At 37.9% G+C, this 144,179-nt stretch overlaps 1 protein-coding gene across 5 annotated transcripts; it reads right to left on the bottom strand.

The window, feature by feature from the left end:
• Positions 1-26,321: 26,321 nt before the first annotated feature.
• LOC131072400 (plastidial pyruvate kinase 4, chloroplastic) lies at positions 26,322-141,547 on the bottom strand. Of its 5 annotated transcripts, none has more exons than XM_058008533.2 (5): positions 141,229-141,547; positions 80,989-81,110; positions 32,974-33,473; positions 27,297-29,003; positions 26,322-27,054 (listed from the first exon to the last, which is right to left on the bottom strand). In XM_058008533.2, exons 2-5 carry the CDS (start codon positions 81,067-81,069, stop codon positions 26,913-26,915), a joined length of 2,430 nt encoding a protein of 809 aa, XP_057864516.1. In that variant the 5' UTR covers positions 81,070-81,110; positions 141,229-141,547; the 3' UTR covers positions 26,322-26,912. The 5 variants fall into 5 exon arrangements, with proteins under 5 accessions (XP_057864516.1, XP_057864518.1, XP_059065360.1 ...); XM_058008535.2 differs by having other exon boundaries at positions 81,093-81,110; XM_059209377.1 differs by lacking the exon at positions 141,229-141,547 and adding an exon at positions 141,191-141,209.
• Between the last annotated feature and the right edge of the window lie 2,632 nt (positions 141,548-144,179).

Genomic DNA, 144,179 nt, shown 5'->3' with positions numbered 1-144,179 from the left:
GATAATTTGGATGATATATATAAAAGATCAAATCAGTGTAGATTGAGTGGATTGTGGAAGATGTGAATTTGAGAAAGCAGATGTGTGCGGTAAGAGTCTTGGAGCATAATTGTCAAAGGGTTTCTTGAGGTAGTGTGTCAAGAGTAGCCACATTTAAGGGAGACTACTGAATTTTGTGTTGTTGAAGGCCTATATTTTATAACTCAATATTTGTTGTATCTTGCCCTGAGTCAGTGTGTCTCATCCTACAAGTCATTTTTTATCTTTCCCTAAGGAAGTGATCCTTAGCCTGCAAGTCCTTTTGGGAGCAATGAGCTTCCTTGGTAGTGAGCCCTAAAAAAATATTGTAATACTTGCTAATACAGTGTGAGTTAACTCTCATTGTAGATTTTCCCTTCTTGGGGTTTCCACGTAAATATATTGTTCACTTGTGGATGTGTGTTCATTTATTTATCTTTCATTATTGTTAAATAGTTTAATGTTTAAGTTGGAATTGAATTGTGCTGTAAATTTTTAAGATCCATTCAAGACTAGTGTCGGAGCACCTAGGGTCTTAAAGTTGCCCAAAGTCACCTTGTGAAGGATTTGGATTTGTTTTTTTTGTAATAATGTCCTATGGAATACTTCATGTCATTTCTAATAATTTTTAATTAGTTCATTTCAATTGTAAGGTCTTTGGCTCAATTTAGGCCTTATAGTCCTACTAGGTCCTGATTGGGTAAACCTTGGTCAAACCATTCCAAGGGGGTAACAAATGGTTGTAGTTGGTTTTTTTGGTCTAGTTGAATCTATTTTGACATGGATTAGTGGTTAGGAACACATTTTGAGTCATTTTGATGTATTGGTCAAAAGTTGTCAAAAAGTTGCAAAAGTTGTTATGCAACTTTTGCAACATTTTCAAATATTGTTGTAAAAAGGGTCCCACCTTTGAAATTCAGTTGGGAACATTTGGAAATAACCTCCACATGATTTATAAGGCCTTATGTGGGTCGATTCCAAGTTGTTGATGATTTTTGGAGTGATAAGCAATAAAAAAAACTCAGTTTTCCTCCAATTTTTTTGAAACTTCTTGTTCTCGTGCATGGTGTGAATCCGTACAGTATGGTAATATAATAAGGATCACATATTATGAAATAGGGGAGAGATATTTTTATTTGGTATTGATTTGGTGAAAAACCATTGAGTTTTGGGGAAGATCTTGATTTTTTTCTAAAAACAGTCTAGAAACCCTCCTAAACTAGGGTTTTGACACAAAATTCATCATAACTCCCACGTCCATCGTGGGAAAAACCTAAATATTGGTGGAATATTTTATTTTCGTATGTTTTTAAATCTTTCCATGTTTTTGGGGTAGGAGGATGAGTTTGGAAGGATATTTTTGATGCCCTAGGTCTGGCATCTCTATCTGACAAGCCAAGGAAAGTGTCATAAGGTTGCAAAAGGTGGTGCAGTAGGAAAAGGTGACCCCTTGGACACCTAAATTTTATGGAAAGGACCTTGTAGATACTGAGGCTAAGTGCTGGTGTACTAGGTTGGGTGTTTGTTTAACCATTAGTGTGGATCCATATGTTGAGGGTCTACATTGTGCACCTAAAACAATGACAGTTTTAGGACAATCATAAGTAGATTTTGGAAACCTTTGCAAAAATTATTTGGGTGGATTTCCTTGTTGAAATAAATCCATATTTATTTTTGTGGTGTGTCCTTAGTTGGTTAAGACCCTTTTTTTGGTTGCAAATACCTCTTGGAAGGCTACTAGACCTAGGTGCACAGGGTGAGTGCAAGACTCCTCGTGACTAGTTCGCAAGCATTGTCAAGCCAAAATAAGTTGTTTTTTGGGAAGATACAAGTGTCCTAAGCCTGATCCATCCATTGTTTTCATGGGGCTTGTGTGTTAACCCTTTATTTTCCTAAGAAGTGCACTTTTAATACCAATTAGGAGCCCCAGTATGGAGAAGATTGGGAGATTGAAAGACCATAGGGTGTCATATCTTTGTGAGGGCTTGTGAGTGGTTTGAGATCATCCTTATTCCTCTACATCAAAGAATAATTCAACCCCCCCTCAGTCTTAGGGTGTATTCACCAAGGTTTGGTTTTGGGATGATGTATGCATTGTTGAGTCGTTAGTTATGTTGGTTATGTTTGTTATGAAGGGGTATGTATGTGTGTTGAATGTTTTGGCTTGAAATATTGAAGATATGGGGAAAAAAAATGTGAGGATGATGGGTTTATGTATTGGTAGGATGATGTGCTTTTGTTTGTGTGGGAAGGGTTTGAAGTATTAATAATACTTATCGGTGGGAAAAAAGCATGTCTGAAGTTGGTTGTGTTGTTCATGGGTGTGGAAGGCATGGTTGCATGAGTTCTTGTATGTGTGATGATTGAGGATAGGATTCTATGTAAGGGTGCATTGAGGATGTTGTGGACTATGTTTTATGAAGGTTGTGATGATTGGTTGGGATTGTTGCATGTTTTGGTAAGTTATGAGATGTTAAAACCCATTTTGGATAAGTTCTAACAAAAAACTATCTCGATTAACCTTTATGACTTTGTCTATCATTTCTTGGTTGCAGAGGTCTTGTATGAATGTAGCTAATCTAGGGAAGACTTCAGGTTGGTCTACAAAAGGTTGTTCCCCACGTGGTGCTTGTGGTGGGTTTATTGTGTATTCATTATTAGGCATTCTCCAAGGAAGATCACTTGTGTTGGATTCAATGATCTTCTTGTATTGATCTATTATGGATACTATGAAAAAGTGATGGATGTTGGTGTAAGTGTGGCTATGTGGTGTTTAATTTTGGAGGTTGGGAAGGTTTGATATTTGTTTTGCGTTTGGTGTAAGGTTGATAGCATGGTTTGAGGGTTTTGTTTAAGTTGGTTGGTGTAATTATAAGGCTTTGTGTAGGTTTTAGACTGTGTGGTTGAGGTTTGGTTAATCTCAGGTTAAGTTTTTGGTTAATGTGAGGTTAAGGTTTTTGGTTAATGTGGGGCTAACATTTTTTTCCTTTAGGTGTTGGAGATGTGTGAGGGTTATTATGGTTGTTGGAGTAATTATCTAAGGTTGGGTATAAATTTTGGGTTGAAACAATGTTGATGCAAAGTGTAGGTTGATATTGGTTTAGGCTTGGTTTAAAAATTTGAGAGGATTAGTGTTTGGATAAGTTTCATGTGTGCATCTAGGAAAACCTAATGAAAGTGATTTTGGGAAATTTGGAGAGTAGATAGGGTTCACAACCTAAATGTTTGGACTTGGGAAAGCTTTATGAGGATGATTTGAAGATGAGTTTGACTTTTTTGGATTTTTATTTTTTTATTTTTTTATTTTGGATTGACTAAAGTAAAAATAAGCTTTAAGATATCTAAATCTCTAAGGGGGGTGTTGTTTTACAGTTTTATCCTTTCTTACTCAGGATAGGAAAGTTCCCAAGAAAAAATGGATAGGGATGTTTGGATGTTACTAACTTATGATTGCCAAAGTCTTGAGCTAACTAATCCAAAATTGAAGATGGAAAACTAGATATAGTACTTACGCTAGGCAAGTTCTTAAACACTACACAAGTTAGGGATGACAAAAATATTTAAGGATCTAGACAAGTTTTTTGCTAAATTTGACCTTGTTTGATTTGGATTTGGAAGATTAATCGATGGGTAAAGATTGGTTTTTTAATGGTTGTTTGTTTTTTTATGTCTAAAACAAAGGTTAAGGATGGCCTTTGTTGAATGATGGAGACCTTTGTTGCAAATGTGAAGTTGACTAATGTATCAATATGGTTGTCATTGATGTCAACGTACTGATTTTGTGTTTTTGTGTTTGGTTTTCGCTTCAGATTCTTTGAATTATTGCAGATATATTCATGATGTGTTGGCATGTTGTTGGATATTGCTTTGAGATTCTACTCTCATGTTTTGGTGGTCCATAAGTCATGCTCCAAAAGTCTATGCAGTGGAAATGTTGATTGTCTGATAGAGTTTGCAAAGCTCCACATTTTTCAGTTCTCTTGTTGCATTTTTTGGATTATGCTACTCATGCACGTATATTTGTTATTCTGGTTTGACATGTGTTGTTGTGCTCCGGAATTGTTTTTTGGGCTATGTTCTTTCTTGGTTTGGTTAACCTCAGATGACCTATCTTTTAGTCTAGTGATTGCGGTATTTGGATAACGTGTTGTTGCATTGTGGTGTGGTCCACTTCTCATTCCTTTCCACTATGGGAATGCTTAGTGAAGACGTATTTTGAATAATGTTTTATTATCTCATTAGCTAACTTAGAAAATCTATTTTGGAGATCCACATATAAATAAAGAACAATTGTAACAAAATATCATAAGGAGAAGGCATTGTAGAAGGAATTGGATTGTAACAGGAAGATCTATCTTTGTTGATGAGAATTGGATGATCAGTATGGTTGTCAATTAATATTATTTGGTAACAGTGGTAGTGAGCCTAAGGTTTCTTCTGGCTTTGCATTAGTTTGGCAATTGTGCCTTTGTGGTGGATTCTTTCTTTCTTCCTCCGGATAGTGAACCCTCCTTTTTTTGGCTGTTTTAGTTGGGCAATGAGCCCACCTACAATGAGCATTTTGGTAGTGAACCATCTTTGTAAAAATCACCTTAAACAATGTCACCCTAATAGGTGTTTTCATATTGAGAACTAACATTTTCCATGGTTTTTGCCTTCTTGGGTTTTCCACATCATATCTGGTGTTTCATGTGTGTGTTATGTCATGTTCTTATTTGTTTATGGTTAAGTAATCCGAGTTTAATTAGTACCCAATCTGTTTATGTGGGAAACAAAATATATATTTTTAATATACAATTGATTCACCGCCCCCCCCCCCCTCTCAGTTGTCTAGAATATTCAACACCTTTATGGGTTAATTGGGATTCTTGGGAAGGAGAGGTTATGGGGTTTTAGGGACAAAGGTCTTAGGAATGAGAGATTAAGGACTTTTTGGGATTTTAGGGACAAAGATTTAACCTAATATTTTTGGTGAAATGAGGGTAGGTACGAAGGTTTGATGGATTTTCCAAGGGTCACTAATGGTCTATTTTTATGGAAAGAGTTGAATTTTTTTGGAATCTAGTTCTAGTGTCGTAAATTATACACCCTTGCTAGGGTGGTACAATTTCATACTTAGGTTAGCACCTGCCTTAGTGTGTTTTGCATCTTGCATTTCTCATTCCCATTTAAGCATTTAATTAATTCCTAAGTGTGCCCCATTTCATTTTATTCCTCATTTCTTATTACAAAGTTGGGCCCTTTACCCTAAGTGCGCCCCTTTTCATTTTATTCCTCTAATGAATCATTTAATCATAAACCCTAATTATGTCTTATTTCAACTATTTAGGCCCGATTTCGCATATCAAAACACCTCAAAATTGGTTGTAACTATGGGATGCGCTCTAATATCATCATATCTAACAGCCCTGAAAATTCAGTGAAAAGTTGGTCTGACCGTGGCGGGAATGCACATGGTCCATGGCTTTTTTCCCAAAATTTCGAGAGCACATTCCTATGATATGATAATGCTTAACCCTAAAATATCAGCAAGAAATTCAAATCCTAGGTAGGCCTAAACATGAAATTAAGATCTAGGGTTTCATACTTAAGAGCTCTCTTTCTTCATTTGAAGGGGTCTTCTTCTAAGAATCTAAGAGCAGGTTTTTGGAGTATTAGAGCCTTCTTTGCAACAAAAGAGTAGATCTTTGAAGTCTTTAACACCATTCATCCATCAAACATTCATCAAGCATTATTTTATCAATTGGGGGATTTTGAAGATGTAGAAGAACAATAGGAGATCATCGACTAACGATTGGCTTGTACCTCTCCCTTGGGGTTGGGTATGGTTTCATGTTATTTTCGTATCTTTGTATAAGCTTCATTTTGACTCATATTCATGCTTTAGATCACTTTGCATTGTGTATTTAGAACATTTACTTTGTCAATTATTAGAAATTAGGGTTTACTCTTTAGGGTTGCTCTAGGTTGTTTACTTTCATTCTTAGGATCTTAAATATACACAAGGTTCTTGCACACACATTTTCAGTACATTATTGGCTATTTGTGGAGGTGGAAATCACCAACACGGGGGTTTGACTAAGGCAAAACCCTATATATCCACCCCAAACCTTCCCTTTTCAGTTGCAAGTATAGAAATGGGAATCTGAAGCAGTTATAGATCGGGAATAGGCATCTACACAACCCAGAAACCTCAGAAGTGCAGAAATCTATCAAGGATAAGGCATGGCACCCTGTTCCTGCCCTCTGTCAATAGGACTTTGTAGAACAGTAACTTACAAATCACAAAATCCCTCCTATCAATTGCAGCTCCAGAATTGCAGAATCGGGACAGTGGCGTGGCACCTTGGTCTTGTACATTTCTGCTTAGATTTAAGACACAGGTGCACCTCTAATTTTGCTTTCTAATCTATATTTTTCAAAAGTGTATCAGTTTTTCTTTTATCAACATTCTCATATTAGGATTTGCTTGCTTATTTGCTTTCTAGGTTAGATTGCATTTTGCATCATTCCTCTCTCTCATTTACAGCAAAGGAATAGAAAACCTAAGAGGTAATCCACATCTCTCTCTTTCTCATAAGAATTAGTTGATGTGTGTTACCTCCCTAGGCTCTTTCATATTCCATGAGTGTGTATGAGAGTGAGATTAGGGTTTCCATAATTAGTCTCACTTTTTACCCTACACACTAGTTAATAGGCCTTTTCTAGGAAAACAATGCAGGCATTGAAATACAAATTATTAGTGCTGAAAGGTCAAGCACAAGTGCCAAAGTATAGAGAACAATTGATAAACAACAAGGGCATTAAAATAGGAAGTGAATGCATTTAAGTACAAGGCACAAACACTAAACTGGGAGATCTAGTGCATGGGATTGATTTTTCTATTCTTGGCACGAGAAAACAAACAAAAAGACACAATGGGTGACTTTGATTGTTTTCAGGGTAAAAAGGTTGAATAGATTGTATTGAATTTTCACATGAAGACACACTAAGAACTTTGCACAATCCTAGATTATTCAAGTAGGTGTGTTAATACTCATGGACTCACAAGGCGGACTTATATCTCCATTAGAGAAGAATAGTGACATCCATCCCCTAGGTGCTATATTACCATGTGAGGGATAGCTATAAAATGTATGGCCATGCACCACCATACACCTCTTACCTTAGAGAAAAAGCCTTGCCCAAAGTAGCCTCTATCTCAACATAAGGAGAGACAATGCAAGCACTTTCCCTCACTAGCAATGATGCACCATGAGAAAAATGGTTGAAAGGTCTTAATCTGCGCTTTACAATCTCTCTAAGGGAATCCTCTTAATACTCAAGGTACGTGAGGCACAATCGTGAACAATAGTTTATCACAAGCATGGATCAAGAACATTAGTTAAGCCACTTGGACCAACCTTGCACCACTATATTGGTATCACCCAAACTTCAATATATTGGTAATTATAACATGACGTAGATTGGGCTACAACTTTAATTCCCGTCCCTTTTGATACTCCACTAGTACACATGGTTGAAGTCGTCCCTTGGGGTGATGAAATCTCGAAGAAAGCATCCTAATAAAATATAAAAAGAAATAAAAAGTGTTGGTATTTCTCTTTCACCCAAGGTCGCACGAACACTCAAGGAGAGAGGATACATACACAACACTTTCCGGTTCTAATCTAAAATACAAAATAAAACTTTACAAGGCTTTTGATCACCCAAGTCCTTATGAAGAACATATTCCAATCACAAACCTTCACACAACAAACAAGTAAATTTACTACTAAGATATCTTTAGTACAACTAAACAAGTAAAAAAAAGGCATTGACCAATGAACCTACAACAAACTTGTAAGTACTTTTCAACTACACTCTCTCGAAAGCGTTTGATAGTTGCACAAACTTATTAGAGATTGAAAAAAATTGAACAAACTACCCAAAATAAAGTAGGCGCTAATCCATAGGCATAAGTGCCAATCTGTTTAGCATAGGTGCTGAAACACAAAAAATAAAAATAAAAATTAGGAAAAAAAAATTGATTACTTAAAAGAAAACCCTATATGAAACCAAGCTAGTTAACTTCTCTAATTACTCTACAGCCATACATAAGATTAGGCTCATAAAACAGTTGGTCAGCTAAGAAAACCATAAAAAATAGAAATCATAATGTTATATAAAGAAGAGTTGCTAATTTATGAGGCACATGTGCTAAATAACGCAGGTGTCACTCCACAGGTCACAAGTGTCGATATACAGTTCCTACAAAACCACTTGTTAGTTCCTGCAAAAATAATTGTTGTTTTTCCTAAAAATTAGCTAAATTAGTTAACTAGAGATAGATATAAAACATGTTAGTTTACTAGTTAGTTCAATAGATCAAAAATAGAGAAAAAAACAAACCAAAATCTATGCAAAATAAACAAGTGACAACACCAAAGAAAGTGTTGGCAATTGACACTCATCTGGTGATTTTCGATGCTTGATTTATGGTTTAGGATTGTCATTGATGGCAACTCTTCTCGAAGATTCGATCTGGTGGTCGTGATTCCTCTTATCTGGAAGTAGGAGTTAACTGGTAAATCAGGATTATTCCAATGCAATTTTGGTCTGGTAAGATTCCCGATGATTGCGGTGATTTTGGTGGTTGATTTTGTGATCTCGGCGAATGGGAAGATCCTTAGGAAGCGTGTGGTTATACTCTTTTGGTTCAGTGTTATGTTTTGTTAGAGATTGAAGCCGACATGAAGCTACACATTTCACTTCTTGAAGCCGACTTGGAGGAGATAATTTTTTATAAGACCGGATATATAAGAGTGAATTGGCGATTGGTTTTCGGTGTGTTACTGTTGTGGTAATTCATTTTTGTGCGATTGAGCACAGTTTCACGTGCGCATTTGGTTCACAGTTAACCTGGTAGCTGACTGAGATAGAAACAGAGTATTTGCAGAGTGAGTACAGTCAGAGATCTAGTGCTTTATCGGAACTCATTCTTGCATTGTCAGATGCTATTTTAGAGTTCATTAAATTGTATTTCCTCATTGTAATTGAATTGTAAGTCAATGAGACTTCCCTGAAGTTTTTAGCCTTTCGGGTCATTGTAATTGAGCAGTGAACACTAGGCAATGAGCTTGAATACAAGTGCATTCCCCATCTATGTAATATTTATGTACTCCTGGCCATAGTATATGAATATTGTGGGTTCCAGCCCCACCGTGGTTTTCCCTATTTGGGTTTCCACATAAAAATTCTGGTTTTGTGGATCTATGGTTTATTTATTGCTTGTTTATGTTCTTTAATGTTACACATTGCTAACCGATGGATAAAGAATAAGTTTGTGAATTTGATTTTCAGCAGATCACCGATTCACCACCGGCCCTCTCAGTGATCCCTAATTATAACAATTGGTATTAGAGCCTCATTCCTCTGAGGAAGATTAACCGCTTGAGGAAGATCTGAGAGATTGATTCAATGGATTCTGGCTTTCAGAGACAACTCAGTGTGGTACTTGAGGATCTTGATGCAACTAGAAATGAGATATGTACCTTGAAAAAGAACCTGAATGTTGTTGATAATTTCATTAATGACCTGAAGGATCAAGCAACCATATGGAGAGAAAAGAGGAAGGAATTGATGGACAAGTTAAAAGAGAAAGGAGATCATATCATGGAATACCAGGATAAAGTTGATGAAGTTAACAAGCTTGAGAGAGAGAATGTTGCTTTGAAGAATGAGATGCAATCCATTGTGATGAGGTTGGCTGAGGAGATTGAGGACCAGAAGAAGAAAGAAGACAATCTAGCACAATCATTGAAAGAAAGAGAAGATGAATGCTTCAGGCTTACCTATGAGAATGATCAGTTGAAGATTGAGTTGACACAATCAAGGAATAATGGTCAAGAACTTGAAAGACAGGTTACTAATTTAAGGGGTGAACTTTCTATTGCTAATGAGTAAAAAGACAAATTCAAAGCTAGCTCAACAAGGCTTGATGAGATGTTGGAAAGTCAGAGACATGGTAAGGACATGCGAGGAATAGAATTTGAGAAAGGCGAATCCTCCGGATTTGGAAAAGACATTGCAAAACCTGATTAGAAGAAGAGCGAGAATCCTTTGGTAAGACAACCTAATGCCCATAAATTCAATGGTAGATGCTTTACTTGCAATAAGTTTGGTCATATGGCGAATCAATGCAGAAGTAGGATGAATAATGGAATCAACAAAATGAATAATGTTCCTACCTTTACCAGTCAGTGTTTCATATGCAATAATTTTGGTCACAGAGTTGCCGATGAAAGGAGAATCTTTGAGAAATCCATTTGATGGCCTTTTCACAAGGTTGAACAGTCACAACCCTAAAAGTCATTGAAACCCTAACAAAACCTCATTTTTGGGTTAGGGAATTGTATGGACACTTGGGGGTCTAAAACCAACAAAATATTTTGGGGTTCAATGAGTGATTGAAGAATCATAAAACTCTTTGCAGGGTCTTTTGGATTGTATGACCAAAAATTCCTAAAAACCTGGATTAGGAGGCCTAATTGGGGCTCTTTCCTAGTAGCCCTATTTTTTAGCATTTTATTGAAATCAGTAAGGAATATGAGTTTGGAAATAAAAAAAATTGACCTTGTTGACCAAATCTCACATTGAATTCAAACACCTCTACACCTCTGCAAAGCACATGATAGCATTGGGGGTGAGTGTGACAAAATGTCAGTTTGAAGGATTGAGAACTAGTGAAGAACATTGAATTGGTAGAGTTCCTAGTGAAGACACTTGTTGAATGTCACCTTAAGGTGGACAAAGAAATAGTCCTAGCAGAGTTTGAGAAGGAATAGGAGGTCTCGAAGCATAGCAAGGCCTAGTGGAGTTGGTGGATTGAGCAACACCAAAAGGAGAAGAGTGAGCAAGCTAGGAAACCCTATCAAAATGGTATCAGAGCCTATAAGATTTGGTCTAGGTAAAGTTGTTGTCCTTAGAATTAGAAGAGTCTATTGGAGACAACATGTTGACCAATGCAAAGTTGGCAAAGAAAGTGGATGATTGGGAGGAAGAAAATAGGCTCCTGAAGGAAAAATTGGCAGAATTGGAAGGTAAGCTTGGTGGAATTGAAACCAAGGTAGATGAAGTGTTGGTAAAGGTTGAAGGAGTAGAAGGGAAGGGTAAAAAGGTATCAAAAGAAGGCAAAGTGCCTGAACCTGATCCTATTTTGGAATAGGAACCTTTCCTAAAGGCATTGAAAGCCTTAAGTGGTAAATCACTAGAAGGATTGCCATTGTTCACTAGTAAGATGGAAGTAGAAGTGGTTCTAGAATGGATAGAGGGCATGGAGAACCATTTTGAATTGGAAGGCATAACTGAAGCTCAAAGAGCCAAAGTGGCCAGGTCTAGGATAAGGGGAGCCGCTCTCACATGGTGGAAATTTGTGCAGGATGAGAGGAAGAAAGTGGGTAAAACCCCCATCTCTTCTTAGAAAGGGATGTTAGTCAAAATCAAAGAAGCTTATCTCCTTGATGACTATGAAGTGCAGATCCATAGGAAAAGACAAAACCTAAGACAAAAAGACCTTGATGTAAGTGCTTATATGGAGGAGTTTCAAAAACTTAGTCTTAGGTCTCATGTTGTGGAAGAAGAAAGCCTTAAGGTAGCGAGATACCTAAATGGACTAAGATGGAATATCCAAGAGGAAATCAGTCTATTGATCCCAAAGAGAGTACATCAAAGATATCAGCTTGCCCTTAAAGTGGAACAAAAACTAAAAAGGAAACATGATTCAAGTAGTAGTAGGGGAAGAGGTAGAGGAAAAGAAAATAGAGGCCATAGGGGAGGATTTGGAGGAAGAAATCTAGAGCAAAGAACACAAGGTGAGTCTAAACTCACTGAGCAGCAAGAAGTTGGTTCAAGTAGAGGAGGATCTAGTAGAGGAAGGGGGTCAAACAGTGGTTTTAGAGGAAGAACTAGTGGACAAGGTAGACGTTCATCATATTTTACCTCAATGAAATGTTACCATTGCAATCAGCTTGGTCATCCAACATATAGATGTCCAGAGAAGGGATCTTCATCACAGAGTGGTGAGAGAAGGGTAAACGACCTTCAAGAAGAGTCTTCAAGCAGTAAGACCTTAGAAGTGGCTTTAGAATCAGAGGTAGGTGACAACCTAATGATAAGAAGAACTTTGATCAAAGAACCTGTCAAGGAAGAGCCTAGCCAAAGTAGATCACAATTTAGAATCAAATGCAAGATTATGGGCAAAGTTTGTAAGGTGATAATTGACTCAGGGTCAACAGACAACATTGTGTCAGAAGAGGCAGTGAGTAAGCTCAAGTTGCAAAGGATTCCTCATAACAACCCATATAGGGTCGATTGGTTGAATAAAGGCCAACATGTCTTGGTAAATGAGCAAGCATGGGTGGATTTCACCATTGGGAGGTATAAGGACAAAGTGCTATGCGATGTCCTACCCATGGATGCATGCCATATTCTATTAGGAAGACCATGGCAATTTGATAGACAAGATATTCATGATGGAGCCAAGAATGCATATTCATTCAAGAAAGATGGAGTCACATTCAAGATACAATATATCCTTGAGGAAGGTGAAAAGAGAGCAGCAGGTCCAAATGTCCTTTTGGTGAGTGAAAAATAGTTCTTTAAGACACTTGAGGAAGGTGAAGGAATAGGGTTTGCATTAGTGATGAAACCTAAAGAGGAAGATAAGAAGGAGAAACCGGATTTGCCAATAGAGGTTCAAGACCTATTGAAACGGTTCAAAGAGATAGTGAGTGATGGACAACCAGCCACCTTACCTCCTAAAAGAGCCATAAGCCATCAAATTGACTTCATACCTGGAGCATCCCTACCTAACAAAGCGGCCTACAAAATGACTCCCCCAACAAAATGTTGAAATTGCTAAACAAATTCAAGAGCTTTTAGACCAACGCCTAATTAGGAAAAGCATTAGCCCTTGTGTTGTACCTACTGTCTTAGCCCCAAAGAAAGGTGGTACTTGGAGATTGTGCACTGATTCTAGGGCTATAAATAGGATCACCATTAGATATTGGTTTCCAATTCCTAGAATAGAGGACCTAATGGATTGTTTAGGGGAAGCCAAATACTTTACCAAAATTGACCTTAAAAGTGGATACCACCAAATTAGGATTAAGGAGGGTGATGAATGGAAAACAACATTCAAGACAACCGAGGGTCTTTATGAATGGCTAGTAATGCCATTTGGCTTATCAAATGCCCCAAGCATCTTCATGAGGTTCATGAATGAGGTGTTGAAGGACTTCATAGGTAAATTTGTGGTGGTATATTTAGATGATATTCTCATTTTCAGTAAGAATAAGGCAGATCATGTTAAGCATTTGCAAATTGTACTACAAAGATTGTATGAGGAGAAGCTAACCATGAACTTGGACAAGTGTGAATTTATGAAGCAGGAGATGATTTATCTTGGGTTTGTGTTGTCATATAGAAATCTCAAGATGGATCCTAGCAAGGTTGAAGTCATAGTAAATTGGCCTACTCCTAAGTCAGCAACAGGGGTGAGAAGCTTCCATGGTCTAGCTCAATATTACAGGAAATTCATTAGGCAATTTAGTGCTATATGTGCACCAATGTTGGACACTATCAAAAGTGGAATGAAGGCAAAGTTTAAATGGAATTAACAAGCAAGTAAAGGTTTTGAAACCTTGAAAGAAAGGATAGCCACTCAGCCGGTTTTGGCGTTGCCTAGTTTTGAGAAACTCTTCACAGCGGAATGTGATGCAAGCAATCTTGCAATAGGTGTTGTCCTAAGTCAGGAAGAAAGACCAGTAGCTTTTCATAGTGAGAAGCTAAGTGATGCTAAGAGGAAATAATCCTCATATGACTTGGATTTATATGCATTAGTACAGGCTTTGAGGAAATGGAGACATTATCTCCTTCCTAAGGATTTTGTAGTCTACACAGACAATCAAGCTTTAAGCTTTCTAAACTCACAAGACAAGCTTAGTCACAAGCACATGAAGTGGGTAGAATACATGCAAGCCTACAAATTTGCAATCAAGCACAAAAAGGGTCAACTAATAGGGTTGTTGATGCATTGAGTAGGAGACTCTTGACAGCCCAAGAAATTTAGTTAAGAAGCATAGGTATTGATAGTTTTAAAGACCTATACTCGGATGATGAAGATTTCTCCAATGCTTATAAGGTATGCAAAGAGTATTAAAACCATTTCCATAGTGAGTTTTCTGATTACACCTTGCAAGATGGGTTGTTGTTTAAGGGAGGGCAACTTTGTGTGCCTAGAGGTTCATTAAGAGAAAATCTTATACAAGAGAAGCATAATGGCAGTCTTAGTGGTCATTTTGGAGTCAACAAAACTCAAGAGTCAGTCTAAAGGTATTTCTATTGGCCTAGGATGGATCAAGATGTTAAGAAGTATGTGGAAACTTGTATTGTTTGTCAAAAGGCCAAGGGCACATCTTCAAATGCCAGTTTATACCAACCTCTTCCCATACCAAATAGACCTTGGGAGTGCATTATTATGGACTTTGTAGTGGGTTTGGCAAGGACAAAGCAGGGATTTGATGGTATTTATGTCCTAGTGGATAGGTTTAGTAAGATGGCCCACTTTGTACCTTGCAAGACCATGGGTTGCCCATTTATGTCATATTGCTCAATTATTCTTTAAGGAAGTGATAAGGATACATGGGTTGCCCATGAGCATTGTTTCAGATAGGGACTCAAAGTTTATGAGTCATTTTTGGAAAACACTTTGGCAAAGGCTTGGCACCAATATATCTTTTAGGTCTACATACCATCCACAAAGAGATGGACAGACCAAGGTGGTAAATAGGAGCTTAGGAAACCTATTGAGGTGCCTTACCAAGGAATATGGTCAAACATGGGATCAAGTGTTGGCACAAGCTGAATATGCTTAGAATGATACCATAAATAGAACCACAGGCAAGAGCCATTTTGAGGTGATCTATGGTCTTCACCCAAGAGGTATTCTTGAACTAAGAGACTTAGGGATTGCAGCAACAAGGAGTGGATATGCTGAAGATTTTTCTCAGTCTATGAAAGAGATACATGAATCAGTTAAGCAAGTATTGAAAGATAACATAGCTAAGATCAAACAAAAGGTTGACAAGAGAAGAAAGAACCTACAATTCCAAGTAGGAGACCTTGTCATGGTGCACCTCAACAAAGCAAGGTTGCAGCAAGAGATACCTAATAAGTTGCAGATGATAAGGTTGGGTCCATGTGCCATCTTAGCCAAGTATGGAGAAAATGCATACAAGGTGGACCTACCAAGTGAAATAGGACTGTCACTGGTTTTCAATGTAGCAGATTTAGTGGCTTACAAAGGGCCAATTCCAGATTCATATCATAGTCAAACAGAGATAGCAGATGATGCAAATAACCTTCAAATGCCAGCAAAACCAAGTCCAAAAGCTGAGAAGATAATGAGTTCAAGGGTCATAAAAAAGACAAGACACCAAACTTATTGGGAGCACCTAGTTAAGTGGCAGGGTATGGATAATGCAGAGGCTACATGGGTGCCTGAGACAGAGTTCAAGAAGTTAGGCATTGATCAGAATCTGATCCCAAAAGAGGTGACTTGATTCTTTTTTTTGTTTGGGAGAATGGTGCAGGAGCACCTAGGACTTAGGCTAATATTCCTTCTTCAATTTTGGCTTGTACTGACCTTAGCCAAGTCAAATTTCCAATAAGGATTCCAAGAGGTTCCAATGTGTGTGATTAGAGTCTAGGTTGAGTCAAGTGTATGCCTAGTTTAGTTGGTTTCTTTCTAGGTTTGCACTTTGTTGGTTGTTCTTGGTTTGAATAGTCAATGATGCCTTCTAGATGGTTAAAAGAGGCATAGTTTGATTAAAGTATTAGAGGGCTTCAAAATAGATTTAGAAATGTTGAAAAAGAAGTTAGTTATGATTTGTAATAGGTTGCCTAAGTTAGAAATGCAAGATGTGTAAAATTGTAAAAGTTGTCATGACAAGTTCGTTCTAAAGTAGCTTAGCGATGGAGTTAGGGTTCAAACATTGACCTAAGATACCTCCACACATGGGGAAGACTATTTAAACCCTCTCTTGTATGGATACCAAGGTTGGAAGCATTGATTATTGTGAATGACAATCTGAAACCACTCATTTTCAGACTGTTATTATTGTTTTTGTCTTATTTTGCATTAAATAGTGAATACAAATGGACTGAATCCATTGATCCAAACTTGGCTATTGTTCTTTGGTGTGTTCTAGTGTCATACAGTCCATTTCATGCTTTGTAAATAGGTCGTGTTGGTTCTTCTACTGTTTTGCTTTCGAACAGCTAGTTTTGGCTTGTAAATAGCATACCACTGAAAAATGGTTACCCCATAAAATCCCACATTGCAATCATCACGGCCTGTTGGGACATGGTAGGAAACCCAATGTACATTGTAAATATGGAGGGAGGATCTCTGTAAGTGAAGTTTACTATTTTTGCCACCTTGCCCTAGGTGAGTCATGTTGCAACCCGGCTAGGAAAGACAAGGTGAAAAATGACAAAAGATTGCAGGGGTGAAACCAAAACCTTAACCTAAGCATTTGGCATTGTTCATTAGGTCCATATAGAGTTGCAAATGAAATGAGAAGCTTTGACAAATCCATTTGATGGCCTTTTCACAAGGTTGAACAGTCACAACCCTAAAAGCCATTGAAACCCTAGCAAAACCTCATTTTTGGGTTAGGGCATTGTATGGACACTTGGGGGTCTAAAACCAACAAAATATCTTGGGGTTCAATGAGTGATTGAAGAATCATAAAACTCTTTGCAGGGTCTTTTGGACCGTATGACCAAAAATTCCTACAAACCTGGATTAGGAGGCCTAATTAGGGCTCTTTCTTAGTAGCCCTCTTTTTGAGCATTTTCTTGAAATCGGTAAGGAAGATGAGTTTGGCAATAAAAAAAATGGACCTTGTTGACCAAATACCACATTGAATGAACACCTCCACACCTCTATAAAACACATGACAGCATTGGGGGTGAGTGTGACAAAATGTCAATTTGAAGGATTGAGAACTAGTGAAGAACATTGAATTGGTAGAGTTCCTAGTGAAGACACTTGTTGAATGTCACCTTAAGGTGGACAAAGCAATAGTCCTTGCAGATTTTGAGAAGGACTAGGAGGTCTTGAAGCATAGAAAGGCCTAGTGGAGTTGGTGGATTGAGTAACACCAAAAGGAGAAGAGTGAGCAAGCTAGGGAAACCCTATCATCCAGCAATTGCCACTCCTCCGGTTATTGGGACCCCGCCTCAAATTCCTATTAATCTTGATGGTTTAGTTGATCTTGAGAAGATGTCCCCTGCAAAAAAGCTTATGCTCGCGGCTACAATGCAAGCCCATGCCAGTCAAGATCTGGTGAAATCAGAGACTGGAGATAAAAAGCTAATTTTGATGTCTATAGATGTTTTACAAAAGGTGGCTCCCAAAGTATAGTTAGATTCAAATAACAGCCCCTCTAGTAAATTATTGCAATTGATTCATAGTGTAAATACCAATTTTGATTCTTTGGAGAAGATGGCTACTCAGAAATTCTTGGATAAATTTAAGGAGGTTAGAAAATAGACATTCTGAAAGATGATTGAAGATGATAGGGTAACACTGAATAAGAAACTACAGATTATTTCTGACACATTGTCAGAAGCTGGTAAATTGTATAAATCCTGCCTTATTTTGCCTAAGTTCATTGTTGATATTGATAAACAGATAGGTGTTTGCCAGGGCAAGTTTGCTAGCATTTCTCAGTCTTTTGACCCTAATGTAACATTAACCAGAAGTATTGAAGGACAGATTATAGCCGTAAATGATCAGATCTCAAGCCTTCAAGAAGATAAGGAAAAATTTTGAGGAAAGTGGGTGAGCTCTAGAACCTGATTGCCACCCAGTTAGAAACTATACTTAGTAATCAGGTGGACTGTATGAAGGAGATGGCCTAGCCTGTATCATCAAATTTGAGAGAGTTAGAAATTCATGCTACTGTATTTAATGCATTTATCACAGTTTTGGACAACTTGAAGAGTGGGTGCGATACTCACCTAGGATTTTTGAAGACTATTTATGCTGACCTCTTCAAGTATCTGTAAAGTGTTTGTCATTTGTATATAAATTTTGGACAGCACCCCATCTTTGGCATTGTTGTCAAAGGGGGAGAGATAAGGTGAAAATGTACAGGTTGATTGTGTATGGAGTATACAATTCGGTGATGCAAATTTGGATTGTTGATCTAAGGGGGAGCCTTATAATTCTTTCATTCTTGATCCGGTGTACAAGTTTCACAAGTTTCAACACTTAGCCATTATTCATGGGTGTTGCCATCAATGTCAAAGTGGGAGATTGTTGGCAATTGACACTCATTTGGTGATTATCGATGCTTGATTTATGGTTTAGGGTTTTCATTGATGGAAACTCTTCTTGGAGATTTGATCTGGTGGTCGTGATTCCTCTTATCCGGAAGTAGGAGTTAACCGGTAGGCGTTTAACCGGTAAATCAACATTATTCTGGTGCAGTTTTGGTCCGGTAAGATTCCCGATGATTGCGGTGATTTTGGTGGTTGATTTTGTAATCTCGATGAATGGGAAGATCCTTAGGAAGCATGTGATTATACTCTTTTGGTCTGGTGCTATGTTTTGTTAGAGATTGAAGCTGACTTGAAGCTACACCTTACACTTCTTGAAATCGACTTGGAGGAGATTGTTTTTTATAAGACCAGGTATATAAGAGTGAATTGGCAATTGGTTTTCAGTGTGTTACTGTTGTGGTGATTCATTTTTGTGTGATTGAGTGCAGTTTCACGTGCACATTTCGTTCACAGTTAATCCGGTAGCTAACTAAGATAGAAATAGAGTATTTGTAGAGCAAGTACAGTTAGAGATCTAGTGCTTAATTGGAACTCATTCTAACATTGTCAGATGTTATTTCAGAGTTCATTAAATTTTATTTCTTTATTGTAATTGAATTGTAAATCGGTGAGACTTCCCTGAAGGTTGTAGCCTTCCGAGTCATTGTAATTGAGCAGTGAGCTCTAGGCAATGAGCCTGAATGCAAGTGCATTCCCCATCTATGTAATATTTATGTACTCCTGGCCATAGTATAAGAATATTGTGGGTTCCAGCCCCACTATGGTTTTTCCCTTTCCGGGTTTCACCGTAAAAATTCCGGTGTTGTGGATCTGTGGTTTATTTATTGCTTGTTTATGTTCTTTACTGTTACACATTGCTAACCAGTGGATAAAGGATAAGTTTGTGAATTTGATTTCCGGCATATCGCTACTTCACCTTCCCCTCTCAGTGATCCCTGATTCTTTCCCCTCTCAATGATCCTTGATTCTAACAGAAAGATGTGCGAGCACTATATAGCGTTGCATTAATTTATGATGTAGGCACCAATCCATAGAAGAACTAGAACATAGGACACAAGTGCTAAACCGAAAGTTGCAACATGAAACTCATATTAACAACTCCAATTTTTTTAAGTAGATAGGGATGTGGCTCCCATGAGGTGTGCCAAAATGTAGGAGAGAAAGTGGAGAAAGTAAACAACATAAAGGATAAAGCAATAAACAAAAAACAAAATGTTTACAACTTCTCTCCCTCCATGATTGAGCTAAAGTGAAGCACCTTTTTCACTTGATTTGCTTTTAAACTTATCGAAATGTTGATTGCTCTCCAAGCAACATAACAATAAGGATTATCTAAGAATAATAGCATAAGGATGGCATGAATTTAAGTAATGATTCAATGAAGGGAGAAGGAACCAATCTAGAGATTTCTACATGGGAGAATGGAGGGTCAAGATGTAAAGTGGCATGAAGGGCTAAGATTCAATGAGAGGTGGTGACAAGGATTGAAGACTTAGCCTTGTGGAAAGTGTCACAAGGTGGTGGCATATGAGAATGACATTTTTCATGGAGAAGAGAGCAAAGTGTGCTCACACATCTATGAACACATCTTGGGAAGAACGATGAAATGATAAGTGGAAACAAAAGAGGAAAAGTGGAAGGGGTGTAAGATTGGAAAAGTGACTAATAGAAAAAAGAGGAAAGAGTAAGGTGGCTCTATTGGGATGAGCGTTCTTATACTTGTGAGCACCAATTAAAATATTTGGTCAAAGGATGACTTGGAAAAAAGAAAGTGACATGTGCATGCAAGCATTTATTAAGGCTTGGAGAATAGACGTTGCATGACTACAAGTTTGGAGATTTTGGTGAATTTAAAATGAGAGAAAATATTAATGACGATTAATAAAGTAGATTAGTTAATTAGTTATTGTATTATTTTTATTAAATGTGATTAGTTGAATTTAGGAGTTGGGACTAAGGTTGAATTTAATTTAATTTAATTTAATTTAATTAATCAAACTTAAGGAAGAATAGTAAAAAATATTATTAATTTTAAATTTAGTATGAAAAGATCATAATTAATTAAATATAATTTAATTAATTATTGAGATGAACAAAATAAGGCTAAATGAACTGGAATTTATTAAAAGACATTTATTTAATAAATTCAAGTAGCCAAATTTAGAGTGTATATAGTGTGTTTCAGCTTTTAGAACTCTCTTGAAAACTATTTTTAGATCTTCTTCTATCCATGGCCCTTTTTTGTCAATAGTTTAGAAAAGCAATTTCCAACCGCTAACATCTTACTCCCATTTGTCTATGGTTTTTTGTCTCTTAAAATTCATTTATTTATCTCCCTAAGGGTGAAGATAGCTTCATTGCAGTCTTCATCCTTTAATAGATTAGTATTTAGGATGAAATTGTCTTTTTCTTTGCTCTCATTATTTTCACTTTTATTAATTAAATTTTTTAACTTGATAGGATGATGATTTGATGAGTATGTGTAGACACTTACCCTACTACCATCAACATTTTTTGTCAAATTTGAACAAGACTGTGTTGGAACAAAACCTGTCTAATCTATAGTATATTCTTCTATTACCTTATTTGGAGTTACACCAAGTATTCAAGATATTATTATTCTCCCCTTTCATTTCTTCAAAGGGGTCAAATAGGTTGAGCTTGGACTTCATTTTATACCAAAAATACTTCTTGTTTCCTTTCTAGTCCATATGTATTCTTCCATCTTTGTCCTCTTTGTTTTCAATCATGTTAAATTCTCCTCCCATAATCCAAGGAAGATCTTGGAAGTTACACATCCACTTCCATAATTCAATCCCATCTTTGTACTCATTAGGGGCATAGATTGAGCATATACCAAATGTATTATCCTTGTTTTCAATGATAATCCAAACTAATTTGTTGCATGAGGAAGCTCCAGAGGAAGTCACATGTTGGGCCCAATTCATAGAAAGAAGGATTGTTGAGCCTTCCTTACCTTTTGCATTCTTTGTGAAATAATGGGAGGATTTATTCCAAAGAAAGTTGAGTTTTGTCTTAAGATCAAAATTAATAGTCTTCACCTCTCATGAAAGGATTGCATCATTTTTCTTATCCAGGTTTAACAATCTCCTAACAGTATATTTTCTATTAGGGGATTTAGTCCCTCGAACATTCCAAGAAGTACAGTTTAAAATCATCATTAAATATTCTTAAGAGGTGTCCATTGGGTTCCCAAACTTGTCGAAGCATTTAGGTATCCTTTCTTCTATCTCTTTTATTTTGGAGGAAGGCTCTAAGTTTCCTTACTCCTCTTCTTTCTTTAATGTTTTGTGATATATAATTAGCCACTTCCAATAGGAATGACTTTTATCCTAGTTCTCAATTTTGGAATGGGGGGGGATATAGAGACAAGATTTAGCTTTCCTTTTGTGATTTCATCACTATGCAATGACTCAATAGCTCTTGTAGGAGTCTCTATGTTATTTTATATCCTCTTTTCAGATTCCATGTTAATTATCAATCTCTAGGCATCATATTCTTTTTTATGAGAGCTTTCTGCGAACTTGGAGTTATTAGTCCTAGTGTCCATTTGCTACCCTTCACCTACACCGAAAAACATGGGCATTATTTTGTCCATGATTGGGTTTAGTCGTAGAGTGGAGATGGATTTTATTATCTTTGTTGTCATTTATCAAGCTACTTGAAATCAACAAAGTTCTAGGAGTTTTCTCTTTAATTGCACTCTCTTTATCCAAACTTCTACTATCAACCAATATAGGGTCTAATTGTAGGCCCTTGTCTAAAACCATCTCTTGGCCCTTGTTTTGACCAAGAATTGATTTAGCCTCTGATAGTAAATTAAAGAAAACATCTTGTTTATGCTCAACCCTAGGTTTAAAAGAGCACGTCAAAATACTAGAATTTTGCAAATTTCTAGGAGCTTGATTTTTTGTTTCAATTTGATGAACAATATTTCTAAACAAGAAGGATACATTGATGTTCAAGCAATGTGGTTATTGCCATTATTATTAATATTCACAAACATCACTTCTTTGTCTTTATTATTATGAGGCTTGATTGGGGCCCAGTAAGGGCTCTATATTACTAATAAAAGATTTACCATTGTTGCCATTCTTATTAAGATTGCTATTATTTAGGGCAATAGTCTACCTAATCTTGTCCAAGACCAATTCTTGGGCATTTTTCTTTTCAGCCATGTTGGCCTCCAAGAACACATTCTTATCATGTTCCCTTTGGGGGTTTTTGTCCAAGGGAGGTAAATTAGGCTCTTTCAATTCAAAACAATGGACCATAAAATAGGTGCCTATAGTTACCATTGATTCAATCAATAGACTATTGTTATCAGTCTTCAACAAATTAGAAGTTACAATAGTTTCAAAAAAATTTGAAAATCTAGTGTTAAAAATACTCTCCTATAATTGAAGGGGTTGTCAAGCTAGGGTTGATAGGGATGTAGATTCTAGAGTCATCAAGGTGGCTAGCAAGTTCAATAGGAAACCCAATTAACCCTAGAGCTTACCCTATTTGAAAGCTCTAAGTTTCTAACCTAAGAAGTGACATCATGAGAGTCAATAATACTCCCATTATATCTAGGGGTCTCAAGGACGGAACTAGAACCAATGGCATTTTCAGACTCTTTATTGCTTTCCACATTAGCCTTGGGATTATTGCCACTTTGAATTTGCTTAGTTTTAGGGTTGCCAAGTCTATTTTTAATGATCGGGCACTTTTTTCTAATGTGCCTTTCTTTTTTGCATAGATACTAGGTATTAAATCGTCCTAAAACATCAATACTACAGGAAAAAAATTTCCTTACAACTTTATATCAATAATCTTAAGGATTTCAATTATGGGTGACAGAGATACAAGTGCTCTCCCATCCATATGTGGGAGGATGACCTTAGACTCGTCAATTCTTAGAACATTCCCTAATGGGGATAGCATTTGTGGTAAGAAAGTGTAGAACAAGGGGCACAATTTTAACCATCGCCCATCTAGGGTAGGATAGTGCAAGCACTTGTTCATTTATGACATTCGGTGATCGAGTTAGGGCATGGAACATACAATTCCCTATATTTCATTAACGTCTGGCAATAACTTTTTCTCACATAATATGATCTTTTTAAAAAATTAGAAAAAGTCCATCCTGAATCATTCTACCGAATGAAATTTGGACTCCCATTTTTTTACCCCACATATTATTCATCCATTTGTCTAAAAAAATTCTTGCAGGAAGTTTGCTACAGTCTAATGTTGCAAGAAAACAGGCTACATTTTTAGCCTAGTTTATTCTGTATCCAAAGCAACAAGTATTTTTGAGTAAGAAGAAATGAGCAATTTCCTAAGGCCAACGAGAGGACACTTAGCTTCCCTTCCTTCCTCGAGCCCTCCTTCATTGCCTTCACAATCTTTTTGTGTGATAAATTTGGCAATGGCAGAAACCCTTGTTTTTCCTTCGTTACATCTTGAAATGACTTATTATTCTCTTTAATTCTAGATGCCCTTTTCAGGCCACCAGGAGGACCATCGAGTATGTTAGTGCCCACTTCCATTAATACCATGTACTTCAACCTTTAGTAATACCACTACCATAAATGCAGTCAATTTGGAACCACAAAGGGAGTCATGGAAGAAATGAAATCAAAATCAAATGATAGAAGCATCAACTAAAAAAACCATTCAACAAAAAACAAGTTAAAAAATTGTCAACAAGAACAGAGAGCACTGAAAGAAAAAGGACCACCAAACCTCAATGGAGGAGGGCCAGAGTCTCCTCCATCATAGCACTGAGTCGCAAAAACCCTCAAAGCTTTCCTTCTCCTTCCGCTTTCCTTTGCATACTAAATCTCAAATATGATCTTAGAACAATGGTGTTGATCAAGAGGGTTATGACATAAAAACCCTCGCATTCCATGAAAGTATAATCGGGATAAAGATTTTTTCTCATAATTAGAATAAGGGATTTCCCCCAGTTATTACAACCCAAATTCCTGAATTTTTTTCATTAAATTGTTCACCCTCTTTACTGTCATATTGATTAAAATAAAAAATTTGTTCTATAGATCAATGAACCTGATTGATTGCCAATTTGGACAAGCATTTGATTCAAAGCCTAAGTATGATGTAGGGTTCTAGAAAGTTGTATTTCCATCTAAAGCACCATTTGAATCACAAATTGCAAAATTTCTATTTTTTGTTGGAATCTCAATTCTTTATTGAATGAATTTGGACTCAAATGTGTATCTTACATAATCATAGAGAACTTCTCTTAGAGAAGTTGGAGGATTTCACCCACTGTTACAATCCAAATTCTCAAATTTGATTTTTTAATCATTCATAAATACTCTCTTCTATATAATCTCAATCTCAATTTAGTAGATCTTTCCAAGTTTTTCTTTTCCTTCACAAATTTTACCAACATTTTTAAATATTGTTTACAACTACTGTTCATTAGTTATATGAGCCTAGGAACTTTTAGAGTTGGACTAAAGTGACTTCTCCAAGTGGTTAGATGTAGGTTCCATATTTGATATCGGTGACTTCTCAATTCTTCATTATGTTTCATATATCTTTCAGTCGAGGATGGGCTGCATCACCCAAAACTATCAAAACTACATTCTTCTTCTCAAACTGCATTCCAAGGCTGATTTTGGCAGTCAAGGTTGCTTACTTTTCCTTTAAGTCCTCAAGATTTTCTTGTGTAGGATTCGTGCTGGTTTCTTTTATGGTATATTTGTCCTTCCACAGAATTCAGGTTGACTTATTTTATGATTTATGTGTCCTTGTGTAGAATTCCCTGGTGCCTCTCCCATGTTTCAAATCTGAGTAAAATTAGTTTATGGAAGGTATTTTATTACATTGATTCTTACACAAAATCTAGCATAAAATAACACATTTTGAATTCTATATATTTTGCTTGACAAATATAGTCCCCCTAAAACGCCCAATTTTAAAATAGATTTTTGGTTTCTAAGATTATGTTGAAAGGCTAAAATCTTATCCAAATAGCAACCTTCAGATTTTGTTTTTCAAGTCAGAATCCTCATCTTGTGATCAAATACAAATACCGATAAGGTTCCAAACTTTCCTTTGTTGAATCAAATAAGACTAAAACCCCCGTTGGGATAGAAGTTTTGCCTTGTTGAGGGGAAAAGCTCAATGGGGTACTAACTCCAAATTTGATGGATTTGACCAAAGCAAGGGATCTACCAAAAACTCATTATATCTTTTCAAGTGTTGGTTCAATATCCTCATTCAAAATCATGATCGGAACTTCTTGTGAAGCCAAAATTATAGCTTGTGAAGAAGTTATGAAGCCATATAAGCTTTGACCTAGTTTGACCCAGTTCATGTCTTCTTCTCTATATTCTCCTGAATGAAATCTTATCATCGCCTTCCACCTTTTGCTCCGAATGGTTGATCACTTTCAATTGCATCCTCTTGTTTCTACACTTCAAAATTAAAAATTATTTAGATTATTTTTAAAATTTCATTTAAGATCTACTTCAATTTTCAATTTAACTAATTGATAATATTTATGGTATCATATTATTATTGAAAGTAAGACATGGGAAAAAATATTTTTAAAATATCAGTAACTTGGGAAATTAAGTAACCTTTTGGAATTAATCAAAGATGATTTCAAATCACATAACTATTATTATGGTTAACTGAGTCATTTGGTAGGTCCTGCGAAACAAGTGAAAGTACAAAATAATTTGATTCAAAGAGTTAGTCATTGTTATGATCATTTGTTCAAAAAATACTTTTCCCAAAATCCCTATTTATAACATCTCTCATCATAATAATCAAACCCCCCATAAAAGAAAAGAATCCCTTAACAAATTCACCTGTTAAAAAGATTATCCTTCAAAATCAATTATGCTTGCACATAAACGACATGTATGGATGAAAACCAAAAACTTTTAACAGATGTTTATGATAGCCTGGTGGCCTTAAATGATTTTCTATTTTCTTTCTAAGAGGTTGGTTCCGCCACTGGGTGCAAACATAACCCCTCAAATAGGTCAACGGTATGCATGATTTGGTTCATGGTATTAACCGTTGGAAAATCACAGCAAAAAATTGGTCATTAGAGCTTCAATCAAAGGTCCCCAAAACTGGGGTTCTTTCTAAATTCTTTCTATAAAAATCTGTTTGCATTCAATTCCCATAGAATCGATATTTGCTAATATACTCTCTTTTGCTTAAAGAAATATACATTTTAAGGGCTTAAGCAAACTCAAGGCCCAAAAAGGATGGTTTTGTACAGAGGTAAATTGCAACCAGATGCTTTTCACTAACTTCAGTCTTGCAGTTTCTCTCATTGTATTTGATTCTACTTTGATCCAATTCTTTGTATCCCTTAAATATTATACATTCTAGCATAAGAACTATCCAAAACTGCTTCTGCCTAGATGAAAATACAAAGGATTTGTGACAATATACTGTACAGCAAGAGACCACCACAATACAGAAGCTATGGTTATTTCCATGTTTCAGAAAAGGCTAGAAAGTAAGAGCGGTTTCAAAACAGCTTTCATACGAGGTTGCTGATTACAAGTGTTTCTCAATATAGAATCCAAGGTTGAAACTGCTTTTACAATATGCTTCCCTTTGTTCAACATAACACAATCAGCCCTGCATATCAAAAATATAAATCATGTTAAAAAGATAATTAAAGGCTGATAACAGTTTGCAACTCCTAAATTCCTTTACAGTTTAACTGATGCACAAGTATTGCAAATGCATGGGAACACCTGCCAGGAGGACAAGAAACATTATTGTGTGTGTGTGTGGTGTTGTTGATAGATGCTGTGCAAGACACTGGATATGAATAACATGCAAGGCACTCTATTGTCAATTGCTAGAATATTATTTACCTGCCACCTACAGCAGCATCTGTAATTTCTGCTCTTGTCGGTAGTCCTGACTTAGCAAGGCTTTCCAATACCTGGGTTGCCCAAATTGCTGGTATATGGGCAGCTTCACAAATTGACAAAATTTCTTCCTGCAGCTCTGCCAATCTCTCCCATCCACACTCAACAGCCAGATCTCCCCTTGCAATCATCACACCTAGTGGATTTGGAGACTGCATTGCCTGCAATAATAGAAGTGGAAGTCTTTCAAAGCCTCCATGGGTCTCAATCTTCAAAACAATTCCTAATTTTTTGAGATTCCTCTTGTTGAGCTCTTGTTGAAGCATTCTGACATCATTGACATCATTGACAAAAGAGACACCAACCATGTCTGCATTTGCAGCAATAAAATCTAGATCTAGTAAATCCTTAACAGTAAGTCCTCCAAAACGCAAGTTGCTTTTTGGTACATTAATAGATTTTTCAGGACCTAGCTTTGATACCTTTTCACCTGTATGTGTAATTTCCACACAAATTTCGGATATTTTAACACCTCGAATAACACCTCGAATCTTCCCATCATCAAACTCAATTGGTTCACCAGGCTGGACTGAATCAAAGAGTAAACCCAGAGAGCAAGTTACCTTCTGAGGGCACACTAGATCATCATTTGATATTTTGGATGGAGCTAAGCATGGTTCTCTTATTATAACAAGCAAATCACCCGCTTTAACTTGAACATAATTGTCAACGTTGGGAAGTTCAGCTACTTTTCCACTGCCAATTTTCCCTTTCTTTCCTTTAATACGTAACTCTGTGCCTGATTCCACATAGCTCGTCTCATAGCATTCAGCCCAACAACCAACTTCAGATGATGTGGGGAACTTCTCAGAAATCTTCAGGCACCGTTTTTTGCCTCTGGCATCTGAAAAATTTAGCACATCACCAACCTCTAGGTTTCTGATCCAGTTCTTATCGTTCAATGGCAGCACAGCATCAGGAGATCTATGGATTGGAGGAGCCACTCCAGAAGGAGAAATCCAAACTAATGCTGGAGTAAGAACAGCTCCTTTGGCATCTTTCATTGGTTTAATCTTCTTGATATTTGGACCAGGCTTGAAAGGACCGGTTCTTAGCTTTGGCCCTGCTAGATCCATCAGAACCCTACATGGTTTTTCTAGCATCTGAGAACAATCTCTTACACGTTTAATTATATGCCTCCATATATCTGGATTATCATGTGCACAATTTATTCGAATTACATTTACTCCAGATTTAATTAGATTGTAAATAAGTTTTTCATCGTCTGCAGATTCACTACCAACTGTGACCATAATACGAGTCTTCCTTCCCTCAACAGATGATCCAAGAAGTAGTTCTGCATTATGGCATGCATGACTTTTCATTGCAAGATATGCAATTTCTCCATATTGTCTATTAGAATTTAGAACTGAACTTTGCAGGTTGCTTGTAGGATTGTTTTTATTTGAAACCTCAATAGTAGGAGACTGGACCTCATTGTCAAAGCTTATTTCCCTCTTGGTTTTGGAAGATACATGGGTAAGATTCTGCAAGATCTGGATAATTGACGTTAGACTTGCCATGATGTGTGCATTTATCCCCTCTAGATTTGACAAGCCAATTATGGAGAGAGCTTCTTGAAGTTGCTGAACATCCATTGACCGCAAAGCTGCATACTGTATGAGATTTGTTGCACTGATATGATAAAACCTACAGACAAAATCAACTTTATAAATTCAGAGGGCTCAATTAAAATCAGAATATAACATATTTGGAACCTTCCGCAGCTATTCAAAGTTCTCATATCACTGGAACACTCATTGATACCTCTTATATCCTTGATAACGTACTTCGACTTTTGTACTTACAATTTTCTTCGCTCAATAAAGTTTTATTTTAGTAGAATATCATTTTATGTGTGAGGGGGTTATAGTAGGGCCAAGTCATCCCCTTTGTCTATCATGGGATTCATGGCTGCTTGAAAACACTACTTCAAAAACTATTTACAAGAGAAAGGTTGCATAGTGTCCTATGAGCAACTACACAAGGTGGCAAAATAGGAAACACCAGAAGGCACATCTCACTAAGTCAGTAATCAAAAGCACATTAGATCTGACCTGAGTGGAAACAAGCACCAGGCCACATCGAATGGTCAAACTTATTCCTTGCACTAAGGAAACATTCAAAACTCCAACATTTTCTTTCATCAACCAAATTAAGATATCAAGTTCTTGAGCAATTTATATAATTTCTTAATTCAATTTATTTGTAATTTATTCAGTTTAGCTGCAGGTTCTTATGAAATGGTTCATAATTATTGTGATTGAATTTGAAATGTATCTTCTATAAAGAGCATGAGGTTTTGAAGGTTCTTATGAAATGGTTCATAATTATTGTGATTGAATTTGAAATGTATCTTCTATAAAGAGCATGAGGTTTTGACAGTCCATGTGATAACGTAAAAAGCATCTGGTAAAAACTTTGTACATTTAATTTTCATCATTGGTTCAGATTCACACTCTGTGAGTCATCATTAGGATCAGGGCAATGAGATCATGGAGTGCGATCCAAAATGTTGATGAAAATTAAATTTACACAGTTTTAACAAAAGCTTTTTATGTTATGCATCTTCTATTCAACACAATGCTGTAGAAGTCAGTGCTAACAGGAGATTTAATGTTGAAGAATCTAATCATAGATCATTGTAGAAAGTGATCAAAACTCAGATTTTGTGATTTTACATGGTTAAACATGATAGGAATCAGTGAGTTTAGCATTTGACATTTAGAAGCGATTCTAAGTAACATAGACATATCCAATAAAGCTCTCACATGCAGATTTATGGGCCTACATCCATCTTGCAATAGGCTCAAATATTGGATATAACTGGATCAACACAAAAGACGAGGACATTACGAACAAATCCCAATAGGGTGCAGCTTCTTAGCTGGCAAGAGCACCAATTGTTTAAGACAAAACTTACACTTGATTCTTCCCACACACTTGAAGCTAGATGAAGATAATATAAAACATAGTTGGCAGATTCAGACTCAGCAAAAACTCAGCAGAGCCAAAATTAGTGGCTCAGCAAAAACCCTGCAAAAAACTCAGCAACTTAAAAAATTGCTTAAATTTATTTTAAAATATTTCTTTGCAAAATTCAATGACAAAATATATCCTATAAGTCCATAAATGAGAACAAAAGTGTTTTCAATTAAAGTTGATTCACTTGAATACCAATTTTGTACAAAATCACATCATCATGCGGAATCCTGATACAACAGTTAGCTGGCAACAATCATGAATTTATGATCATTGTCTTTGAAAATCATCATCATTATTCATAAATTGCATATTACAACATTATACATCTTCCTCTTCACTAGTCTAGTGAAAACTTGGGGACAGTTTCCAATCCTTGCACTCTGTTGCAGCTCCTTGCTCGACGTTGAAGGCTATTTTTGTGGCTCTAACTCAACCAAATCAATGACCTCCTCTAATTGTCTACCTTTCTTGTGCAAAGCTGAAGATTGTATTGTATTTTATGATAATAATGGCATTTGAATCTTTGATACAAATAGTATGATACTTTATCATTGATCAATGATATATTATGGTAGTGATAAAGATAATTGTCCAAGTTGTCGATTTTCAATCTCCACTCTCAAATGCTCTAATTGTAATCAAATTTCTTATATGACGAAGAGCTCCCAATAACTAGTGGGGGTCTAGGAGTGGAAACTCCAATGGGGTTGAGGGGTAGTGTCCCTCATGGGAGTTTGGGGGCAATGCCCCCAACTGGATCAAGGGGAAATGCCCCTCATAGAGGTTCAAGGGCAGCACCCCCAATGGGATTGAGAGGCAATGCCCCTGGTGCATTCCTTGTTGCAATGCAAGGCAGGATCAAGGGAAAGCACCCCTGCCACCAAGCCCAAATTAAGGCCTTTGAAACCACACAAAACTTCATGTTGCACACCACTTTCACAATTTTTCACTTCAGGGAGAAATTAGGTATTTGGCACATTTTTGTTTATAAAAAAAAATTGTTTGGGCAAGGACTTGCCGAATTTTTTGAAAAAACTCGCTAAAATTCCCTACGAGTTTTTTGGTGAGTTACTTGCCAAACAAAAAATCTAGCAAGTATCCGCTGACTTGGCAAGCACTCACTGAGTCTATCAACTTTAAAATTCATGTAGTCCACTAAACTTACAAAAAAGTACAGAGCATCTGATATTGACATTTATGTTGTTTTGGATAAGCTGAAATGGTAAAGCTGTAAAAGCATGAAGGGGGCATGATAAAGTATTGAAATTTGGTAAAATACCACATCTAACTCATATACCCTTATGGATCAGGTTGGGTACAAGTCCCAAATGGATTTCACACAAAACTTACCCTTTGATTGTGGCACTAAGCCAAAGGTCAATGACCGATGGGGATTTAACAATCAAAACAAAGAATTGGGAATGCCTAAGTGATGGTTCATGAATAAAGCCGGTTTTTTTCTAATATATTACACAAGTTGGCTTCAACCCAAGGAAAGAATTGCCATCATTTGATCTGCTCTGAATAAGAATATTTTTTTTTCTACTTGAAATCTGAAAGCAAATGAGCTTATACACAATCAGAAATAATTTTGGGTTAAGTTCCGCAAACTGACAGGGAAAAATTATCTGGAGAAAGACAATTGTTAATTTGTTTCTCAAAGAATTTCTCATTGCTTAGGCCATTTCTGGCCAATGAGAAATTGCTGACCAATTTCCCCTTGAAAAAATTCAAAGAGAAGTAAACCATACACTGGACATGTGGTGTGCCACCAAAACTCTAAAATACACTCCAATACATTTTTCCTCATTCATTTAATCATCTTATATTGGTTATTACTTATTATACCTTCTGGGGGATAGTGGGAAGATAGCCACACTTCTGGATTTGGATTCTACATTTGATATATCTAAGTTGTTTGATAGGATTTGATAGGTATGTATAAATAGTTCTTTTTATGGTAAATTCTATAAAGAGGCTTGTGGCCTTGAATGGAAGGTTATGTTTTGACAGAAGTGGTAGCACGTAACTCTACATCTCTAGTGTTGGACAAGGGCAGAGTCCAAACTGCTCTTGGAAAATCTGTGGCCTAATTTGAGGTCCATGCCCTCTCAGGAAAATCCTCTCCTCTTTATAAACTGTCTTACCATATTTTCCAGCAATATTAAGTTCTGTTAAGTTTTTGCAGTTTTGGGGGCAAAATATGAATTCAGTCAGATTTCATATTGTGACAGCAATTGCAGATTTTAGTTTTCCAGAAAAAACCAGAGTTTTGTTTCCAACAGTTTCAACTTTTCAATTTTATAACAGATTTTCAGATTTCAGACGCTACATATGTTCATGTTTTGTAGCATAATTAGTTTCAGATTTCCACTGTTGTTTAAGCTTTTGTTCCATTACAAATTTCTGTTTAAAGTTCATTTCCCTATCTATGTTGGGTTCAAAACACTTACAGCATGGTTTTGGCTCGGCTCATAATACATTCATTTCTCTGATCTGGATACTGATTCTCCATCATTATCTAGAGTGGCCACTTCTCTAAGTATGAACAAGCTGGAGTGACCACCTATGAAAACAAATTCTAATTACATGCAAAAGAATTCAATAATACAATTTCCTTCTTGTATTCCCTCACCTGTCACATTCTTTTAGGCGCACAGCATTCCACTGCTCCAAGGCCAATGCATGTAATCGTACAGCCTCTAACTTATCGAGAACTTGGACCAGAAGATGCTTAGGATCCTTAATAAGTTCCTCTGAAGATAAGTCTGGTACTGTATCATTTGCATCTTCCTCTTCCAAAGTAACATGTGTGTCAGAGAATTCCAAATCTGACACATTTGTTTCATTATCAACATCTGATGGCATGGAGATGCTTCCATATGATTCCATAAAAGGGCGATGCTTGCCCTTCTTCTTTTTCTTCAATTTTGTGTTATTTGCCTCTGAAAAATCATCATTTTCATCTCCAGAGATGAAAAAATCAGAATCTGGTTTCTTGTTTGAATCCTGCAGAGCTTTGATTATGCACCTTTTTGGAATCTCATTTGAAGGAGTGACCCTATGATTTTGGCTCACAAAAAATTCACTTTTTACCCTGACAGCAAAATCTGGAAATATTCCTCTCTTGATTCCCTGGAAATAACAAGTTCAAACATAATGAGGCTAATAAAGCATCTATATCAACTCCATTTCAAGTACTGCATAGCCACTACTAAAAAAAAATTTGCAACTACGTAAAATAAGCACAAAGGAAAACCATTCTCTGAAATTAATAGATCACAGGTTAGAAGCAGCATGTTCTACAGAATACATCACTGGAGTCGATCCCACAAAGAAGAAAGAGGACAACACTACAAGAGTGTTCAATTTATCTTGTAAATAAGTATTACATATTTGATTTTCAGCCTAAGATTTTTATTCAAAACAAGGGTCTCCTTACCAGTCAACCAGTCAAAAAAAATCAAGTTGGAATTTTAGACTTGAAGAAAGTTTTCAATGCCTTAAATTTTACCTTTGTTTATAATTAACGTACCTTTCAGTCTGATTTACTTATCACAGCTGGGAAGAGAAAAGGAAGAGCTAATAAGTACAAAGAAACTTAAACTATGGAAAAAGTTTCAAAATGAAAGAATGGAACCAATCTTCAAGGGAAGGTAGTATCCCAAGAGCTTTCATCTTGATTTCAATTCTGATTTGTCTCTTCACATATCAAATCAAAGAAAGGAAATGTAAAATAGATTCTGAAAGAAACTTCAAGATGAAAAAATTAAGTAACTTCAACAGGAATGCAAGAAATAGACATGTTGATGTGTTTTTTATGCACAATCAAACATAGAATAAAATACCAAGGTATCTTATCCTCTCTTGAATAAAGTCTCTCAAATGCTATGCTTCGCGATCAAATGAGACAACTCCAAGGTTTCTACTTTCAGGTCGTCACTCATGGATAAGCTCAATGGTTGATGTGATTGCTGGTAATCCAAGGGGACTTGGGTTGAATAACTGAATGTTGAACGTTTGGATGTTGCTGGAACTTAGATTCAAACTATTTGCTTGGAAATAAAAGGGCAAAAGACATAAGGTTCAAGGAGTCTAATCTAATCCTAAGAATGCAAGAGACAGTGAACAATAGGATGAATTCAACTGAGCTCTGCTTTGCCATCAACGAACAACTCCACAAAGCTAGTGCGATCTCCTAAGGTAGGTACGTGATGTTCTAATCACTATCAACAACAAAGATACCATCAAGGCAATGCATATCAAAGTGTGAATAGCAATTGAAGTTAAGCTCGTTTAAGAATTTCAATTGATCACACAAGGCAAACTTACAATCAGCAAATCACTAGTGGTATGGATATATGAATTTCATCATTAATCATTCACAATTCCTTCCATTCATCTAATCAACTTGATAGCAAATGAGAAATAGAAACCATCTGGCTTGTTGAAATAACACATTTCAACATATCTTCGATGAAAAGAGTATATCCATTTACAAGCCTTAGCAACAATTTCTTCTTCTCCTACTCTATTCTAAGTCTAACTGCTTGTTATCTAACATCTATCAACTACTCACTAAGGTTGAACTATTAACTATTTCTAAACTATTAACCCTTACAAATGAGAGAGAGAAGCCTTTTATAGTGCTCCCCTTACAAATGAATGGCTTGGATTGAATCCATATCAATGGCCAAGATTATAAGATGAAACCCTAATTAGGGTTTGTTAGAACAAAATCTTCTTAGCCAATGAAATAATTACAATATTTGGACACATGTCCTCTCTGGAATATTTGACCAATACATAATGAGGGTAGGTACACTAGAGTTTGTGCCCCCATGGGTGAGTCAAGTGCATCGCATCTAGACATGTTGGCATGGAATCCTTGATTGGTTGGTGATGAATAGGACACCCCATCAACTACATCATCACAAAGTGTTTGAGATTGAGCAATATCTCTAGACATTCAACATTTCCGATTGTTTGATGATGGTGATAGATCATATTCCCAATTTGTATCATCTTTGATCAATTTTCTAGCTTTGCTTAACTTATCACTTTTCCTCGATCACACTTGCATTTCACTTCTAAACGTTGGGAATTCCTTATGATATCTTGCATTGATCCTGGACATCTTGATTCCTTCCTTGGACATTCCTCGTGATGCTTGGAATCCTTTGTAATGGTTTGTATCTCATCCTAATGTTAGGGAATTCACTTTGTTCTCTCCTTGATGATGTTTGATCTGGAAATTCCTTGTCTTTGACTCGAATACCTTGGTGTAGTTGTGAAATCCTTTGTTTTGAGCTTAGATTCCTCTTGTTATCCTTTGAAACTTCTTGCATCCTCCTTGAATGTCTTGAATTTGTCTTCCTTGAAGTTGTGATGAAGTTGTGATGAAGTTGACTTGCCTTGGAATGTAGAAAATTCCTTGACTTGAGTGTGTGGAACATGTCTTTGTTGTTTCTCCTTTATCCTTATACTCCATGCATTTCATTGCTAGTCTCAAACCTGAAAAAGAAAAAGAATGAATCATATTGATGAATTAAATCTATACATAGATGCAATAAAACTGAGAATAAGAGAGATTCATGATAAACCAAGAAGTCTTTACTCCCTTCTCATGCCTTAAACATCTCATCACAAATCTAGAAATGACATCCGCGGGTCTGAAAATGCCTCTGCAATCTTGAAACTCGCACCTAATCAGGCCCTGAAAATGGTGAAAATGTCTCCAAAATCACACCAAATCAACCTTCACGAGCTCGCACATTTCCTAATCCATAAACTTGCCACAAAATGGAAGGAATTTACCCTAGGAATCTGATGAAATTCACCTTATATCTACTTGTGAAATTCACTCAGGTCTTGTTGTGACGTTTTCACACATCGCCCCATTGCAAATGGGGACCCCCTACTTTTTAGGCCCTCTCGGGCTTTTGGCTTTGTTTGTTGGGTCTTTTCACGAGAGTCTCGTCAATCTCCTCGTTTTGCAAGTGTTTGGGGGTCAAATTGATCAAGTCTGCAGCTTGTTTGAGCAAATTTGGAAAAGTCTGGAGCCTGTTTTATCCGTTTTAGGGTTTCATCCTTCAAACTTGGATTTAAGGCCTATCCTTTAGGTTTTTTGAAAACCCAGCGTTGCATTGGAATCGGGGCCCTTTAAGGAACCTACCCGTGAAATTTGAGTAAATTCTGAGCAACTTTCTATTTTTAGAAAGTTCCTATTTTTTAGGGATTTCACTACCTCCCGAATTGGTCTAATTTTGCCAAAAATCAAACATACTATTTTTAGTAAGTTTCTATATTTAGTAAGTACTTTCTTGACCTGTTTTGCCTAAATCTTAACATTTCGAACACTTGCTATTTTGGGAAGTCTATTTTTGGAAAGTCAAAAAAGCAGGCGAAGTGATCAAGAAAACTGGTTGAGTGTGGATTCCCCTTCTAGAAGTAAAAAGCATTGAAAATATTCTAAGTCTAGCAATGAAAAAAATCACCTTGATCCAAAATGGCATCCTAATCCGGAGGTGTGCAAAAATAACTTTGTTTGGGAAATAACAAGCCAGAATCCATCGCCCAAGAAAAAATGACCAAGTCTAGAATGAGCGCTAAATGGGTGTCAAGAAGGAAAATCACATCATTCCTTGGCCATGGTGTTTTAGCGCCTAAGGAGAAAGAAGGGCGCTAGAAAGGTGGTGCGGAGGAATTTTCCTCCGCACCAAGTTTTCCTCCACGGTGCCAAAATAGCGCCCAAAGCAGGTCATGGGCACCAAATGGAGGGTGGCATGGAAAAGGTCTTCAAGTTGAAAATTCCACCTTGCTATGAAATTTAAGCCCAAGATGAAGCCAGAGCGCCAAAACCAAGGTGCCATGGAAAAGTTTGAAAAGGCAAAATTCCATCATGTAGGTGATTTGGTGCCGCGGTTGGAAGAAGAGCGCTAGGAAAGGGGTGTCCTCGAAAAGCAAGAAATACAAGTTCCTCCACCCTAGCATTTTAGCGCCCAAGTCAGGAGTCAGGCACCAAATGAATGGGGTCATGGATAAAGTGAAACGAGTCAAATTCCACCACATTGCCAAAATGGCGCCCAAGAAGAATGGAGAGCACTAAAGTGAAGGGGTGGAGGAATTCTTCTAAAGCTTTTCCTTGACTGCATGGAATCAGTGCCCAAGTTTGAGAATGGGCGCTAATCCAAAGGTGCCATGGAAAAGTTAAAAAACTTCAAATTTCCTCCACATGATGATTTTGGCGCCCAAGTGTGCATTGAAGTGCTAGATAGGGGGAGTCAAGGAAATTGAAATTTCCTTCGCATGATGGATTTCACGCCCAGGCTTGAAGAGAAAAACTCCAAGGCATGGAAATATGAAGGTCAAGGATGAATTGGAAGAAAAATTCCCCCTCGGGAAAAAATTTGAAAAATCCATTTTTGGGCATCAAAATTCATCCAAATTTCAAAAAAATTTCAGATTTGGATTCATGAAAGAGTTTTACCTCCTGGACCCTAGAACCCTAATTTTGGAAAGTTCCTAAAAGATAGATGTGTAAAATCAATAAATAAATCTCCTCCAAGATAGGGTAAATTCAAAATTTCAAGAAAAAATTTCCTGGATTAAATTTTCTCTCTCCAAGGATTTCTTGCTAAGTGGCATCCAGGTCAACGCATGCTGACGTAGTGGAGCATCTTTTTGCATGTAGCCATCACATTTAAGGCATTATGGCTGATTCTTTTGTATGCAGTCGTCGCATGAGGGATGATGGGCATTTATGGCAGTGTGAGCAGTTTTGCATGGAGGAATCTTTATTGCACAATGGGCGATCTCTTGCATGAGGGTGCATTCATTGCATAATGGGCACTTTTTGAATGTAATGGTTAATTAATGCTTTATGGGTGCCATTTTTGGTAGGATTGTAATTAATTGTATATGGGCATCATGGGCATTTATTGTAGATTCCCACCTTATTACATCATGTGTGGGGAATCTTTTTGGGAAAACCCTAATCAGGGTTTGCATGTAGCCAAGGCATGAAGCATATATAAAGGGGTGACCCCCCTCAATTGTAAAGAGAGGGAGATTTGTATGAAATTGTTGTGATAAGTTTTTGAGATAATAACAATGATGCATTGTTCTCTGATGATGTTCACTTAAGTTATATTTCATAACTTGCATGGTTTCACCTTCCTCACTTAGAGTAGAAGTAATATAGTGCTTTGATTTCAATGGAGAATGTAATGTTGTTTGATGAATTTCCATGGCTCATACTTTTTGCATCTTGTTGATTATAAGTTGCAATGTCAAGTTAGCCAGAGCCACCAAATTTGTGCTAAGTTTGATTGTGAACAGTCGTTTGGATTGCACCTTGTTGGGTATTCAAATGCACTTTCTCAATGTGAAAATCCTTCAACATCCTCAAAAGATTGCAACGGTTCTTGCGGAGTTGTAGTTAAACTTGGCCAAGCAGAGCTTGGTTTATTTGGAATTAGTCCACTAAAGCATTATCTATTGATATCACTGCCCTTAGGAGTAGATTCAGATCCTTCTAACCCTTTCCCCTTTATTTTCAGTTCATTTCAATTTAAGCAGAAGCATCACAAAATTGCTATATCCGATGATGAAGTTCCAGCCACAGCAAAGAAGTGAAAGAACGATCAAAACGTAAGTCCCCTTGGATTAGCAACACATCACATCAGGCCAACTGAGTCACATCCATCATGAAAAGGAACCTTGGAGTCGATTGTTTGAACTCATGGCAATCTTAGCATACAATTGTACTTTGATCAAGAAAGAGTGAAGTGACCGTTAGGCAAGTTTATATTGTGTTAGGCGCTAACATCAAAAAAACACGTCATCAGGTCTGAGAAATGATAAAAAAAAAACACTTTCAAATCGGATAATAGAAGGCCTCAACAAGTTTGCATCAGGTCTGATTTCAAGTTTTTCCATATATATTCACAGATCTGCTCCTTTATTTTGCACTCCAATCTGCTCCTTAAATCGCTTTGAAATAAATTTGCTGATTGTTGAAATGTTACTTAGCACCTTTCTTATATATATGCCTCCCTGAATCGTACCTCTTTACTTTTATACACAGCCGACTTGCTTTGTATCTTCTATAAAAAAAATTCCAATCCTCTAGGAAGCCAACTTGTATGCACAATTGAAAATTTTCCTTAAAACTTTAAAATCATACCCTTGGCGCTAATAAACCTCATTACCTATCGTTGCTTGGCATGATTACAAGGAGGATTTTGGACTTATTGAGGAGCAAAGGAAGTGCATCGGACTTTTGAAGTGGCAATGGAAGTATTTTGTACTTTCTAAGTGACAAAGGAAAAGTTTCGGACTATTTGGGAGGCAATGGAAGAATTTCAGACTTCTTGAGTGGCAATGGAAGGATTTCGGACTATTTGAGTGGCAATGGAAGTCATCTTAAATAGCTATTTTCCAGCTTGCTCTCACCAAAATCTTGCTTGATTCAATCTTTGGTTTCAATCCTCGTGCCAATCATTCATGTCAATGGCAAAAGGAAAGGTTGTATTTATGACAAGGCACAAGAAATGCTCAAGATTCTTGCTCCATTTGCTCAAGCTCTTCTATTTACTATCATCAATTAATCTTCAAAATAACTCTTTGTGCCCAAATGAGACCTCTAAGAAGTCAAAAATATATTCTAGGCCAGATCGGTGATTGGAAGACATCGCTTAGCAAAGGAAATAATTTGTGATCCATAGAGAGCAAAGGCAAAATTTCGAGCTTTTCAAGTGTCAAAGGAAGTTTTTCAGACTTTCTAGGTGGCAATGGAAGTTTTTAGGACTTTTGAGAGGGCAAAGGAAGTGTCCTATACTAAGTCAAATTTCATCCAACTAACTCGGCTTTTCAAACCTCCTTGCCTACCACACTCAAATTGAAACCTCATCTCACATCTTGCCATCCAAAGATGATGATCAAACAAAGTGATAATCATAAATGGTTCAAATTGCTCCATTGCAAGGATTGAATCGCTGCAAAAACATCAAATGCTCATCCTTGATCAAAAGGTTTTCTATGTTGATCGGGGCTTCTATGAGGTCAAAGGAAGTGACTGTCAATGCCATAGAGAAAAGGAAGTGACTGTCAATGCCTTAGTTGCTGATCTAGACAATCAAAGGAAATTTTAATGCCTTAGCCAAATTTAGCATTTCATCCCTAGTTTTGCAAGCAAAAGATGTAAATCATTCATTTTGAAAGCCTTGAAAACTGACTGACCTCACTTAATCGAGAGAGAGAGAGACTTAACTTGATTAGCTCTTGACCACTTGAGAAACTACACCTCTTCAATGCAGAGGTTAATAACAAAAAACTCTACCAATATCCTAGAAGGCAGAAAAAAGTAGGGGTCCCCATTTGCAATGGGGCGATGTGTGAATACGACACAACAAGATGGCCATAAATTGTGCAGCAAACTTGCATGTATACACTCCACTCATTAAGTAATGTCTCGAACTGAAATTTTTCTAATATTTCACTTTCACATTAACAAGCATGGCCTTAAAACCTATCAATCATTCAGATCACAATGTGGGCAAGTTAAGAGAGCATACGGTGAAAGGGTTAAAATGATATAATTAATAAAATACTTGTTGACAGCAAGCCGCACAACTCAATGTTGCAGCAATTACAAAATTTGGAAGTAAAGAAAAGCTTAATTCAGCAGCAAGCCTTCCAAATGACTTACAATTGAAACTAAAAGTGAATGAAATTGGTTCTAAGAGAAAGCCTTCCAAAACAATCACAAATACTAAATCTGGCAAAAAACTGCAAAGATTAACATTAGAAATAATAATGTTGAAAGTGAAAGTCATTTCTAATGTTGTAGCGGCAATGGCATCCAGAGCTACAATATTGAAATCAAAATTCAAATACTATATCCCTTTTAGTGGTAAACCACATTAAAAATGACAAAGCAATCAATATCAAGATTATTTTATCATTGCTGGTGTATATAGGCAATACCAAGATTAATCATAAATATAAACTGAAAATGACCATCTACTGCAATAATATTAGAAATCACCTGTAATAAATAGTTATTAGAATATTTTCATAGACCAAAGGGCCCCACTTACAGGAATTACTTTTCCCAAAGATGCAATGGCTGAGTTATAGGTGTACGATAGCCAAATTAAGAAGTATTAAGGCCTTTGTTGGAGCAGCAGCCTTAAAATATTGAATTGTGGCTTCTTTCAAGGTATGGCGACCAAGATAAGTTCAATAAAAATTATTCAATGATAATAATCAACACCCTTAGTGATTTGAACAACATTAAGTATTAAATAAGGGTTGGGACCAGAAAAATCTTAGGCATGGTAGTCCCTATGTTCCTCTCAAATTACCACAAACCTATGTTACCAGGTACTGCTGGTAAAACCTGGGTCCTGGTATGGTTACAGTCCAAGTACAGCCATGGTAATTCCTGGGCACCCGGATTTGCTATAAGGTCCTTATGTGAAGGACCCACAGCAAACCCGGGTGCCCAAGCAGTACTTGGGGCCGTACCCAAGTGTAGTTTGACACATTAAAACCTCAGTTTCACTCTGCCATTTCCTTTATGCATCCAGTCCCAGCTTTATCTTATATCAAAATATGCCAGCAATCAAGCAATTAAATATTATTTTAGTTGCATTTGTGAGTTGTGCCTATGAACACGGGGTTAGTAAACTTTATATTAGCATTAATGACATTGATTCAATTGATTTACATTATGCATATGTAGCAACTGTTTGTTTATGTTTTGTGAAATCACTTTCCTTGTATTGTTAATGATTTGACACTTTGTCAAATGTTTGCAAAATAAAATTGAACCAGCTTCTGCACTTGACACAACTAGTGGGAGTGGCAATCCAATTGATTGTAGTTCAAATGAAATTGAGCCAATGTTGATGTTGCCTTGATGCTTCTAATGAAGAAGGATATGAATATTAAATATCAATTGTAATTTGAGTTTTCATTGGGTAATGGCATTTGAAGACTTAAGTATTTTCTTTTTTCTCAAATTATGAATATGAGGTATTTAAATATTTCTATTTTTTGGCAATTATGAGTATCACTATTCTTTGTGTGTGTGTGTGTGTATATGTATGTATGTATGTATATGTGTGTGTATATGTATGTATGTATGTATATGTGTGTGTGTACATACATACACACATACATGTATGTATGTATGTATGTATGTATATAATTGTTATACAACAATACTTTTCCCTTGGGTACCGGTACAAGAACATACATACATACACATATATATCTATATATTCAAGACTATCAAATGTTATGGCTGGGACAAAAGCATAGCCAGCCATGGTAAAGCCAAACACACAATTTTAAAAAATTGCACCAAACTATAATATAGTCTATAAATCACACACAATCGAATAACAAAAATTGGAAAACTTTTGGTTACAATCAACACAATTGTAATTCCTAGATGGAATTACTAGAATTACTAAATGAATTGAAGTGTTTCCATCGTCCAATCTGAAAAGGAAATTGAAAGGTTTTTCATTCTCCAAATTTCTACATCAAAAGGTTTTCATCGCCGGGTGTAGAGATGAACAAAATGCTCAAACTCTAAAATAATTTTTGATATTATCAATGGGAAAACTTCTATACTCAGCTCTTCCTCATATAGGCACTAGAGGGAATAATAATTTAATATTATTTTCATTTTCTCTTTTCCCTCCAAAAACTTATTTTAAAAAGTTTCTAATAAGTTCATTTAATTAAACATTACTTTTGGACCTCAATCCTAGCAACAATTTAATAACCCTCTTTTAAAAACAAATTTTTAATAATAAAACATAAGTCGTCTTTTGATGAAAATAGCATAAAGTTATTTTGGTAACTTAAGTGAAATTATTATTTATTTCTTTAGCTCAAAAAGGGGGCATGACAGTCCACCCTTCTTGAAATTGCTTCTCCTTAAGCAATGATGATCCAAATGCTCTATTTCTTCAAAACTAAAAATCTCTATGATATTTAGGATCCAAATTATTTTTGGAAATTTCTCGAGCATGCTCTTCTTGGCTATGCATATTGTATTTGCAAATTCTAACTTTCCTAGGGGTTGCCTTATATGGAAAATGTATTCACCATGTTTTTATTTTGCCACTCTGGTATAACTAGGAGTTTAAAAATTTGTCATGAATATTTTATACACATCTACTACTCCATTAAAGTTCATAACCTAAGGAAATCTTGAATCATTAGCCTTCGATACACTTCCAAAAGAGACTACACTATTTGGAAGTTCACTACTTCCCAAGAATCATAAATTTGGCCATCAACTACCTCCCGCAAAAGATCCTCTTTTCCATTCTTGAGAGCTCCAATGAAATCAAACATATTGTGAATGTCTTGTCTAGTTAGAATGGCAATACCAAGAACAAGCAATGAAACAACTGAAAACAAAACCAAAGATACTGAGAGGGGAGGGGTGAATCAGTACCTTAACAACTTTATACAATTTTTACCAAATGAGAACGCTGAACAAACAACCACAAAGATGACACAAAGTTTATCTCATGGAAAACCCATTCGGGTAAAAAACCACGGCACAAACTAGTTATCATAAATGAAAATGGGCACCAACTCAAAATGACTAGGGCATCAACCCTAGAAGAGCACCAACTCATCAAAAAATATTGAGGCTCCAACCTCTCTAATCATTTTTGACAAAAACATGATAAGACTTTTTACATCTCTGCACATTTTGTAGAAATTCGCAACACAAAATGATGAGAATAGCTGACCATGAAAAGCTTTCTTCAAAACCTGAGAGCAACACACTGGAAGATCTAATACTCAATCTTTCTTCATATTGAAAAACAAAATACTTTCTTTTTGAACTTCAAGAAGAAATCTGAATATTGTGTAATGAAATATAGAAGTCAAACTCGGCTAAAGAATTCATCCATTATGCACAGGCCCACTCTTCAAAAAAATATCCCATATGTATATAAACAACTTTCTTCACACATCTTCCTTTTTAAAACTCAAAACTTATCATAAAACACTAAACCAATTCAATGAATCAATAATACACCTGAAAACTGCATTCAATCCAAGTTTCCTATTTTCGAGCTAACACCCACACAAACAGCTCACAAAGGAACATTTTCATTTTTAAAAACGATACACAACTTTTTTAGTATAATCTGTAAAACGACAATCGTTCACTGACCACGTCGACACATGAGTGCAAAATGGCTGTCAAAACTGTATATACTGTCGCCGATACCTTCATAAGAATTTTTAACACACCAAAGGAAGATTCAACACATCTATACTTTGCAATTTCTGAATAATTAGATAAGAAGAAACGTCTGGACAAAACATGTAATGTCCCCTCTTTCCTAGAAAATCACTCAGTGGTGAGATTTGCCTATTATCCATCCTCGCAGGCAAATCCAATGGATAGATGTTATTCCTGGCACAGGAGGACTTTATACGCTAGAGATTGTCAATTGGTGGACTTGATTTATGAGCAAATAATGTAATTTTATGGCTGTCACTTTTTGCTAAAAATAGAAAATCTCTTTTGCTAAAAGTAGCAAAATATCATTAAAGTGACTATTTATGGCAAGTTATGAAAATTATAAAGTAACTTTATAATTTTAAGTTATAAAGTTAAAATAAGATAATAAGTTAAATTATAAAGTTAAATAAAGTTACTTTATTATCTCAAATTGGATGCACCTAAGGATGGGCACCAAAATTGGATTTGAAAGCCAAATTAAAAGTGGCTAATTTGTGTTGGTTTCTTGGCATGTGGGAGTTCATTTTCACATTGTCTTGATGTTCTCCATACATGGATGGTTACTTTATGGTGGTTGGTTAAGATGCTTCTCCTACATGTCATACAACAGGTTCTATATTTTGATTTGGGATCCAGGTATTGATTTACTTGGTACATTATTTCACATGGATTCCAATATGTTGCTTCACGGTTTGTGGTGTTTGGGCTTTATAATCAAAGTGGAGCAGCGAGTTGTTTGATGTTTGCTTGAGGGCGAGCAATTCCAGGAAGGAGGGACTATAATGTCCCCCCTTTCCTAGACGATCACTCAGATGGTGAGATTTGCCTCTTATCCATCTCCGTAGGCAAATCCAGTGAATAGGAGATGTTATTCCTGGCACGAGAGGACTTTATACACTAGAGATTGTCAGTTGGTGGACTTGATTTGTGAGAAAATAATGTAATTTTATGGCTGTCATTTTTTGCTAAAAATGGAAAATCTCTTTTGCTAAAATAGCAAAATATCATTAAAGTGACTATTTATGGCAAGTTATGAAAATCATAAAGTAACTTTACAAATTGAAGTTATAAAGTTAAAAGAAGATTATAAGTTAAATTATAAAGTTAAATAAAGTTACTTTATTATCTCAAATTGGACGAAAGATCCCCAACCAAATCTGAGCTAACTTTTTATGTTTCTGACGTTTGCTGATTGGAGGTTTTGGAATAGTTTTCAAGTGTTTTTGTTTGAGTTTGGATGCCAATGTTTGAAAAAGGTTTTAACATGAAGTATATGCCAATGAAACAACGCTTTTGAACCCAATTGGAAAAAATATAATTGACTAATATAAATTTCAGAGTTCTGATTTTTAAGAACAGCAAATGCAATTATTCAATTTTATAGGAATTGAATCACCAAGATCAAAGTTTTGCATACCCGGAGTCCAACGCTCAACCAGAGAAGGATTTCTATTGATGAATTCAATGGGGCTCAAAATATAAGAGCATCCAACTGGAAAAAGTGGCTCCAACTGACTTTATTTGCATCAACTATAACTACCAAAAACAAATATTGGAAGAAATAGTAGAAGTACTAAACCCTAAGCCTAGCCTACAGGCAAAATTATTGAATGAAACTGGAAATCTTCAAAGTGCCAAAGCAAACCAATCTGTAAAATACTCTTATTGCTTGAATGAATTCCGAATTTGTTGCTGATAAATAATGATCAAGAAATCTGCACAAATCCAAATGCCAATTCTGGATAGTATGACCTGTAGGAGATGGTACGGCTGGCCTAGAAGTGGTACGACTGGCCTGGGAAATGTACAGCTGGTAAAGAGGCTCCTAACCCTCCAAATCTGCTCACCAATCAAGCAGTATCTGCTGCAAACAATTTCCAACGAGTCCCTTACAGAAATTTTCATCAAACAATGTCCATTCGACCTGTAGGAAGCATTTATTTTTATTGAATTTGACTGATCTGAATGCACCAAACCCTTGATGCTTTATTGCTCTAAGATTCCTGTTAAATCTGCTTGAACATTCCTCTAATGACACATAAATGGGAACCATGTGTAGATTCCCCTCAATGATGAACTGGGTTTTCGTCCAATTCACGATTCTCCATGGGTTTTTGTCCTCTTGAAAATACTTGGCAAAGCTGCTCTGAGAAAGAATTCTGAACTTCATGTACATAATGAGCAAATAAGAGAATGAATTCTCTTATATAAAACCTCTGTCTTACTTTGGATTCCAAAACCCTAATTAGCCACTTTTAATTTGGCTTTCAAGTCCAATTGTGGTGCCCATCCCTAGGTAGCATCCCATTTGAGGTAATACAGTAACTTTATTTAACTTTATAATTTGACATTATAAAGTTACTTTATAATTTAACTTATTATCTTCTTTAAACTTTATAACTTAAAATTATAAAGTTACTTTATGATTTTCATAACTTGCCATAAATAGTCACTTTAATGATATTTTGCTATTTTTAGCAAAAGAGATTTTCCATTTTTTTTTAAAAAGTGACTTAGCCATAAAATTGCATTATTTGATCATAAATCAAGTCCACCAACTGACAATCTCTAGCATATTAAGTCCTCCCGGGCCAAGAATAACATCTCCTATCCACTAGATTTGTCGACAGAGATGGATAATAGGCAAATCTCACCATCTGAGTGATCGTCTACGAAAGAGGGGACATTACAAAACACTACCGCCCTCATCCAAAAAAAAACTCGATTCTATTTGGCATAATATACTTCGCTCCCAAAAAAAGGGCTATGTTTGTATAAGAAGTCAATACATTTCAGAACACAATGCCCAAAACATATTATAAAAAAAACGCCTCAACACACTCACTATACTATTAAAAAAAAATGTTCATCCACAAAAGTACTCTACCATAAAGAACTTCATACGATTTGTTTTTTGCATAACAACACTTTCAAAGCTTCGTAACCTCAACAAAAAAAATGGCTCCACTTGTTTTTCAAAATCGATTAGACGTGTCAGAGAAAAAGAAACGCACACAAATATGTAAGAATTTGTCAATCAAAGGAAATGCACAACCTTCAAAATTCGAATCATTCTCTGCAAAAAGAACAGTTCCAAAAGAAGACATTCCAAAAAATAAAGAACACGTAAGTTGAGATCACCCTTCCTTACAAAGATATAATCATCCTAGGATTACTGAAGTAGCACGAACCACAAACAAACAGTCGTCCAACGTAGCTTCACAGTATCATAATGCAACCACTAAGAAATATTCAACGATGGCTTTCAGACTAATAAGTTGTTGCACCCATAACAAAAGTCAAATAATACAGGCACACATAGACAGTTGCTCAACAAATGACATCAATGACAAAATTATGCAACAAACTCCCCCTTTGTCATTGATGGCAATTAAACAAACTAAACCGAGATGCTCCCTCTGTCTCACTACTCCCCCTTTGACATCAATGACTAAACCAAAACTGCATACCTAAACCGAGGCATAAAACATAACAATGAGTGCTCCCCCAAACCCAATCTGCAATTTAGTGATGAAGTAAAATCACCCCCAACTTCTGTTGCAAAAATTCAAATATTTCCTTTTGTAGTGGCTTAGTAAACACATCAACAATTTATTCTTTAGAAGACACATATTCCAATTTGACTTGCTGATTAGTAACCTACTCTTTCAAAAAATGATATTTAATAGGAATATCTTTAGTTCTAGAGTGCAAAATTGGATTTTTTGAAATATTGATAGCACTTGTATCATCACGAAAAATGGAAATGGTGTAATCATACTCAACCTTGATATCTTTTAATGTTTGCTTCATCTAAAGAACCTGAGTGCAACATGAAACAGCTGCAATATATTCCACTTTTGCAGTGGATAAAGAAATAGAAGGTTGTTTTTACTTAACCAAGAAACCAAACAACTTCCAAGGAAGAAAGCACCACCACTCGTGTTTTTTCTGTCATCAACTAAACCTCCCCAATCTACATCAGTAAAGGCTGTGAATGTAAAATCTTTACTTCTAGGATACCATAAACCAAAATCCATTGTACCCTTAAAATATTTGAATATCCTCTTTACAACTTGCACATGAGTGTCTTTTGATGTAGCCTAGAACCTAGCCACATAACCAATTGCCTACATAATATCAGGTCTAGTAGCAGTAACATATAACAAGTTGCCTAGCATAGACCTATAATAAGTTCGATTTACATTAGGAGACTCATCAGCTTTATTGAGTTTACATCCTGTTACCATAGGAGAACTCATAGGATTGCAGTCTTCCATTCTAAACCTCTTCAATATCTCCCTGATATACTTGGTTTCAAAAAGAAAGATACCTTTTCCAAGTTGTAGAATTTGTAGGCCCAGAAAGAAGGATAGTTCACCCAGCATAGACATTTTGAATTCCTTCTTCATTTAGCAGCAAAATCTTTGCATATATCCACACAATCACTTCCAAAAATCAGAACATCTACATAAACCACAACAACCAAAATCTGTTTACCTTCTTTCACATAAAGGTTGTTGTTTGTCATTCCTCTTTTAAAGCCTTCTTGTTGTAGATACTTATCTAACCTGTCATACCAAACACGTGGAGCTTGTTTAAGTCCATAAAGTGCCTTTTTGAGCTTACATACATAGTCATGATTCTGTGACAAAACAAATCCATCAGGCTGTTCGATATACACTTCTTCATTCAGAGTTCCATTAAGAAAAGCAGATTTACAACCATTTGAAAAAATTTAAAACCTTTGAAAGAAGCAAAAGCTAAGAACATTCTAATTGCTTCAAGACGAACAACTGGAGCAAAGGTTTCATCAAAATCAATACCTTCCACCTATGCATACCCTTTACAAACAAGCCTTGCTTTGTTTCTAACCGCTTTGCCTTCTTAATTCAACTTGTTCCTATAAACCCATTTTGTGCCTCTTACGTTCTTATCCTTGGGTCTAGGCACAAGCTCCAATGTTTCACTTTTCTGTATTTGGTCAAGTTCTTCTTTCATGGCTGCTATCTAAAATTTATCTTCAGTTGCTTCTTCAAAACACTTAGGTTCAAACATGGACAGCAAAGAAATATCATCATCTTCATAATAATTTGCATTCCTTCTAGTTGCTCTAGTTCTATTCTCAAGTGATATTTGATCAATAGGATGATTCCTTTGCACAAACTTAGGAGTCTTAGAAGTAGTCTTACCATGATCAATTTCACATTCATTTTCAGAAAAAAGTATCTGCTGTCCCAAGTTGAATTATTACCTCGGGTTGAAAATTTACTAAAGTATTCTTTGTATTACAACTTATTGTCCCAGCTTGTCTGGGAGAGGAAGAAGGTTGAACAAGACCTTCCAATTCATCTTTTTGAGCACCGCTATCACCATTTTCATGCTTGTTACAATTTTTAGTAATCTCATGAATTTTTACATCAGCACTTTTGCAAATCTTGTGTAATCTTTTATTGAAGCATTTATAAGCCTTACTTTTAGAGGAATAACCCAAGAAGATACCTTCATCTGCCCTAGCATCAAATTTACCTATGTTGTCCTCTTCTCTTTTGATATAGCAAGGACTACCAAAAACTCTAAGTACTTTACAGTAGTAGGCTTACCTTTCCATAGCTCATATGGTGTTTTATTGTGCTTTGCTCTCATCATTCCTCTATTCTAAATGTAGACAGCAACATGAACTACTTCTCTCCAAAAACTATCTCTAACCTTTGACTCATTAATCATACTTCAAGCCATTTCTTGAATAGATCTGTTTTTCCTCTCAACAACACCATTTTGTTGAGGTGTTCTAGCTGCTGAAAACTGCCTTTTAATACCATTTTTCTCACAAAAACTGATAAACTTGATAGAAGTAAATTCACCTCCACTGTCAGAACGTAAACATTTTATTTTCAGATCCATTTCATTTTCAACTAGAGCTTTAAAAGCTTTAAACCTCTCTAATGCTTCTGATTTCTCTTTTAAAAATGTTACTCATGTCATGCGTGAATAGTCATCAATTAAAAACATGAAGTATTTCTCACCTTGTAGACTTGCAGTAAGGACCACACAAATCCATGTGTACAAGCTCTAGAGGTCTAGTGCTAGATAGCTCTTTTGATTTGAAACTATTCTAGTTTGTTTGCCCATCTGATAGACTTTGAAAACAATATCTGAAGGCTTGGCAAGCTGTGGCATGTCTCTTACAGCTTCCTCTTGCTGATTTGAATCAGATTGTCAAAGTTCATGTGCCCAAATCTTCTATGCCACAACCAAGCTTCATCAAGCTAGCTTAAACAACACTTTTCACCATTAGTTTCATCAAGAATATACAGATTATTTGCAGCTCTAATTGCATCAGGAGCATGATTTCCATTTTTATTAATAATAAAAAAAATTGAATTGAAAACCAAGTTATATCCTTGATCACACAGCTGACTGTTGACATGTTTTTTATGACAGTGCCTAACACAGAATAAAGTTGCCCAACAGTCACTTCACTCTCTCTTGATCAAAGTATGATTGTATGCTAAGGTTGTCGTAAGTTCAAACAATCAACTCCAAGGTTCCTATTCGCAATGGACATGACTCAGTAGGCCTGATGTGATATGCTAGTAATCCAAGGGGGCTTACGTTTGGATCATTCTTTCACTTCTTTGCTATGGTTGTAATTTCATCATCAAATATAGCAATTCTATGATGCTTTTGTTTTGGACAAACTAAACTGAAATGAATTGAAATTAAAGGGGAAAAGGTTAGAAGGATCTAGATCTACTCCTAAGGGCAGTGATATCAATAGATAATGTTCTAATGGACGAATTCCAAATAAACCAAATTCTGCTTCGCCAAGATTAACTACAACTCCGCAAGAACCGGTGCAATCTTCTGAGGATGTTGAAGGATTTTCACAGTCAAAAAAGTGCATTTGAATACCCAACACGGTGCAATCCAAACAACTATTCACAATCAAACTTAGCACAAATTTAGTGGCTCAAGCTAACTTTACACTGCAACTTATAATCAACAAGATGCAAAAAGTATGAACCATGGAAATTCATCAAACACCATTACATTCTCCATTGAAATCAAAGCACTACTTTACTTCTACTCTAAGTGAGGGAGGTGAAATCATGCAAGTTTTGAAAAATAATTTAAGTGGACACCATCAAAGAACAATGTTTCACTGTTATTATCCCAAAAACTTATCACAACAATCTCATACAAATCTCCCCCCTTTACAAATGAAGGGGTCACCCCCTTTATATAGGCCTCAAGCCATGATTACATACAAAACCCTAATTAGGGTTTTCCCTAAAAGATTCCACACACATGATGCAACAAGGTGGTAATATTCAATAAATGCCCATTATATCCACTAACAATGACTTCCTACATGCCCAAAATGGCATCCACTTGTGCATTAAATGCACCACTTTCCATCAAATCTGTCCAATATGCACTAAATATTCCTCAATGCAAAAATCGCCCCATTATGTCATAAATGCACCATCATCTCCACTTACGACGGCAACATGCAAAAGAATCAGTCATGATGCCATAAATGTGGCAGCTACATGCAAAAGATGCTCCATTAATTCAACATGCGTTGACCCGACTGCCACTTGGCAAGAAACCCTTAAAGAGAAAATTCTTGGAGAGAGAAAATTTAATCCGGAAAGAATTTTCGTTAGTCTTTGAATTTGCCTTGTCTTGGAGGAGATTTTTCATCAATTTTCAACATCTATTTTTTAGGGATTTTTTCAAATTTGAGTTCCAAGGTCCAGGAGAGAGAAAATTCTCACTTAGCCAATTCTAAAAAAAAATTGAAATTCGAACAAATTTTCATGCCTGAAAAGAGGATTTTTCAAAAAATTTCTTGAGGAAAATTTTATTTTTCAATCTATCCTTGACTTCCATTTTCCTTGCCTTGGAATTTACTCTTCAAACCTAGGAGTGGAATTCATCATGTGGAAGGATTTGACTAGTGCAGGGAAATTCCTTCCCCTCCTTGGTTTGGCACTTCCTTCTAAGCATGGGCGCTAATTCACCTTCATGGAGGAATCCTTCCTTTGTTAACATTTTCCTTGCTACCTTGGTTTTGGCGCCTAAGGACTTGATTGAGCGGAATTTTGGTACCATGGAGGAATTTTCAAATCCTTTGCTCTTCCTTGACACCCTCCATTTGGTACCCCACAAACACTATAATGGAGGAATTCTTCTTTCTCTAACTTTTTCCATGACCCCCTTCACCTAGTGCTCCATACTTGCCTTGGGCGCTAAAACATCATCATAGAGGAATTTTCACTTGGCTTGACCTTTCCATGGCACCTTGGTTTTGGCGCCCATCCTTGTGCTTGGGTGGAAATTTGACATGGTGGAGGAATTTAACCCTGGATCGCTTTTTCCATGGCCCCCCTTCTCCAGCGCCCATACTTGACCTTGGGCGCTATTTTGGCAGTGTGAAGGAAAAATGGGGGTGGAGGAAAATTCCTCCACCACCCCTCTTTAACGCCCATGCTCTCTCTTGGGACCTAAAATCACCTAGTGTTGGAAAATTTGCCATGGAAGAAAATTCCTCCATGGCCTCTTTTGGTGCCCACTTCCCTTTAGCATGATTCCACTGGCTTAGGAATTCTTGCTTGGATTTTCATCCAAACTTAGCAATTTTTGCCCACTTCCGAATCAGAATGCCATATCTGGAATTCGCCATGGAGGAAAATTCCTCCATGGCCTCATTTTGGCGCCCACTTCAATTTGGATGCATTTCTTTGGTGAGGGATTCTTGCTTGGATTTTCATCCAGACTTAGCCATTTTTGCCCACTTCCGGATCAAGATGCCATATCTGGAATTGAAGTGATTTTCTTGCCAGACAGAATTTTTCAATGCTTTCCACTTCTGGAATGGGAGTCCACACTTAGACCTTTTTTGATCAGTAGCCTGCCTTTTCACACTTTTCCGAATTTAGAAATGTTCAGCAATGCTCAGTCTTCAGTGCCAGGAGCCCTGCCTGTTGACAAACTTGCCAAGAATAGACTATAAATAGTAATTACTTCAAAATGTTAGGATTAAGGTAAAATAGGACGCAGGGACACTTACTAAAAATAGAAACTGCTAAAAATAGTAGGTTTGATTTTCAATGAAATGAAGACAATCCCCGGGGCAATGAAATCCATAAAATAATAGAAAGTTGCTCAGAATTCGCTCAAATTTCACTGGCGGGTTCCTTGGAGGGCTTAGATTCTAGTTCAATGTTTGGTTTTTCAAAAACCCTAAAGGAAAGGCCTCAAATCCAAGTTTGGAGGGAAAAACCCTAAAATGGACAAAACAGGCTCCAGACTTGGCCAAAATTACTCAAACGACTTGCAGACTTGATCAAATCGACCCCCAAACACTTCCAAACCGAGGAGACCAATGAGACTGTTGTGAAAAGACCCAACAAACCAAAGCCAAAAGACCGAGAGGACCTAAAAAGTAGGGGGTCCCCATTTGCAATGGGGCTTGGTTTCACCATCATTTAAAACAAATGTACCTTTACCAGCAACTCTTGCAGAAGAATTACCACCAAATCTAACTTTACCTCCATTCATCCTTTTAAGAGTCAAAAAAATTCTCTTATCTCCAGTCATATGTCTGGAGCAGCCATTGTCAACATACCAACTGTCCAATTCATTATGTGCAAGAAAGGCAATTTGCACAACCAAGCACATTTTTGTACTTTGTTTCTCCTTTTTCCTCCACACTTTAGTGCTAGCCTTTGCTTTTCCCTTTGTGTCATCCTTCTTAGAGAAATCTGCCATACCACTTTTACACACTTTTGCAATATGTCCAAAGTTATTGCATTTGTAACAAATAACATTATAATTCCTTAGTGATGCAAAAGGATTTCTATTCACAAAACTAAAATTTCTCTTAGAGAACACACTACAATTTATGGCTTTATGACCAAAATAATTGCAGGTAAAACAGTAACCATAAAAGTAAGAGTTGTTAGACTTGTTCATATGAGTTTTTCCAACAGTATAAACCTATTGAAAACAAAAGTTAAAAGTAAGAGCTGTTAGACTTGTTCATATGAGTTTTTCCAACAGTAGAAACCTATTGAAAGCACCACTTTTGTTTTTAGAGAATGAATTTCTCATGTTATCAGCACCAAATTCCTGATGTTCTACTTTTCTAGATTTTGAGCATTGAACTTCTTCATGGCCAACTCCACTTTTATCAAGAAATTAATCTGAGAATTTAACAATCCATCCAAAGACAAAAGTACACTCTTGATAAGTGTTTTCATGATTCAACAACTTTGTAGATTTATCCAACTTTCTCGAAGAAACAACTTCAGCTTTGAGCTTCTCGCAATTTTGTTCTTTAACTTTAAGTTGTCTTCTAAGGTCTTCAATTTTCTTTGCTTCAGCAATCTAAACATTCAAATAAACAATCATTTTTTTAGCAGCCTCTAATACAAGAGATTTTTCAGTATTTTTGTTACTCTCTTCTTGTAGTAGTAACTTTAATTTCTGATTTTTATTTCTCAACTTTTTGATCTCATTAAGAGCACTGATAAGTTCTTGCTCAAGATCAACTTCAACCTCTTCTTCTTGATTTTCAATGAGGTTTGTCTTCAAGAGCCATGAAAAGAATTTCATCATTCAAGGAACTTCTCCACTTGCAATTGATGAATTGCTTTCCTCTTTAAAATAGAAGCTCCTTTTAAAATTACATGGCTTCTTTCCTTTCCTTACAAACTTATTTTTTTATATTTAGTTTCCTTCTCACTGTTGTTGTCTTCTTCCTTCTCATATGGACATTTTGATGCAAAGTGTCCTATCTTTCCACAGTTAAAACATTTTTAAGGGTAGTTTGCCCTTGTATTTACCAGAACCTCTTTTTAATTTTCTTCCAAAGTGGGTTGCTTCACAATCTGATTCTTCTTCAGAGCTTTCCCTAGATACATGTCCCTTATCTTTGCTTTTCTTTGAGGCTTTGAAGGCAGACTCTTTCCTTGAAGAAGATTCAACATTAATTCTTATTTCATAGGCTATTAGGATACCATGCAACTTGTCCACTGTCATCTTGTCTAGGTCAGCCTTTTCTTTAATAGCTGAAACTTTAGCATCAAATCTCAGAGGTAGTGATCTTAAAATCTTTGGAACAACAGTCTTATCTTCAATCTTCTCTCCTAAGCCCTTTAAAGAGTTTACCACTTCATCAACTCTCAAGAAATAAGCTGCAATACTTTCTTCTTCACGCATTTTTACACTTTCAAATAGCATTCTAAGAGTTTGAAGTTTTGCATTCTTAACTTTTTCATCTCCTTCATACGCATTTTGAAGTTTATCCCACATAGCTTGGTCTCTATCATAATGTATAACTTTTACAAACTCTGACTCAGATAACCCACATAATATAGCATTCATGGCTTTAGCATTACTTTCAAATGCTTTCTTTCCATCAGCATCCATAGGAGGTACAGAAGGGACTGTATATCCATTTGCAACGCTCATCCAAACATCAAATCCTAAAGACATCGGGTATGCTTTCATGTGAATACTCCAAAAAGTGTAATTAGGCCCTTCGAACAGAGGAGCTTTGTTAGTTGCAAGACCTTCAAAAGCATTCACCTTGAACTACCAGGAAATGACCTTCACGTTTTTAAGCTTAAAAAGAAAGTAACCTTGCTCTAATACCAATTGAAAACAAAACCAAAGATATTGAGAGGGGGGGTGAATCAGTACCTTAAGAACTTTATACAAATATTACCAAATGAGAAAGTTGAACAAACAACCACAAAGATGACACAAAGTTTATCTCGCGGAAAACCCATTCGAGTAAAAAAACACGGCACAAAATAGTTATCATAAATGAAAATGGGCACCAACCCTTTTACAAAAGTGAGCTACAACTCACGTTAACAATACCAACTTAGAATGACTAAGGCATCAACCCTAGAAGAGCACCAACTCATCAAGAAATACTGAGGCTCCAACCTCTCTGATCATTTTTGAGAAAAACATGATAGACTTTTTACATCTCTGCACATTTTGTAGAAATTCGCACCACAAAATTATGATAATATCTGACCATGAAAAGCTTTCTTCAAAACCCGAGAGCAACACACTAGAAGATCTAATACTCAATCTTTCTTCATACTGAAAAAAAAATATTTTATTTTTGAACTTCATGAAGAAATCAAAATACTGTGTAATGAAAAATAGAAGTTAGACTCAGCTAAAGAATTCATCCATTATGCACAGACCCACTCTGAAAACATATCCCATAAGAATATAAACATCTTTCTTCACACAACTTCATTTTTAACACTACCATAAAACACTAAACCAGCTCAATTAATCAATAATATAGTCGAAAACTGCATTTAACCCAAGTTTCCTATTTATGGGCTAACACCCACAGACAACTCATAAAAAGGAACATTTTCATTTTTTAAAACGATACACAACTTTTTGCGTATAATCTATAAAACGACAATCCTTCACTGACCATGTTGACACATGAGTGCAAAGCGATTGTCAAAATTGTATATAATGTTGTCGATACCTTCATAAGAATTTTGACCACACCAAAGGAAGATTCAACACGTCTATACTTTGCAATTTCTGAATAATTAGATAAGTAGAAACGTCTAGACAAAACACTACTGCCCTCATCCAAAAAAAACTCGATTCTATTTGGCATAATATACTTCACTACCAAAAAAACAAATTTGTTCGTATAAGAAGTCGATATCCATACATTTCAGAACACGATGCCCAGAACATATCATAAAAAAACGACTCATAACATACTCACTATACGATCAAAAAAAAAGTTCATCACATAAATACTCTACCACAAAGGACTTCATACGATTTGTTTTTTGCATGAGAACGCTTTCAAAGCATCGTAACCTCAACAACAAAAAAACAGCTCCACCTGTTTTTCATAATCAATCAAACGTGTCAGAGAAAAAGAAACGCACACAAATATGTAAGAAGTTGTCAATCAAAGAAAATGCACAACCTTCAAAATTCGAATCATTCTCTGCAAAAAGAACAGTTCCAGAAGAAGACATTCTAGAAAATAAGGAACACGTAAGCTGAGATCTCACTTTCTTACAAAGATACGATCATCTCAGGATTAGTGAAGTAGCACAAACCGCAAACAAACAGTTGTCTAGTGCAACTTCAAAGTATCATAATGCAACCACTAAGAAATATTCAACGATGGCTTTCAGACTAATAAGTTGTCACACCCATAACAAAAGTCAGCCAATACTGGCACACACAGACAGCTGCTCAACAAGTGACATCAATGACAAAATTATGCAACAACAACAAGATATTGCATTAGGTGGAAAACCATTGCTAGTTCTACTTTAGACTTCAATATCAGTTGTCTAAAAGAACCATCTAAATCCTGTTGGTTGAAAATTTTGTACACTTGGGGAAATATACAAAATTGTGGTTTCAACCACAGTGTGTGAGTAAAACTCTCCTAATTAAGGGAAGGCTCCCCCTATCTATCTACAACTTAAAATTAAAATAGGATGGGACAGCAGTCTTTCTTCTTTTTTCAAGAAAGGCAATATCCTTTTCTCTTCACAGAAAAGTGATAGCAATTTTAACATAAAACAACAACAACAACTTGTGAAATGAAATGAGAGAAAGGAAATGAAGTTTCTTGAAAGCTCAAAGACTTCCGTCACTTCCTCCGGAACGGGACAGCAATATCAAGCTCAAAGTCTTGATTATGGGAAGTCCTATCTACCCTTTTCTATACTAATGCTATCAAGAACAAATTATAACAACACAAAGACTAAAATGTCTTATTCTTTTCTACATAAAACAGTAGGAACTAGTACGAGCTCAAAGACTCACAACTATTTCTTACAAAATCTGCTTCTAAACTCTCTTAAGAACAAGTGCAAGCACAAAGTCTTAAAGCTCATCTCAAAAGAATATTTACTCTAATTTATATTAACCTCCAATACTTGCAGCACAAAGACTGCAAATCAAATTCAAATAAGCTCTTAAAGAAACACTTGCAAGAAAGATAATATAGAACACAAACTCAAGTATGTAGCACAAAGACTCAAAGCTTGAGCAATTTTCTTCTATTTGTTTCAATTCTTGAATTCACACATGAGAGCTCAAAGACTTATTTGCTGTAAATTTGGCAGAGTTTTTGCTTGCTTTCTAAAAGATAAAGATTACAATAGACCCCTCAAGTATTTATAGAAGAGAAGTCTTAAGAAAAAGGTGGGAGGATCCTAACTAACTTGAGAGATTCTCTCAACCACCAAGACTTATTCAATAACTAACTATGACTTATTCCAACTACAGTCCTAACTGAACACAACTTGTAGTTGCTTTACATGTAATTACAAAAGTGCAAGTAAAGACTTGACTTGCAATTTACAAAAAGTTTTTACATGTAACTTGTCAAAAGAAAAACTACAATTAAGAGATTACAATTCTGGAAAATACAACTAAGTGTTGAAAAACACTTAAGCTACAGCATGTGAAGACATAAATCCTTCGAACTTTTCGATGATCATTCGTAGCTCAACAGGATTCGGTTCGTGGGTGTTCTTGGCAACAACCATGGTCTTCACGATGGTGTCATGGCATCGAAGAAGCATAGAGTCGTTCTTCTCCAAAGTGGACTGGATTTCGTGCAAAAAGATTTGATGTTTCATCAAAACCTGAATTGAGGCAGCTGAAAATTGTTCGCTCCTCCACTCATTATGAATCCTACGGATTGTTGGGCATCAATCTTGACCACTTCATGCATTTGTTTACCCAATTGTATCCTTGTAACCCTGTAATCAGCAACTTGCATTTCCTCACATGGCTTATCCGCAAGGAGCTCAACAATTTCTGCCACTTTCATCTTGTTGTTGTCAACAGTTACTCTTGAGATTGTCTTGGCTTTTTTAGCAACCTTGGGCCTAGACTGCTTGAGTTGCTAATAATCAAAGACATCAGGAGAGATTTCCTGCTTCTTCTTCTTTGGGGTAAAAGAACTAAGCCATGGAGGTAAAACGACTAGTTCTCATCTAGTAGCTATTGAAGGCGAAGGAGAAGCAGTTTTTGTTTGAACAGTCATGGTCACCCTGGGAGGAGTATATGTTTGGATGGCGACCATGGTTTGCTTAGTAACCACAGGGCATGAAGATTGCCTCATAAATTCTTCAAAGCCAGAAGTAGAGGTATCAATCTCTAATAAATGGATACATGCAGGAGTATCCTCGGGAATTTCCAGCAAACTCTCTTGTTGATGATCAAGAGGTGGCTCAACTGCTGAAATAGGAACGGCATTTTGAGGAGACTCCACTATTATGTTAGGAGGAGATAGAGGCATCTCCATGGAAACTGAGGAGGGAATCTCATGAGGTGACTCCGAAGCTAGTGACTTAGGAGCATCATCTGATTGTTGTCCTTCTTCTGGATTATCAAGATTGATCACATGAACGTAAAGTCGGGACTTTTCTTTCCCACGAACTGTCGCCTCCTCAGGAGGAAGCACTATTGCCCGACTAACCCGCAATTTGATCCTAGTGCCTAAAGATGATGCACCTTCCTTGTTGTCAATTTGAATCTCAGACTTACGTCCAAGAGGCCCTGTAGAGTCATCTTCTTTTCCGACCTTGATCTTGATGAGTCTAACACCATTACCTTTGAGCCAAGTGTTGGTGTTAGCTAAGATAGGCTGAAATCTTTCAAGAATGGAAGTGCATTCTTTATGTGACCATTGGATTAAAGGAAGTAGGGCTTCTTCAACCCTTTGTGAGACATACTCTGGATCAAGCACATTCCCATCATCAATCATTCCTTGCGGAATGTCCACCAAGTTCAAATCAATAACCTACTCAACAATAAGCCTACAGTAGTCCATCTTGAGAACCTCCATTTCTGTACGGAGATCTACCCAGATATCCTCAATACGATGCACATGTACGAAGGACTTTTTGATCTTTTCCTTCATACCCCGGTAGTCAAAATCTACCCTGGACTTAAATCTTTTGAGTTTAATCTCCTGCATCTCAGTCTCCATAGCTTTGGCTTTGACGGATGTGACAAGAGAATACCGGCCAATCTTCAATGGGTTTGTTGTAGAAATCCCCATTCCGACCTTATGTCTGACAAATTGATGAGCGTGTACAACCATGATCTGTCTTCCCAACTCCATAAGAATGATCTTATCAGTCGGGTATCTAGGAAGCATGTATGGCTACCCACTGTAGCATCCGACTCTTACATAAGTGAAAGTTGGGAATTGAAGAAACAAGCACCCATACTCATTCACTCTTTCCCATGCTTCATCTAACACCCTTTTGTTCTTTAGAGTCTTGTCAAACTGGCACATGAAGTAACCAAAGAATGCATCTTGAACCCTTCTGAAATGTAATATGTTGGGTCTCAAAGGCAACTGATCATAATATTCCCACACAGGTATAAGCGAGCGATCACCCTTGGTAGAAAGACCAAGGAAATGTCTGAGTGATGCTGCCAAATACACTAAGTATGAATTCATGTAGAAAGTTGTGGTAGTAGGGACTGCTGCAAGTTGCTCACACAAAGCATCACTGATAATTTATCCCCATGATATATGATGTGACTGCCTTATGAACATGGTAAACTAATACATCCAGGGCTCAAAAACATTAGAGTGTTCAAGACCCATCATCCTGCTGAGGAGAGTAATGATGTCTCCAATTTCCCACTTAAAGTCACAACGGTACAACTTAGCCCACCTCGTGAAGGTGGCTCGTGGCTCATGAATCCACCTGTTAATATGGCGTTTGCAGTCCTTTTCCCTCTTGACATAGTACTCGGCTGCACTATCCTTTGAAATTTCCATATAAACAGGTGCTGGTGGTATTCTGAAGACTCTCTCAATAGTATCCACATCAAGGCGGATTATTGCCTCACCATCATCATTTCTAATGGTTCTCGTCTCCTTGTCAAAGTGATGGGCGCAAGCGAGAACAAATTCAGGTTCTAGGGCAGCCACCGGAAAAGAAGATGCATGATGAATGTGGCTGTCCAACAACCGCTGCATATTACTATCCTACGGATCCTCCACCCTCTTAATGAATTCCGACATGTCCACATGCCCTATCTCTGTATCCTTGATGTGATCCAAAGGAGAGGAAACTTGCGAAGGTGAAACTTCATTCTGGTACTTGTCATATTTATACTTCATCTTCTTCGGAATGGGAGAGGATGGTAAATCTGACATTGAAGGACAACCTGGTATACTGTGATGAAGACTTAAAAGTGTTAAGGCAACATCATAATCAGCTGCAACTAACATTTTTCCCTCTTCAAATGGGAAGAACTCCAGCCCTTGCACTTCACAACTTTGTGAGAGAAAGATGGGAAATAAATGGGAATGCTGGAAATTTGACTTTGACCAATTTCGGATCTTGGGGAAAATTTTACAAGTATACAAGTGGGGAATAACAAACATGCAATCGGAATTTTAAAACCCGAATGCAAGTATACTTGTAAAACGGAAAATGGAGAAATGAGTGAAAAATGAGATTTAGACTTGTGGGAAATGACGTGAACGGAAAGTACGGATATAGGAAATATGGATGGATAAAAATGGGAAGATTTTGGGAATATCATTTTCAAGAGAATGGGAAGAACTTTCAACATGCAATCTGGTTCTAAAAACCCAATTTTGGAAGAATGGGTGTTTTTCATCTTTGCAACTTGGAATTTCAACCAAAGATGGTTAAATTCTTATAACCATAAGGGAAGATCAATCATTTTTATCCAACTTGTAATCGGGATTTAAAATTCCGAACACAAGTAAAGAGGGAAAATGGGGAAGAACAATGCAATTCACAAATTGCTTTGCAAAGGGGAAAATCTCTCTCACAAAACCAATTTTGGGGCAAAACCAACATATATACAAATTTACAACTAGAATGGAAAAACAAGAAAACAAGAAAATGAAACAAGAAGAAAAGAAAACATACCTTGCTTCAATCCGAAATGCCTCTTCAAAAGATGAAACAATCTTTGAATGAAGAAGGCAATCCCTTAAATAAGCACCAAATCGAACATGAAAACCCTAGCCACGTTTTTGAAAAACGTCTTTGGAGAAAGAACAGCAAAAACATGTTCCGAAATGCTGGAAGAATGAGTCAAATCGCTAAGGAAATACCATGTAGGAGAGTCCCAAAGCCAAATGCCCAAAGATGAAGTGAAATCGTGGCACCAAAACCCCAAAATGTAGCACGTGAAAAACGGTTTTGAAGAGGTAAAACGCGGTAAATGAAGTGTAAAACGTTTACCAAATCAAATGCAACATGTTCCAAACTCACAAAAATCGCCTTGCAATCATATTGCCTCCTTGATCCATGAATTTCTCCACAAAAATCGGGAAGAATTTGTGACAAAATCAGTTTAGGAGAGGAAAAATACTTGGTCGGGTTCTTGGAAGTGAACAAGAAGTTTCAATTTTCATGAAACAATGAAAATCGGGTTTTGGACTTCATATTACATGTTTAAAATGTCACTTTTCTTTCCACAAGGCAAAATCGGGTTTTAAAAACTCTTTAGCAAGTTTAGAATGCCTTTATTTTCTCTTGTGGAGCAAATTGGGTTTTTGAGACTCAATTGCAAGTTTAAAAAGTCACTTTATTTTCATTCTAGGCAAAATCGGGTTTTTGAGAGAGAAATACAAGTTATAATAACTTGTAAGGGGAAAATAAAATCCCCCCAACAAGTTTTAATAACTTAATACATGTAATAGGAGAATAAAATCCCCATTACAAGTAAAAACACTAAAATAGGAACTTTATAAAAGAATTACAAGTGAATTTTTAAATTTGCAATTTAAAATTAACTTGTAACTTATCCAAAAAATCCCTATTATGATTTAAAAAGCCAAAAAGCATCGAGGGGGAAATATAAAGTTAAGTTACAAGTTCTTTTTTCATAAAGTGCACTTGTAACTAGCTAAAAATTTCCCTACAAAGACAAAAACAAAGGAAAACATTAAAACTTGCAACTTAAGGAAAATTTCCCACCTACAGTCAAGGAGAAAAAACCCGAAATTGAAAGAAAGACATAGCAAATGAACCCAGAATGCGATGAAATTTGAAATGTGGTTCGAGGATGGACTGAAGATAGAATTTTCATTTTTTGACAAAAATTTTATGTAATGGTCCATTTTTTAAAACAAAAATGAGGACAACAAATCCTAACCTCTTATGTATAGATATATTTGAACACTTTCACCCTCCTTATGATGCTTGCCATGATGACAACAAATTTGCAATGATATAGTATGAAGCATGCCTTACGAGTACTCATGAGTCAAAATCCTAGCCGATTTACTTGTGTCTAAACTTGGCTGCAATTTTCTATGATACTAGCAACGATTTTATGTCAAACAATCATTGAAACTCACCAATTAAACCCTGAAACTTGTCCCACAAATGTGTTAAGTTGAAAGTCATTTTATTTTGAGTATAAACGACAACTCAAAATGAACGACTACTGTAAGTATAAACCCTAAGCACGATTTTGGCCTTATTATAACTCTGTAAAGTGTAAACCCTACACCTAACTCAATTTTTATATTGCTGTGATTAATAATTGATCATTGAAGATATGATATATTATAAAAAATCTAGAAACCAAACAAATCTTTTACAATATGTAACAAATTGGTCCCAAGATGCACATTCCAGATTCTTCAGAACATAGAAACCAGGTAACAGAGCAGCAAAATACAAGAAGCAGAAGATATCTAATAAACAAGATCAAGATTCAAGTTATTGAAAAAAATATGTAATAAAAAATATAGAATTGAAATTAAGATGATCTAAGGAACAAGATCAAGTTAATGAAAAAAAATGTAGAATTGGGCCTTAAGGGCCAGTATATACTTGTAACTTTGTAAGCACACATACATATTTCTCAGGAATGTCTCTGTGGGAGTGCGTACACGGAGAAATATTAGGAAGCTGATTTCTCTTATCATCCTACAACTTTCCAGAAGGGGATAAACACAATCAAATAAACTAAAGAAAACAAAAAGAGATGCATTCAAATAAAGAGGTAGAATCCACTACACTAATTATCTAAACTGGAAAGACACAAGAAAGATGATTTTATTGATGCAAAGGCAAGACAACATTTATAGTTACAGAAAAACATGAAATTTTGTAAGAGAAAAGAAAAAAGGACCCTGATGCAGGGATACAAAATTGTCTTTTAAAGCTTAGGCATAGCTCAGATCAAGTTGGACTTAAGAAACCCTAACCCTGGGCAAGGTTAGGTTACAAAAATATTAGAGGAAGATCAAATTGACAGAACAATCTGATGGTGTGTTGAATTTGGCTCTGAGAATGTCTTCTGCCTCGCAAAAAGCAAAATCCATGCAGAAAAGAGGAAACCTCTGCGATTAAATGCACCGGGATGGCGTTTGCAAGCACAAAGTCTTCATACCACATTGAACAGGTATGGGTGGCGTCTAGAATCAGATGCAGGAGTCATGTCTGGAGTAATGCTGAAAGAATCTGGTGGTTGCATAAAATATGGGCACCAACCGAACAGAAAAAGGACCTCGACCATCGGGTCGACAACTACCTGTTGTGACATATTCACACATCGCCCCATTGCAAATGGGGACCCCTACTTTTTGCTTTCTAGGATTTGTTTGCTTGGTTGCCTGGTCTTGGCTATTAGTCTTTCCATTGAAGGGTCGTCAGGGGGCTCATTAGGATAGCAAGCTCTGCTTGAGTCAGGTGGATCTCCTCAAGAGGTCAGGTCAATTGAGTGATTAGGGGTTACTTAGATCATTCCTAGGGTGCTTTTTGTGTACTATTCAATCACACTTCAAGTTGCTAAATCAAACCTTGGTTGAATGCATAATGTCCTCCTAAGGTCCCATCCCTTACATCAAGGACAAAGCGAATTCGCCTTAAGGAGTTTGGAATGTCATCCTGATCCTCAAATGTCCTGAAATTTGGCTAAGTCTGGAATGTCATCCTGATCCTAAAATTTGGCTAAGTCTGGAATGTCATCTTGATCCTGAAATTTGACTAAGTCTGGAAAATTGAAGAATCCTCCAAAAACTAGATTTTGCATTATAACTCTTGGAGGTCCGAAACCACTCTCAAACATCCTGACAATATATATGGAATATAACTTAAAGTATAAGTCTTATACTTAAATGTTATATTCCATATATGAATCCTGACGAAGAGACTAGCAATGTCAAATTACACTCCTGACCCTTCCAAAGGGTCCAGAGCGAAATCCTCCTGATAGCTCATTTCTTCAATAAGGACATCAAATGATGGTCATGTATGGCAAGGAGAGGATTCAAGAAGACAAGTTTAGAGCATGATGAGTGAAAAAGGGATGAAACTTGAGCTAAAATGAAAATTTCGCTCCTGACCCTTCAAAAGGGTCCAGAGCGAAATTTCCCAAAGGACCTAAATCTTCACCTAAGTCATTGAATAGTTGGGCGAATTTGCAAGGACATGGAAGGAAATGCATCATAAGGTTGAGTCTAAGGCAAAGTCAAGTCAAATTCAAGGTAAATTGAGCCTAGAATAGGAATTTCGCTCCTGACCCTTCCAAAGGGTCTAGAGCGAATTCCTTTACAAGACACTCCACCTTGACCCAAATTAGGAGCTAATCCATTCCTAGGCTTGAGTGAAGGAAAAACACTTGTTTGAGTGAAGAAATGTGGAAAATGAAGATAGGATTTGAACCCAAGGAAGAATTTCGCTCCTGACCCTTCCAAAGGGTCCAGAACGAAATTCATATAAGACCCTATTTTCTTCACAAAATCTTCAATTGAATGCCAATTTGAACTGGATGATGATAGGGGGAGGCCTAAGAAGTTATAGCCAAGACAAGGAAGGGAGAAAAAGGTGAGAAATGAGCTCAACTAAGAATTTTGCTGCTGACCCTTCCAAAGGGTCTAGAGCGAAATTCACATAACCTTCATTTTCTTCCTTGTTATGGCCAAGTTTTGGACTTCTAAGACATGGTTGGAGTGACGTTGATGTGTTCTTGCTTTGAAAGGTGGATTCAGGTGATGGAATAGTGAAAATCAACCTAAAGTAGGAATTTCGCTCCTGACCCTTCCAAAGGGTTCAGAGCGAAATCCTCAATTTGACCCCCTATTTTGCCTAAGACGTTGAAAAGTGAGGATTTTGAGCTAAGTGGATGGCAAATAGATCTGATGGTGGTGAGGAGAGGTGAGTTTGATCAAGCTTGAAGGCAAATGGAGGCAATGGAGTGTGAAATCAACCTAAATTATGAATTTCGCTCCTGGCCCTTCCAAAGGGTCCAGAGCGAAATTCTCCATAAACACTATTTTCTTCCTTGTTTGGGCCAACATCCTTGTTCCTTGGACATAGTGGGGGTAGATTGATATGCTCTTGCCTTAGGAAGTGATTGAAAGTGAAGGAAATGAAGGATTTTGCCCAAGACATGAATTTTGCTCCTGACCCTTCCAAAGGGTCCAAAGCGAAATTCCTCAAAAGCACCTTTTTTTCTTTGTGTGAGGTCAAAACCTTGGCTCTTATGGCATGGTTGAGGGTGGAGTGATGTAGTCTTGCCTTTTGAGGTAGATTGGAGTTGAAGAAATGAAGAATCAAGCCTAAATCTTGAATTTCGCTCCTAACCCTTCCAAAGGGTCCAGAGCGAAATTCTCAAAATCTCTTTTTTCTTCCAATTTTGTGTCAAGACAAACGTTGACCAAGGTGATTTGGACTTGAAGATACCCCTAGGCATGCCTTTGAATGAGTTGTGATCACCAAAAGTGAAGATTTTGAGCTAAAATGTGAAAATCGCTCCTGACCCTTCCAAAGGGTCCAGAGCGAAATCCTAAATAGGTCCTGTCCTTGGCCATGGTCTGGAGCGAATTTCTCTTTTTAGGCCTTCCTGAGAATCAAGCAAGTGTTGTCTTCATGAGAGAGGAATCCAAAGGTGAGAATCAAGGGAAAACAAAGTAAAAAGAAGGAGGAATTCAACCTAAGGCATGAAAATCGCTCCTGACCCTTCCAAAGGGTCCAGAGCGAATTTCCTCATGAAGTATTATGCCTTGCCCCAGCCTACAAGCTAGCTCATTCACAAAAAATTTTGAAGCCCAATGACTTGTTCTTAATGACTTAAAGGATGAAGAATGGAGCTAAGTGAGGGAAAACAAGCAAATTATGAATTTCGCTCTTGATCATTCCAGAGGGTCCAGAGCGAAATTCTCAAAATCCTCTAGTTTGCTCATGTTTGAGATCAAAAGATGGATTCCTAGGCCTTGGTAGAGAGAAGACTAGTATATACTTGTCTTGGGAAGCAATTTGGAGTAAAGAAATGATGGAATTTGGACTTAATCATAAAAATTGCTCCTAACCCTTCCAAAGGGTCCAGAGCGAAATCCTTTGAAAACTCTATTTTTCACCTTGATTGAGCTGGGCAAAGGGCTAGTTATGAGATCATAATGGGAGGGGGTTTGAAGGTTAAGTCTAGGATTGTGAAATGTTGAAGAAAATGGTCTAATTAAGCTAAAATTCAAAAAAATCGCTCCTAACCCTTTCAAAGGGTCCAAAGCGAAATTCTTATAGGGCCTGTCCCTGGGAAGGATCCTAAAGCAAATTTCATTTTGATCCCTTTTTTTGATTTAACGTAAAAAATGCTATGATCGGGATAAATATATCATATGTACTTAATCATCTTTTGGTTTGTTTTTGCAAATGGAAGAAGATCAAGCCAGGACAAGGACGACCTATTCCAGTCCCATCATCATCAAGGACATTCCAAATGCATAAAGGAGGACTCAAGGTGTTATGAAGCATTGGAAGACTGCAGGTGTTCGAGGAGTTGCAAGCTATCTCCAAAACCTTCACTTCACCACACAAAGGAACCACATGATGACAGAGATCAGAAGGACCAGGTTGGAAGGAGATCGGAACGAGGATCTCAAGAAGAATATTTCAATATCAAGATCAAAGGAAGACCTCTTCAAGAGGATCTCATAGGCAAACACAAGGAAGCCAAGGAAAGGTACATCGTTCCTCAAGCACATCAAGGACGAAGGAAGATCACCAAGGTCATCGCAAGGGTATGTTGAACATGATCGAAGAGGCAGATAGTTTCAGAAGAGTTAATCAAAGTCCTCTTCTCATCATCATCACATTGAGTATCAAGAGATATTGCTCAACGTTCCTTGACCAAGCACAAACGCAAGACAAGGTGGCATCCTAGTCACTGTTCCTCCAGTCAAATTGGTCCACCTCAACATGTCCAGATTCAATGTACCTGACTCACCGGTGATGGCACAAACTTCGAGGCACCTTCCCCTGTTTCCTATTGGTCCACACATTGAATGTAATTTTCTCATTAGCTAGGGGAGTTTGTTATAACAAACCCTAATTAGGGTTTCCTTCTTGTAATCCTAGCCATTCATTCTAAATCAATCAGAGCCATTGAATTGTAAAGAGCTCCCTATATAAAGCTCTAGCTCTTCATTTGTAAGGTTTAATAGAAAAGAGTTAGCTAATAAGAGTTAATGAATAGTCAGTAAAATAGAATAGCAAATAGAATAGCAATAGAGTAGATTAGGAAGAGAAGGCAAGAAATTGTTGCCTTGATTGTAAATGAACTCCATTTTTTATTGAAGTTATGGTGAAGGGTGTTGTTTTTTTTGCAATACGCATGGTCTCTTGTTGAATCTTCATTTTAGATCGTAAATAATTAGATTGAATGAAGGAAGTTAATGAATGTACTCACATGGAATCCGCCTAGTCCAAACCACTAGCCTCTTGCTGACTCTAAGTGCGCCTTGTGTGGTCAACTGGCATAGAACGAGCTTAATCTCGAGTTGTTACACGTCCATTGTTCATGCATTATCTTGAATGGTGATCATTGTCTGATGGTGTATGATTTGAATCCATTTGATGTATCCCTTAGAAAATCACACTGAGTTGGTGTCAGATTGTTCAATCTGATGGTGAGACCCAGCCCAGTAGGACTTCACCTAGTCATTCATCCATCTTCTTGCATTCTAGGTCTTAGATTAGATTCTCCAAAACCTGTATCTTTTGTTATTTCATCTCCCAGTTAGTAGATAGGACTTGCGATTCCAGCAAATCAGATGCCCAGGTCATCAAATGTAAGTCCCCTTGTGATTCCAGCAAATCACATCATACCGCAAGAGCTTATCCACACGTAGAGAACCTACATATCAGAACCTTGGAGTTGCCTCGATTGATCCTTAGGCGAAATCTTCAGCATTCGGGGAAACTTTGTTCAAGAGAGGATAAGATACTTTGGTATTTTATTCTGTGTTCACATGTGCATAAAAAACACATCAACACTACCCTGCACGGAGGTTTAAGTGCCAATGACCCCTGCAAGTTTGAAAATTGGTCGTCGATCAAAGAAATTTGCACGAAGATGGACACGCGTGATCTCTCCACATAGCACTCCAAAGGGCTCAATCGAGCTTTAAAGCATGGTTGTCCGATCGGCCTTTATGAAAATCTGACAATCACAGGAATCTGACGTGGCGGGCCAGGTCCACATCTTCTACCTTGTTACTATGCATGCCATCTTGCTATGCTTTTTCTTTGGTGCGGGGTAGCGAGCAACCACATTTGTTTCACCTTTGTTACCCCGCAAGGTCCTCTTTGATTCTTCGTATTACTGCACACGATGGCAGAGAAGCCTGTGCTTCCTTGTTTTACTTATCCCGCAAAATCTTGTTGAACCTTTGAAATTGCTTGCCGGATGGTGGGGAACACTGCTCTCTCTACATTTCCTTGTCGCAGGGCCTAACTGTTTCCTCAAAATCCCTTGCGAGATGGCAGGGAAGCCTTTGTTCACTTTGCTTTCTTATCCCGCGCCCATCCTTCTTTGTCATTCCCTTTGGCGCAGGATGGCGGGGGAGGAAACCACCTATTGTTTGCTTACCCCGCAGGGCCCTATTGTGCGTTATGCACACACGCCCCATTTGCTTCACAAGGGACCCCCATTTTTGGTCTAAATCTGCCTGATAGAGGAAGAGAGGGAATGAATGATCCTGCAACTCGGATCCATTAATCCCGAGTCGAAACCTAGGTCACGCAGGGAGGTCGAACGGTTCAAAATCGCGCATTTGTGCAAAAACCCTGAATTTCGTCTGCATAGCCAAACACAAAAATCGCACGTCTTGCAGAATGGCCAAAATTTGAGGGATAAGCGTTTAAAACCAAAAGGGAATCATCTTTCAAAATCATCCAAATACCCGAAAATCATCAGCAAAGTGCGAATGTGAATTCGTGGAGTTAGATCAAAATCGTGCGATTTCATAGAAATTACAGAAGTTTGTAAAAACGCCTAGTTTCGCACAATGATTCAATAAGCCAAAATTCCCCAAAGGCCGAAAATGAGAAAAGGTCAACAACTTCAAAATCGCGCAATTTCTCTTCATAAGCCGAAGATGATAAAAAGGTTAAAGTTCGCCAAATCAGCTCATAAGCCGAAAAGATACAAAAGACTTCCAATTCGCCCATTTTGATCAAGAAAGCCAAAATAAACCCCAAGTCAACACCACAGAAGGGAAAGTTCGGGCATTTTCCTTAAAATTCAAACGTTGTTGGTCTTTCAAAACGCCTTCAAATGCCAGGAGTAAATGATGTGTTTTCATCGCCTGTCAAAGTCGGGAAATACCCGATAAATGAAAATCGCATATATTTTGCCAAAAGGCCGAACCAAATAAAGTTCACTTTTTGCAAGGGTCGATTTTAAGTGAAAAATCGCACATTTCTCTCTCAAAGCCCAAATTTTCCAAACAGGAAGGGGACGTTTAAATGAGAATTACTTTATGCCCTATCGCCCTTATTCACCCCATTGGCCGAGTTTGCAAGTTAAAGAGGGGGGGGGGGGGGGTTTAAATAAAGGTCACATTTTTCTACCAAAGCCCGAATTGCTCCTTTATTAGGTGAAAATCGAATCAAAGGAAAATTCAACACTTTTATTAATTTTGCAAGAAATCAAAGTCAGGCAAATCTTCCAAATAGACCGAAGTTATTTAAAGGGAGTGTTTTTTAAATCATCTCACATTTTGCTAAAGCGACCCGAAAGTCTAGAGACATTTTGCATTTAAGTCTAAATCTTGCAAAAGGGCCAAATGACCCGAATTTTGACTTAAAGGGCGTTTTATAAAGTATTCATGAAGTTCTAACATCTCGATCATTTAGCCCAAAAATCTTTAAAAGAGAACATTTTAATCTAAATCGCTCAAAGCAGCTAAATGACCCAAAAATGAAGAGAGACCAGGCATTGTACAAGGTCGCGCATTTAGATTAAAATGTCTGAAGTTATAAAGCGAGGTGACTTAGCAAAATATCGCCCAAGGAAGTTGAAAGTGTGAAGTTAGACAGCGTTTTGATTCATAAAAAGAAAACAAACTTCACACTTATTCACTAAATTGACCGAACTATTATATTGAGCTATTGAACTTAAAACCCTAATTTCACAGCGGGAGATTTTAAATGCAAACATCTTTCGTCTTCGCCAAGTAAAGCCCGACATCGCTTAAAATTTGATTTTTTTGTTAAATTAATTTATTTAATTTTTCAAAATGATTAATCCAAAGTGGAATTCATTGTTTGCAGGACAACGTCGAGAAGAGCTAAAGCGAAAACCTAAACGCAGATTGAAGACCTGATCGCGATTAAGGCTAAAGACCTGATCGCGATTAAGGCTGGGAACGAGGAGCACAGGATCAAAACGACAAAGTCAGGCGCTACTAATGAAGAACGCATTGCGGAGCGCAAAATCGAAACAATAAAGTATGGAGAAACGTGCCACCACCAGACGACAAGTTGAAATCCACCCAACGAGATTAAAGACAAAGAAAATTCAAAATGCAACGAGTGCATGCATTCTCAGAAATGCACAACTGGAAGAAATTCCAGAAAATCAGTTTAAAAACTAAATTGTTTTATTGTAAAAGAACTGCCTGTGGGTCCCGTTCAAGATATTTTAAAACAAAGGAACACAAGACAGTTATGTCCAACTACCGGATTGACCCAAATTGATGTCAGATAGTTGTAGGTAGTTGGAAATGTGGTTGGGAGTATAACTAAAGATTGAATGGGCATGGGTTAAAGCTGCTAGGCTTCTAGAAGGCAGATCAAGGCCCTTGGATGCAGTCAATCCTGGCCATCGATTCAAATTCTAAAATCTATAAAAGGCAGGAGCCTTTCTCTTGTAAAGGGTTAGAGTTTTTAGAGTTAGACAGTTAAAACAAGTTAGAGTTTTTGTAGAAGGTTAGAATTTAGTTAGGAATAAAGTAGAACTGCTGCAAAAATTGTTTTAATAGCAGCTGAAATCAATATGTGGACATTGATTTGGTGTTTATCATCTTGGTTTTATTCTGTTTGCATGGTTTCCTTCAGCAAGTTTAGATAGATCCTTTCTGGTGTGCAGGAATTTGATGGATTCGGGTTCATACCATTGGGGATATGTTGATTGTGTATCCCTTTGTATGGTTAGTCTGAGCCTTTAAAATCGTACTTAGATCAATTGCAGGTGTCCGTCTGAGCTGCGCCAGAATTGGATGCTTAGGTATGCACCTGCAGTCTGAAAATCTTCTAAGTCTCCCTTGAAGATTGCACCGTTCTTGTGCGGTCGTGAGTTATTCTGGCCAAGCAGGGATTGGTTATGTCGAATTTGTGTAATGTCCCCATTTTGCAAGCATCAGAGTTTGTAAGAATTAGCCTATCATTTGACCCTCGTAGGCTAACAATTATTGATAGAGGGCCTCGTGTGGCAGTTACTTGGTGATTAGAGACATTACTCTTCAGCTGGATTCAGGTTTTGGCCTTTGCACAGGTTTTTTGACTCAGATTGGCACACTTACTATTTATAGTAAGTTACTATTTTGGGAGAGTCAGGGTTCCTATTAATAGAAAGACACCTGAGCAGAGCTTATTGGCAGTGTCAACCTTGATTGGGCCTTTATAGCTATTTCTAGACTCAGTTCCACATACTTACTATTTATAGTAAGTCACTATTCAGGGTTTCTATTTTTAGACAGGCATCCAATCACATGGAGAACAGGGAGAGTCGACTCCTGGCTCAGACGGTTTAGCAATCAGACAAGTACATCAAGAGATATTAAAGTTTAAGTGACTTAAGTGATTTATTTAATATTTTAATATTATTATAAAGTTCTAAAGTAACTTTATAATAATAAAGTCACTTTAATATAATAAAGTCACTTTAATATAATAAAGTGCGTTAAGTGAATAATTTAATGTGGGAATAAATCTTTTATCCCACATTGGCCAGGAAGGTGTTTGAGCTCTCTTAAGGAAAGAATAAAAGGAAAGGCAAGAGTTCATTCTCAGCATCCAGCTGATGAATAGTAATTTGATTGATTTTTATTGTGGAGCCTAGGGCTTTCGCAATTTTCTTCTTTGATCATAGGAAACGGACACTTCCTATTGATAGCAATTTTGAAGGTGTGAAATAACACCTGAATTATTGCAGTTGTGGGAAAGAATACTTCAGTTCTTTCATTTGTGCAAATTGGTGAAGTTTTCTACAAGGGTTTGAAGTTTATTGTTGAAGAACATTTATAGTTGGTTGTGAATCATCCTTCTTTGGCACATGGAGTTATATCATTCTTGTTGGGAGAGATTATCAACAAATTATTCAAGGTTTTAAGAGCAGATTGCAAGTTTGTTCTTGCTGCTACAGTGCGCATGAACAGTGCACGTGAACAGTGCTGCGCTACAGTAACTCGTGAATAGTAAAATCGCTACAGTATATTGCATCTTAGTTGAGTCTACTCAAGGGTTCTTCAAGGGTTTTAATTGCTGCTCATTTCCAGATTAGTTGCTGCTGTCATGACATTGAAATTTGGGCAGAATTTATAATTGTTGGAGGCCGTACTATAGCAGCAGCAGCCACACATGTTGCTTCACAATTTACATGGTATTTGAGTTGCTACATTACCCACAACGTAGGGGCTTCATTGGATCAGGTTCTCTTGCATTTAATTTCAGTATTTAATAGACATTCGAAGTTGGTTGTATGCTGCCATTGTACTTAGACCTGGGTATTTTGTTTCATATCATATTCAGCTGTCAGCCAAGAGTCTTGGCCCTTTCATATCTGTGGTAATTGGGACATCAATAAAAAGGAGTTGCATATGATATATTTGTAGTATTTATTTCAGTTTGCAAGATAACTGTTTGTCTTAATGTCCCTAGCTGAAAGTCAACATTTCATAATAGGAATTGCATGGCAAATGTTCGATAAAATGCTTATGGCTGTAGCTCTCATTTCCATACTCTAGTTTGCAGCATATGTTATTTGCACTTTCTTTATTCCTTGGTGAAACATCATTGAAAACTCAAGCAAAACCCAAACACTGAAAACATTGAAAAATCAAACAAAGGCAGAAAATTGTGGTTGGTTAGAGTCCACCAGGTGTGGGTTCTTACAATTTGTCTACCCGCTACACCAGTCTTGTTAATTTTAGTTTTCCTAAACCCTTCTCCTTTGCTCTTATTTCCCAGTTCGAGAATCAGATGCAAACCAACTTGTTGTAAATGTAAGGCCCCTTGTGCTCCCAGCAAAACACATTAAACCACTGAGCTATCCCGCAGTCATGACCTGACATTTGGAACCTTGAGGTTGTCCCCTTTGATCAACTAAAACAACATTAGGGATTCCTCACACAAGAGAGGATAGGATACTCAAGGAGAACATTCTATTCTGCGTTGGCCGGATAGAGTTGTAGCGATACGATTTTAGCCACGTCAACAAGCCCCTTCAACATATTGAAAATGCATGCGGGGTGGCGGGGAATGCCATCTCTCTTCGTTTTTTGTTACCCTGCAGCATCCTTTTGCATCTTTACTTTTCCGTGTGGGGCAAGACCGGATCCATCATCCTACTAGCCCGCATCAATTCTTTGTGTGTCCTTAAAACCTTTGCAGGGTAACGAGGCTTATACCTTAGAAGAAAACCCTCACAGTCAGTAACGAGTAACGAGGGGGAAACCGACCCACGAACGACTGAAGACCCTCCAATCAGTTGAAACTTAAGTGAGTTGACCGCCCAAGCCGACCAACTCAAAAATAGAATTTTGGTGCCCGAAAATATGGAAAGACTCCTTCCCGACGCTGCTCCACTGTGATGACTAACATGGCATGTTAGACACAGATGCGCATAACATGATGCAACTAACACGGTGCGCATAACACATAGGTTATGCGAAAAGATTTCTCAGGCCTAATCTGCAGCTAAGTTGACACAGAAATAGTCAATAGAGACCTCATACTTGATGAGATATAGAGTTATGTAATGTCCCTACTTATGACTTAAACTAAAATGATTAGGGGACAAAACTATCTTAACATGAATCCGGTCAGTGACAACATAATCTTCTTTCTGATATTGAATTGATAATTCAATCTGATTTATAACCTCAGTTTTACTTGTTCTTTCAAATCACTATTTCTATATATATGTATAGTACTATACTTTATATTTCACTGAAGAGTAGTTCTTATAAAATATTATAGTAATTATATTATATTATTTTCTATTATTATATTATTATTAAATTCTGCATAAGAACATTATCATGCTTCGTATATTAAACATAACAATTAAGTGCATCCCACATTTCTGATTCTGTCAGCACTTTATCCTTGCTGTCCTCCCTTGTCTTATTCCCCAAAGTCTGCTCCAAACTCAGAAAAAAATAACCCTTACCTTTCTACCCCTCCTTCCCCTCCGTCCAAATAATCAAATCCCATTATGTATTTCTTGTCTCAAAGAGACGTAGCTTTTAGAATAGATATCTCTTTTAAGAGGGATATACCTTTTCAATTACTAATCTTTATTCAACAAACAAATATTCCTCAATATACCTATTCATTAGGAATAGCTGTTGCATATTCGTCGTGAATCGTGTTCTTTGGTTTGGAGGCATCGGTTCATGAAATGGTCATCGGTTATGAGTTTCACATCTTTTCACCATATCCCTTGGTGAACGGTCTCTTTCCAAAATAGAAATAATTAACGTGGCAGTAATACTAATCCCTAAACATATTATTTTATTTGATTCTTATTTTCTATTTAGTTTAATGTTTGATCCATATTTAATCGATGCACCTTTATAAATCAATCCTCCGTTAAATATATAAATTATTCTAAGTAACATCTGCTGTCTTTAGTTATGTATATGATCACTGACCTTGTTTATCTTAAAACACGGCTCTTCACTAATATGGTTTAGATACTATTCCTAAGGCTCTAAATATTGCCGCCTGGACAGAAATCATGTCCCTCCATTCATGTCACATATTATCTTATTTATTACTTGTTATCTCCCCTCATATTTAGCCAACCATTTGAATGATAAAAACACCTTTATGTAACCATCTTTAGAACAATATAAAATAATCGCCCAGCTTGGAATAATAGTTTGTTGATTTGTTAAGGGCCCATCTTAATGCTCCTTTAATACAGTAACTCCAACTATAATTATTGTTCAAACATAATCCTTGTAAAATGTATTAACCACTTCTTTATCGTTGTGTAATATATTAATCCTTTATTAGTATAATCACTGCTCTCAAACATGTCTTTCATATTAACATAATTTAATGTTTACAATATAATATTAATTTATTTTTATTTGAATATCTCAAGAATATTATTAGAAATAAATATTAATTAAATAATAATATCTAATAAATAAATTTCCAATAATCATTTGTAGGTAATTATTATATTAATTAATATTAATAATTACTTCATTTAGGATATATATTACGATCAAGGAGAGGATATGACAGTCTTATTATAATATTAATATTATTTTTATATTAATGAATGATTAATATTACTATTAATATTATTAATTACATAATAAATGATAATTTATTATTATTATGAAGAATCACAAAATCTATTATTGATTACATCACCAGGATGTGGGGTTATGACAACCCTCTCACTTAGAGGAAAATTGTGAAGTCTCATAAATGAGACGATTTTCCCATATTATTAAATGTTAATTAATAAATGTTTTAATTATCGTATTTATTTAATCACAATAATCCAATGTCCAAAGAGGGGTTATGACAAGTTATAAGAGGGCAAAAGAAGCATTGTTTTCTTCAAATGATTGCACTCATAGGAGAGATACCCTACTGCCAAGTAAAAAAAAATATGCTTAATTTTATTTTAGCATTTATTTCACTTTTCAAGTTTATTAAAATCCTTAACAATTTATAAATGATAATTGTTATCTTGCAGATCTATGGTGGGAAGATTATGGTGCCACCACACCTAATCTTCAAAATCTTGCCATCCACATTTATCTCAGCCTTGTAGTGCTTCTAGTTGTGAGTGCAACTGGAGTGTTTTTGAGGCAATTCACTCAAAGAAGTGCAATAGGTCAACTCAAAAACACTTGAATGACCTTGTCTATGTGTGGTACAAGTTACAACCTTTGGTTGCATGAGAAAAAGGTACAAGGGTAGGGTTCACTTGGAGCACTTGACCTTCATGACATTGATCCATATTCAGATTGGATTTCTAAGCTTAATGATGTTGATGTGGATCCATAGTTAACTAACGATGACATAGTCAATTTAGGGAGGGGGGCAGCTGAATAGGAAGCAAAAGTGGCAGCATATGAGGAGGCAGAAGGCACGGTTGTTCAGTCAGCAAAGGCAATTTCCTCAAATGCACAAGTTGATCCTATCACTATGGATGAGGCGCCTATTGAGGCACCTATAGAGAATATTGCAGTTGTACCATCTACATCAACAACACCCATACAACGGCAACAAACGTTTTTGAGCTTTAGTCGTAGACAAAATTTATGATATATAATTTTCATTGATACCAAAACTTGAACTTAATATGTAGTTAGAGGTTGTACTTGTTTTGTGATCTATAATATGCATTGAACTCAAACTTTGATTCATATATAATGGAAATCAATAATATGCTCTACAAATGCAATTAATGTGTTTTTTTGAGAATATTTTTGAAAAATTGTATATTTTCAAATGTTCGATAAACTTGTCGAGTCCCAAGTTTTTTAAATTCTTGGACTTGATGAGTACAATTACCTACATGCCTTGAGCTATGACAACGAAGATAGTCAAATTCATTATGATTAGTTGCTAATCTAAAAAAATTTGCAAGCTAAAAATCAACATTCTCCTCAAGTGCATGCCTCTCAACAAGTTTTTTTCTGAAAATCAATCTCATATGATTCTTGCTTTGAAACATCCCTTTCATTTTCTGTTCTGAAATTCTAGGAATGGTTTGAGTGCTTATCTTCATGTGTTGATGCCTCAAAAATATTTGCATCAACTCCACCATTTTAATGACTCTGGAATTTGGATTTTACCAAATGATTCTCTTTAATTTCATTTTCACTTACATCCTGAAATTCACTCTTATTCAACTCAATCATTTGAAAGTCGATAGGTGCTTTCTAAACAAAAGTGGCATTTTCACTTATGCATACAATAAGTGATTCTCTCCTCTCATTGACTTCAATGAGATAAATATTTTGTTGGTTTGAAATCATAAAAGTCAATAGCATATCTTTTTCTACATTAAGTTCCATACTTCACCTATACGGTGGATTCTTCTAAGGTCTACTTCTCAATTTTTTGTAACTTTGATTTTTCTTCTTTCTCATGCTCCACCACCACAATTTCTTCCTTAACCTTCTCTACTAATTTTGAATCAAGTGTATCCATCACAATTTTAGGTTCCCATCTTCCTTTGTGGCTCTTTGTCTAATATCACCTCCACATAGTAAAACTATACTTTGCCTTGGCATCTATAGGCTGGCCCCCAATTTTACGTGCATGCAAGTAACATTTTGTTGTTCTAAGTTCATTTATGCTATCATCTTTCCTTCTTGCACTAGAAGAGCTCTTGTTTTGTTGGCTAGAAGGAAGTGTCTTAGAATGGAACACTAAAGCTTCTAGAAATGAAATAGTCTTGTCAACTTCCTAAGGCCTTGGTTCTATTTTTTTCTCAAACCCTCTCATCTTTACTCCATTTCTGTTCTCATGGAATATCTCAAGAATTCTTCAAAGGTAACGTAGGATTTGTAAATGTTTGATTTTTTGTAATATTCACGAAAGGCAAGAAGTTTGCATAAATCTTTGTCACGCTATTCTTTTAACCACGCCTCCTAAATAGGATCTTTCTTTTGAATGCCTCTGAATGAATTTAAGATTTTAAATATCAGTTACCAATTTGCTCCCCTAGACCTGCCCGTCTAAGTCCAAGCCAGCTTGATATATGGGTCCAAGTCAATACATAAGGGGGCCATCCAAGATTTTGTTCGTGCCCTATAGGTTTGTCACAGAGCTTGAGCAAAACTAGGATGAATTTCATGCCCAACCAGTCCTATCACAACAAACCTGTCAATTTTCTGGTGTTCTTTTTTTTTTTAAATTTCTAATTTGGCTATTGACTTTGACTACATGCCTAAAAATGCACCCCCTAAGTCTAAAACGTGGATTCAAAAACATTTTGAAGACAAAACCAAAGTGATTTCCTTTATTGTGAAACCAAAACAAAAATATAATTCATCCTTGCTGAAATTGCATTGTTGCTTCCCATTGCACAAATAAAGTTGCAAACTAATTGGTGAAGGTTCTGAAGTGATTGGTTTGCCATTCCTATGCATTTGTAAGAGCCCATTTGTTGCCAAAGAGAACATTCCACGGGGATATGTCCCCAAGCACCTGGATGATGTCCTTGACATCCTAAGGAATCAAGGGTTTGAAGGAAACGTTCCCTTTCAGCCTTCTCTATTTGGTGCATATAAATTTTAATAAGGTAACATTTAAGGAAAATAATGCTAAAACCCCAAAAAACGTTAAAAGGGAAGGATTGTCATTGCAAATTCAGCACATTATATTTACTGTTTTAAATTTCAGCTGCTTTATTTTTTAGTTCCAAGTTGACTTACTAGCTGTCCCTCTGCCATTCCCCGAATTTGGGAAGTCTTTTGCCATCCCTGAAACCACGTCCCCCATCCTCTAAACTAAAAAATAAGTCTGTGGAGAACATATTCATTTCTTGCAGTCATTCAACACCCAAACCTATATCAAACATATACATTGAAGAATGTTTCAATTTCCACTTTTTGTTATTATATAGCCATATTGGTTTTATATTGTTTGGTCTTGAAAACATTGAAAGTTCAAAAGTCAGGAGATTTTTCTTTGTCAAAACACAATATAATTTAAATTTGTAACATTTTCTAGTTGTATATCTTAATGATTTTTAGTATACATATTGTGTCCATGTACTAAGCATGAGAAATGAAGCAGAGATACTTACATTAGATGAATTTTCACAGTTACTAATGAACGAGCATAGTGGTAAAGGCTTAGGTGTGGGAAATATTTGCATTGCCATCATCAAACCAAGAACAGAAATTTCACCTTATCAAAAAAGCAGACCTGCAATTTTTAGAAGCATAATGTTAAATGTGCATACAAATTTAATTCTAACTAGTGCCACAAATTGCATAAATGAACATGGAGCAACCAAAAATCAGAACAAGCAGATAAGGGAACAGGAAGATTTAACAGAGAGATTATTGTACAACTATTGTGCTTACAAATAAATAGCTTAAATTTGAAACTATGTTGCTTATACCTTTATTTTGTTGTCATTCTAAAAGTCTTGTATATTTCCCTATGTTGTGTGATAATGGATGTATAGTCCCTTAAAAAAATGGGATCCCAAATGCTAGATACCTATAGGAATGGATGATTGGGATGACATTCCATTGTGTAAGAAATTGCCACATATTTTTATTGCGTCCATGTGGTGGATGTAATGTCCCCTTTTGTAAATGCCCTAGTTTTTGCCCTAGATCTTAATCCCAAGTAAAAAAAGAAATGAAATAGAGATATCATTTACCAATTACTTCCTGATAGAGACCCCTCAATTTTATTAGATATAAAACTGATCTTTTCTACTAGAGTTAGGAACCTTATCTAAATCATCATTGTAGTTTATATAGTGTTCATGTGGATTCCTTTAAGGCTTTTCCCAACAACCCTTCCACATTATAAAGCACCATGGGAGATAATACAAGGCAGCTTGAGCCTATCCATCAAGCCTAGGAGCACGGAATGACACCCACCATTCGGCCTCCCACCCCCACTCGGGATTACTCTACTCGAATGGACCCTTATGCTACTTGCATTCATTGTACGTACATTCTCCCCTCCATAATGGGACTGCAGATTGGCCATAAGCTTTAATGGAATCTTCATCATAATCAATTGTGCATACATGCCTACTTCATTATTAATTATGCATACATTAGAAGCAATAGATTATCTGCATACATTCCTACTACCTATCCAATGGAAGACAAATAACAAATCAACCATATCATATTGCAATACATTATACTTCATACCACAATATTTGATGAGTATATAAACTGCTGTTTAATATATTAATTCTGAGTCTGCAAACTCTTGTTTGATCAAATGCTGATTACCCCTTTCTACCATCGTGGTCCTTTACCTTTATATTTTTGTGTCTCTTGAAGAGAGACAACTCTTGGTGGTTGCTGTCCCAACAGGAGGGTCACACCCTTTATTAATAACATCCCTTCATAACTCGGACTAATCACTGCTTTAAGTGCCTTTAATTGTTAGTCGACAATTGCTATTAATCAATGCTACTTCCTAAAAGGGAATCGCTGTCATTATGCTATTCCTTCTATCAATCGCTGTCTAATTTATGGTTACTATTAATCGCTGGTCTAAAGAGTGAATTCTGCTCATTCGTGTGTGTGGAGATATTAACCATTTGCCACCTTAAGGGGTGCTTTCTTTATTCACAACAGGTACTGCCTTTCTAATCATAAACAGATCGCTGCTGTGTATACACCCACCTGGGTTCGATTTAAATTAAGAAAATTGTGAAGTCTTAAGATTAAGACAATTTTCTTGTGCTATTCATGACGGGGGCATGACATTGGAGGCCAAAGATAATTTGAAAAATGGTAATCAGACCAAATTAAAAGTGTTCGTGGTTGTTTGCAACTATGAAGCTAAGATGTGATGTTGGGACAAAACCCTTGATTGGTGTGGAGTGAAGTGGAAAAATTAGAAGGCTTGGCATTTTTTGTATTAATCCTACTAGAGCCCATGCTTTGAAATAGTTCAAACACTTGGAAAAAGATATACCCTTACTCTATTCTCAGAAAGAGATATGATATGTACATGTGCATTGTATATCTTCTGCCACCTCTACTAACATTTTTTTAAGATATTGTATCAGGGTTCTATTGAAAGGCCCCATCCCATCATATAAGTTTTAACTAACTATAACACAAAATGCTCCATACCAGAGATACAGCAGCTAAAACATATTACCAACTACAACCTGTACTACTAACCATATACCAAAAAACTAGAAAAGGCTAACAGCATGAACAACCCCCAAAGATGGGCATAGCCGTGTCTAAGAGACCATACCACAAACATAATACAATTCTATTACAAAAACAACACTGAGAACACACAGTACCATCACAAATTTAAGACAGTTCAGACACCCCCACCTTGAGACCAGATCATTGTGAGGGGACTTCCATCTTTCCTGCACATTAGAATGGATACCAGAGTGAAACACATTATAGTTTTCATAGGCAGAATTTCAGGTCCTCGTGCCACATCCAAACCATGATATTTAATGCCTTTTAGCATCTCTGCACTGCACAATGCATGAATGATCCTTTCATCCTCTAGAATCGGAAGAGTATAGCCACTAGCTACTTCAAGTACCCTATTGTGATGAACCACCAGATTTTTTAGCACAAGGTTTAAATCTTTACAATATGCATCCAGAGATCTTAAATGATCCGTCAGAACAGAACAGGTGCATTGAGGAGCCTGGGAACCATTGCATCATGCTTAGCCTCCCACCATGCTCATCTATGTTGATCAATACCTAACAACTTAAGTAGTTTCATCTATTGACCATTTGAAATGATAAATATACTTTGTTCTATGTAGGGTCAGTCCCTAGGAAACATATACCTATTGTGCCTTGCACACACTCCCCGTCTCTGACAGGGACACCCCCCCCCCTCGTTCCTAGGTTTGCCTCATCAAGGTCCTAAGTAATCCTTTAGTCTGGCACAGAGAGAGAGAGGGAGAGAGCTTGATCCCGAAGCATGATGAGAGCCAGATAGGGTGTGCCCATCATCCTAAGCTTGGAAGTTTAAGTGCTGCCATAGGGAAAAAGCCTTCTGAACTCTAAGATAATACCCAAGTTGTTGCCTTAAGAATGTTTGCTAGCCAACGACCAAAGTGTGATTCCAAACTCGATAGAGAGAAGGCAAAGAGATCAAAATCTTAAAGCAAAACGAAGATGTGTTTCTATGCTTGCCAAAGACGTAGAAAATACCAAAAAAGAGAGCCAGTTTTTAAAGCATTAACAAGCAAAATGAAGTTCGATCCTTTTTTGAAAGAAAGGTGAAATCGCAACTCATTTCTATTTTAGCCTTGACAATGCCTCAAAGAATGCCGAAAAACACCGAAGTATTGGATGTTTCAAGTGATGAAAAATGAAGTTCGGTGAACAAATTAAAATCGCAAGTCTCTTTTTCGCCTAGTCAAACCCATCAAAAATACCGAAAGAGTACGATGTTTTAAAGGGTCAAAATGCAAAGGCAAAACAAAGCTCGGGCTTTTTAAGGAGAAAGTGCAAGTTAGTCGCAAGTCTTTTTGCCTTGTTTACCCCGAACAAAATACCGAAAAGTGTCAAGCAAATGCTTAAAGTAAAGGAAAAAAAAAAGAAAATAAGTTCGGTTGTCTCCTTTTAAACGAGTAAAATCTTTTTTGCTATCACCCTTGTTAAAGCCACTAAATACACCGAAAATGCCAAGTGTTAGAAAAATCAAAACAAAAAGTAATAAAAGTTTGGGCGTTCTTTTTTAAAGGAACGAAATGTTTGTTATCGCCTTTGAAAGTGCTGGCAAAAATACCGAAGAGTGTTTTAGCATTTGAGTGATCAAAGAAAAACAAGAATAAAGTTTGAATGTTTTAAACAAGGACAGAAGCGAAATCACCGAAAGAAAAGCATGGTATTTTGAAAGGTTAAAGTGCAAAACAAAAGAAATGAGGATCATTTTTTTAACAAAAGGGCAAAATTGTATTTCCAAGCCTTCACCTCTTTATAAAGCCGAAAATAGTACCGAAAGGCAAGAACTTGAAAGATCAAAATGATTAAATAAAGATCGGCCCTTTTAAAACAAAAGCCGATGCATTTTTTTTGTCTGCCCAAGCCCTTGCTATCCCCGTCAAAACACCTAACAAGGGAACTAAATCATTTAAAAGAGGTAAAATCGTGAAGAGGGTCTAAGTTCAGCACTTCAAAGGGAAAGGCGATTACTCTTGCCCCTTCCTTTACCAAGATAATCCCATAAAGAACCCCGAAAACCTAATTGCTGAGCATTTAAAACAAAATCATAATAGGCCAATAAAATACCAAAGGCACTTGGAGCATTTTAAAGTGAAGATCATGTTGAAAGGAAGGACTCAAGCTCCACTCCAAGAATCGTTGAAAGGGGATATCTACAGCAAAGCACTTCAAAGGCATTGCAAATCGCTGTCAAAATGCACAAAACAAAGGTCATGCAAAGGAAGGCATTTCAAAAAACGCAAGCAGGCAAAAATGCATTCCAATTAGAAAATCGCCCCATCAAGCTTCATTTTCAGACAATAAAACATTTCAACATCTCCAAGTATGTTTTTATTGCTGTGTTATCAAACCAACTTAAAAGTTTTCTATTTAACTGGAAGTAAATCTTAGATCCTAGGGTTAACCGAACAAGCTCTTGTAGTTTATATATTTTAAAACTCCATTCGAAAATTAACCCAAGATCAACCCTAATTCAGGCAAACACTGTCAATCTTGAAATAAAACTTTGAAAACCTTGTCGAAACAATTTTTGGAATTAGCAACACAAAAGTGAAATAAGATTTGTTCCCAGCAAGCTTGAAAATACCAAAAAATTTCCTCGATTTTGTCAAAATAGGTCTTAAATAGCACAATGCACATCAGACTCTGTTTTCAAAAACTCTGCATAAGTTATCAAACGTAAACAGCAATTAAATGCCATTATTAGTCAATTTAACATTCAAATCTGCCCTTATGTTGTAGTGAAATTTTAATCTAGATCAATTCATCATTTTATTGACGATTATCTACTAACATCATCTTGGGCACAACTAACCCCTATTTATTAATTTGAAAATCCCATCGTAATTGCACAGGGTGGATGCCTCCTAAGGTGGTTAATTCTTCCAAGGCACCTAAAGCACTAAGCACCTCTCAAACGTCCAAAACTGAGAATCCCCTTAAGCTAGACAAGATAAGTATGAATTTCAGTGAGTGTTGTGAGATTCCAAGGTTCTGAGTAGTTGAGAGAAAGTAGGGGATACTAATTTCAGGCACATTGACATCCAACAATTCAAAGATAGGATGTATGGCCCAGACCCAAATTAGAGAGCCCAAAGGATGGTAGAGAGTGGGATAGCACAGGCTGCTGGTTTTCCTCAAGCTATCCAAAACTGTGAGCTGATCGTAGAGTGCGCCGTATAGGCCAGCAGAGAAGGTAGTGTTCGTCAATGAGATGGTGATCACAGATTTCACTCCAGAAGCCCTTGAAAAGGTCTTTGGCATTCCTATTCATGAGGATGCTATTATTGTACAGATGGATGAAGCACATGCCATATATGACCAGAATCCTATTAAATGCAAGAACAAAATGAATGATAATTGGTTTAGGGAAAAAAGGCCCCATAGCTCCAAAATCCTTAAGAAAACCTACAAGAGCGAGTTTAATGAAGAATATGGGGATATGGTCACCCTTCTCAGACGCATCATGGGGTTGCCTCACTCCAACATGTTTGAAGAATGGATGTTTTACTATGATGAGGAGGTTTTTGGAGGTAAAATCTGGTTAGACTAGGCCCAAACGATCGGAGACAATATCCATCAATGGCTGGTGCAACTGTTAGAGAAGAGGAATGTTCACTATGTCCTCTAATGTCGTATATATGTTGGCTTGACATTCCAAACTATTGGGATTGATCTGCCTTGGTGAGGTTGGAAATGGTGACAATCAGAAGAAAGTATACGAGTGCTACCCCCAGCTTCATTTCCATAACATAAGCCAAAGGGAGAGAAATAATGTAGTGTACGCAGTAGGCCAGTATGAGCGGGTGAACGATGCCTTCACCATGCGAATGGTCAAAATCATGCAAGAAGGATTGCAGCAAAGGCTGTCCAAACAGGTAATCGCGTTGGTAAAGCAATATGGAACATGGTTCATATAGTTTCCTAGATTCTCTTACTTGAGAATCTCAGGATTTGAAGGCTCGCCATACCGACTCCCCAAATACCCCACTGATAAGTTGGTACTCCTACAGGTCGCCAAACAAGCAAATGCAACAGGGAGAATCCTCGGGGAGAAGAAGATCATAGGAGTATCGTTTCCCATGACAATTAGAGAAAGTGATGTATATCTAAAAACTCTTGCTCAGACAAAACAGTTAGCCAAGGAATTAGCCTCATATGGTTTACAGGAGCGTCCTAGCAGGACAAGCTTCGATCCTACAAGGCTGGGACGAAAGGCATACGACAGGCTCTCTAGCATAAGATGAATATAGAGGATTACTAGCCCAGTTGTAGTGATGATTTTGAGATTCAAAGGAGAGAGTGCTCCAGACAGCCTATACGAAATCAGGACCTTTGAGTATGCCCGAGTTCCAAACTATGTAGATGAGGATGGGGAGTGCTTGCAGCTCCATGCCTACAACTCCGTCAAGGATTGCCCTTTGGCTTTGGTCTCAGGATCCTCTCACTAGTTTGGAGCCGATAATGTAGGGACCTAGGAGGTTCACTAACACTTGGATACAGCAGCATATTGAGGAGCTAACCCATGAAGGTGTGAAATTCACTTATAACTTGATGGGAGACTTTGAGTCTCAATCCCCAAATAGTGAGGAAGAGGCACCTGTTGGAGTGTAGGAAGATGAGGAAAACAAAGAAGGTGAAAAGGAGTCTCACAAGAAAAGAAAGAAGAAAAAGGCTAGTAAAGAACCAAAGGTATCCAAGAGGTCCCGAAGGAAGAAAAGTTTATCACCTAAGGCCCTTGCTTGCAAGAAATTAAAAATAAGGAGGCCATCTACTGCAACTACCTCACAGGAAGATTCTACTCCCCGAGGAGATGCAACTGATGTAGAGCGCCAATCCACCCCTCTTATGCTACAAACAGAGTCAACTTTCATTGATCAACTGACCTACAAGGGTCCAATCTGCAACATCAAGAAATACAAATTATCGATCTAGAGGATCCCGCAAATCAGATTCAGGAAGGGGAATCCATCCTACCAAATCGGAGGACAAGGAAGAGGACACAACCAGAGGCGAAGAACAGCAAGAAACAAAGATACAATAGTAGCTACTAAGTGAAGTCGAGGAAAGCTCGACCGGAGGAAAAGAGCAAGATGTTGATGAGAACCGACTTTTGTCTCTAAGCGGGCATGAGGAGATAGATATTGGGTCAATTGAGCCTTCGGGAGAGCAGGGGAAAGAAATCATGGTTACCTCCAGCCAATCTGCACCTCCTGAATGATTGCAGACCTAGACAGAAAAGAAAGCAGTAGTGAGGCCACCCTTGAGTTTTGAAGACCTATTTTCTCAAGTAGGATAGCCTCAAGTCAAGGTAAAGAAGAAGCCAAGAACCTACTTGAAAATAACTAGGGATGCTCCTCTGCATAACTGGGTAGTGCATGTTGTTGTTCCGCCATTGAACAAATCAGTCAAAGAAGTAACACTTGTTGATTACAATATTTTATCAATTGCAATGGGAAGGGCAACTAAAGAGCGGGAAGTTGAGGAATTCCGAGACTCTTTTGAGACAATATTGAGGCGATTAAAGAAAGAGATGGAGAAAAAAGAAATGTACAAAGCCCTGGTGGAACAGGTTGAAGGATACATTGATCACTTGCTCAAACCACTGCAGCATGTCGAGGAATCTTATGTCCCTCCTGCGCCATTGGCACAGAAAACAACAGTTGAGTATGAAAGGATAAGGACCATAACCAAGGCGACACAGGAGTGGTTTGAAAACATAACAAAGAAAGGAAGTCAAGTGCTTCAGGAAATGATTATCCTAGAATAGAAAATGGACCAAGATCTTCAAACAATGAAGTCCATCAAAAACGGCCTAGAAGGAATGAAAAGAGCAGTTAAAAATCCACTTCCTCTCATGGGTGCCTTATTATGGACTTTCCCCGAGATCCCCACGGGACAACAGATTATTGTACCATGAATTCAACACCATTGAGGATTGGTATCGGGCCTTAAGATTGAAGAGTCACATCTTGAGCATCATTGATGGAGGATGGGAGACTTGTGAGGATACCCTGGCATTCATTGGAGATTGTTGCTCACAGCTTCTAGGGAATTTGATTAACGATAGAATACCCAAGATGGAGTTTGACATGCTAAAGCTCCGTTGGGAAAGCCAGTTGAAGAATGACGGGACCCCGTATTCCAAGAACGACATGGAGATTGCTAGTAGGTTGAGTGTGGTAATACATGAGTACGAGGCCAACAAAGCTGATTGGAAGCAGAAATTAAAAAGGGTGGAGCATCATTGTTTGGATGTCGATTTTCGAATGGACAACACACCCATGCCTCCCATGCAGGAAATAAGGTTTGTCATGGTGAATTTCTAGGAATATATTCGAGCAAAGTGGGTAGCAAACAAGGATATCTAGAAATATTACTTAAATGGTGAAAAAGATTTATTTCCATAAAAGGGGGAAATATCTATTCTAGGCTAAAATAAAAGATAAAACACAATGCACAAAGTTAGTTATTTCCTCAACAACAAAAGTACCTTTTTTTGTCTTGAGCTCCACGCAGTTTGCCTTTTGAGGGAACTTAATGGCTAGTACTTGCAAAGTTAGTTGAGATGTGAGTTACATCTTTACTAGGTCGGGGGAGGGGGGGGGAGGGCATGCTTTATGGATGAATCTGGGCCATTTGCTGGATTAAATCTTGGCCATTCATCCAAATTTTGTAAATCTATAAAAGGGAGCCTTCTCTCTCCCAAATTTTTGCAAGAAGATTATGAATTGTTGCTGAAAATCTACCAAATTTAATACACAACTGTTGAAGACTAATCTGTGTATGAATTTCTTGTGAGTGCATGGTTCTACTTCCCATTATTTATTTTAATACACAACTGTTGAAGACTAATCTGTTTATGAATTTCTTGTGAGTGCATGGTTCTACTTCCCATTATTTATTTTTGTTTATGCATTTTTCAGCATGGAATGGTTTCCTTGAGTTAGTATTTGATAGAACTTTCAGTTCATACCATTGGAAGTTGACTGAGTGTTAATTTCTATGCATGGTTAGTCTGAACACATATAAATATTAGTTCAATTGCTAAATGTTAAGTTGAAATGCTATGAATGTTTAGAGTTCAATGAATGCAGTTAGTGGTTAGAAAATCTTTGTTAACCCTTTGAAGATTGCATCGTCCTTTGCTTAGTTGTGTCAAAAATTGGCAAAGCAAGGCCTGGTTGTTTGAAAGCTCCGTCTACTAACTCAATAGGTTGTTCTAGAGATTAATCTCTCTACCCTTCTCTTTTGATATTTATTTTAAAAATCTATTACCAAGTATCTAGGACAGCATCATGTTTAATGAAAATCTAATGAATGTAAGACTTGTAAAGTCCTAGAGTTGCCTTTAGAATCCGTTCTAGAAGTTTATCCTCATAGCAGGTGTAAGTCTCCTTGTGTTTACCAGCAAAACACATAAACTGCCGAGTTATCCTAAGTGAGTCGAGACTTGACCATTGGAACCTTGAGGTTATCCCATTTGATCATTTAGAACAGCATTAAGGATTCCCTTATCCAAGAGAGAATAGGATATACTCAACATTCTATTCTGTGTTGACCGAGAGCAGAACGTACTTTTCCCACGTCAACAAAATTGGCGCTAGGAGGGCCTACAAGTTGGATAAGATTAGTTCCTTCTCTCCTAAGAGGCTAGAAAGAGTCCTAAGGTCAACTCCCAGATGACATAACCTTGTTGGGTTACAATTTTATAGATGTAGACAAAACCATAGAGTTGCAGAACCCAGTGAACCAGATCCCTCAGACCAGCAACCCGCAATCCCAATAAATATTGTCCAAACAGCACCAGTTCCACTAGTTGAGCCACCTATGGCACAGAATCAAAATCCACCTAATCCAAATGGTACAACCCGTCCCCACTGATTTTTACTATCATGACATGCCAAAAAATCCTGATAAGTTCTACTCAAAGTTTCAAGTCAATGACCCAAATAGAACAGTCGAAGAGCATGTTAAAATTTTTGAGGATACGTTGCGTAATAGGCAGATTGAATACGCAAACGTAACATGCAAGCTCTTTCCCTGTTCTCTGGGGGAAGAAGCATTCTACTGGTTCATCCATTTGCCAACTTCATCCATTGACTCTTGGGAGTCGCTGAAAACGTCTTTTATGGGCAAGTATGGTATTCCCATCACGCCCTTAGAACTATACAAACAGTTTGTAGAAGTTAAAAGGCAAGAGCAAGAGCCCATCAACTCTTTCAATAACAGATTTCATAAGGCCTACACTAGATTGCAGGACCCATATGTGATTAGCGATGCTTCAGCTAGAGCTATGTTTGTCAGACAGTCTCATCCTGCCCTAGCTAACTTATCGAAGCATATGCCAAGGCTGTAGAGATAAGTAAAGGCTTAGGCTGGAATGTTGTAGGACCCTTGCTTCACATGGGACCACTTGCAATGCCTAATCAAATCTATGGGATAGGCCAGGCTTTGGCGCATAATATGCCCATAATGAATCCAATCCCTCAACCAGCATACCAACTCCCAACTTGCCAATCAACTAGTGCTCCACCCTGGAGGACCCTTGTCTCAAGCACCTCCCAACCAACCTATGTATTTGCAAAACATAGTGCCATCCACCAGGATGCAGGAGGAGAAAGATGAAATTAAAGAGTTGACAGACCATATGAAGAAGCTCCCGGCTGAAGTAATGTACCTACGCAACCAGAATTACCAGAGGCAGAACAAAACGTGGAACACTCGCCCCAACAACGGTGGAGTTCCAACACCGCTTGACAACCCTCTAGCTACTAAAAACAGAAGCTGATAAGGTATTTTTAGCAGAGGCTACTCTGTCCAACTGGTGCAGGCTGTACAAAATGAATCAGCACTCAAAATTGCAGTGCAACAAATTTCAAGTGGCAGCCAACATATTTCAAAGAGAGGTTGAGAACACTGATGCTCAATCAACACCCCCTCCCACAGGATATGAGATCATCCCCTCACCTAAGTATGACACAGCTATTATCCTAGAGAGTTACATTCCCCCCCTTCTTTTTCCCAAATCAGAAGGATAATTAAGTTGTTGATGCAGACCAGCCTATGGATGTAAATGCATTCCAACAGCATCAACGTGCCAACTGAGGGTACTATAACAAGAACAACAACAATAGTGGCCCTTACACCACGTTTACCCCTCCAAAGTACCTTCAAGTTCCCCCAGATTACAATGCAAGTAACACCCTGGGGTACCCAGAGGTACCACAGCAATATGTAAATCAAGGCTCAGCCCCTAAGGTAGAGCCTGCCCCTAGAACACCCACCATCCCAAACCAAGCAGTCGCTGCCCCGAACCAAGGAATAGCCGCCAAGCCAGCCCAAGTAGAACAGTCCTTTGACAAGTCAAAGATAAATAAACTAAGCCAGCTGGTGGTGGAAGAATTCAGAAAAATCAAGGTCAACATGTCTTGGCTGAATTGATGAGGGTCAGCATGTCTTGGCTGAATTGATGAGGGTCACTGAAGTTTGAGAGGCATTATTAAGCAACCTCCAAGAAGCCCCAGGCCCAGGAAAAGAAGAAAGATGAACACACATCTCAAAGATTTCCAACTGAGGAACCTGTCAGGAACAATAATGAGATAAGGGACAGGGGAAAAGCTCAGGCTAAAGGTGCATCAGAAAGCAATGTGGTACAATTGGAGTCCACAATCAATTCATTCATAGAATAGCTAGAGCCACCTCCCTTCTTGTTGACCATTGAGAATATTTGGCAACAATCTATACAATTGTTTGATAGATTCAGGAGCCTCGGCCAACGTCATGCCTTTGTCCATATGTACCGCTCTAGGCTTAACCCCCACCAAAACAAACAAGAGAGTGACACAGCTAGATAAAACTGAATTGACTATGGTGGGTGAGTTGAATAACATTCATATGCAGCTAGCAGCTGATCCACGTGTGCAAATGTACATTGACATCTAAGTGGTGGATATTCCAGGAGCATATGGTATGTTGTTGAGTAGGGATTTGACCCGGGTTCTCAATGGTTGGCTACATCAAGTTTCACCCACATTTGGCTGCCTTGGAGAGGAGTATCGAACCAAATCAGAATTGAGTCGAAACCTAGACTCGGGCTAATGATTACTAAATACAATTAGACAAATGAGACTCTATTCTTAGAGTCTGAGCTGGGGACCTACAAGCCTGATTTAGGCTCGGTGAATGAAGTCTTGTTGGTTCAATGTTCAAAACTAGTTGCCAACTTAGAGAGATTCATTCATAGAGAGCATTGAAGTGTGCAAAGAGAACAATGACGATTTGTCATCCAAAGAAGAAAATGGGCTATTTGACAGCTTCTGAAATTTTGTCTGCAAGTACGCAGAGCAGGCACAACAACTAAGACATAGTGTTCCTATTGAAGACCTGCTACTGCCTAATTGGTGCAGAGTTCACAATGCTGCACATTCTGAAATAACATGTTCGTTGTGCAAGACAGCATTGGATCAGGTGCAAAAGAGCACCCAAATACATTAAGGTCCCTCGTACAGCAACAAGTACCTGCTGGTCCGCCAGCATGTCAAGGGAAAGAAGTTCTCCAGCCTAAAAGCATTGAAAATCAAAAGCCTGAAGTTCAACCTCACACAGCTGAAAAACAGAATCAGACATGGACCCTCAGATTTAACGACTCTAAATCAAAGAGAGGACATGGGGTCGGTTTGGAGATGATAAGTCCCAATGGTGAGACATACCTGGCTGCCCATAGGCTGCAATTTCACTGCACAAACAATGTAGCAGAGTATGAATCTCTTGTCCATTGTTTTCTATTGGCAATCCAGACAAGAGCTCGAGTGTTGCACTGCTTTGGAGATTCAGAAGTAGTGGTCGGGCAGATCAGGAAACTATACACATGCCACGACAAAAAGCTGAACTACTACCGCAACCGAGTGTGGGGCTTGATTGAGAGTTTTGATGTTTTCAACATCAAGACTATATAAAGATCACAGAATCAAGTAGCTGATTCCCTAGCTCAAGCTGTAAGTTCGTTGGAGCCATTAGCAATGCAAAGCTTGAAGAGGTTAACCGTTTAGTTGACATCAGTTCTGTCCATTCCTATCAACATCACCAACTTTCAGGTATTTAAGGACGATAAGCACATTTTGGATTTTATCACTAGTTCAGATGTGTTTGCTGCACAGATTATTGATGGAGAAGAACCTGAAGAGGCTGAGATTGACATCGAAGGTATCCTCAATTTGAAGACAAACACTATTCCCAGAATGCTCAAATCAGAATGCTTTAACTCTGCCTTGGCTGGTAAATCGCCTTCAATCAGATTTGATTTGGAATTTGTTGTGCAAGGTGATGAAAACTGGAGAGGTTCGCACCAAATCAGGTCTTATTCTCTCTCCTCCTGGCTGGAAATTAACCTCTTTAAGTCTGCCTTGAAAATCAGAATCAGGTCTGCTCAATTCGCACTAGGACTGCTGATAATTTTGCTCCAATCAAGTCTCAAAACTGATGCAAATGCATCCCAAATTCACTCCAATTAAGCTACACAATTTTGCTCCAATGTATGATATACAAGTTTGCCTCAATTTGGAAGGAAATTGCACCAAAATCTGATGGAATTCGCCTCATTGATGTCTGCCTCTGAAATTTGCTCAGCTCTTAATTCATTTGGGAATGCATTGCTTTGGTTTGCAAAATGATTTTTTCAATTCCATCTTTATATGTCTCTTACACCCTTCAACAAGCAAGGGGTTGGCCAAGGGGTTTGTTTCCTTTAAAACTTTGAATTATTTTAACTGGATCGGCCCCTATTATATGCTTCACAACTTCTCCTTGCATGTTTTGAAGGGTAATTTACACATTTTGTTGAGGCATAGATCAGGTCGGCTAGGCCTGATTATTGTCTTTGCTTCTTGCAAGAAGGGGTATAAGTTCTAGCATTGATCCTCAACACACAGTTTGGCTCTGCTCTTCGTTTTAAGATGGGTCTGATATTCTGATGTACAAGCCCTAAATTCCAGCGGGTTCCTCTTTGCCTTGCAATCCTGATTTTGTTCTTGAATAAAGTCAATGATCAAAAATAGAACTCCAACAATTAGGCCGACCTAGGTTTGAATCACTTGTTTTTACCTTAAAGTTTTGAATTTCCTGCTAGGCCAGCCGACCTAAACACTTCTCTTCCTAGGCAGGTTTGAGGGGTTGATAGGGACAAACCTAAGCGCTAAAACATGCATTCCATGGATAGGTGGGTGCTAGAACATGAAGTATATGGATTCAAGGGCGCTAGCACAAGGTTGTTCCAGAATATAGGTCTCAAACTGAGAGGAGCAAATGACAAGTAAAAGAGATCTTGGAAACTTTTTTAATCAATGCAAAATTGTCTAAGGGTGATCCAGACTATCAAAGTGCTAGGGAGGATGAGTCCAAGACACTTGGGCACTAGAGACATAAAGTCCAGCAATGTGCAATGCTATACGATGAGTGTCATGGAATTCCACAAGGTGAGTAAAGTTTGATGAGCTCTCAGATAAAGTTTGTAAGGAATTTCCAAACACCATGAAGAATTTCTTAATAAAAAAAAATCAAATTTGAAAGTGAATCCACATTTGAGCCTTGCCTTTTACACTTGAACTTAAAAAATTCCACACTTGAACAAAAAATTGAATGAATTTTATGAATTTCCACACTTACCTTAATTTAGGAATTCCAAATTTCAACATTGATTGCACTTTTGTCTAAGGATTTTCATAAAATTTTCCTTATTTTCCTCTCCTGTCAAGGTTGGAGACAAGAAATTTTCCTTGTCACGGTTAAATTTCACCTTTCATCCTTAGCACTTCAAAAAAATCCTTAATCCTTAACATCTTGCTCTTGACAACAATTCTGCAACACTTCGACAATTTTAGCAACCTTGACAACATTTTACAAGTTTTGACAACTTTGACAAGATTTTGCAACATTTGATGACTTTGGACAACTTTTAGCAATTTTGACAAGTTTGGCATTTCACCCTCAATTTACAATCCTAGAGCTCACGGACGGAACTCCGGACTTGAAACTTAAAATTCCTAACATGGCCTACCCATTCAAGAACAAACTTTACATTCTTACCTAATTTAAAGGACGGATCAACAACAAGACAAGAAAACCCCTCTCACCAACAAAGGCTAAAAGATCAAGAAATAATTGCAAGCTAAGAAACTCAAGCAAAAAAAAACTAAGCTAGAAAGCAAAAACGTGGGGGTCCCCATTTGCAATGGGGCGATGTGTGAAAACATCACAACAACTTTGACCCCCTCAAAGAGAACACCTATTTGGATTTGGCTTCCCTTTCTCACGTTGCACTTGTGGCATGAAGATGCATTCCATCCCATTGGAAACACAATTGATGTTAACAAAATGCAAGCTTCACCAAAAGAAAGAAACTTCATAGTAGAATGAATCTGTGTGGAAATGGACCTCATCAAAGGGCTCCCTAAAGCTATCAATTTGAAGATGGGTGATCTAATCTTCTCTCAAAAGCTTGATTGCAAGAAAATTTCTTTCAAATGCAATTTATGCCATGGCCAAGGGCACAATGTCAAAGATTATCCAAAAAACTTAGAGGGAGCCAAAATCAAATGATGGTCCAAATGAAGGATTCAAGCCAACTTGACAAAGAAATAATAGATTCGCCCAAAAAACAAATCAACTCAGTAAGGATCCCACCACTTGTAATCCCATTATAGCTTTAGATGAAGCCATTGAGGAAGAAGAGACAAATATTGAATATGAGGAAGAGGCCCTACCTAAGGAGAATGTGTAAAAAGAGAAAGATAACTCCCCCTTTCAGTACCAAGATATGAAGCATTCTTGTCTTCCCCTCTTCGACTCACAAAACTAATCCAACTAAAGTAGGGAAAAAACATCAGGGTGTGCTCAAAAGAGGCAACAAAAGACATTGCTACTAGCATACAAGCTATCATGGAATCAACCCTCAAAGTCAAAAACAAACTAGGTAAATGTCGCTTGTTTTTTTAAGAATATAAAAGATCTAAGGGATAACCACAAAAAAATATTGTGTTAAAGACCTCTTGTGTAATACAAAACTAGATATTCTTTTTATTCAAGAAACTCAATCTGCAAGTTTAGATGCTAACAACATAGTTAAAAAAGTTTGACCTTTCTATGAAAGCATTGATGTTCCATCAAATGGAGCTTCAAGTATGATCATTAATGCCTAGTCCTCCAATTTCACACTTGAAGATTATTTTTTGAATGCTAAGTAGATCAAAACCACCATAAGAGAAAAGATCACTAATGTGTAATCTCCAAATCATACTCTTGATAAGTTCTTGCAAGGACTCTATCAATGAGAATACAAATCAAATTTTTCCTACAAACTAAGCAATCATGACTTGTAAGATATCGCAACTTTGAAGTCGTGGAAGATATCATGAGCACCCATGACTTGGAAGCCGTGGAAGATGTTATAAGCACTCATGACTTGGAAGCCATGGAAGATGTCATAAGCACTCACAACTTGGAAGCCATGGAAGATAACATAAGCACTCATGACATGGAGACCGTAGAAGATATATGAGCACTCATGACTTGGAAGAAATTAAGCCTAGTAAAGGGAAATATACTTGGTCCAACAAGAGGGTTGGGCATGCTTATATAGCCAGCAAGTTAAATAGATTTTACTCTCTAGGGAGTTGTATTGATTTTTCTACTCCCAATTAGAAACCCTCCCAAACCTCACCTCTAATAACAAACTAGTGTCCTATCCCCTTCAACTATTCCTCTATTTACTGTTATCACAAAAGCTCACACCCTTGTTGAGCTATCAACTCAGCAACCTTGTGAAACATGGAAACAACCCCGAAGTGTGGGACCTTGCACAAGGGGGTTGAATCTCCGGAGAAGGCCGGCTTCCTTCTCAATCTAGGTCCAGGTGTTGAACCAGCTCAACACTTCAAAACTTACTCCCAAGCCTATTCTAACAACTTGCAGAGGTAAAGGGAAGAGAGAAATGCCTAAAATAAAAGGAGGTGATGCACCAAGAAGAGATTGTTTCTCTCACTACCCGAAATGACACAAAGAATCAACTGAAATACCCAGGAGATGCACAAACTTCAGGTACCTCATACAACTGAAGTTTGTGCATCTCCTGGGTGTTTCAATTGATTCTATGTCATTTCGGGTAGGAAGAGAAACAATCTCTTCTTGTTGCATCACCTCCTTTTATTTTAAGCATTTCTCTCTTCCCTTTACCTCTGCAAGTTGTTAGAATAGGCTTAGGAGTAAGTTTCGAAGTGTTGAGTTGGTTCAACACCTGCACCTGGATTGAGAAGGAAGTTGGCCTTCTTCGGAGATTCAACCCCCTTGCGCAAGGTCCCACACTTTGGGGTTGATTCCATGTTTCACAAGGTTGCTGAGTTGATATCTCAGCAAGGGTGCGAGCTTTTGTGATAACAGTTTTTGGCACGCCCGGTGGGACTTAGTTCGACATACATGCTAAGGATTCAGTGCTAATTCTTAGTGTTTCAGCCTTTAGAGGCAATCACCTTTCAAGCACTTGGCGACTCTGCTCAAAGTCCAGTTCTTGTTCATACGAAGTTCGTAACTCCGAAAGTCCAGAACCCCCAAGTTCCGAAGTTCGCTACTCTGGAGGTACGGAACCCCTAGGTTCCGAAGTGCTTAAGTCTGGAACCCCGGAACCCTGAGGTTCCGAAGTCTCTACTGAACAGGTCCACTGCTTGCTCATGACTTGTTGCAGCTCCGGATTTCATGCCCAGAATTCATACAAGGGCATCTTCTAGAGGTAGTTTCCAGTTCAAAGAACTCTCATCTTCAGGCTCTAGAAGGCAAAGAGGTAGACCTTCATTATCACCAGTTAGGGAAGTCAGGGTTGTAAACACTCCATCTCTCAGGTCTCATTCTACCCCGCCATTTACAAGACCATTACTATCAAGGACTCCCACCACTCATATCAATAGACCATTGTTTCACATGGCAAGAAATTAGGTTTTTGTTACCTTTAATGGGGGGAGTCCCCTTATTTTGACTCAATGGAACGATATACCAGTGGCTGTGTTTAAGAGTATACCATACTTCACTGATGAAACAGCTACTACGCCCATTGAGCACATTCAAGACATTGCAAACATCTACTCCGTCCATAATATCACTCAGGATGATAATGCTGTCAGACTGTTAGCCACATCTTTGAAACGCAAAGCTTTGCAGTGGTACAGAGGGTTGTCATCTAGCTCCATTCACAATAAGGATGAATTGGGGGAGAGGTTGTGCAACCATTTCGAAGACAAAAGTGATCACCTATCACTTGTGGAGCAGTTGACTACGATCAAGAGGGCACCCCACGAGTTCATGGGAGATTTCAATTTCAGATTCCATAAGACATGGAATAGAATTCCTGCTCTAGTGAAGCCATCTCCAAATCATGCCTTCTTGTATTATCTTAGAGCTCTCAACAGCAATATAGTTGTCATGGTACAATCAATGGGTGGAGCCTCTCTACCGGGTGCATATGACATAGCCATAAGGGCAGAAAATTGTTTGATTCAAGCTGGGAAGATAGCTCCAAGGCCTCCAATGCCTCTCTTCCCAAAAGATCCTAATCAACAACCCACCTTGGCTCCTATCCCCATGGCGCCCGCAGGACAATCATCCACACCCTCTACATCCTCCAATGAGCTCCATGAGGTCAAGGCTCTATTACAAAATTTTAGCAATGAGTTGGTGACACTAAAAAGGCAACAAGCCCAGCATAGCAGACCTTATCAGGCACAAAATCAGAACTATCAGCAGAATAGGCCACCCTTTCAAGGGCAAAACCAATGGAGCAACACCAGGCCATTGAATAGTGTGAATCCCACAACTGCAAGCAACTCAAAAGCGATTGTTCCAATGCAAAATAACCTCGCTCAAGAGCAAGATTGGTGTCAACCATGCAATCAGCCACACAACCAAGGTGCATGCCAAAATGGAGGGTTTGTCCAAGCCTTAGTGGTGCAGGATGAGCCGACCACTTCTGGCCAGCAATATGACCCAAATCAGCCTAGTGTTAGCACTCAAGCTTACTTGCAAAGGGATTCTACCTTTGTCAATTGGCAGGAGGCAGAATTATGTGGTTTGTGTTGTGACGAACCATTACATAAATTTTTTGTGAAAAAATGAAAAATTTTACTCTACGGCATGCTTCCCGAGGCAGAATTTTGACTAATCCTTGGACTGGCTTAATCCTTAGTCCATCCTCGAACTATGTTTCAAATTTCGTCGAATTCTGGGTTCGTTTGCTATGTCTTTCCTTCAATTTCGGGTTTTAAAATCCCGACTGCAAGTGGAAAATTTTCTTCAAACTGCAAGTTTTAATGATATCCATTGTTTTGGTCTTTGTAGGGGAATTTTTGGCTTATTACATGTGCACTTTTATTTAAAAGATGTTACTTGTTTTAAATTTCTCCTTTGTTGTTTTTCTTCTTTTATTGTTTTTGGTCTTGTTTAGTTAAAATAGGGATTTTTTGGCTAGATTACAAGTAAACTTGCAGTTTGGTCTAAAAACCCCTACTTTAATGGTTTTTGCATGTAATAGGGATTTTAAATCCCCATTACATATGTGCAAGCAAGTATAACTTGTTGTAGGGATTTTATTTCCCTTTTACAAGTAATTACAACTTGTATTTCTCTCCAAAAAACCCAATTTTGCCTTGCAAGTGCATTTTTGACTATTTTAAACTTGCAGTTTGTCCCAAAAAACCCGAATTTGCTTTGTTAGTGAAAAAGTGAAAAATAAAACTTGCTATTTGTCTAAAAAATCCCGATTTTGACTAAATATGAGGAAAAAGTGAAATTAGAACTTGTCATTTGTTCCTAAAAACCCGATTTTCACAATGTTTATGCAAAATCGAAATTGCACTTGTCTTCCAAAAACCCGAATTGCAAGAAAAAACGGTTTTTGAAGAATTCAAAGCAAATTTTTGTGGAGATCTTCTAGGAAGGAGATGTGTTTTGGTTCCTACCCTATTTTCATGCATTCTTGGACACCATTCACGCCATTTGGAAGTTGCAATTACTGGTTTTTTGCTTCAAATCAGCAACCACGTTTTTTTTTAATGCCACATTTTGGGGGTTTAAAACTCCATCAAGCTGCAATCTTCTAGTTCGATTTTACCTCCCTCACCTGGGCGTGGAGTTTGGGATATGTTTCAAGTTATTTAATGATCCATCGAAGATGCATTGGTTGCCGCGTTTTTTCCACGTGATTCCTTTGGCTGCATATTGGAAGGGTTTGATGCCACAAATCTTCAACAATATGAATCGTTTTTACATCTTATGCTAAGCCGTTGAGAATAGAAGAGGATTCATTAACTTTTCACACCATTTCTTTGGGGTTGCTGCCACGTTTTATGCAAAAGGCGTTTTTTCCAAAAACGTGGCAAGGGTTTTGCATTGCGGTTTGTCTTTATTTATTGATTTTGCTTCTTCATTCCAAGGATTGTTGCATTTTTGGAGAAGCATTTTCAGTTTAAAGAAAGTTATGTTCTCTTTCCTTTCTTTCCTTCATTTTATTTATTTTCTTGTTTTCTTAGTTTTCATTCTTAGTTTTATTTTTGGAAATGTGTTGTTCTTCCCCCAAAAATCGGTTTTTGTGAGAGAAATCTTCCCCTTAGTTGCAATTTTCGAATTGCATTGTTCTTCCCATATTTCCCTCTTTACTTGTATTCGGGATTTTTAATCCCGATTACAAGTTCGCTGGAAATTCTTGTTCTTCCCTTACGGTTAAGGAATTTAACTATTTTTGGTTAAAATTCCAAGTTGAAAAGTGTGAAATACCTCTCCCTTTCAAATTCGGGTTTTAAAAACCGGATTACATGTTGAAGAGTTCTTCCCATTTTCATGAAAATGACATTCCCGGATTTTCCCATTTCTATCCATTCATTTTTCCCATATCCGTACTTTCCATTTCCCTCATTTTTTGCAAGTCAAATTCTCATTTTCCATCCATTTCTCCATTTGCAAATTTACAGGTGTACTTGCATTCTGGTTTTAAAACCCCGATTGCATGTATGTTCTTTCCAACTTGTATACTTGTGAAAATTTCCCCAAGATCCGAAATTGGTCAAAGTCAAGATTTTCTCATTTCCATATATTTCCCCTCTTCCTCTCACAAAATCGTGAAGTTCAAGAATCGAAGTTTTTCCCATTTGGAGAAGGAAGAATGATATTTGCAACTGACTATGATGTTGCCTTAACTCTTTTAAGTCTTCATCACAGTATTCTAGGTTCACAATCAATGTCAAATTTGCCGGCATCCCCAGCTCCAAAGAAGATGAAGTACAAATATGACAAATATCAGAACGAGGTTGCACCTTCCCAGGTTTCTTCTCCTTTGGATCGCATTAGAGACACGGAAATAGGGCACGTTTTCTTGTGTTTTTTGTTTGGCTTGACGCCGACCGAGTCTGGGGCTCGGGACTCGTCGAGTTTGGCCAGTTTGGGCCAAACTCGCCAACTCGGACGAGTCCGAGTCTGAGCCCCTAGGACTCGTCGAGCCTGACTCATACTCGGACTCGCCAAGTCTGGGCGAGTCTGGGCAAGTCCCGTTTCTATGGTTAGGACAGCTGAGATGCTGGATTCTCCTCCGAAGGTATAGAGGATAAAATCCCTTTCATAGTTAGGATTGACGAGGGTAGAGGTTTAAGCAATTGCTTGTTTTATTTATTTGAAACCGGCCCTTCCCTCCTTGGTCCAACTGAAAGCCAAGTTTTTCTTTAACATGGAAGTGAGGGGTTTTACCATGGTGGCAAGGTTGAGAATGAACCTCCTCACAAAGTTGATCCTACCAAGGAAACTTTGCAATCCTTTTTTGTGACTGGGGAGTGGAAGAGAAAGAATAGCCTCCACTCACTCTGGATCAATGGTCAAACCCTTCTTGGATACAATGTGTCCTAGCAATCTTCCTTGATCAATAGAAAATACACACTTGCTAGGGTTCAAGGACACACCATACTCCCTGCATTTCATGAACACTTGCTCAAGATGACCAAGATGGTCAGCTGCATGCTTTGAATAAACAGTTATGTCATCAAGGTATACGAGCACAAACTTTGCTAATACCCCCTTGAAAGCCATGTCCATTGCTCTTTGAAATGTGGCACCTGCATTGGTTAGCCCAAAGGGCATTTTGCAATAAGCATAGGTACCCCACTTAGTAGTAAATGCAGCCTTGTATTGGTTTGACTCTTGGACCAAAATCTGATTGTAGCCTGAATACCCATCCAAGAATGAAAATCTCAAGCCACTGACCTTTTGGAGAATCTGCTCCATAGAGGGAAGGGGATAGTGATCCTTGAGGGAGGCTCTATTGAGGTCCCTAAAGTCTACACATAGTCTGATTTCCCCATTCTTCTTTCTTACAGGGACAAGGTTGGCCACCTAGGAGTGCTTGATAGGGAAGATGATATTGGCTTCTATGAGCTTGGTCAACTCCTTTCTCATTAGTGGTTTGATCTTGGGGTTTATTGGCCTTTGTTTTTGTCTAACTGGCTTTGCATCCGTGTTTAGCTCTATAGTATGTTGGGCTAAGCTAGGGTCAAAACCCTTCAAATCTTCATAGGTCCAAGCAACTATGTCATCGTATTTTTGGCAAAGCTGAACAAAGGCCTCTTGTTCGGTTGAGGAACACACCTTGCCCAAGTTTAGAGACCTACCTTCGGTGACAACAACTGGCTTGTAATCCCCCTTCTTTGCAGCCAAGTTCATCTTCTTCTTCAACTGATCATCCGAGTTGAAAATGCCTTCCAAGGTAACTAGACCTTTAGGCAACTTGTTGGAGTTGAGCTGCATGATTTGATCTCCATACTGGTCTTGCAGCTTAGACTGATTTTTAGCAGAAAATTCTGCTTCATTTTGCAAAAAGTTGATGATCTGCTGATCACTTTTGAACACTTGCCAATTTACCTGATTGTTTGGGACAACAGGCCTCACAACAAGCTTGGTGTGTTGCTCCTTCTCACTTGCAACATGCACTGGTATGTCGAATTGAGCACCAACCGCTGCAAGCCTATCAACATGCTTGTTCCGACTTCTAGGAATGCTCTGGATATTGAAGGCCTTGAATCCTTCAATCAAATCCCAAACCCCGTGTTAGTATGATTTGAGCAGGTTGTTCTTTGTTATGCTTTGAGCTCGGATGTGATAAACAACCAACTCACTATCTCCAAATACTTGTCAAGATCTGATCTTTCTGCTTTGTGCAAGTTGGAGGCCTTTGATCAAGGCTTCATACTCAACATTGTTGGTGCAACCAAATTGAAGCCTAAAAGAGAAGAAATATTTCTCCTGCTCAGGAGAAACAAGCATCACACCGGCACGTGCACCATTCTTGTTTCTTGAACCATCAAAAAACATGCTCCATAACCCCTCTGAGTCTCCTTGTGTCTTGATGAGGTTAGGGATAGGAGTATCCTCTTCATGGATACAATAGGTGCCAAGCCCAGTCTCTTCAGTCTCAACTAATGGATCAAACTGAAAAGCGTTGGCCCATTTGTCCAGCAAGCAATCAGGGACCTCTTGCAAAAGAGTAGGAGGCTCACGGACAACACACTCCTCCCCCTCTTCATGCAAAGTGCAATTCATGTTTATAGGGCTGGGGGTGTAGAGCTCAATGTGGTTTTGGGCAATGGGCTCTGCCCTTATGGTAACCTTGGTACAAGAACTTGTTCGAAATAGCATGTGGGACCAATCAGAAGACAGGTACCCACCTATCTTGGCGGTGAAGTCTCTAGACAGGCAGATGGCAAAGAAGGCAGGTAGGTCGATGATTGATACGTCTTGCAGGACAGTGCAACCAAGGCATGCATGCAAGGTTAACTTCAAATTTTTAACAACCCCAACTGTCTTAATAGAAGTGCCATCCAACTGGACCACCCCTTTAGTTACGGGTTCATATTCTATGCCAAGAAGATCAGCTACCTTTTTAGGCATGACTGAGTTGCTAGCTCCTGAATCTATCATGCAGTTGTGAACCAAGTTATCTCCTACGATTAAAGAGAGATAGAAGGGGGGAGGCTTGCTGACCTTGCTTGAATCCTCTTCCTCCTTGGGTTGCACAAAACTAGTGGAGACTGCCTTTCCGCTAACTGCTGCCTCATCACCTGACTGATCGACGTCCTTCAGTGCCTCTTTAAGCAAATCCCTTTGAGATGGGATTGAAAGGGCCTCCCACATAGTGATGTTGAGGTTGGCCTTCTTCATCTAACCAACTATGTTGAAAGGAACACCAGCTGATTTTAGAGGCCCCTTTGAGGCTACAAGGTCTACTTTTGCTCTTTGGACGATTTGGGCCTCTTCCTGCCTCTTGCTCCCTTGCAAGGTATTTTGGCTTGTATCATGGACATCTATATTGGGCGTTGGAGCTTGGGCTGATGTTGAAGGTGAGGCAGCCTCCATGGCCCTCTTCTTTGACCTTGTCTACTAAAACATAGACTCACCATTTGTTTGGTTCAAACTGTTGGTTGAAAATTTTGTACACTTGGGGAAATATACAAAATTGTGGTTTCAACCACAGCAGACGAGTAAAAACTCTCCTAATTAAGGGAAGGCTCCCCCTATCTAACTACAACTTTGGAAATAAAATAGGATGGGACAGCAATCTTTCTTCTTTTTTCATGAAAGACAATATCCTTTTCTCTTCACAGAAAAGGATAGCGATCGAATATGAATAGCAGTAACCACTTTCAAGTGAAATGAGAGAAAGGAAAGGAAGTTTCCTGAAAGCGCAAAGACTTCCGTCACTTCCTTCGGGACGGGACAGCAATATCAAGCTCAAAGACTTGATTATGTGAAGTCCTATCTACCCTTTGCTATACTAAATTTTACAACGAATAAAAGACAACAGCTCAAAGACTGGAATAATCTATTCTTTCAACACAAAAACAAGAACTAATGCAAGCTCAAAGACTTGCTGCTATTTCTTATCAAACAATAATTTTTCCTCAAGAATAGACGCAAGCTCAAAGACTTGCTGCTCCTTATAGAAATTTTCCTATTTTAATTAATCTTCTCTACTTGCAGCTCAAAGACTTCAAATCAGATTAGATTAAGCTCCTTCTAGAAACACTTTGCATGGAAGAAATAAAAAGATTCAAACTCAAACATGTAACTCAAAGACTCAAAACTTGAGTAATCCTTCTTTATTATCCTTCAAAAACTTTCAATTCACATACATAAGCTCAAAGACTTTTTGCTGTAAATTTGGCAGAGTTTTTGTTTGCTTTCCAAAAAGATAAAGATTACAATAGACCCCTCAAGTATTTATAGAAGAGGAGCCTTGAGAAAAAGGTGGGATGATCCTAACTAACTTGAGAGATTCTCTCAACCATCAAGACTTATTCAATAACTAACTAAGACTTAATTAACTAAGACTTATTCCAACTACAGTCCTAATTGGACACAACTTGTAGTTGCCTTACATGTAATTACAAAAGTGCAAGTAATGTGTAAGTTGCATTTTACAAAAAATACTTTTACATGTAACTTGTCAAAACAAAATTACAACTAAAGATTACAAAAGAGGGAAAATTCAACTAAGTGTTGAAAAACACTTAAGTTGCATTTTGTGTAGACACAAATCCTTGAAATTTTTGGATGCTCGTTTGTAGTTCCTCGGGATTCGGTTCATTGGTGTTCTTGGCAACAACCATGGTCTTCACAATAGTGTCATGACACCGGAGGAGCGCACAATTGTTTTTATCCAGGATAGACTGGATTTCATGCAGAAGGCTTGGTGTTTCATCAATGTCTGAATTGAAGCGGCCGTGAATTGTTCGCTCCTCCATTCATTATGAATCCTCATCTGTAAATCAGCAAGAACTTCTTCTTCTGGAATCAGCTCTCCATCCTGACTTACTATGTTGCAAGAGGCCCTTTCACAATGTGAGACAATATCTCGAAAAACTTCACCCCGAAATCTCTTTGCATCACCGATCTCCTCAATGAGGGATTTAAGAACAAGGGCCTTATATTCCAGGATCTCTTCAAATTCCAAGTACATGACCCTGGAAGAGATGATGGAGTGCTCCTATAAAACACTCAGCTGTTGTTGGGGCATGGTACACTAGATTGTCAAACTTTCTTCAACACTTTCCAAATTCTTTTTGAAAGTATTAGAAGTCTGATCTAGTTTCTCCTCAACAATCTCCAACTTAGACATCATCTGAAAAATGTCTTTCATTACCTGTGCACATAGATCATGAAGTTGATCAACCCAAGAATCCAGTGCTTGTACCTTTTGAGCAGCCCTTTCCACTCCACGAATTGATTCTTGGGAACCAGAAGAACCTATGGAGTTACTCCCTTCAGCAGCAGGTTTTGTAATTTTATGAACAGCTGCCATAAGTTGTCGGTTTTCCTCTTCTAGCTTGTCTTTCTTTGCTAGAAGCTCACCACACTTTGCACCAATGAAGCAACAGAAAAATGAGCATCATGTTTAATGACCTCATGCGTATGTTTACCCAACTCTATCCTTGTAACCTTATAATTGGCAGCTGACATTTCTTCAAGTGGCTTATCTGCAATAGGTTCCACAATTTCAGCTACCTTCATCTTGTTGCTGTCAACAGTTACTCTGGAGATAGTCTTGGCCTTCTTAGCAACTTTGAATCTGGACTGTTTCAGTTGCTGGTAACCAAAGGCATTAGGTGAGATTTCTTGCTTCTTCCTTTTCGGAGTAAAAGAACTAAGCCATGGAGGCAAAGTCATCAACTCCCCTCCAGTAGCAGACGTAGGCAAAGCAGAAGCAGTTTCCATTTGAATCACCGTGGTCATCCTGGGAGGAATATCTGTTTGGACAACGACCACGGTTTGTTCAGTTACCAATGGGCATGAAGATTGCCTCATGAATTCTTCAAAACCAGAAGTGGAAGTATCAATTTCCGATAACTGGATACAAGTAGGAATATCCTCAGGAACTTCCTACACACTCTCTTGTTGAGGATCAGGAGATGGCTCGTATGTTGAAATGGGAATAGCATTCTGAGGAGACTCATCCACATGCAAATCAGGAGGAGAAAGAGGCGTCTCAATGGAAACTGGAGGAATGATCTCATGAGGCGAGTCTGAAACTGGAGACTTAGGAGCATCATCAGATTGCTGCCCCTCTTCTGGATTATCCAGATCGATCACCTGAACATGGAATCGTGATTTGTCCTTCCCACGAACTGTCGTCTCCTCAGGAGGAAGCACTACTGCACGACTGACTCGCAACTTGATCCTTGTGCCCAAAGATGATGCACCCTCCTTGTTGTCAACCTGAATGTCAGACTTACGTCCAAGAGGCCCTGTAGAATCATCTTCTTTACCAACCTTGATTTTTATAAGTCTAACAGCATTACTTTTCACCCATGCGTTGATGTTGGCCAAGATAGGCTGAAATCTCTCAAGGATGGATATGCACTTTTTGTGCGACCATTGGATCAAAGGCAATGAAGCTTCCTCAACCCTCCGTGAAATGTATTTAGGATGAAGTATGTGCCCATCATCAATCATCCCTTGTGGGATATCCATTTATTTCAAATCAACAATTTGCTCAACAGTGAGCCTGCAATAATCCATCTTCAGAACTTCGGCTTCTGTGCGGAGATCTACCCAGATGTCCTCAATGCGATGCACGTGCACAAAAGATTTCTTGATCTTCTCCTTCATACCCCTATAATCAAAATCAGCTCTAGGTTTAAACCTTTTGAGCTTGATTTCATGTAGTTCAGTCTCCATGGCCTTAGCTTTCACAGATGTGACAAGGGAATACCGACCAATTTTCAATGGGTTTGTGGTAGAGATCCCCATTCCAACCTTGTGCCTAGCAGACTGAAAAGTGTGGACAGCCATGATCTGTCTTCCCAACTCCATAAGAATGATCTTATCAGTTGGGTATCTGGGAAGCATATATGGCTGACCACCATAGCATTCGATCCTCATATAGGTGAAGGTGGGAAACTGCAGAAACAAACATCCATACTCGCACACCTTATCCCATGCCTCATCTGATACTCTCTTGTTCCTGAGATTTCTATCAATCTGACACATGAAATACCCGAAGAATGCATCTTGGACTCTTCTGAAATGCAGTCTGCTGGGTCTCAACGACAACTGGTCATAATACTCCCAAACTAGTATAAGTGAGCGATCACCCTTGGTAGAAAGACCTGGAAAGTGTCTAAGTGATGCTGCTAAGTATACCAAATATGAATTCATGAAGAAGGTCATAGTGGTAGGAACTACTGCAAGTTGTGCGCACAAGGCATCGCTGATGACTTCTCCCCATGAAATGTGAGGAGACTGCCATATGAACATGATGAACTGGTACATCCATGGCTCAAAGACATTGGAATGCTCAAGGCCCATCATTCTGTTGAGAAGAGTTATGGTGTCTCCTATTTCCCATTTGAAATCGCAGCAGTACAACTTCGCCCACCTTGAGAAGGAGACTCGTGGCTCTTGGATCCACCTGTTGATATGTCGCTTGCAATCTTTTTCCCTCTTCACAAAATACTCCACTGCACTTTCTTTGCAAATTTCCATATAAACAGGTGCAGGAGGTATTCTGAAGACCTTCTCGATCGTATCTGCATCAAGACGGATTATCACCTCACCATCATCATTTTTGATGACCCTCCAGGGCAAGGAAAGGGGCAAACAAAATGTATGTTTTGTACAACAATATTCCATGGAGGTATATATAGGCTGAAATACCATATTGCTGGTGTGCATGGACATGATGCCAAACCATGCCTAAAAGCAGTCCCTGAGGCCGTACGTGAATGTTATGTAATGGTTGAGGAGATTGAAAGGAAAAAGAAACAAAAGGAGGATCGAGCGGCCATTGGGAGAGAGACAGTTTTAGGAAGAGGGGCACAGTTAGGTTGTGTTGGAGGCCCTTCTTCCTTACCTCCATATCGTCCCACTCAGTTTGCTACTGTTGGTGCTTCCGTTTCTGCTTCTGCTTCTATAAGTGGCAGTGGCACCGCCACTTCTCATGCTCCTAGCACTAGTAGTTGTAGTGGGAGTGCTACCATTGGACCTAGGATTTGTAAATCTAGGTTGGATTCCTTCTTTGTGCCTCGCACTACTCCTGGGTCCCAACCGTCGCTTGAGGGCATGGGTTGGAACAAAGAGGTCCATGATGCTGCTAAAATGGCAGTTGGCAAGTTTTGGAGCTACAGTTGTATTCCATTCTTTGTAGCCAGGTGAATGTTTTACTAACTTTTATGTTTGATAACTTTGATTGTTTTAATTTTTATACTTAACTTATTGAATTTTTATACTTATCTCATTGAGTTTCTTTGCAACAGGTCTCCTTATTGGCAACAAATGGTTGATGCCATTACCATATGCGGGGCGGGGTTCAAAGCCCCTAGTGAGAGTGATTTGAGGAGACCCATTTTGTCTCAAATGGTGGATGATGTGAAGAAAGATTTAGATGAACAACGCCAGATATGGAGCACTAAAGGTTGCACCATCATGACTGATGGTTGGACGGATAGGAGAAATAGAACTCTCCTTAATTTTCTTGTTTCTTCCGCAGGTGATTGATTAATTTTAGTTTCATATAGTCTTTAATTTTTTATTTTTTATCTAATGGTTTATTGAATGATCATTGACCTAGTTTTATTTTTTTATTTCAGGGGGCACCGTTTTCATCAAGTCCATTGATGCCTCCGCCCATTGCAAGAATGCCACCTACCTATGTGAGCAGATAGAGGAGGTGATTGAAGATGTGGGTGAGGAGAACATGGTACAGGTGGTGACTAACAATGCAGCAAATTATGTTGCTGCGGGTAAACTTTTGATTACAAACTAATTTTGTTTGCAAATTAATTACTATCTTGTAGTTTGTACCTCCATTAATTACAATTTACAATGCAACAAATTATGTTGCTGCAAGTAGACTATTGATGGAGAGGCACCCATCTATAGTTTGGACTCCATGTGCTGCTCATTGCACTGACCTCATGTTGGAAGATATTGGAAAAATCCCATGAGTCAAGAGATGTGTAGAAAGGGCAAGAAATGTCTGTAAATTTGTATATAATCATTCATGGGTGTTGACTCTTATGAGACAATACACAGAGCAGAAGGAGTTAGCTCATCCAGGAATCACAAGATTTGCCACAAACTTCCTCACATTGCAGTCCATGCTTAGGTCTAAGTCTGCCTTGAGACGTATGATTGTTGGTGAGGAGTGGTCTTCCTCATCCTATGCTACCACCCCTGTAGGGAAAGATATGGCAGACTACATTTTTGATGAGCAAGGCTTTTGGGTCCCTTGTGATGAGATAGTGCAGGTAATTTTTTTATAAATTCTACAATTTAACTTCATGTTTTATAACTTATTATATGTATTCTCTTATTTGCTCATTTTTCTGAATTACACAATATTTTCAATTTTGCAGTTTGTTAAGCCCTTGGTGGTTTTGTTGTGAGTTGCGGATGGAGATAAGCCCGCAATGGGCTATATATATGAGGGCATGGATAGGGCGAAGGAGGCCATCAGATTTGTCTATGGAGGAGATGAGAGCAAGTATGGTCCCATTTGGGAGATCATTGATAGGAGATGGCATCATCAGCTTCATAGGCCCATCCATGCGGCAGTCTATTATCTGAATTCGGCATTCCGTTTTATCCCTTCTTTCAAGGCTGATGTGGAGGTCCTTAATGGGCTATATGCAATCATGGAGAAGATGGGACCTGCTCGTACTTCTCAGATAGACCTTTTTCAAGAGCTACAGTTGTTCTCAGATGCACAAGGGGAGACCTTCTCTCATCCTGTCACCAAAGACGGTAGGACAACTATGATGCCAAGTAAAAATAAATTGTAAGGTTTAATTTTAGTTTTATTCAATACTATATTGTAACTTGTTAAATGAGTTCATGAGTCAGACTGATTTTATTTATTTTTCTCATTTCAAACTCAGATCATTGGTGGAACTTTTTTGGCCCAAAGACACCAAATATTCAGAAGTTGGCCATTCGCATCTTGAGCCAACCATGCAGCGCATCAGGTTGTGAACGCAATTGGAGTATGTTTGAGCACATACACTCCAAGAGGCGCAATAGATTATCTGTGGAGAAGATGAATGATCTCGTCTTTGTTCACTACAACCTCCACCTGAGAATGAGAAAGAATGCAATAGTTGACATGTCTCCTATCATTCTAGATGAGGTTGATCTTGAAGCAGAGTGGGCCAATGAGAATCAGATAGCTCCTGGGACTCCTACAGCTGTATTTAGTGATGATGACATTGATTGGATCGACCAGGTAGATATAGAGGCTGAGGTTGTAGCCATGGCAGAGGAGGAGCAGAGAGCACGAGCAGAGATAGGAAATACTGAGACTCAGAGTGACACAGCTATTCCTGATGTTGGTGAGCATGACACAGTTGTTCCTGATGTTAGTGAGCATGGCATGGTGTCACAGGGAGCGACTATGGCTGCTAAATCATCCAGGACCTACTTTAAATGCCTTCGCAGGGGGCCAGGGCGAGAGGGTGCACGGCCCTTTGAGCCATAGGCTTGTACACTTGTAGTTGTATTTAGTATTTACTATTTACCTTTGGTATTTGTATGAAACATTTGATGATGATCATATGATGACATGGATTTTTTATTCCATGAGTTTTATAATATTGTATACATTTGACAATATTTATATATCTATGTTTGTTATTTTCTTCAGCTACAATTTGCGTTTATGCTTATGTGATTGATGTATACTTGTGTATGTAATCAAATGAGCCGAGTTTAATGATGTTTTTGTGTCTTTAAGGTGTATTCAATAAAGGGTGTCTGAAACAAGTTTTAAATATTTAAAAATCTCTAAATTTCTTGAGTTTTTCACTTTCCCGAGTCCAGCCGAGTCTAACGTCGAGTCCCGAGTTTGAGTCCGAGTCTGAGCCAAGTCCGAGTCCCGTTTCTTTGGTCCTAACACAGCTGAACGATGATAATTTGGAGCAACCTATTGCTTTCTTTAGTGGGGGGCTAAAGGACTATGAGCTTAAGTATAGCTATGTAGAGAAGCAAGTCCTCACTGTTGTAAGGGCATTAAAAAAGTTCAGGCACATGTTGTCCAACAACAAGATCCAGCTCTTAGTTCCACATGCAAGTGTCAAGGATTTCCTTCTAAACAAGGACATCAGTGAGAAGAGGGCTAGGTGGATAACCAAGGTCATGGAGTACGACATCAACATCAAGATCACCAAGCTTGTAAGAGGCAGGGGCCTATGTGAACAGCTTGTCTCATCTTCAGAGACTACTTCAGAGGTCGCCCTTGTGTTACAAGAGGATCAACCAACTGGCAACAACACTCAATTCAGTTGGGTAAGTGACATGACCACCTTCTTAATGGAAGGTAGATACCCCCAAGGTCTGGACAGGACCAAAAGAAGGCATTTCAGGTTGCAGTCCATTCCCTATGTCTTAGTAAATGGCACTCTTTTTCGAAGAGACTGTAATGGAGTCTTACTAAGATGTACCGAGCAAAACCAAGTCAGCAGATTGTTAGAGGAATTTCGTGATGGCTCTTCAGGGGGCCACTTCTCTGCAAGGACTACGCCTATCAAAATAATGAGGGTTGGTTATTACTGGCCATCCTTATTCAGTGACTCACATAGATGGGTGAAGAATTGCAAGAAATGTGCTCTCTTCTCTGGAAAGCGAAGACTAGCTGCCCTACCTCTTCACCCCATCCAAGCAAATCAACCATTCGTACAATGGGGTTTAGACTTCATTGGCATGATAAATCCACCTTCTAGTGCTGGCCACAAGTGGATCTTGGCCGCAATAGATTACTTCACCAGGTGGACAGAGGTAGTCGCATTGAGGGATGCCACTGAGGCCTCAGTGTTGGAATTCCTTGATGGAATTGTGACAAGATACGGTGTCCCCTCCACCATCATATCAGACAATGCCAGGGCATTCGTTGGAACCCAAATTAGTTCTTGGGCAGTTAGGCATGGTGTATACTTGATGACGTCATCCAACTATTACCCTCAGGATAATGGCTTAGCTGAATCTTCCAACAAGAACCTCATTAGGATAATTAAAAGGACGATTAAAGACAATAAGAGGGCATGGCATACAAAGTTGAGGACAGCCTTATGGGCTGACAGGATCATACCCAAGAGGGCAATCGGTAACTGCCCTTTCATGCTAGTATATGGGAAGGAAGCAAGACTCCCAACTTCCCTGGAGTTACCCTCTCTTGAACTAGCACATCAGCTGGAATTAACAAAGAATGATGCCATGACAGTAAGGCTAGCTGAGCTGATGGAGCTGGAGGAGGTTAGAAATCAGGCTATGCATACACTTGAGACTCATCAAGAGCAGGTCAAGAAAGTTTTTGACAAAAAAGGCAACTAATAGAGTCTTCAAAGAGGGAGATCTAGTTCTCAAGTCAGATGCAGACAGAGCCAAAGCTAGGCGACACTCCAAATTTGATGCTATCTAGAGTGGCCAATATGTCATCACTAGTTGCAAAAGGCCAATGCATTTCATCTCTCCAGGCTTGATGGCGAAGTTCTTCCAATCCCAGTGAATGGGATTCATCTCAAGCCCTGCTTCTGAAGAGGGTGTTGATGACTATGTAAATATAAGACTAGAAGTTGTTTTGCTCTCATAAGTGCTTGAGCACCTATTGCATTCTCCTGAAGAGGGTGTGCGCTCTAGTTTCTAGTTTTCCTCCAAGTGATGGCACACACATGTTTTGGGTCTTTTCAATGACTAAGTGCCCAATGGATGCTCAAGGCTTCTGGACTTCATGCTGAGCATGCAAGTATCCCACAAAAATCGCCAAAAATGTTGTCATTTTATGACACCCTTGGTCCATCAGTAAGAACCGATCAGAAATACGATCCATGGACCAACGCTGCCCTAGTTGATCAAGGAGAAAAGCAGAAGAATCATGAAGTGTGAGGTGTTGCCTTGCCCGGAGGAAGTTCCTCCCTTGGCCTTTTCTTCCTTCCCTGGAACTCCAGAACCCCGAGGTTCTGAAGTTCCTTCTCTTTGCCTTCTCTTGTTTTCCTTCTCCGGAACTCCGGAACCCCGAGGTTCCGAAGTTTCCTCTTCGTTTTCTTCCCTTCCTTGGAACTCCGAAACCCCGAGGTTCTGAAGTTCCTTCCCTTTGCTGCCTCTCCTTTCTTTTCCCGAAACTCCGGAAACCCAAGTTTCTGAAGTTCCTCCCTTTCTTTCCCTTTCTCTTCCGTTCCCCGGAACTCCCCAACCCCAAGGTTCTGAAGTTCCTTTCTCTTCTTCTTCCCTTCCCAGGAACTCCGGAACCCCAAGGTTCCGAAGTTCCTTTGCTAGATCCTGCCTTTTCCTTGCCTCCTTCTCAGTTCCCCGGAACCTCGAGGTTCTAAAGTTCCTTACCCTTGCCTTCTCCGGAACTTCGGGACCCCAAGGTTCCGAAGTTCCCTCCTAGCCTTTCTTCCTTTCTATCCTCCAAAACCCCAAGGTTCCGAAGTTCTCTTCCTTTGCTTCCCTTCTTCTTTCTCGAAACTTCGGAACCCCAAGGTTCTGAAGTTCCTTAGCCCTTTTTTTAGTTTCCCAGAACTCCGAAACCTCGAGGTTCCGAAGTTCCCTGTTGCTCTCCTTTCTCCTTTCCGGAACCCCGAGGTTCTGAAGTTCTTTCCTTGTCTTCCCCACTTCAGGAACCCAAGTTTCCGAAGTCCTCGGACTTCTTTCCGGCTAGCAACACTTCCGAGTGGCGTGATCAACACTCAAAGCTTTAAATGCTCCGACGACTTTTGTGACTTGTGCACCTTCTTTTGTGGAGCCACAGGGATGCATTTAATGTTTTTTGGCAGGATTTCCATCAAGAGAGGTACAGGGCCATGCTTGTTGTGGTGACTTATGTCATGTCTGCATGCTCTGACTTTGGAAGATCAGTCAATCAACCCTTCTCAGGGTTGCCTTTTCAGGGTATGGCTAGGTTGCTTGCATGTACAGAAGTCAAGTGCATGCACTTCCCTGCACTCCCAGACTGACATTTCCCTACACGCACAAGGGTCATGATCACTCTTGTAACCAATTTTCTATATAAAGGTTGTTAAGGCTCATTGTAAAGGGTTCTCTCCCTGCTGGCATGAGCTATTTTCTGCTCTTTCACTTCTCTTGTATTTATCTTGCATTTATGCAATTGTAAGTTTGGTCATTGGCCTTATAATGAATTGAAAATCACCATTCTCGCCTTCCTTCAAACTTATGTATGTTGTGTATGTTTTATTGCCTTCATCATAGGTGTATGTTTTGTGGCTCTTCTCTCGTATATGATGTGTTAACTTATTTCTGAGAGTAACTTGTGGGAAACCTTCTCCCCTCTTGACATTCAGCGAATTCTAACCTCCATACATGCATTGGGGTCACTCATACAACTGAAGTTTGTGCATCTCTTGGGTGTTTCGGTTGATTCTTTATGTCATTTCGGGTAGAGAGAGAAACAAAATATCTTCTTGGTGCATCAACTCCTTTTATTTTAAGCATTTATCTCTTCCCTTTACCTCTACAAGTTGTTAGAATAGGCTTAGGAGTAAGTTTTGAAGTGTTGAGTTGGTTCAACACTTGCACCTGGATTGAGAAGGAAGTCGGCCTTCTCCAGAGATTCAACCCCCTTGCGCAAGGCCCCACACTTCGGGGTTGTTTCCATGTTTCACAAGGTTGTTGAGTTGATAGCTCAGCAAGGGTGCAAGCATTTGTCATAACATTTACCTCCACGGAAGGCTTTGAACAAACTATCATTCAAGCTTAGTGGGAATCTCCACCACACGCCTTCCTAAGATAATAGTGGGTGAAAAAAATCAATGTACAAATGGCTTCAATCTCATTGTAGGAAACAAAATATTTCTACCCGTGAGCTTCCCTTGAGGAAGTCCAAATTAAAATTGAAGATGAGGTTCCCACTAAAAATCTTATGACACAAACAACAAAATTATTCCAGCCAATTGCTTGATCTTCTTAACAAAGAAAACTATATATGGTGATTAAAGTCCCAAACTGTAATGTCCCCACTTTGAAATAGAATTTAAAAATTAAATAATTATAAAATTAATATTATTAAAAATTAAATTAAAATAGAAAAGAATATAATTAAAATTTAATTAAGTTAATCAATGGTCAAAAGACATGAAATGAACAGTTGTGACTCCCTCAAACATGAGATATAAAAGGGAGAAGAGAACCTCATTTGAGGGCGGATAATTTGGGAATCAGAAGTGCATACCTGATTGTGAAAGGTCGTGTCCCTTTCAAAGGGCAGAAATAATGAAGAGTTGCACTCTTTCAAAGGGTGCTAACGGTGAAAGGGTGTGTCTCATGCCAAAGAGTATACATGATGAAGAGGTGTGACCTCTCCCTGACATTGAGAGATATAAAGGAAAGGAATTAAAAGCATCCAGGGACATCACCGTCGATCGGATCAGATCAGAACTGTTATTAAGTTACAGGCAATAACATCTTTGTTCTTGGTGGTATGCATGGGGATGTGCTTAATATGTATGCTTAGTATATGAAGCCTGATAATGTTCTTATGCAGAATTTAAAAGTAATATTAATATAGACTGCAATATGTATGACAGTCATGCTTAATTTCATATATGTCCATAGTACAGTGAGATATTGACATATTTACAGTCCCAAGCTCTTAACCAGTTCTAGATCCTTTTCCCTAAGGAGAGGCGTGGTGTTGTTAGGGAGAGGTGGAGTAAATCCATCCCAAAAATAGATGAGCCCCAAGGGTGAATGGACTGATGATCCTAAAATCTGTGCTGCATTATGAGCCCCAAGGGTGAATGGACTGATGTTCCTGAAATTTGGGCTGCATTATGGAGGTGGTGTCATCGCACCCTAGACAAACAAATCCCCCATCCAGGGTTGAGAATTAGAAGGGATTAAGATTAAAGCTTGAATAAGGACAATATCAATTGTACTATGAACAACCATAGTTATTAATATGTAATTAATGTAGCATAATAAGTAGTAATGTATGTTGCTCTTTAGGAATTAGCAGCCTCTTAATAGAGGACATTACAATTGGTATCAGAGCTTTGATCCTACCATCCTGCAGGGTAAAGATGAATCAATGAATCATTCTAGGCAATGAGAAGAAATCTAACAATACGTGTATTCACGTGTATGCTCCGTGTTTGGTTCATGCCTGATATGTTTCCAGCATGTTTATTCCATGTGTGTTTCCAAAGCCATTTCATATTGGAAGTCATTTTGAACACTCCATGATCATTGCTTGAGGACAAGCAATCTTGGGTGGGGTGGACTCTAATGTGTCCACTTTGAAATAGAATTTAATAATTAATAATAAAAAAAAAAAAAATTATTAAAAATTAAATTAAAATATAAAAGAATAAAATTTAATTTAATTAAGTTAATGAATGGTCAAAAGACATGAAATGAAAAGTTGTGACTCCCTCAAACGTGAGATATAAAAGGGAGAAGAGAACCTAATTTGAGGGGGGATAATTTGGGAATCAGAAGTGCAGATCTGATTTAAATAAGAAGTGTAGATCTGATTGTCAAAGGTTGTGTCCCTTTCAAAGGGCAGAAATAATGAAGAGTTGCACTCTTTCAAAGGGTGCTAATGGTGAAAGGGTGCGTCTCTTGCCAAAGGGTATACATGATGGAGAGGTGTGACCTCTCCCTCACATTGAAAGATATAAAGGAAAGGAATCAAGAGCATCCAGGGACATCAGCATCGATCAGATCAGATCAGAACTGTTATTAAGTTACAGGCAGTAACATCCTTGTTCTTGGTGGTATGCATGGGGATGTGCTTAATATGTATGCTTAATATATGAAGCCTGATAATGTTCTTATGCAAAATTTAATAGTAAAATTAATATAGACTACAATATGTATAACAGTCATACTTAATCTCATATATATTCATAGTACAGCGAGATATTGACATATTTACAGTCCCAAGCTCTTAACCAGTTCTAATTCTTTTTCCCTAAGGAGAGGCGGAGTAAATCCCTCCTAAAATGTAATGTCCCCTGAATTTGCCTTGTATTCAAAGATTAAATATCCTTAACTTGGATTGTTCGCAATTTGTAGAATGACTCCACAGAACCGAATATATAAATGGAATTATTAATGATTTTCTTCAATAAAATAGATTTGCACTTGGGGAATTCATAGTAGTTTACATAGAATACATCAAATTCTCTCCCTGATGTAACTCAGTCTTCTATATAGTCTGATGTAACCCTTTGGATCCTTACTTGGTACGATGAATGTCCAATCTATATCAAACGGATGCTATCAATATGGATACAATTATTCTTATGACAAAATCTGATAAAGCCTTCTTATATTTAATCTTTGAGGAGGATGCAATCTGATTGTGTTCTTGAGATAAGTCTGATATAAGTCTGATTGTATACATATGATGTATAATAAAAGATTTCAATAACTTTATTTGATCATATGAATTGTCTTCAAATACTTATAATATAACATCGACTGCCAGTTATAATGGTACGTTGGCCTGATTACACATTATATTCCTGATGTTGAATATGGATTATTGGTTTGTAATCCCTAGATCGTTGTCTCTGTTCCAATACTTTATGTCCATACGGTCAATATACTGAAGCGCTCTCCTCCCCTCACTAATGTCCAAGCCACGATTATTTTATACCTTTTTATTTCCCCTAGAGACATCTCCCTTCATACTAAATAGTCACAACTTTAAGACAAGTCACAACTCTTAAGAGATGATTACTACTCATTAATACAAATCGTACCTCTTGGATGTTTACTAAATTTTCTTTCTTAAGATTGCACCATTTCATGTATTAATCAAGGTGCTGCCTCGATTGAACTGTGTATAATTCTTAACATACAATCACACCTTTCCTTCAATAATCTTCATTGTTGCCTTTTTCCTTTACTAATCTTTATCGCTGCCTTCCATTAAATACTTCATAGATATGTTTGTTAAAGATATTAATCGATTATTAGGAGGCTGACTTTATAATGAATCGGCCATATTTAATTTGCTGTTTCATCATATTCATTACTATTTTCTATGAAGTCAGCTTGATGGAAGATGAAAGAAACTCGCCATTCTTGATGGAAGATTGCTGCACATATGACTTAGATAAACACCATGCCATGTTAGTATGAGGTTTATACTTTAATTCTTGTAGTCACTACTTGCCATCCTCCATATGTTTCCCTTTTATTGGATGTATAATGTTGTGTGTAAGATGGTTAATTAGCAGGGTCATTATTATGACAACATAGGCTTGGATGCTTGCAAATCTTTATGACTTTGGTCTTATTGATCAGGACCATATATCCAGATTATCCACTATCCCTTATTCACATCATTTATAAAGATAATACAAGGAGCCTTCTTAATGTTAACAATATTGGACGGAGTCTTGCATGGGAACATCACACAAAAATAGATGAGCCCCAAGGGTGAATGGACTGATGATCCTGAAATTTGGGCTGCATTATGAGCCCCAAGGGTGAATAGACTAATGTTCCTAAAATCTGGGCTGCATTATGGAGGTGGTGTCGTCGCACCCTAGACAAACAAATCCCCCATCCACGGTTGAGAATTAGAAGGGATTAAGAATAAAGCTTGAATAATGACAATATTAGTTGTACTATGAGCAACGATAGTTATTTAATATGTAATTAATGTAGCATAATAAGTAGTAATGTATGTGCCCAAGGTGGAGAAATGATATGAGGCATGGAATTTAATGTCTTTGATAAAATATGGCATTTAGCAAGTCAAAGGGTGAAAAGGGGGCATTAAAGATTCATCTCTCCTATTCAAGGGCATCATTACAAGGAAGTTCGAAAAGCATAAAAGAATTCTAGTTCCAGACATTCAAGGAAGACATTCAAAGTTCCTGAGGTCCAGTTCAAGTATGAAAGACTTCAAGAATGACAAAATCATTGACAAGGGAGTCCAATCCATTTTGAGAAGGCGAATTCCCAAGAAAGTACATGGAATGAAGAAGATGATCTAGAGAACATTTCCATATTCTCAAGCATCATGCACAGAACTCAAGAGGCAATGTCAAGATGGGAAAAGATTTTCTGCAAGTGTGAAAAGGACGTGGCTATTATGGAGTACAAACTCAAGACTGCGCCAAGTATCTCTGTGGGCGAGCTTGAAGCTGCCATGACCAGATTCATTGCATTTGCCGCCAGAGAGAGGGATAGTGGGTGTGCTATTTTAGGTGATGAGCTATTAAATGCTTAGTGGGTGTGATGCCTCATTAATTGACAAACCCACTACTTTGCGCCACAAGGGTTATTTTTGGTCAACCCTAATTAGGGTTTGCATGGTGTAATCTCAACCCTTGATTTCAAATCAATCTTGGTCATTGTTGGTGTCTGTTTTATCATCTACCAAACATTAGAATAGGATACCCGAAGGTATTCTATCCTCTCCTGAAAAATCACTACTGATTCCAAGGTCTATATGTGCGAACAAGCGACTTTAGTGGAATAGCTTCTTGGGTAGTGTATGCTGAAATTTCAAGGGGGACTTACGTTTAACAAGTATCTTGAACTGTTGGACTTAGATGGATTTGGCAATTTTAGGCTCTTCTCTTTTTTTGGATTTTCGGGGATTTAGACGTTCAAAAGAAAGGAGAAAAGGATAGGGTTTAGGAAGGCTAATCTAATCCTACGAACTCCGGAGACGGTATCAACTGGGTGCTCTCGAGAAACCAAACCTTGCTTCACCACACTAGGGACAACTACACAAAGTCGGTGCAATCTTCGATGGGTTGTGCTTATGATTGTGATGTTGGGATGCACAGAGGACGGGCTCAGACTAACTTTGCACGGTAAAATGGAAATCATCCATTTACCAAAAGTATGAGCGGAGATACGCCATCAATTGACACTTATCAAATCCTTCATTCAAATTAACAACAATGAAAGCAAATCTAAATTAATTCTAACTAAGTGTTGAGGCAATTGAAACCATGCAAATCATTCAAATAATAGAGATTACAAAGCAGTGCACATGCAATATATCATCTGGAAATGACCTTAAGCAACAATACATCAAAAACCTCACACTCTCCAAATGAGAGGAGGTAACCTTATATAGTTTTTCAAAATAAATGAATGGTCGAGACCAAACAGCGATCAAGGGCCAAGGTTGAAAGTCCTAAACCCTAATTAGGGTTTCCCAAAATACTATAAGCTTAAATGAATAGGAGAGTGACACGTGGCGCAGCTACTAATTTCACTGAGGTGAGTGGCCACTTTCTTCTTTCAGAGATTCAATGTATCTGGACACAATGAGCTTGACCTCCTCCATGGTGACACTTGGCAAACCGCCAATCTGGAAGTCGATGATGTCCACATCATCGGTACATGTGGCAAGAATGCCTTCCCACTCAACTGCTTGGGTGAGGAAGTTCTCATCGATGGAGAGGAATTTTGCAATCTTTGAAAGATCGCCTTTGTCAATCATCCCTGAATCCTTGAAGAAGCTTGCCTGAATCCTAGCTCTCAGGTTCTCTGCTTGTAAATGCTTCTCCCTTAGGCTTTCCTTCTTCTAGATCTCTGACGCCACACGGAATACCTTGCCCAAGATCTCTCTAACACTTGCCTTTGTCTCAAAGCACTTGGTCTCGGATTTCTTCAGAACCTCAATCCAAGTGACCAGAGTATAGTACCATGTGTTGAAGTCGTACCTGTCTCCTGTCTCTATGATGCCTGCATCCACTAAGCTTCTCTTCGACATGCCTCGGATAACCTTCAGATGAGGGAATATTTCATTCTGAATTTCATCCACCTCTTCCCAATTGGAGGCTAGATCCTGGATACGATCAATCAATAAAGAAGCTAACTCATGTGTCGATACTAAGTTTTCTACCAGTGTATCAGCACGCACCGAAGCGTCTGAAATCCACTCCTTTGCTTGAGTGTACGAGCCCTTAATATCATCATAGTCTTTCATTGATCCCTGCTGGAGAGGCTGTGGCGGAGTAACCGGGACCTCATGGTTGAGTGGGCTGGTAAGATGGAGAACATACTTCCTCCACTGTTGGTTCTCTTCTTCAACCTTCTTCCTCTTTTCTCTTTCATAAGCTAGACTCGTCTTTAGAACGTTGCAGGAGTCGTCAAAATATTGGACCTCTTGGTCCTGGGTGGGCTTACCCAGCTCTATGGTGGTAACCTTTTAGTCATCCGCGGTGACATTGTCTCTAGTCTTCCCTTCTTTGGGCACCGTTATCTGGACTGTCCTGAATCCTGCACTATCTCTCTGAATTAGGGAAAACTTCCTGGCGGGTTTGGGTGGTTTAGTTATAGTGGGTTCATTCACCTTCTCTAGAAATGTTGCAGTGACCTCTTCGGAGCGGGCCTCCTTGGGAACCTTGGCCTTTATTCTTTCTCTCAGCCAATCCGGAATGGTTGATTGCTCTACAATGTTCCGGTCAAACTCATCATCTGCCTCTCCTGGGTTTGTTGGTATGCCATCCAAGAAGACTATAGGTGCTTCAGTTTGCTCTCTGTCTAGACTTTGGACGACCTCTTCCACTACTTCCCTAACTGGTTGAGAAAGCACTCTTACTTCATCATCAATCATGCAGATGCTCATCTCTCGCTCCCCAATTGCATTCTGATTGGGCACAATGGAAGCAGCACTTAGGATGGAGTGGCCTTCGCTGGACTCTCTTCTCTCACCTACAACCCTTTTCCCTGTCACCTTTGTGGAGCTTCCAACCAACTCCTTCCTCTTTCGAGACCCAACACTTTCTGGATTTCGAACATCACCGGCGAAGGTACAAGGATTGATGGACAGAGTATCATCTACTCCCATTAATTCATAAGTCAAGGTCACACCTTTGGCCTTCAACTGCTTTGTCTTTTCAGACGCCCACCACCTTGAATACTCAACCACCGACCTCATGAGGTCTGCTAGATCTGATTTCTCTCCCTCTGTCCAATCTATTAAAACTAGGGGCTCATTTTTCATCTTTTCAAAACCCGGCTGCTAAAGTTCTAGGCTTTCTTCTACCTAATCGACAACTCTGAATACTTTTGTTGCTCTCACCATGCTCAAAGGGATTCTTGACCAGAATCTCTTCCTAATCTCGAAGCTATTGGTTGCATTAGCCCAGTAGCCTTCTAGATCCAGTCTATGCTCAAACGTTGTTCCTTCGACCTTCTTTATCCTATGGAATGGATCGAAATTCCTTCTTGCCTTGTATTGATAGAAGGGATACCAGGCCAGCTCCTTCTCAGCGGTTGCAGCAGCCTGTGATGATGGACACTTTTCCAGCCCGTTGCCAATTGTAAGTGAGGACGTTCCTGCCTTCTTCTACTTATCCCTTTGAATCACTATATACTCCTCCAATTGTCTCACAACCTCGAGCAACACCACTCGGTTGGTAGGGTAAGCTGGAAGCTTGTATGGAGGCCCGGAGAATCCCTGAATTCGGAGGTAAGTGAATTTTAGATATTGGATGTACCAACACCCGCACCGACCGATGAAGTCCATAGACTCTTGAGAGAGCCTCTGGTGCAGCCCACCTTGAAGTGTCCGGGTAATGTGCATCAGGAAGGTATCATTCACTCTTTTGAAATGGAATTTCTCCTCCATGTGGAGTTGGGGATAGCAATCATACACTGGAAACTGGTTCTCCTTGTTCCCAACTTCTACTCTACAAGTGAGACCTTTGTACCTGTAGGTCCTGGCCAAGGAATAAAACAAGTAAGAACTCATGAAGAAAGTCCTATTCGTCTCCAGGTTACTCAGTTGGCTGTCTAGGTTGTTGCTAATCATCTTGGCCCAGTCTATCATTTTTACTCCATTGATTATTTCATTAATGAAATAATACATCCAGGGTTCGAATGGAGCTCCCTGAGGATTTCCCATTATTCTATTGAGCAAGACAATCATGTCTCCAATGTCCTCCTTGAAGTATGCTCGCACTAGGCTCTTCCTCTGGAGTTTGGAGGCGCCCTTCCTCAACTTGTCTAGCCAGGAATGGTTAACTATGGCATCATATTCCTCTAGGTGGTCCTGGTACAGACCGTCAACTTCGTCCTTTGTCATATACACTGTGTTGTGGTACTCTAGGATCCTGAAGGCCTCTCTAATGGCCTCATCACTAATATTCGCCAGCGCTCTTCCATCAGGTGCAACAATGTCCTTACTGATGAGGTTGTAGTGTTTGGCACATTCGACCACTAGTTCATTGCACTGCATGGTGGGGAGGAAGCCAGCAGCATGTACGATGCCACTCTTCATCATCTTTCGCGCAATGGTGGTAGGCACAAGTTTATCCATACCAAACATTCGCTTCTTAAATTCCCTCAGATTGATGTGTCCGAGGTTGGTGTCACTGATGTTCTTCCATTTTGAAGTCATCCTCGACTCGGGAGGAGCATCTTTGTCTGCTTGAAATTTCATAATGTCTAGGGCCTACAGACAAACAATGAAATTTTAAGTTACAAAATAATTTGCAAAGTTTCGAAAATAATGGGGCTGCAAAATGGCTAAGTGTTGGAAAATTTCCATTTTATTCCCATACTTAGCCAAAAAAAAAAAAAAAGATTTTTTTTCTCCAAAGTTTTCAAAAAAATCATTTATTAAATTCTGGAAAATATTCAGAAAATTCATAATTTTAATTTCACCTATGACTTGGATAGAAGTAAGGCTAGAATTTTCTCCAGAATACTCAGAAAATTCATAAAAGTTTAGATAATTCTTCCTCGTACTAGTTGCCTTTCTCCAAAAATCTGTAAAACTTTTGTTAAAAAAAGTATCCAACTCCCAGCAAAAACTTTCTCCAGATGATCTTCAAACTGAAATATTTCACTAAGCTCTCCTTAGTAACTTCAACCTTCTTGGTGTAATAATGAAGTTGATAATGAAGTATTTGTAGACAAGGTTAAATCTTCAAGTAGAAACCCTTAAAATCATCCAGCTCATACTTCTAATTTTAACTTCATGTTTCCCAGTTTTAAGAAAATATCTTAAAAAAAACTTTCCATTTTGATTTAAGTTTGAAAATATCCAATAATTCTCCAATATTCTCTTTCAAAAAAACTTTCCATTTTGATTTAAGTTTGAAAATATCCAATAATTCTCCAATATTCTCTTTCAAAAAAACTTTCCATTTTGGATTTAACTTTGAAGATATTTAATAATCTTCCAAAAAAAAACTTTCCGTTTTGAAGATATTCAACAGTCTTCCAATATCTTCTTCAAAAACTTTCTATCTTGATCTTCAAGTTCGAAATCTCTGTGGATTTTCCAATATCGCTCAAACTCGTTGAGTTTGCTTGACTTTTCATGTGTAGGTGGACTCTTGATGATAACTCTTATCACCTTCAAATTTTGGCGGACTTTTGGAGGTCTCTAGGCTAACATGGCAGAGTTTAGAGGGTCTTCCATATGACCTCCCACATACACATGGCGGACTTTCTTGCACCCCTTGGGTGGAGTTTTAGTACATCCCCTAGGGCGGACTTTAGGCAAGGTCCCCATCACTTGGCATGCTTGGGCGGACTTTAGGCTATACCCCTATGTACCCCACACATACATGGCGGACTTCCTTGAAGGCTCCTCTTGGGCAGAGTTTTGGGTGTTGGCAACCAAGGAGCTAGGATAGGGCGGAGTTTTAGGTGTTGGCCACCAAGGCTTCAAAGCATGGCGAAGTTTTGATAACCCCTCTCCTTGGTCTTCTTGACCTATGGCGGACTTTAGAGACTCCTCCTACTTTGGGCGGACTTCTATGGCATCTCCTCTGGGCTCCCCAAGGCTCAAGGCATGGCGGACTTTGGTGGTGTCTCCCCAAATATCCCACACACACATGGCGGACTTTAGAAGGTGCTCTTGGGTGGACTTCTAGCAAGGCTCCTCATAGCCTTCCCAACATGAATGGCGGACTTTGAAGACCATCCTCGAAGCTTCTTCAAGACAATGGCGGACTTTAGAGTGTTGGCCATCATGGCCACTTCAACACATGACCTCATTTGAACCTGCAAAAACCCTTGTTAGCCAGACTTAGAAGAATTCTTAGAAAAAATTCAAAATTTCACATCTTAATCAAATTTAACCGGATTAACTTGAAATTTGAAATCCATGCCTAGGTAGATCATCTGATGCAGTATGATCCCTAAAATCTAGGGATTTAGCCTTTTTAGGTCAAAACTTGGAATTTTCGAGTTCCGGTCGAAGCTGGTTAGTGGTGCAAGTGTAAACCCTAGGTTGGCATCCCGAAAAAGCAAAAAGCCTAAAATCTAGGGATTTAGCTTTTTTAGGTCAAAACTTGGAATTTTCAAGTTTCGGTCAAAGTTGGTCAGTGCTGCAAGTGTAAACCCTAGGTTCGCATCCCGAAAAAGCAAAAAGCCTAAACTCTAGGGATTTAGCTTTTTTAGGTCAAAACTTGGAATTTTCGAGTTCCGGTCAAAGCTGGTCAGTGGTGCAAGTGTAAACCCTAGGTTCGCATCCCGAAAAAGCAAAAAGCAAACATCCCTAAAAAATAGGGAAAACTTTCTAAAAATAGCCATACCGGGGATCGGGCTGAAAGTGTCAAAAACAAAACTTCCTAAAAAATAGGAAAAAGCAAACTTTCTAAAAATAGAAAGTTGTCCAAATTCATCCAAATCAATTGCGATCTTCGTCCTTTGGCCTTTCTAAGCACTCTGGTGGTGTTCGTATTTCGGAATCACATAATTTGCAAAAAAAGCTAACTTTCAATCGTCAGGGCCTAAAATGCTCAAAACTGGACAAGGCTTGGTGAAACTGCAACGGAAGGTCATAGGACACTAACAAAACCCTAGAAAGCAGGAAAAGAGAGGGTCCCCATTTGCAATGGGGCGATGTGTGAAAAAGGTCACAACAGTCGTTCATTTGTGAGAGGGACTCTATAAAAGGCCACAGCCTCTCATTTGTAATTCATAGTTAGCTCATTAGAAGCAAAAAGCTCTTGCTCCTTAGAGTAGAAGTAGAGTAGGGGGAGGAAAAGACATTGTTGCATGACTTGGAGAAATAAAAGTTGAATACATTGAAATTATGGTGGATTCTTGTCTATTTCAACTTGTTGCATGGTGTTCCTTCGATTTCTCAAATTGTTAGAAGTGCATTGATATTAATGGAGAATGTGACAATGTTTGATGAATTTTAATGGTTCATACTTTTTGCACTTAGAAAATTTCTATTTGCAATGTAAAGTTAGCCTGGGCCTTTTTTATAAGGATGCTTTACTTCAATCATTGAATGTACATTGTTCGTTATGATGGTGTTCATTATAATATGAAAATTCTTTGCATAACCCTTGAAAGATTGCATCGGTCCTGTGGAGTTGTTGCTGAGCTTCGCGAAGCAGAACTTGGTTAATGTGGAATTCGTCCATTGGAGCACTATCCATTGATATTATTGTCCTTAGGAGTAGAATAGATTCTCTAACCCTTTCCCCTTTTTTCAGTATATTTATGGTTCGTTCGAAGAGAGGCATCATGAAATTACAATATCCATGATCAAGTTCCAACCACAACAAAGAAGTGAAAGAATGATCCAAACATAAGTCCCTTTGTGTTACCAACATATTACATCAAGCCAAACAAGCTCATATCCAACATAAAGTCGCATGTTCGTAGTAGGAATCTTGGAGTTGCCTCTATGATTTTCACAATCTTAACATACGCGGGGTCTTTTCTCAAGAGAGGATAGAGTGTCCTTTGGCACTTTATTCTGTGTTGGTGTGGTCATAAAACACCCATCAACAAATGTTATCCTCGAATTCAATAGAATGTCCTTGTCCACCAAGTCATAAGCTTGACCTAATTTGAGAAGGAATGCAATTTCAATGTGAAAGCATTAATAAAGTAAATTAGGGGAATCTCCAAAGAAGATTTCAAAGTGTCATTGATCCAGTTAACAAGGCAATTAAAATGTACAATTTACTCTCTCATAGGCTCGTTGTCATCTTGGCACAAAAAAGTTGACGAAATAAGATGCAATTGTCCTCAACTAGTTTGAATCAAATAAAAAAATTCTCCTACATAGAATCCCAACTAGTGATCAATCTAGCAAAAAAGGATGGAACCAACCTGCAACACCACCTACCAAAGTCTCCACAAACAATCAAACTGCTACTTCATCCTCACGTGCAACACTCAAAATTGCATATACTATTGTGAATAATGAAATATGTTATCGAGATATTGGCTACCATCACCAAAGCACTTTGGAAAGCATTTACTTGATCCATGAGGAAGCTTATGATGTGGTGCAAGAGCCAACAGACTGATATCATTTCCTTGAGGCAATGCAAGAGGCAAACTACCATTGTTATTTTGTTGATTAACCATTATTTGCTTTGTCTCATTGATGAGAATTGGATCCACTGTATATTTGTCTTTGTATAGACTTTGAATGCCAAAATTCTTCAATTCCAAATCAGCCAACTCATAAGCTTGACCTGATTTGAGAAGGAATGCAATATCAATGAGAGAGCATTAATAAAGTAACTTAGGGGAGTCTCCAAAGAAGATTTCAAAGTGTTGTTGATCCAGTTAACAAGGCAATTAAAATGTACAATTTACTCTCTCATAGGCTCGTTGTCATCTTCCTTGGCACAAGAAAGTTGACGAAATAAGATACAATTGTCCTCAACTAGTTTAAATCAAATAAAAAAAAAATCTCCTACATAGAATCTCAACTAGTGATCAATCTAGCAAAAAGGATGGAACCAAGCTGCAACACCTGTAATGGACACCCCAGAATGCCCAAAAACTACCCCCACTGCTGATAGGAATTTAGTCAAACAGTTTGCAGCCAATTCCTTATTCCTTCGTTTAATGTTTCAATGTTTTTTTTTTGGTTTTAAGTCTTTGCACAGGTATGAAACCACATAACATGAACTAAAAAGAATTTACAATAATAGGCAAGCTGGAAATTGAACTACTGCTGTTATAATATTATTTCCAGAATTAACAAACTCAAATACAAAGCAGGTTATTTTCAACTAACTAAATACTCCAGCATTTTGACATAATGTTCCAACAAAAGTTTCTAATTCTGCTGCTACAGTAACATGAATAGTGCTGCATGAATAGTGCTGCATGAATAGTGTCGCGTGAATAGTGCCAGGTGAATAGTACCCGCGTGAATAGTGCCACGTGAATAGTGCCGCGTGAATAGTACCCACGTGAATAGTGTCGCGGCCTGTAGCTGGAAATGCAACCAAATAAAGCTGCTGCTTGTAGCTGGAAATGCAACCAAATAATGCTGCTGCCTGTGGCTGAAAAATGCACCCAATCTGCCTGTAAATGAAGCTGATCGCAAAGGATTCCAAAGGCCAAACCCCAAGGGAATGACGTCTAGAATGTCACAAGAGAGGATAGACGTCCTCTAATGCCAAGAACGGATCTGCAACTCACACACCAAATTCTTCTCATATTCAACATGCCCAATGAAGCCACAAAAGCTCCCTTTTATTCTTTCTCCAAGGGGCGACCCAACTCACTCAAGCAATGTGGATAAAACATGTTCAATATAAAACATATTAAAGTATTCACTTATGTCTCCCTTGGTTGCCCCTTTGATTTACACATATCTCCATAAAATAAATATTAAAGTAACACTTTAATATTTTACAATTAAATTAAATGTTACTTTAATAAAACTTCAGGCATTAAAATATATTAGCAATCGGACTCCGAATAGCGTGAGTGATAGCTCGTCGGAAAGCTCTCGCCAAGGAGTATCAAATCCAATCACCAAAACTAGCCCCCGTTGTGTCCTGCTGACTTACTAAAAATAGTAAGTATGCCTGAAACTAAGTAAATCAACTTCGTTTTGGCCCAAACTGGAAATGACTAGGCCAAAACACTCCAGGATCCCTTTAAACCCTTCATTAGCCCTCGGGACCATGTAGAGCTAGGCTAACTCACATATACTTGGTCAATCTGCTAGAGTGGGGACATTACAACACCACCTACCAAAGTCTCTACAAACAATAAAACTGCTACTTCATCCTCATGTGCAACACACAAAATTGCATATACTATTGTGAATAGTGAAATATGTTATCGAGATATTGGCTACCATCACTAAAGAACTTTGGAAAGCCTTTACTTGATCCATGAGGAAGCTTATGATGTGGTGCAAGAGTCAACAGACTGATATCGTTTCCTCAAGGCAAGGGAGGAGGCAGACTACCATTATTATTTTGTTGATCAACCATTATCTATAATGTGCCCACTTTGAAATAGAATTTAATGGTAAATACAAATAATAAAATTAAAATTCAAAAGAATTAAATTAAAAATTTGAATGAAAATATAAAAGAATATAATTAAATATAATTAAAATTCAATTAAGTTAACGAATGGTCAAAAGGCATGAAATGATAAGTTGTGACTCTCCCAAATATGAGGTATAAAAGGGAGGAGAGAACTCATTTGAAGAAGGGATAATTTGGGAATCAGAAGTGCAGATCTGATTTAATAAAAAGTGCAGACCTGATTGTGAAAGGTTGTGTCCCTTTTAAGGGGCAGAAGTAATGAAGAGTTGCACTCTTTCAAAGGGTGCTACTGGTGAAAGGGTGTGTCTCTTGCCAAAGGGCATACATGATGAAGAGGTGTGACCCATCCCTCACATTTAGAGATATAAAGGAAAGAAATCAAGGCAGCCAGGGAGAACGCCATCGATCAGATCAGATCAGAACTGTTATTAAGTTGCAGGCAGTAACATCCTTGTTCTTGGTGGTATGAATGGGGATGTGCTTAATATATGAAGCCTGATACTGTTCATATGCAGAAGTTAGTATTATTATTAATATAGAATGCAAGATATCTATACTCGCACCCTTAGGAGAAAATTGTCTTGGACACAAGACGTCACAATTTTCTCTAAGAAACCCCTATTCAGACCAACAGCAGAAAGAAATGAATGAACTGATTGATGCCAATTATGAGGAACAGATTTACTTAGGGATATTCTCCATGAGACCCCCGTGAGATGACAACAAGGGCAGCGATCTTGCATAAAAGATATTAATATCCTATTAATATGTTTAACTAATGTCTAACTGGTTTATCCATCGATTAGTGTGCCGGCCAAAGAAACGGGACTCGGACTCGGCTCGGACTCGGCAAGGCCGACTTGGACTCGGACTCGGGACTCGGCGTCGAACTCGGCTCCAGACTCGGCTGGACTTGGGATAGTGAAAAACTCAAGAAATTTAGAGATTTTTAAATATTTAAAACTTGTTTCAGACACCCTTTATTGAATACACCTTAAAGACACAATAACATCATCAAACTCGGCTCATTTGATTACATACACAAGTATACATCAATCACATAAGCATAAACGCAAATTGTAGCTGAAGAAAATAACAAACATAGATATATAAATATTGTCAAATGTATACAATATTACAAAACTCATGGAATAAAAAATCCATGTCATCATATGATCATCATCAAATGTTTCATACAAATACCAAAGGTAAATACAACTACAAGTCTATGGCTCAGAGGAGCCTGCACCCTCCGGCCCCAGCCCCCTGCGAAGGCGTCTAAGGTAGGTCCTGGATGATTCGACTGCCATAGCCGCTCCCCGTGACACCATGCCATGCTCACCAACATCAGGAACATCCGTGTCACTATCTGCCTCTGAATCTCCTATCTGTGCTCGTGCTCTCCGCTCCTCCTCTGCCATGGCTACAGTCTCAACCTCTATATCTACCTGGTCGATCCAATCAGTGTCAGACTCGGAGGTTAAATTTTCTCTACTTCTATCGACGCAGTTTCCCCCATATTTTTCGACGGGGGTTTGGGGGCAACGCCCCCAAGGTGGGGTCAAGGGGCAGCGCTCCCTGTCGCGATAAAGGGCGAGGTCGAGGGGCAGTGCCCCGCGAGGCCAAAAAAACTTATTACAAGTCTGAATTAGGGTTTATTTGAGAGTCTTCCTTAGGGCCTGGTTTTGCTCTTGTTGCTAATTAGGTCTTGCTTGGTGAGTGAGTATCATTCTTGAAGGTCCAAGCTAGGTCAAGTTGGTGAGTGATAAAGTCTGGAATGTCATCCTGATCTTCAAATGCCTTGAAATTGGCTCAGTCTGGAATGTCCTGATCCTGAAATTTGACTAAGTCTGGAAAACTGAAGAATCCTCCAAAAACTAGATTTTGCAATATAACTCCTGGAGGCCTGAAACCACTCTCAAACATCCTGACAGTATATATGGAATATAACTTAAAGTATAAGTGACTTTCTTATACTTAAATGTTATATTCCATAAAATAATCCTGACGGAGAGACCAAAATGTCAAATTTCGCCCTTCCAAAAAAACTTATTACTTTTAAAAAAAACTTTTTAAAATGTTTTTTTTTTGTCATTTTATTAACCCAGCCAGTAGCCGAGTCTGAGGCTCAGGACTCGCCGAGTCTGGCGATTTTGAGCCAAACTCGCCAACTCGGCGAGTCTGGCGAGTTTACTCCCCAGACTCGGACTCACCGAGTTTGGGCGAGTCCGGGCGAGTCCAGTTTCTCTGTGTGCCCAAATTGATATATTAACCAATCACCAATTAAGTGTGATTTCACCAAGGGCCCAGCGGTTATGAAAGGGTGGGATACACAAGATACAGAGATGTCTTTTGAGAGGAGGGTTATAACTTTATGAACAAGTAGACGTGACTCTTCACAAGTGAAGGAGAAGATACTTATACAACAATCTTACCACTCCAAGGAGGCATCGCATCAGACTTGTATTTCACAAACACTCAGCAGTTCAACTGAATATTGCACTTTGGTATGAGTGTACTGTGCATAACATGGTAAATGCTCTACCAATATACATATATCTCTGCATACTAATGATTACAAAGCACTGTATAATCTGACTAATGATTTGCAGTTTAATTGTTATATGTAGAATGTCTGAATAATATTGGAACCATCGTATGTTATGAATGTTCTCAATCATGGTAGGGGGAACTGTTGTACAAGGGCACCCTACATGGTAGGGGGAACCACTGTACAAGGGCACCCTACATGATAATTGAGTAGGGGATCTGTTATAAGACACCCTACATGATCATAATTGAGTAGGGGAACTGTTATAAGACACCCTACATGATCATAATGAGTAGGGGAACTGTTAAATAAGACACCCTACATGTCATAATGAGTACGGGAACTGTTATATAAGACACCCTACATGATTATGCTTGAACAGTTAATCAAGACACCCTATCAACCCTGCATAATAGCACACAGTGTTGAGGTTGTCTCAATCATAAGATCATGTTTCTACCCCTGATTCTGTTACGTGAATCTCTTTTACGCTTTACAGAGTCATTTCTGTATGTAGTCGTTTATATGGCCACTTCTTTATGTAATTTGTAGTATCTTTCTGACCTTGTTTTTGCAGGTTGAATACATCAGAGGCTAAGGTACTTCCCTAAACCCTTAGCCTAAGAACTGAAAACCATGATTAAAGTATTTTAAGGCACTTCATAAATAGGGGACATTACATTATCTGCATTGGCTCATTGATGAGAATTGGATCCACTGTATATTTGTCTTTGTATAGACTTTGAATGCCAAAATTCTTCGATTCCAAATCCACCAAGTCATAAGCTTGACCTGATTTGAGAAGGAATGCAATATCAATGAGAGAGCATTAATAAAGTAACTTAGGGGAATCTCCAAAGAATATTTCAAAGTGTTGTTGATCCAGTTAACAAGGCAATTAAAATGTACAATTTACTCTCTCATAGGCTCGTTGCATATTCCTTGGCACAAGAAAGTTGACGAAATAAGATACAATTGTCCTCAACTAGTTTGAATCAAATGAAAAAAAAATTCTCCTACATAGAATCCCAACTAGTGATCAATCTAGCAAAAAGGATGGAACCAACCTGCAACACCACCTACCAAAGTCTCTACAAACAATCAAACTTCTACTTCATCCTCATGTGCAACACACAAAATTGCATATACTATTGTGAATAGTGAAAAATATTATCGAGATATTGGCGACCATCACCTAAGAATTATGGAAAGCCTTTACTTGATCCATGAGGAAGCTCATGATGTGGTGCAAGAGCCAACAGACTGATATCGTTTCCTCAAGGCAAGGGAGGAGGCAAACTACCATTGTTATTTTGTTGATCAACCATTATCTGTGTTGGCTCATTGATGAGAATTGGATTTACTGTATATTTGTCTTTGTATAGACTTTGAATGCCAAAATTCTTCAATTCCAATTAGGATTACTTGGAAGAGGAGAAATTGGTCTACTTGTTGCAATATATGTTTTTCTTTCTTCTTCATTCAAAATCGCAGCTGTTGCTCTCTAATGTGCAGAATTTTTCTTGTAATAAAAAACTCCTCAAGTTGCCTTAAATATCTTACTGATCTTGTTCGATCCAAATTAAGTTCAGCTGTTGTACAGGAGTTATACCAGGAAGGATAATTGCTACCGCAGATGGGCACTGAATTTTTTTCTCTCGTGCCCTCACAGTGGCCACCAAAAAATATTAGCAATTTGATTTGTCCCTTTAAGGGCAACACAGAAGTGTGTAAGGTAAAACCTTTCTTCAAATTAAAAGGAGAATCTCTGTTGTAGCAAAATACTAAACTAAACCCTACAACCTACAAGGGAAAACTTTTTCTTTTAACAATATGCAGGAGATGATTTTGGAGTTTTTAGCATGCAAGAAAAACAAACTAAAGAAAATAAATGTCTTTTTTTCCTCTAGTATGGATACAAGGCTAATCAACACTACACACGGTTAAGAGACTGTATCTTTTTGACTGATGTGAATGAACTAATCTATGACAGCTAGCATACTCACTCTTCGTGACTAAATGTAGAGACCAAAAAGAATTGAGTACAACACAAGAATTGAAATGGATTGGATACAATAGACAAGACCCAATAAATTGAATAATGAACACTGCATATAAAGCTACAACACCCACGTTAAAGAACATCTCTAAGTAGATCTTCTAGAAGATCATCTAAGAATAGCAATGGCTAAAATAAGTCAATTTATGAGTCAGCTCCTCTGAGTGATTTTAATGCAACTCCCTCATTCTGATCTTCATGAATCTTTTGAAGACACATAGAACCCTAATGACTCATCAAACAATTTTGGTGACTTGAATCTGATCCTTTCTTGAGAATGTTCTTATAAGCCTAACCACCTCTAGAGGCATGCAACAGTTAGTGAACCAAAACCTTGTCAAATCTGACCTTGGCGATCTATCATGACAAGGTAAGTTCATCTTCACATGGTCTCCTTTAACAAAAAGTAGACCATCAATTTTGAAGTGTGTTGTTGACCTTAGAACACAAATATGGACTAAAATATACAATTGGAGATGTGCAAATATTATTTATTTATGAAGAAAGAAACATTTTAATCGTAGTTGAAAAACTCAGACTCAGTAACTTTAAAAAATTGCTTAAATTTCATTAGAAACGCTTTTTTTTGCAAAAATCAATGAGGAGATGCATCGAATGAGTCAATAAATGAGTACATAAAAGAAACAAGATAAATCTAGTTATATTTGATTAATTTAAATGCAAATTGGGTACAAAATGGCATCCTCACGTGGAATGCTAATGGCTGATAGTCTGAAACAAAATGAAAACAGAAAATTGTTTTTGTAAAACTAAAAGTAAATACTACATCAAAACATCTTACATCTTCCTCTTCCCAGCTCTAGCAAAAAATAGGGGAGAGGTAGAACTAGAGGGTCTAGTCCTAGGAGTCCGATGTGGCTCCTCCACCTCACCAAAATGAGGTTGAGGGTAGCACCCCTCATGAGGGTCTGAGGGTGAGAGAGAGAGAGGTGGAGAGATAAGTCTAGATCTTGGGGGAGAGAGGAGAGAGTGAGATAGAGAGCGTTAGAGAGAGAGGATAGAGGAAAAGTGATAGGGAGATAGATAGGTCTAGAATTTGGGGCAAATAGTGAGTGAGATAGAGAGAGCGAGAGAATGTTGATAGGAGCCTACTGATTACTGAAATTTGACAGTGTCTAAAAATTTATAAGCCCTGAGACCTAGAATTTGCATTATAAGCTAAAACCACTCTTAAACATCCTGCCAAAACGTGACTTATACTTAAATGTTATATTTCATGTATATTTCTAATGAAGAGAGTGAGACTAACTTGAAGAAAAAAAAAATTACATAATTGTTTGATGCGTTTGGGCCTCTTATTTTTATCGAATTTTTGGCATAAATACTTGCCAAGCAAAAAAACTCACGATTTTTTCAAGACTTGGTGAGTACTCTATGAGTATAGCATCTATGATTTTAATAATGTCCACAAGACCAAAGCAGCCTATGTGACCAAGAGCAGCAACAAAGTAGCAGCACACGAACCCAACCCTGAAACACAAGGGCACCAAAACCTTATGAAGTTTGTAAACCCTTCTTGATGTTAGATTTTTGTAGTGAATCTTGATCAAAAAGTTTGTAGTTTTGTCCAACCTCACCTCCTTAAAAAGGAATTTAGATTGTCCAGTCTTAAGGTGTCTTCATAATTGATACAAATGTCACTGTAGGCTGAACGCTCCACAATCTAGTGCCATTATGTCTCCACCACACCCTAGTTGCAAAATAGGCATGTTCTCATTCCGTAATCCTCCTCGGGTATTGTCCACCTAAATTACTCCTAGTTTCATGCCCAAGATGATGCGAACTAGTCATTAACTCAGCTATCAATATTTTTGTTTTCCACTTAAATTCAGCTCTTATGTAAGCTTTCCCATTATTTTAGTATCACCAATATGTAGAATAACATTAATTAAATCTGTTCTAGTATCACCAGTACATAGAACCCCCCAAACTCATTAGTGAGACACCCTCATGCAGAGAAACCACCAAATAGCCATTGTGCTTTTGCTTGCTCTTTATTATAGATAAAAACATCATCAAATCTGTTTTAGTATCAACAATACATAGAACAACCCAAGCTCTTTAGTGAGCCACACTCGTGTGGAGAAGCCAGTAAATAGTTATTGTGACTTTGATTGCTCTTGGTCTTCTTCAATGTGCTAATCAGATGAACTTATGTTGGCACGATCAATGCTTCGATAACTCTACTGTGAACCTGAACCTGGAAATATTAACTACAGCCAATACACAATATGAACCAAATTACAGAGCTGGAATATAAATCTGGAAATATTAATTCTTTATGAGAGTACTTGTAAAACAACAAAAATTAAACTTTTCTCTAGTATAACCAATACATAGAACAAACCAAGCTCTTCAATGAGCCACCGTGATGTGGAAAAGCCACCAACTCCTCCATTACAATTCTAGGGGAAACCTTCTTCATTCCAAAAGGCCCTATAAAAATCATTATATAGCTTCTTATAATGGGGAAGGGTAGGGGATGAAAGGAGAAGTCTGCTGGAGGTAATCTTTTCTAACTGAGCAGTCACCCTCAATCTGACTGACCAACAAATTATCATCAATCTATTTAGTTTGTGTTGTGCTAAATCCTAACAATACTTCAACTAGGATAGGGGATGAAAGGAGAAGTCTGCTGGAGGTAATCTTTCCTAATTGAGCAGTCACCCTCAATCTGACTAACCAGCAAATAGTCATCAATCTATTTAGTTAGTGTTGTGCTAAATCCTAAAAATACTTCAACTAGGTGTTAACTGTCCTTTATTTTAGGAGTTCAATTTGTTTATTTAATTATGTGTACAAATCCTAATTGGACTTCTAACTCAGTACAAACTGACCTTGATTTTAGGGAAATGAAGTTGTTTTTGTTGACTGACTTTGACTGACTGTAGGTTCTTTGCAAAGCACCTAGAGTGAGTGAAGGAAATAATATGGCTTTCAGTATCTTGTCAAACTGCTGTATGCGTGTTGACTGAAAAGATATGGTAACTGCTTCAAATGAATAACAAATGATGTCGTTGCCATTAACTACTGTTGAAATACTTTAAAACTTGCTATAAATTCACTGAAAATCCTGCTGAAAGTGAACAATTATCAAAAAGAGTCTTCAATGGAGCTTCAAAAGAATGGATGAGTGAAATGCAAAAGCCAAAAGCTTTTATGGAGGAAACTTTTCTCTTTTTAATCTCCAAAACACCCTTCTAGAGAAGATTTAGCCTTGAAATCCTTGATGATTTCTTTTGCATGAAACTTGTCCGTTCAATGGTGACACGTGCTTTTTTTTCCTTGAAGTACGTTTTTGTTCTAATTACATGTTGACATTGGACAGCTAGGGGAGAAGATCCAATAGTTGAGCATCCTAACTTCGCGCCTCTCAAAATCCTATGTGAAAATTTCAAATCACTCTCAATTTTTTACAGCAGCTTACTTGGCAAGTTCCCTGCTTATAACTAAGATTTCAGGGCCACATCATCACATATGATGTCACATCAGCATGCTTTTTGCTGAGGTGTTCAAAAAGGCCCCAAAAAAGGTTAGATTGATAGTTGTGCACTAAGTCATGTTTTATTGGTGCACTGATGTAACATCACATGATTTGTTGTTTATAGATCTAAGGAATACATTTCATTCATTTATGGGTACTCATGATCAACACTAACAACTATAAAGTCACTACTATTGGTGTCATATTATTAAAAATATTGGACATTAGATCAACAAAAGCTATAACAAATATTGGAACATGCTCAACTACTAAGTCCTTTCCCCTGATCGACCCTTTTTTTAATTTTTATTTGAAATTGACCGTTTTTCTACAATGTCGTGTGCTTTTTGACTCAAAATCCCTCTTTGTGTAATGTTTTAAGTTGACGTTACAACTTATATCTTGGAGTGCAGTGCATTTTCCCACTTTTTGTCCCTTTTTCAATTAAAGTTCACTTAAAATTGGACACTTGAAGGAGAGAAGCACACCAATGATAGGATGTCCCTTTTTCGTGACTTGAAACACATAAAGTGTAATGTTTTTGAGAGAAGCACCTCAATACACTTAAACGTCCCATTTTCCACCTTTTTACCAATTTTGGGTCACTAGAGCATTGGCACACTCCAATACGTTGGAATTTCTCTTTTTCCATACCTTTAGTCAATTTTAAATTTCTTTGCTCATCCAAGCTCCGTTCTTCATCTCGTTTGATGCGTTGGAAATCATTCATCGTCAGTTGTGTGAAGACACTAATTAGAACCTAAGAATACATCATTGACAAACATGGAAAATACGGATTGAACAGTGCTCACAAAATGAGGGATGACAAGGATTTGACTCAAAAAATAACTCGGTACGAAAAAAATTGTATGTGTGCAACAAGCTCACCATCCTAATGCAGAATGCTTAACTCTAGAATTCTTACTAGTTTTGGAGACAATGTTCTTTAAGGTTGAGGGCACATTGTGTACTTAAGCATAACTCAGGTATGTTATAGCTTATCTTTGTCTTGGATTCGTAGTTTGGTGGGGACAATAGTATGTTCTGCTTAGATTAGTGAAGGATTTTATCAATTTAATTAGACTTTTCTTCACGCCCCTAGTCATACTGATCTACTATAGAGGACTATATGTGTGACCTCCTTTGTGTTTCCAGCCAGACTTGCACGTGTAATCCATATTGGTATGCAGGAACCTCTGGCTTCATCTCACAATATCATTTCCGAGTTACTTTGCAGATGTTTTCCATTCACTTTAAGGAAGCTGTGAAACCAATCCATCTCATGTACTCAAGTTCAATTGGACTACAAAAGAGGAAGAAGAAACCTAATAGCTTTTGTTCTGCCGTCTAAAACCCAGTTATTTTCACACAACTAGAAACCAATTGACTATACCAGCAGCCTATCTAGATCATTCAATTCAACATGTTGACACGTATTCATAAAGTTCAACAAATAACAAGACAAGAGCTTTTCGCATCCTTACTGTTGTAAGAACAATCAAAACTTTGGACTGCAACAGAACAAGAAGTTCAGCTGCAGATGGACGTCTGAGGTTCTAATATGAGCTGGTCTGTAGATTTTTAACATAGAACATTTGAAGAAAAGGATACAAACATTTAACTGGCGTCGTCGTAATGGCAAAGAAGACAATCAACAAACACAGTGATAGACTATAACACACCTGTAACGGAAAAAGAGTTGAAATTTGAAAAGACCTACCGCAGTTTAACTTGATTTCGTCCGCATCCAACCTGACCTTCGCAATTTATTCGATCTTTGTTAAACTATCACCCATTATATCTTGCCTGGCCCTGAATCCAGCATTTGACCACCTCGCCAGCAAAACCCAATCCCAGCCACTAAAAGAGAATATTTGTTATAAGCCATGGAGTTTACGACAAATTTGTTATATACGTGGACGGTATAGCTGTCAAATGCGCCCTTCAAATTTCTCTGTCCACCGGAGGTAGCCAAAAAAAATACAAATCAAAAGTTGAGGCGGAGCGTGGCGGCCTCGTGTTTGTACTTTCAGGGAAAAGACCGGAATCATCGGCATGAGTATAAAAGAAAGAAAAAACTTTTTAACTCCAAGGAGCTAAAAAAATATCTATAGGATGCCCTGTTTGTTATTTTGACTTCTATATTCCAATCTGTTTATATTTGAGGTGAGGATGAATTCTTCAAACTTTTGGGAGTATCAAAAATCAGCTGTCAAAATATTTGTATATTTGTTTCGAATATTTTGTAAGCATCACATTCTATAATGAAGTGTTTTTCTCATTTTACTATTTTAGAAATGCGAAAAAAATACATTCTTTCTTTTCAAGTTTTTTTCGACCTTTTTCATCATCTAGTTTCACATCAAAGTTGATGAGAGTTAGTTCTCAATTGAGTAATAAGAATTTTGGCTCATTGTTGGTAGGGACAAAATAGCTAGATAGACATCCGGAAAACATTTTGCATCTTGTCGCATCAAACTTGTGAAGCTCAAGGATTGAAACATAGTCATGTAAGATATGATCGTAGTAGTAAGCAAATACAAGGCAATATAATAGAGGTATAAGGAAAGATAGAATATGTAGAGAGGAGATATACAATATGAATGTATAAGGAGATATAAGGGTGTATATAATATACTAAATGAATACAATTAATGCAATTACTTTTGGAACTTAATCCAATGTGTTGTACATGCTTTTACTATTTGTTAATTAGGTAAACCTATTTTTGGATCTAGTTTTATATTTTCCTTAGTAAGATTGAGTTTGGGGTATAAGACTATGACATTAGAAACTCATTAGGGTTAAAACTCTGGTCAATGTCCCCATATTTCTTACTAACATCGGCTTCGTTGTCGAGAACCTAATTATATCTTGTTGAGGATAGTAGAAAAAAAATTCAAACTCAAGATACGTATTAGATAGAAGAGAGAGGGAGATGATAAGAAGGATATGAGAATTTACCATATTCTCTTCTTGATGTCTATCGTGTGAGAGAGGGTTAGGCGTCAAGGGGATGGAAAATAGAAAGGGAAAAGAGGTCCAAAAGGGATCCATGAAAAGATTTGACCATTAAGGAAAGTTACCAAATAATTACCACGAGAAATGATAAAGGAATATTGAAATCCCAAAACAAAAACCAAAAACCATGACAAAAGGAGACAACAAAAATACAAAGGAAAACAAGGAGGAAATTAAACTAGGAAGGACAATGACAATGACAAGCCCAAATGGAGAAGAGAGAAGACAAAAGCAGATAATGGAGAGAGAAGAGAGACGCTACAAGAGGATGTTTAGAGATTGTGACAAAATTGAGATTAGAGTGTGTCAATGTCGGTGTTACGGAGAAGAAGAAGAAGAAGAAGAAGAAGAAAAATAACAAAGAAACAGATAAAAAAGCACCATAAAGAACAAATTCATGCCAACTACTAAACAATTTAGAGAAGACTCTAGAAGAATATGGAAGATCTAGAAGACTAATTCTATAGTAGCATAGAGGTACCTACCCTATCACAATCTTTCACAAACCCTAAAAACAAACCAAACATATCCACTATCAAAATCAAATTAGATGACAAGTTTTTGGAATTTCTACAAACCTTAAAGAAGATCTCACCCTTAAATGACATATATTTGGAAGGATGATTAATAAAAAGTATAAGAAAATTAAGAAAGGAAGAGAAGGATAGAAAATAAATTTAATTTAATTTGGGTGAAGAGTTGAGATTACTAACTAATTAGATGTCATTTACAAACAAAATAATGAAACATTTCTTTGAGAAGTCACAAACCCCTAACCGGGGTCCATCCCCACAATCATATAAGAGTTGGAGGATTTCAATAGAGGAAATACCACTAATAAGAAAAGAAGAAGAGAAAGAAGAAAAAGTAGAGGAAGTAGTTGCTTAAGAAGAAATATTGGGAAATGAATTCTTTGATATCAAACTACAACGATATAAAGGTATAGAGGAGAAGCCTCAAGTAGTTCAAAATATAAAGATAGAGAAAAAGCAAAGTCCCCAAATTTGGAAATCTGGACCAAAGAAGAAATCACATGAAATGGAAGCCTCAATTAAGATTCTAGTTTTCAGTTAGGACACGTTGAAGCTGTAAAACATGTGTTCTTACTAGAGTCCCTTTGGGAGAGAAAAGGTGTACAAGAAGATGGGCAAAAATTACTTGACTTTGTACCCTCTCTAAGGAAGGATGAATTGGACTAGTATATGTAGAACTGCACTTAACATAATAGCAAATAGAACGAAGTTAAGGACTATTTCTTAGTAAAATTTTGACACTTCGGCCATCCCTTCTAAAAGTGTCAACAAAATGAGAGAATTGGTGCAACGGTTAAGTTAAGGCCTATGCTAAAAGATTCAAAGAATTTTGTTGCAAGTTGGAAGAACCACTATTAGACAAATATAAAATTGAATGGTTCACTTTTGAATTACACAAAGACATCAAAGTAGGATTAGATGGAAGAGTCTTTGACTCCTACATAGATATGATTACAATGGCTTACCGGATCGAGGTACATTCCTAGAAAAAACTAGAAAATGATGAAACAAAAGAAGCACTTAAGGATCTCTAGTTACAAATTCAAAAATTAACTATCCAAAGTGAAATCATAGCAAAATATGAGCAAAATAAATTAAAGGGGATATGGTGTACATA

Source organism: Cryptomeria japonica, chromosome 7 (genome assembly GCF_030272615.1).
Source record: "Cryptomeria japonica chromosome 7, Sugi_1.0, whole genome shotgun sequence".
NCBI classification, from domain to species: domain Eukaryota; kingdom Viridiplantae; phylum Streptophyta; class Pinopsida; order Cupressales; family Cupressaceae; genus Cryptomeria; species Cryptomeria japonica.
This window is presented reverse-complemented; position numbering and strand designations above follow the sequence as displayed.

Coding starts and splice junctions, on each gene's coding strand:
- LOC131072400 (XM_058008533.2), bottom strand. CDS start 81,069: ATGATGGCAATGCAAATATTTCCCACACCTAAGCCTTTACCACTATGC. Junction 33,474..80,988: donor ACTGTGAAAATTCATCTAAT/GTAAGTATCTCT, acceptor TGTTATTTCCAG/GGAATCAAGAGAGGAATATT. Junction 27,055..27,296: donor GATGCTGCTGTAGGTGGCAG/GTAAATAATATT, acceptor TTTGATATGCAG/GGCTGATTGTGTTATGTTGA.